General features: G+C 50.9%; 2 protein-coding genes across 2 annotated transcripts in view; both read left to right on the forward strand.

The window, feature by feature from the left end:
- Positions 1–6514: 6514 nt before the first annotated feature.
- SCN4A (sodium voltage-gated channel alpha subunit 4) lies at positions 6515–114917 on the forward strand (the record flags this gene model as incomplete). Its single annotated transcript, XM_084615486.1, has 25 exons — positions 6515–6787; positions 16596–16723; positions 22058–22138; positions 22927–23055; positions 26967–27058; positions 34311–34595; positions 36226–36289; positions 42544–42685; positions 43693–43905; positions 47673–47837; positions 49340–49463; positions 51536–51774; positions 57865–58038; positions 58693–59049; positions 69878–70303; positions 93893–94022; positions 95676–95830; positions 98673–98846; positions 101208–101330; positions 102600–102878; positions 104917–104970; positions 105917–106058; positions 107607–107704; positions 111566–111836; positions 113725–114917. Exons 1-25 carry the CDS (start codon positions 6524–6526, stop codon positions 114915–114917), a joined length of 5502 nt encoding a protein of 1833 aa, XP_084471612.1. The 5' UTR covers positions 6515–6523.
- Positions 114918–134053: 19136 nt separating this feature from the next.
- CD79B (CD79b molecule) overlaps positions 134054–143160 on the forward strand; it is a 16288-nt gene continuing 7181 nt past the window's right edge. The window contains exons 1-3 of the mRNA XM_084615515.1: positions 134054–134298; positions 137120–137161; positions 141380–141691. Of these exons, the coding sequence (XP_084471641.1) occupies positions 134205–134298; positions 137120–137161; positions 141380–141691 (448 nt within the window). The 5' untranslated portion in view covers positions 134054–134204. The remainder of the gene's footprint in view (positions 134299–137119; positions 137162–141379; positions 141692–143160) is intronic.

The raw sequence follows: 143160 nt of genomic DNA on the forward strand, positions 1-143160 counted from the left end.
GAAATGCCTATAGTTATCCTTGGGGACCCAGCCTACCCCTTAATGCCATGGCTCATGAAGCCAGACACAGGCAGCCTGGACAGTAGTCAGGAGCTGTTCAACTACAGGCTGAGCAAGTGCAGAATGGTGGTAGAATGTGCATTTGGACGTTTAAAAGCGCGCTGGTGCAATTTACTGACTCGGTTAGACCTCAGCGAAACCAATATTCCCACCGTTATTACTGCTTGCTGTGCACTCCACAATATCTGTGAGAGTAAGGGGGAGACATTTAAGGTGCGGTGGGAGGTTGAGGCAAATCGCCTGGCCACTGGTTATGTGCATCCAGACACCAGGATGGTTAGAAGAGCACAGGAGGGTGCGGTGCACATCAGAATCATAGAATCATAGAATATCAGGGTTGGAAGGGACCCCAAAAGGTCATCTAGTCCAACCCCCTGCTCGAAGCAGGACCAATTCCCAGTTAAATCATCCCAGCCAGGGCTTTGTCAAGCCTGACCTTAAAAACCTCTAAGGAAGGAGATTCTACCACCTCCCTAGGTAACGCATTTCAGTGTTTCACCACCCTCTTAGTGAAAAAGTTTTTCCTAATATCCAATCTAAACCTCCCCCACTGCAACAGAGAAGCTTTAAAAACCAGTTTCATGACTGGCCAGGCTACGGTGTGAAAGTTCTGTTTGTTTTTCCTTGATGAAACCACCCCCTCCCCCTTTGTTCACTCTACTTCCCTGTAAGCTAACCACCCTCCCCTCCTCCCTTCGATCACTGCTTGCAGAGGCAATAAAGTCATTGTTGCTTCATATTCATGCATTCTTTATTAATTCATCACACAAATAGGGGGATAAGTGCCAAGGTAGCCTGGGAAGGACAAGGCCACACAGCACTTTAAAACTTTAAAACTTTAAAACTTATTGAATGCCAGGCTTCTGTTGCTTGGGCAATCCTCTGGAGTGGAGTGGCTGGGTGGCCAGAGGCCCCCACTCCACGTTCTTGGGCATCTGGGTGAGGAGGCTATGGAACTTGGGGAGGAGGGCAGTTGGTTACACAGGGGCTGTAGTGGCGGTCTGTGCTCCTTCTGCCTTTCCTGCAGCTCAACCATACACTGGAGCATATTAGTTTGATCCTCCAGCAGCCTCAGCATTGAATCCTGCCTCCTCTCATCAAGCTGCTGCCACCTTTCAGCTTCAGACCTCTCTTCAGCCTGCCACTTACTCTTTTCATCCCGTCACCTCTCCTCCTGGTCATTTTGAGCTTGCCTGCGCTCTGACATTGTCTGCCTCCACGCATTCATCAGTGCTCTGTCAGTGTGGGAGGATAGCATGAGCTCAGAGAACATTTCATCGCGAGTGCATATTTTTTGCCTTCTAATCTTTGCTAGCCTCTGAGAAGGAGAAGATCCTGTGATCCTTGAAACACATGGAGCTGGTGGAGGAAAAAAAAGGGACAGCGGTATTTAAAAAGACACATTTTATAGAACAATGGGTACACTCTTTCACGGTAAACCTTGCTGTTAACATTACATACATAGCACTCTGCTTTCGTTACAAGGTCACATTCTGCCTCCCCTCACCATGTGGCTAACCCCTCCCCCCTCCCCGTGGCTAACAGCGGGGAACATTTCTGTTCAGCCACAGGCAAAGAGCCCAGCAGGAATGGCCGCCTCTGAATGCCCCCTTAAGAAAAGCACCCTATTTCAACCAGGTGACCATGAATGATATCACTTTCCTGAGGATAACACAGAGAGATAAAGAATGTATGTTGTTTGAACGCCAGCAAACATACACTGCAATGCTTTGTTCTGCAATGATTCCTGACTATGTGCTACTGGCCTGGCATGGTAAAGTGTCCTACCATGGTGGACGGAATAAGGCTGCCCTCCCCAGAAACCTTTTGCAAGTACATCCAGGAGAGCTTTATGAAGATGTCCCTGGAGGATTTCCGCTCCATCCCCAGACACGTTAACAGACTTTTCCAGGAGCTGTACTGGCTGCGAATGCCAGGGCAAATTAATCATTAAACACGCTTGCTTTTAAACTATGTATACTATTTAAAAAGGTACACTCACCAGAGGTCCCTTCTCCGCCTGGCAGGTCCAGGAGGCAGCCTTGGGTGGGTACGGGGGGGTACTGGCTCCAGGTCCAGCATGAGAAACAGTTCCTGGCTGTCGGGAAAACTGGTTTCTCCGCTTCCTTGCTGTGAGCGATCTACAACCTCATCATCATCATCTTCCTCATCCCCAAAACCTGCTTCCGTGTTGCCTCCATCTCCATTGAAGGAGTCAAACAACACGGTTGGGGTAGTGGTGGCTGAACCCCCTAAAATGGCATGCAGCTCATCATAGAAGCGGCATGTTTTGGGCTCTGACCTGGAGCAGCCGTTTGCCTCTCTGGTTTTCTGGTAGGCTTGCCTCAGCTCCTTAAGTTTCATGCGGCACTGCTTCGGGTCCCTGTTATGGCCTCTGTCCTTCATGCCCTGGGAAATTTTGACAAATGTTTTGGCATTTCAAAAACTGGAACGGAGTTCTGGTAGCATGGATTCCTCTCCCCAAACAGCGATCAGATCCCGTACCTCCCATTTGGTCCATGCTGGAGCTTTTTTGCAATTCTGGGACTCCATCATGGTCACCTGGGCTGATGAGCTCCGCACTCACCTGCAGCTCGCCACAGGAAATTGAAATTCAAAAGTTCGCGGGCCTTTTCCTGTCTACCTGGCCAGTGCATCTGAGTTGAGAGTGCTGTCCAGAGCGGTCACAATGGAGCACTGTGGGATAGCTCCCGGAGGCCAATACCGTCTAATTGCATCTACAGTACCCCAGATTTGACCGGGCAAGGCTGATTTCAGTGCTAATCCCCTTGTTGGGGGTGGAGTAAGGAAATTGATTTTAAGAGCCCTTTAAGTTGAAAAAAAGGGCTTCGTCGTGTGGAGGGGTGCAGGGTTAAATCAATTTAACGCTGCTAAATTTGACCTCAACTCCTAGTGAAGACCAGGGCTAAGTCTGCTTTGATTTCCTGGCTGTGAAAAATGATATTGAGAAATGTCAGTTTTCACCTTGCCACCCTTACTTCTGTGCTGCTGCTGGTGCAGCGCTGCCTTCAGAGCTGGGCACCCGGCCAGCAGCCGCTGCTCTCCATTCTGCCTTCAGAGCTGGGCACCCGGCCAGCAGCCGCTGCTCTCCATTCTGCCTTCAGAGCTGGGCACCCGGCCAGCAGCCGCTGCTCTCCATTCTGCCTTCAGAGCTGGGCACCCGGCCAGCAGCCGCTGCTCTCCATTCTGCCTTCAGAGCTGGGCACCCGGCCAGCAACCGCTGCTCTCCATTCTGCCTTCAGAGCTGGGGGCGGTGTATGTACTTGGGAGGGGCGCAAAAACAACTACAGACACAAAGAAGGGGGGCACAATCAAATAAGTTTGAGAATCACTGGACTAAATAAATATGATGGCCCTTTCTGACTTTCAAATCTATGAACCCCAAGGCAGCAGTCATTATCTGTGGTGCTGGGTTACTGCTAATAAAGCTCTGTTCTATGTCGGTGCTAGAGTGGGTCAAAACATGGGAACAATTGTTCAGGAATATTTTTGCCAAAAAAGCTGCCATTTTTTTACCATCAAAATCTGAACTTTCAATAAAAATTGTTATCCACATTTCAGAATTCAGGGACAGGGCAGAATTCAGGGACCTGATTTAACATATCAGAGGCAGCACTGGGGAAGGAGTAAACAACTCTGTTCCCCTTTCAAAATATGCCTTGAAACCTGGCCTCTCTCTGCTTCACCGGACAAGGGGGCTGCAGGCTGTAGGTGGATGGAGTGGTCTCAGATTGTCTTCTCCCTCCAGGGGAAGCTACAGGATGGTAAACACCCTCTTGCTAAGCAGAAGGTCATTTTACAGTTGCCTGCCATGGTCAAAGCGGAGCAGTGGGTGTTTCCTCATTCCCAGTTTACACTTGTGCTTTAGTCTTCAAGACATGAATCCATAAGGCCACCTTTGAAATTCCCTGGCTTTTGCAGGATCCCTGGGATCTGGTCTCCTAGCCCCCAGAGCAGGTGGCTGTATATACTGGTGTCCTTGGAGCAGAGCACTCTGAAGCAGCATTAGTATTATCACTTATAAAATAATGACAGGTTACAGAGTAGCAGCCATGTTAGTGTGTATTCGCAAAAAGAAAAGAGGACTTGTGGCACCTTAGAGACCAACCGATTTATTTGAGCGTAAGCTTTCGTGAGCTACAGCTCACTTCATCGGATGCATCCGATGATGTGAGGTGTAGCTCACGAAAACTTATGCTCAAATAAATTGGTTAGTCTCTAAGGTGCCACAAGTCCTCCTTTTCTTTTTAATAAAATAATGGAAAAGATGGTGGGGCAGGGGGCTGCAAACACCAAGAGGTTAATGGAAGTAGCACTGAGGGCTTGTAAAGAAGATGTCACATCAGGAGAACTTGCTCAGCTTTTTTAATTGAATAATATACAACAGATGGCTGAAGGGAAGGCAGTCAAAATAAATTATTTGGGGCCCAGTGATAGTGGCAGATATGCACAAAGTAATAGTGTGAAGGGGCTGGAAGGAGGTTCTATGTGGGCCCATTGACTGATCTTTTCTCATTGGTCATCAGAGCCTGAACCTGTTGACCTTCGATTCACATGTTACAGATCCCAGCCTCCCAGAGGGAGTGCGGAAGTGGTTAGTTGGGTGGGTCTGGACCGTACAGCCGTGAAGAGATTTGGAAGTGTTTGATAAGGGGGGATATTGCTGCTAATTGTTTTCATTTATTTCTAACCATGTGTGCAGAAAGCACAGGATGGGCAGGGTGTCATAAAACAAACACCATAGATCTTTAGCTTGATGATCTCAAACAAGATCTTACCGACCACGTGCATTCATTGACCAGCTGGGACTTCTGCTCTCATGCCAAAGCCTGTTCATTTCATTGTTAACTCATCATCATGATTACATTGTTAACTCACCATTCAAGAGGGAAATTGATAAATTGGAAGGGGTTCAGAGAAGAGCCACGAGAATGATTAAAGGATTAGAAAGCCTGCCTTATAGTAACAGACTCAAGGGGGACATCTACACAGCAATTAAACACCCACAGCTGGCCTGGGTGAGCTGACTTGGACTCACAGGGCTCAGGCTATGGGGCTGTTTAATTGTGGTGTAGATGTTTGGGCTTGGACCAGAGCCTGAACTTTGAGACCCAGCAAGGGAGGAGGGACCCAGTGCCAGGGCTACAGCCCGAGCCTGCATTCTTACACTGCAATTTTTAGCCCCACAACCCGAGCCAACTGACTCGGGCCAGCCGCAGACCATGCCACAGGTCTTTTATTTACCCAAGAGAACTCAATCTATTTAGCTTAACAAAGAGCAGGCTACCGGATGACTTGATTACAGTTTGTAAATATCTACATGGGGAACAAATATTTAATAAGGGACTCTTCAATGTAGCAGAGGAAGGTCTAACACAATCCAATGGCTGGAAGTTGAAGCTAGAAAGATTCAGACTGGAAATAAGGTGTAAATGTTTAAGAGGGAGGGTAATTAACCATTGGAACAATTTCCCAAAGGTTGTGGTGGATTTGCCATCACTGCCAATTTTAAAGTCAAGACTAGATGTTTTTCTGAAAGACCTGCTCTGGGAATTATTCTGGCAAAGTTCTGAGGCCTGTGTCAGACAAGGAGGTCAGACAAGATGATCACAGTGCTCCTTTCCGGCCTTGGGATCTATGAATCTGTGTGTTTCCACCCATGTGCCTGCAAGATCCAGCCTGAAGCAGGGTCTGTCTTTGTTAAGTGTCTGTGGTGCGCCCGGTATCATGGGGTGCTGATCCTTGATTGGGGTCCAGTTCCCTAATATAAACAACAACAAATTGGATCTGAATTGTGCCTCAAGGACTGAAAGCTAAGTCCAAGGGTCATGGCAGCTGGCAGTGTATCGAGTGAGGGGAGGGGACGAGGCAGGGACAGATGTTGGGTGTGGTTTATTTAACATATCGATCTCAGTTTTAAGGATTTATTTATAAATGTCCCAGCTGATGCCAGGGAGCAGATCACCTCCTAGAGCACTGTGAGGAAATGCACGTGTGATGGTTGCCGGCTAGGCCGACAGACCAGGGATCAAACTGGGGGTCTCCAGAACTAAAAGCGTGAGGTGCTACAGGTGGATCAAAAAAGCCACGCTCACTAATCGGAGCGGTGGCAGACTCAGAGCGGGACACAGAACATACACTAGCCACTGACGCGGACACAAGAGTGCACGGTACATCCTGTTACTGACCATAGCTCTATGATAGTGCCGAACTAGCAGCTGTATTCTGCTGTCAGTTACGCCGTCTTGTGGGATTCGAATTAGGGTCACTCGCTCGCCTCGAGGAAACAAGAACGTCACATTGTGGATCACATCCCAGATGGAGGAAACTCAGCTGCATGTGAAATTGATGTGGCATGAAACAGACCTGTTCCTTTCTGTCGTTTCAGGTTTTCCCCTTCCCAACAGCCCAGGCAGAGGGTTTCTGAAAGCAGGATGAGAAGATGGCAATCCCGCCACATGTACCCGGTCCTGATAATCTCCGCCCGTTCACGCGCGAGTCCCTCGCGGCCATAGAGCAGCGGATTGCTGAAGCGGAACAGCTCAAGATCAAACGGCAGCATGTGGAAGTGCTTGAGGAGGAAGAGCTGAAGGCCAGCAGCGATTTGGAAGCTGGGAAACCCCTCCCGCGCATTTATGGGGATCTGCCTCCTGAACTTATCGGGGTGCCCTTGGAAGACCTAGACCCCTTCTACAACGATAAAAAGGTAGGGAGGTAGGAGCCAGGCCCTGCTGAGAAAGGGCTGAGGGACAGCCACCACCTTCTCAGAGAGATGGGTCCTACCCAGACTGCTCAGGCCAGGGGCTGCCAAACCCCAGTAACTGTTTATTTGTAAAAAATGGAACAGCTTTAACAGGAGAGAGACCCAGATTCAAATCCTGTCTTGGCATTGGGACAATTGAACCGGGGTTTTGCCCATCCCAGCTAAGTGCTCTGCCCATGGAGCTGCCACCCCTCCACCTCCCATTTCGGGGATTTTGCCTGCCTTTTGGTCAAATACTCAAAATCAAAGCATAAAATGTCAAGCTGGGTTTAAATGAAACATTTAGTTTTAACCCCACTTGCACCTTGGTCTGACTTTTCAATCAGCCCAAAATTTTTAAAAATTTGTTTTTGGTTTGGCCTGAAATGAAACTTCTTAAAAAATTACTTTTCTGAATTGCCAAAAACCCAAAAAATTCATTATTTGCCCAGCTCTCTCCCAAACCCAGAATGGAGCCAAATCCTGCCAATGGGTCTTTGCTGTGGATTAACCCAAAATCCCAGCTCCCAAAACCGCTGAGCTTTGGGACATCCAGAATCCAAACCCGGGTCCAAATCCAAAGTTTGCACCGTGGCCCCATCTCTAAATGGCAGAATCTGATTTGTGCCTTTTCTGCCACATTTCCACCTTCTGGAGCAGGCAAAGTTGATAGGGATTTGCTCTGGGTCACTTCACATAATCTTCAGGGGCTCTCACTAAATCAGTGCCTGGTTTTGGAAATCTAGCACCTGGGAGCTCCCCACCACATGTTCTGAGCCTGCTACAAGCATCTCACCACTGAGCTCATCCACATTGGTTTTGAAGCTGCCCATTGGGTTGGGGATGCCTCAAAAACGTGAGCGGGGGCACGAGCTGATGCCATGTAGGGGGTAAGAGTCTGAGTAATGACAAGGCTTTGGAAAGAGCTGGTCACAAACCAGAATTTCCTTCTGTGGGAAATCAAGACATTTACCAAAAATGTTGTTCTGGATCAGAACAAAAAGCCAAAACTTCAAAGTTTTCCATGAACCAAAAATTGCAAAAACAATTTCATTTGGGACCACCAAAACATTCCATTTCAATGGTGCTGAAACTTTTCATTTCATTTTGATTTATTTAAATATAGACAAAACATTAGATATATATAAATATAATATTACAATTATTATTTTACTATTGTATAAATCATCCAAATGAAATAAATAAATAGGACACCTTTGAAACAAAATATTGACTTTTTCACATCAAATTTTTTTGTTAAAACCAGCACATTTCCGCAACACATTAGAATTTTGACAAAACTGCATTTTTCAGTGGAAAACTGTTACATCAACATTTTTTCAACTTGCTCTAGGTTTGGATGAGCCCTTGTAGGTCTGGCTGCCTCTCCAAGGCTTCACCTCTCCCTCACGCAACCATTCATCCGTGTAACGCCATTAACAGTGACGGGGTCACTGAACGAGATAATTTAACTATAAACATCCATCTGTGCCAGCACATAATGCTTTTCATTGACTCTAGATTATCATATGGCACCTCTAGAATGGAACTTCTGCCCCCCCCCCCCCCCAATGTCCCATCCCACCATGGAGAAGGTGCAGGCTGCGTAGCTCCTCGTTTCTCCAGTATTATTAGGTGAAGACTTTCAATGATCATGAGTCAGGACCATTCTGCTTTTCCTGCTGCCCCTGCTCTGCCCATGCTTTCTTGAAAAGAACCACCACCCTAACAGTACTTTCAACTCCTTCCCCATGTCCCGGCACTCACAGAAACATGGCACCCCCCTGACTGACACAGCCTTGTCAGCTGTGCATGATCAGGGTGTTTTTTCATTATTACACATCTCACACCTCCAATCATTCCATTGGACTCCTCCTCTCCCATTTCTGCTGGTTCCAGACCCTTTATGCTGACCTCCGGCTCCTTTCCTTTGCAATACAAGTGTAACCCTTCTGCCCATCAGAGTTGGCAGCAACAAGGGCCGGGGATCTATCAATATCTAGGGGATCCATTCCAATAACACAATGCAAACTGGCTCAAGACCCCACCAAGTGACCTGGGACAAATATATACCACCCCCGCTGGGCGCCTCCCAGAGGCAATACTTTCCCTCTCGCAAGCACCTACTCTGAGTGTAGCAAAAAGCCTTTTAATAACAGAGAGAAACAATGTGGCATTATGTTGGGGAAACACCACCAACAGGATTCATAACACAACCCATGAGCAAAAAACTCACCCCAAGCAAATTGGGGCATACCCTTTCCCTTTTGTTCTTGAGTCCAGCAACCCCAAATCACCCAAAGTCCCAAAAGTCCAATGACCCAAAAGTCTCTGTCCCTGGTCAGGGCAGCCCCAGAGTTCAAAGGTTTATCTACAGAGCTTTACCTCCCAACCTGGGTGGAGATGGGGGCGGAGGTAAGAGGCACCTGACATGATCTGAAGCTGACCGCCCCACAGCTCCCTAGGCCTTCGCTCCGCTCCACTCCGCCAGCCGCCCCATGAACTCCTTCACTCAGCTCCGCGGCCCACCAGCAGCTCCCGCCGTCCCATGAACTGCTCCACCAGCCTGTCCACAAGGCGCTCCAGCCGTCCCGCAAACGGCTCCACAATAGATCTTCAGGCTCCCCCGCTACTTAACACAACGCTCAGTGATTTCAGCTTTTAGTGAGTTTGCTGAATTCAGCTTGTAGCAGGGGAGCCTCAGTGCTGATACACCATTAGCCCAAAGTGAGCTCAGCAGCATATTACTAGACTCCTAATGAAATCAAAATTAGCTCTGATATTCCACAGTGGAGCGAGGAGGAAGTGCAATTAGCATGTAAGGCCCTCACCAAGGGGCCCATACCACCAAGTATTAATACTTGTCCCCAGCCTCTCTCCATTCACACAGTTTTGGAACCCATGTCCCTTGCCTAGCGAGTGCTACTTAGTTGATGGTGAGTCCCTCCATCATAACAAAAGGCCAAGTACAGTTCCAAGCACAGTTCCCGTAATCAGGGTAATAACAATTTATTCTTCCTGCCCCAATAACAGAGACACTGGGGATCCCACAGCAGCCAAAGTGACCATTTGGGCAGCTATGGTCTCATTCTAGGCGGGGTGGGTGTGCCTATGCAAATGAGATCGGCCCCTGAAGTTCTTTTCCACAACTTGCCACACCTCACCACCAGCTGTCAGGGTGGAGCTCATCCTGACACTGCTTACACAAGCATTCTCCAGATTGCCTATTCTCAAAGAGTCTCTGCTCTGCTGTCAGCTTGAACTCTTCAACGACTGCCCCATCTCTGTAATTCTCTTCAACTCTCAACTCAATAAACATGCCAACTAACTTGAGCGTCTCTCCCCGAAAATGGTTCCCACACACTTCATGCTACCGAAACACTCTAGCTAATGCTTCTCATGACCTTGTCTTGGCCATATCTTAACATTGTCCTCCTTCCCTTGATTGTGTCTGTTTGTCTTTAGATGGCGAACTCTGGGGCAGGGATCTACCTTCTTTTCAAATTAGAAAGCACTTAGCACATTGTGGGCACAGCTAGAAATAAACAGTGTTATCAATTTTCTCCTTTGTTTGGCTGCAGAGTATTCTGGGATACAGGGCAGAGCTGTTGCTATTTATATTATCAAGACTCTTTTGCAGAACACTGCAGAATGCAACAAAACCCAAAAACAGTTCCCCCGACTCCCTCCCAAGTCCCACTCCTGGCATGGGGTGTGTGCTGTGTGCTGCACTCCCAGTTTTTCTCAGGCATTTTAGCCAGAACTTGAGATAGAGATGTTCTGAGGCTCTAACTTATGCCAAAGTCCAAGCAGGCCCCTAGACAGCCTGAAAATATTTGAAGTCCTAAGTTGCTAGACTTTCAAAAAATGTGAGTCAGGGCTGAAAAAATCACGAGATTTTAAAAAGTATAATAAATCTGGGGTCTTTTTCTTTGCCTTCTGTTTTTTGCGGATTTTGGGGTGCACTTGTGTCACATTTTCAAGCTTTTCTCTGCAGCCATGGGGGCTAGATTCTCCCATGACTGTCTGCAGCACCTGGGGCTTGAAGTAAAACATAAAGTATTGTGAGAGTCACGATAAAGTCATGGTGAATATCATCGGATTTTTCCCACCTAAAGAAAACTGCCCATTTGTCCATCACTTGCTCAATACTACATCTTGCATAAAGGCCTGTTCCACATGCAATCGAATTCATAGGGCAGGTGTAGTTTCTGAGTTTCTCATAGAGCTGTAGGATAGTTCTGCTGTTTGCTCGTGGGTGTTCTTAGTGACGCTTAGTGAACTGGATTTTCTGGACATGGTCCCTTGCGTTCAGAATATCTTCTGAAGAGTCCAAAGAGTTTTTAATTATTTCTAGAGAGAGGAGAATTCCCTTAGTTTGGCATGGCATGGTACATTCTATATGTTCTGTGGCATGTTCTCCAGTACCTCCAGGCCATGTTCTCTGAGCCATTTCTTAAGCCATGGCATCTTGTTATAGTATGTTCCCTCAGCTGATTTGTGTGGCATGTGGTGTGGCTTGTTTCTTTGCATTTCTTGGTTTTACGACCAGAAGGGAAGAAACAGCAGGAGTGAGGCTGATTTGTTATGTGTCTGACCCAGGATAAAATCAGGAAACCCTGGAAAGGTTTATGGGAGACCTCCTGAAATGTCCCACTGGATCTCCACAGCAAAGGAATTTAGATCTGCTTTGAAGAAGCAGCCACAATTTTAGCTGCATCTCCAAATGGATCCTCTAAACTGTCACAGGAAATAGCAGCTAACAGTGAATTGTGCAATATTTACACTATCTCCTGAAAATAAGGCAAAATTGTTCTTATATGTAATTTTTGTCAGCAACTGACTCCATCTTTCTGAGCAACTGCAGTGTATCATGGGAGTCCAATGGGTGCAGTGCATCATGGGAGATGAAGTCCGACTAGGGAGCCTGGCTTATAGGGCAGAATGGGGGTCTGAAGCAGCTGACTACAACTCCCATGAAGCATTGTGGTGACATTTCGGACATTAACTTTTAGGTTTCTGTATGTTTGGTTTTTTAGAAAAAAGTCAAAATTTTCCACTGAAGTGGACACTTTTTATGAAAAAAAATCATTTTGTTGAAGATCCAATTTTTCATCGAGAAGTGGTTTGGATGGAAAATGTCTGACCAGCCCTAGTTTTAATTTAGTGCTCTCCATGTGCTAGGCACTTTACAGAATCTATAGTATTGCAGGGCCCCTGTTCCCAGGGAGCTCACAAGTATAACAATATCGCACCACACAGACAAAAGATATGGGTGGTAAGACAACTGACCACACGGTATTTTTGCCCTTTCCATTTTTTATGATTTTCTCCCAACCTTCTTAATGGCCCACTCAGCCCCTCCATGCTATGACCCTGTCATGCTGTTGGGAGTGGCTCACGACTGTGAGTGCCAACCTGTCAAGAAGCAGGGCAGACACCCCAAACCAGTTGTGTGTTCTACAATTAGATTTCACCAACCCAGTAACAAGTGTGACCTCCTAAAGTACTATTACAGTCTTACCTGCCCCCTTGGGCGATCCAGTCTATCTTGCCACTAAGGCAAGTTGGGCTTAGTGATAGTTGGGTGCATAAGTGCCAACTTTTCCTGGTGCCTCCGGCCTCGCCCCTGCCTCGCCCCCACCCTGACTCCATCCCTGCCCCGCCCCCCATTCCAACCCCTTCTCCAAAGGCCCTGCCCCAACTCTGCCCCCTCCCTTCCCCATTGGACTCCTTCCACAAATCCCCGCCCCGGCACCCCCTCTTCCTGGAACGCGCTGCGTTCCCCCTCCTCCCCCCTCCCTCCCAGCATTTGCTGCAGTGCGGCAAGCACTGGGAGCTCGGGGGAGAAGCAGGGACGTGGCACACTCAGGGGAGGAGGCCGAGGCAGAGCGGTGGTGAGCTGGGGCAGGGGGGCGGGGTGGGGAGCTGCCAGCGGGTGCAGAGTACCCACCAATTTTTCCCTGTGGGTGCTCCAGCCCCGGAGCACCCAAGGAGTTGGCACCTATGGTTGTCTGGTATACATCAAAGCTCACAAAATATTCAGTCACTTACCCCAGGTCAATTTATACCTCCCATCTCATACCAATGACAATGCTTTTAGCCAATCCTATCGTAATCTGTCTAAGGACTTACTAACGAAGAAAAGAAAGGAGAGAGTTATAACATGGTTAAAGCAAGCAAACGTATGTACGCTGATAAGTTACAGTCTGTGGTCCCAAAAGGTGAGGCCTCATCTGGAGTACTGTGTCCAGTTTTGGGCCCCACACTACAAGAAGGATGTGGAAAAATTGGAAAGAGTCCAGCGGAGGGCAACAAAAATGATTAGGGGACTGGAACACATGACTTATGAGGAGAGGCTGAGGGAACTGGGGATGTTTAGTCTTCAGAAGAGAAGAATGAGGGGGGATTTGATAGCTGCTTTCAACTACCCGAAAGGGGGTTTCAAAGAGGATGGCTCTAGACTGTTCTCAGTGGTAGCAGATGACAGAACAAGGAGTAATGGTCTCAAGTTGCAGTGGGGGAGATTTAGGTTGGATATTAGGAAAAACTTTTTCACTAGGAGGATGGTGAAACACTGGAATGTGTTACCTAGGGAGGTGCTGGAATCTCCTTCCCTAGAAGTTTTTAAGGTCAGGCTTGACAAAGCCCTGGCTGGGATGATTTAATTGGCGATCGGTCCTGCTTTGAGCAGGAAGTTGGACTAGATGACCTCCTGAGGTCCCTTCCAACCCTGATATTCTATGATTCTATGACAGAGCTGCAGTAATCTGTCAGCACTGAATGTCTTTTAGGGCTAACCCAGTTTGAGCCTGGAGATCTCTGCTTCTGGTTTGTAGCTCCAGCCCTGTGAGACTCCAAGAAGCAAAAGAGATTAAAAATTTTCTTGGTCAGCTATTTTTATTTCCCTTCTTCCAGAATTCAAGCTGATGAGTTGAGCCCTTTTTTACATAGCCTCTTCTTGGATGTAAGGGGGCAATTAAGAAAGTCTTTGTATTGTGATGTCCCATAATGGCCCATTTAGTTTTGATCAGCCTTCTTGATGGGCAGAAGGTGATCCCTCGTGCAGGGTTCACAGTTTCAGAGCAAACATTTTTTACAGTGGCAAAGCAAAAACTTAAATATTACTGTATCGCATGTGATAAAGAAAGTATAGGAGACTACCACATGCAGCAGCTTACAAGCATTTCAGAAAGTCTAAACACTAAACACATGGCTATAAATCCAACAGTACCCATTTCCACCACACTAAGGGCTAGTCTACACTGGCAATGTTAAAGCGCTACCGCGGCTTGTGTAGTCGCAGCAGAGTGACCACCTCCATGGGGGGGCGTAGCTACCAGTGCTGGGAGTGCGGCTCTCAGCGCTGGGGAACTGTCTACACTGGTACTTTACAGCGCTGAAACTTGCTGCGCTCAGGGGGTGTCTTTCCACACCCCTGAGTGAGAAACTTGCAGCGCTGTAAAGTGCCCGTGCAGACAAGCCCTGACCCACAGGGGAAACAGACTGGTCTCCAGCAATGACTTTGTCAGTGCTCAGCTGAGGCCTAAAGCTTTGGCAAGAGCTGGCACCTGGCCTGCCAGCATCACAGGCCCTCCCATCCAGTGGTGGATTATCCAATGGGTCCATGGGGCCCGTGCCCAGGGGCCCCGTGAAAATGGGCGCACCATTGGAAATCTGCCATGGGGCGGTGGAAGCCCGGAGCCCTGGTAGAAGCCACGAGGTGGGCAGGGGAATCCCCAGCACCCAGACCCTGGCTGCGGCCCCAGGCCCTGGCGGGGGGACAGAGCTTCTCCAGTCTTGGGACCGCAGTGCAGGGGGCAGAAAGTTGTCAATGGAGGGCGGGGCTGCGAGGGGAGCAGAATGAGGAGCAACTCTGGGCGAAATGGGGGTGGGGCCACGAGGGAAGGGAGTAGAGTGGGGGCAGGGCTATGGGGGAAGGGGCAGAATGGGATGGGGCCATGGGTGGAACAGGGCCAGGGCCATGGGGGAAGGGGCAGAAAGGAGTGGGGCTGTGGGTGGGGTCACCGGTGGAAGGGGAGGAATGGGGGTGGGACCACAGGCGGAAGCGGTGGGGCAGGGCGACGGTTCCGGTGCCAGGGCGTGCCCACTTGCTCTGGCCCAGGGCCCCAGGAGACCTTAATCCACCTCTGCTCCTAAAGCCCAGCAGGATCTTAACAGCTCTCCCAGTAACCGGCTCCTGCCCTTCACCTCCACACAATGCCCTGCTCCACCAAAAATTAATAGTGAAGATCTGAGACCTGGAGCAGGCTCCTGAGGCTATGACTGTACCCCTTAGTCAGCTGCCGCCGCTCCAGATTCTACCACGGCTAGTGTCATCTTCCATAAACTTCCCTGTTTACATGCCAGACTTCCATGAATAGCTCAGACAGAAGTTATTGGCTTGCTGAAATAATTACTGGGTGGGGTTCTCTGGCCTGTGTCCAGCAGGAGGTCAGACTAGAGGGTCATAATGGTCCCGTCTGGCCTTAAAAATCTATGACTAGTTTTCTTCCGATATTTGACCAGCTCTGTGAATGATTTGCATGGGCTTTCCTTGCCTGGCACACACTGAGTAGCCTCCAGCACAGTAAGGCGCTATGCATCTGCATCTGAGGTTGTAGGAAAACTGACGTGCTATTATATTGTCCTTCATGGGAAATAGATGCCCAGGAGGCTAACAAGGTGTACAGATGTCACTGACAATGGAATCTGATGCGCACAAGAAAGATGGAAAGAACCCCAGAGATCACTCAAGACAAAGTGCCACCCTAGGCAAAACTTCAGTGTGCCGCCCCCCTCTTCATAGGCAATGGAGATAGGGGGTACCTAAGGCCACTGCCCCCCCCACCATTTTTGAGAACCTGAAGAAGGCGGGGGGGACAGGTGCTGCCCTTGGCCCCTAAACCTTCCCTGCTGCCATTACAGAGGGGCATCTGGGCCAAATCTGAGACAGTGTTGTGATCGGGAGCACGCTGCTCAAATGCCGCTCACAATGCCGCTCAAAAAATCATTTCTTCCAGAAATCTGCCACCCTGGGCAACTGCTTAGTTTGTCTAAAGCCAGAGTGGCCCATGAAGTTTCCCAGCTTGACTCTCAGATCCCAGGTTGAGTTTGCAAGGCTGGCAGCTAGAAAAAACAACAACTTTTAATGTGTTAAACAGCACATTTGAACTGGTGTCATTGAGACATAATAGATGTAGAAACCCCCTCAATACTTTTTATATAAAGACATTTTTCACGGTAGAAGCAGTTTGACATTTGAACTACTCAATATCAGCTAAATTATTCTAATATAGCCCTGATTAAGCAACAGTCATTACCATTGATTATCATTAGCACGAGCCAATATTCTCATTTGAAAAGAGACCAAGTATGGAAAATTTCATCTCCGGAGATCTCAAAAATTATGAACATCTGAAAACATGAAGCTATTGTGGAAACTTGATTTTTACATGACCTATAGATGACACCATTAGCAGCCATGCTAATAATCAGTTGAAGCTAAAGTTATACACTGATCATTCAGATATCCACCAACATCTAGCACTCTAGCTTAAGGTTTTATCCTTCTGCCCATCACCTAGGATCTGAGCACCATCCAGTGAAATGTATTAGCAATAGCATAGTCCATAGTGAGATTCATGGAGCTGCTGACTTGATTTTGGACATAAAAGCTCTGCTTGGGGTAGCCTTATGTTTTTGTTTGTTTGGCTTGTGTGTGTGTTGTAAGGAGGGAATAATGAATCTTCCTTCTCTCTTTGTTTTTCAGACATTCATCGTCCTAAACAAAGGAAAAGCAATCTTCCGGTTCAGCGCAACCCCGGCCCTATACATGCTGGGACCCTTCAATCCCCTCAGGAGAGGTGCCATCAAAGTGCTTATACATTCATATCCTTTCATAAATTAAACAGTAGTAAGTCATCAGGCCCAGATGGGATTCACCCAAGAGTTCTGAAGGAACTCGGATATGAAATTGCAGAACTACTAACTGTGGTATGTAACCTATCGCTTAAATCAGCTCCGGTACCAGATGACTGTAGAGTAGCTAATGTTACACCATTTTTTTAAAAAGGTTCCATCCAGGATCGCCTCGATCCTGGCAATTACAGGCCAGTGAGCCTAGACTTCAGTACCAGGCAAACTGGTTGAACCTATAGTAAAGAACAAAATTGTCAGACACATAGATGAACATAATTTGTTGGGGAAAAGTCAACATGGTTTTTGTAAAGGGAAATCATGCCTCACCAATCTACTAGAATTCTTTGAGAGGGTCAACAATCATGTGGGAAAGGAGGATCCAGTGGATATAGTGTACTTAGATTTTCAGAAAGGTCCCTCACCAAAGGCTCTTAAGCAAAGTAAGCTGTCATGGGATAAGTGGGAAGGTCCTCTCTTGGATTGGTAACTGGTTAAAAGATAGGAAACAAATACATGGTCAGTTTTCAGAATGGAGAGAGGTAAATAGTGGTGTCCCGCAGGTTCTGTACTGGGACTAGTCCTATTCAGTGTATTCATAAATGATCTGAAAAAAGGGTAAACAGTGAGGTGGCAAAATTTGCTGATGATACAAAACTACTCAACTATAGAACAGCTTCCATATGAAAAGAGATTAAAAGGGCTGGGACTTTTCAGCTAGGAAAAGAGACGACTAAGGGGGGGGATATGATAGAGGTCTATAAAACCATGACTGGTAGGGAGAAAGTAAATAAGGAAGTGTTATTTACTCCTCATAACACAAGAACTAGGGGTCACCAAATGAAATTAATAGGCAGCAGGTTTAACACAAACAAAAGGAAGTATTTCTTCACACAACACACAGTCAGCCTGTGGAACTCCTTGCCAGAGGATGTTATGAAGGCCAAGACTATAACAGGGTTCCAAAAAGAACTAGATAAGTTCCTGGACGATAGGTCCATCAATGGCTATAAGCCAGGATGGGCAGGGATGGTGTCCTTAACCTGTTTGCCAGAAGCTGGGAATGGGCGACAGGGGATGGATCACTTGATGATTAAAGGGGGCTGGAGCACATGACTTATGAGGAGAGGCTGAGGGAACTGGGGTTATTTAGTTTGCAGAAGAGAAGAGTAAGGGGGGATTTGATAGCAGCCTTCAGCTACCTGAAGGGGGGGTTCCAAAAAGGATGGAATTAGGCTGTTCTCAGTGGTGGCAGATGACAGAACAAGTTGCAGTGGGGGAGGTCTAGGTTGGATATTAAGAAACACTATTTCACTCGGAGGGTGGTGAAGCACTGGAATGGGTTACCTAGGGAGGTGGTGGAATCTCCATCCTTAGAGGTTTTTAAGGCCCGGCTTGACAAAGGCCTGGGTGGGATGATTTAGTTGGTGCTGGTCCTGCTTTGAGCAGGGGGTTGGACTAGATGACCTCCTCAGGTCTCTTCCAACCCTAATCATCGCAGAGTGTGGGGGAGTCAGGGCCCTCCACCCCCCACTTCCTGCGATTCACTGTGACTCTCAGCCAGCCAGTAAAACAAGAAGGTTTATTAGATGACAGGAACACAGTCCAAAACAGAGCTTGTAAGTACGGAAAACAGGACCCTCAGTCACGTCCATCTTGGCGGGTAGGGAACCCAGACCCCAGTTCTGGGCCTTCCTCCGTTTCCCCAGCCAGCTCTAAACTGAAACCCTCTCCAGCCCCTCCTCTGGCCTTTGTCTCTTTCCCAGGCCAGGAGGCCACCTGATCTCTTTGTTCTCCAACACCTTCGGTTGGCACCTTTGCAGGGGAGGGGCCCAGGCCATCCATTGCCAGGAGACAGCGTGTCAGCCATTCTCTGTGCATACAGCATCACACTGGCCCTCTAGGGTTCTGCAACAAGCACACACCATTATCCCATCATCTAGATACTTAAGAAATGTATAGGGGAAACTGAGGTACCCACACAGTATTCAGAGAAAACATTAAGAACATCTCCACTTCGTCACATCTCTCCCCCCTTCGAGACTGAACTGAGTGGGGTCACTTTAGCCGGTGACCTGGGGAAGTTTGAACCCACCAACATTCCCATGGATGCCCCAGCATCTTTCCCATTCCTTGGTGGGAGTGAGACCAGGCCCTTCCAGTTTCACGCCCTCCCTTAGGTTAGGTGTGCTTGATGGCCCTCGCAGGCCACATGTGGAAAGGTTTATGTGGCCCGGGCCCTTTTGTCACCCCAAAACCCCTGGGGTTCAAACTGAGATCGGGTGTTCTCCCAGCGCTCCAGTCTGGAGGGCTGCGATTCGGGCTCTCTTGGTTAAGAGCCCCCTTCCTGACCTTGGCCATCCTCTGACCAGGTGTCTCTGTCACCAGCAGCTCGGCATCAGCCCCTTTCATTGGATGCAGCCACATCGGGGGAGAGGGGTCAGTGTACACAGCACAGCGCCACACAATAGATACGGCTGCAGCTTTTCAAGGGCCTGCCCCATGGCCAGGCATTTCTTCTCGATGGCCACATAGTTCTGCTCCCAGGACTGCAGCTTCTTGCTCAGGTACCTGATGGGGTGTCTCCCCACTTACAAACAGCTTGCATCAGAACTGCGCTCAGCCCTGCATCTGAGGCATCGGTGAATGCTGCAAAGGACTTGGCAAAGTCTGGCTTTACCAAATTTACTGGGCCCTGGATTGGAGCCTCCTTCAGTGCCCAGAGAGGCCTCTCGCACTGCTCAGTCCAGACCACCTCATCTGATTTACCCTTCTTACATAGCTCAGTGCTGGGGGCAGCTAGCAAGCCAAAGTGGGGTACAAACCTCCGGTAGTACCCCGCCATCCCAACAAAGGCCTGGACCTGTTTCTTGGTCTGGGGAACAGGCCAACCTCTGATCGTCTCCACCTTGGCCAGCTCCAGGCTTGGGCAGCCACTCCAAACCTTGTGGCCCAGGTACGACACCTCTGCCCTCCCCACCTTGCACTTTCCAGCTTTTACCGTCAGTCCTGCCTCCTTGAGGCAGCCCAGCACCCTCTTCACCTGGGACACGTGTTCCTCCCAGGTCTGGCTAGAGACACAAATATCATCAGTGTATACTAGGGCCAAGTTCTCCATCCCCCTCAGTAACTGATCCACCCAGCGCTGGTAGGTGGCCAAAGCTCCCTTGAGGTCAAAAGACAGGACCAGGAACTCAAAGAGCCCCAAAGGGGTGGTGAAGGCAGATTTCAACCTGGATCTGGGTCCAAAGGCACCTGCCAGTCGCCTTTGGGGTGATCCATAGTAGAAAGGTAATGAGCCCCACCCCCACCCCCACAGCTTGTCTAGAATCTCACCAAGCCTAGGCATGGGGTAGGCATTGGACATGGTGATGGCATTAAGTTTCCGATAGTCCCCACAGAATCGGATCGACCCATCTTTCTTGGGGACCAGCCCCACGAGTGAGCCCATGGGCTGTTGAACGGCTGGATCCCCTCTAAAGCCAGCATGTCCTTGACCTCTCTCTCCAAGTTCTGGGCTGTTTTCCCAGTGACTCTGAACAGGGGACACCTGATGGGAGGATTGGCTCCTATCTCAGGGAAAAGGTCCACCAGGGGATCTTCCCACTTCTCCTCCCAATCATCCCTTACCAGGTCCAGGGGGTCCCCTCACTCTCCTCCCATACAACAGCTCGAAAGGGAGGAAGACTATGGATTCCTGGGGCACTTCCCTGTACCGCAGGTGGGACAGGTACTTGTCCCAGTCCTGCGCAGGTCAAGGAAGGAAAGAGTGACTGAGAGCATCAAAGGCCACAGAGATACTGAGGGATGGGGAACAGCCAGGAAGAGGAGGCCCAGCCAGGAAGAGGAGCAGAGATGTTGTGGGGGGGTTGGGGGAAGACAAAAGCCAGACTGAAGGGGATCTAGGAGCAAGGCCGGATTTCTCATTGGGCACATGCCTAGGGACGCCGGCATTCTAGGGGTGCCTAAAAATGCAATTTTTGCCGCTCCCAGGTCCTGGCAGGGGTTGGGGCCAGCTGAGGGGGAGACAGCCCCACACAGCCCTGCTGGAGCACTCCTAACTTAACCCAGTGGACACAGTCACCTCCCAGCGGGGCCAGTGAGTGTGGCCAGAGGGCAAGACACGGGAGAGTGGGTCTCTGAAGGGGCTTGTGGGGGGGATCTGGGCAGTGAGGGGGTGGGGGATGCTGGGTAGTGGGGAGTTTGTGCGGGACGCTGGGCAGTGGGGAGTAGAGGAGGTTTGTGTGTTTCGGGGTGCTGGGCAGTGGAGGGTCTGTAGACAGAGGGGCGCTGGGCAGTGGGGTGCCTAAAAGTTAAAAGTGGCGGTTAGGAGGTCCGAGCCGCTGCGAGCACTGGGGGCCACCCCACAGCTCCCGGCCGCCACAAGAGTCCACTCCACAGTTCCTGGTCACTGCGGTCGGCGGTGGGGGCCTGGAACTGTGAGCCGCAGGCGGCAGGGGACACTGGAGAGCTGAGCCCCTGCAAGCAGTGCCGGGCAGCTGGAAGCCGGGGCCCCCGCAGCTGCCCAGCCAACGGGAGTGGTGTGGGGACCCTGCCTAGGGGCACGCAAGGTATAAATCTGGCCCTGCCTAGGAGGGAGTTCTCCAGCTGCCAGCAGGTGCAGCGTGTACTAGGAGCTGAGGGGTCACGGGCAGGAGGAGATAGGGCAGAGGCGGTCAGGTCAGTGAGGGCAGCAAGGTGTGCAAGGAGAATATGAACAGAGAAGTGTTCACCTGCTCTGGTCAGGAGAGTCAGAGATTTTTAAGGCCAGAAGGGACCACTGTGATCACAGCCTGACCTCACAGGCTTGCCTGAACTCATTCCTGCTTCGAGTCAAATAGCTCTAGCTGAACCTGAGCATCTCTTTAAGGGGCCCATTAGTGCCTGCGGTGAGGGCTCATCTCAGCTGCCTGAAGGGCCCAGTAGGTGGGGGCAGGTTGCTAGGGAGAGAGGCGGGGGGCCAAAAGGAAGATCCTGTTTGCAAAGTGGCTAGAGGTTGGGGGTTGGGAAGGGGAGAGGAGGGCCAAGGGATGCCAGGAAGGGCTGGGGCTTGGGGCAGGCTGTGGATGTGGCTGGAGGTGGAGAAGCGACCATAGTGAAGAGGGACACTGGTGAAATAGTTTAAGCTTTCTTCATCTCTGCGTTGTTCTGAAACGCCAGGCATCTCGTCTGGGAGCCGCACTCCAGGGCTGGGATGGAGGGGAACGCTGCATGTGCTCTTACCGCTGCACCCGGCCTTGGAGAGGACTCGGGGGAAGAGGGGAGCCTGTGACATGCCCAGAAAGATTTTCCTTGACCTGGTTATAAATTATTCAGCATGTTTATCATGATCACCATTTTGACCAACTGTGTGTTCATGGCAATGAGTGACCCGCCACCGTGGGCCAAGAACGTGGAGTAAGTTCCTTTCCTCCCATCGCAGCTTGGCCTCCTGATGGCACTGGAGAGGGCGGCCCCTTTCGCTGCATGGCTGCTCTCTACAGAAATCTGTCCCGCTTATCGGAGAGGGGCCTGAGGGAAAGGGGTGAAGGGGCCTTTGGAAATAGGCATGTGTAGTTTGGAGACCCCTGGACTGAGCTATCGCCATGTTTGTGATCTCAGAACCCAAGTTTGTGTCCAGCTCTAGACTTTGCAACCATGGGCACATTTCTGAACAGCCTCCCACCACTACTCACTGCAGCTCAGCTGCAGGACAGACAGGGCTCCGAGCAGGCAGCAGGTTTTTGAGGACTCAGCACCCAAAATTTGGGGCCAGATTACCAGGGCTCAGTGCCCACTATCAGTGCCAGATTTTCCAAAGAGCCTCCCATTTAGGCGCCTAAACAGGGGCTGAAGTTTTCAAAACATCCAGCAGCCCCGGTGGTGACACTAATGGCCCAGACCTTGCGTGCCTTCACCATGCTGAGCTCATTTGGAAATCCGGCCCCTGGTGCTGAAAGTAGTGCTGGTAGTGAGTGGCCCATCTGTATTAACGTTCCCAATTTTGCTAATGCTAGCAGAGCTCAGCTGCTGTCAGCAGTCATGGGAAATGACTGATAAGACATATTTTCCAACCCTTTTCCCATGAAGGTCCCAGGACCCATTTTTCCCACATACACATAACATTTTTGCAAGTGTCTTGGATAGTTTTCCCTTTGAGCTGCTTGTCTTGTCTACTTACCATAAGTCACTGTTTCTGCTTTCAGATACACCTTCACTGGGATATACACCTTCGAGTCCATGATAAAGATAGTAGCCAGAGGATTTTGCATTGACCAATTTACATTCCTACGCGACCCATGGAACTGGCTGGATTTCAGTGTTATCGTTATGGCGTAAGTATACTCAGTAAGGGACGTGGCACAGGCAGGAAGCCCAGCTAACCAAGTTGTAACATCTGTGGTATAGGATGAATTGGAAACAAATGTCTGGAAAGCCACAGATGTTAGCCACAGATGTTAGAGCTGGTATAGTCTACAGTGGGGGTATGCCCCAATTCCTGCACTGGATGGCCAATCACTAAAGTAGCCACACCCTAAATGTAGACAAGGAGAGCTGTGATTGCATTGGTGGAGCTAACCCCAGTGCCAAGCAGGGTTAAACGTCACTGGGGCATATTGTGACTTTCCTTGTCTACACTTGGGGTTTTGCTCTGGTTGGTGGCCCCCTATGGTCACCTAGCCTGTCCCTCTCAGTCAGGCCTGGCTTGTTACCTCACTTTGCCCAGGAAGAATCAAATTGTGCTACTTCCTACCCATATTTCTAGTCTCTCTGCAGTGAATCTCTTCCTATTATTTCTCTGTCCTCACTAGTGTTCACACCACACCCCTTCAATATTCGCAGGGACTGGTTAATGTGCCGGCTGCTCCCTCTTCCAGGTGGGCAGTGAAGATGTTAAATCCGACCAGTCCTAACCCTGTTGACTGCCTCACGCCACTGCTTGGCTCCCCATGCTTTGACCTTTCAGGTTCAGCCTTGCTCCTCATTCACAGTCCCTCAGATGGTGTTTCCATCCAAGCAGAGTCAAATTAGTTTAGCTAATAAGGTTTAGCAAGTCACTGTAGCAAGTATTGTCCATCTCCTTCATGCAGCCTTCTCACTCCTGCAGCGCTGCTCCCTCATCCGAGGGTCTGAAAATGCTTTGCAGGTTCGGCAGCCGCTGCGTGGAGTAGGGTCCATCAGGGTCCCAGCAGAGGCTGGGAGTAGCTGAGGAGTTCCCGGTCCATTCTGGGCCAGGGTCGATACCAAGGGACAGAATCCAAGTAACTTTTCAGGGTCTGAGTCAGGCGCAAAGTCCAGAACAAGCCGAGGTCAAGCCAAGAGTTTCAAGAGCACAGAACAGGAACCATCATGGACATCTGCTGGAATGCCCCTTGGGTTTGTATAGAGCCGGGAGCCAAACAGGAGCCATGAGGCTGCTGCCTATCAAACCCCTAAGTTGATCTCAGCCAGTCATGGGACATGGCACACGAGCTGGGAAGAGCTGCTGCTGGGGGACAGCCTGGAGGTGCTGGCTGCCTGGTAGCTCAGCAGCCCTGGATTCTATACCTGCAGGGCCCTCTGGCGAAGGCTCCTTCTCCCCATTTTACAGATGGGAAAAAAGAGAGACTCTCTTTTTAAAAAAGGGAAGAAGGAGGATCCTGAGAACTACAAGCCACTCAGCCTCACCTCAGTCCCTGGAAAAATCATGGAGCAGGTCCTCAAGGAATCAATTCTGAAGCACTTAGAGGAGAGAAAAGTGATCAGAAACAGTCAGTATGGATTCACCAAGGACAAGTCATGCCTGACTAATCTAATTGCCTTCTATAATGAAATAACTGGCTCTGTGGATGAGGGGAAAGCGGTGGACGTGTTGTTTCTTGACTTTAGCAAAGCTTTTGACACAGTCTCCCACAGTATTCTTGCCAGCAAGTTAAAGAAGTATGGGCTGGATGAATGGACTATAAGGTGGATAGAAAGTTGGCTAGATTGTCGGGCTCAACGGGTAGTGATCAATGGCTCCATGTCTAGTTGGCAGCCGGTATCAAGTGGAGTGCCCCAAGGGTCAGTCCTAGGGCCGGTTTTGTTCAATATCTTCATAAATGATCTGGAGGATGGTGTGGATTGCACCCCCAGCAAGTTTGCAGATGACACTAAACTGGGAGGAGAGGTAGGTACGCTGGAGGGTAGGCATAGGATACAGAGGGCCCTAGACAAATTAGAGGATTGGGCCAAAAGAAATCTGATGAGGTTCAACAAGGACAAGTGCAGAATCCTGCACTTAAGACGGAAGAATCCCATGCACCGCTACAGACTAGGGACCGAATGGCTCAGCAGCAGTTCTGCAGAAAAGGACCTAGGGGTTATAGTGGACGAGAAGCTGGATATGAGTCAAGAGTGTGCCCTTGTTGCCAAGAAGACCAATGGCATTTTGGGATGCATAAGTAGGGGCATTGCCAGCAGATCAAGGGACGTGATCATTCCCCTCTATTCGACATTGGTGAGGCCTCATCTGGAGTACTGTGTCCAGTTTTAGGCCCCACACTACAAGAAGGATGTGGAAAAATTGGAGAGAGTCCAGGGAAGGGCAACAAAAATGACTAGGGAAATGGAACACATGACTTGTGAGGAGAGGCTGAGGGAACTGGGGTTGTTTAGTCTGCGGAAGAGAAGAATGAGGGGGTATTTGATAGCTGCTTTCAATGACCTGAAAGGGGGTTCCAAAGAGATGGATCTAGACTGTTCTCAGTGGTAGCAGACGACAGAACAAGGAGTAATGGTCTCAAGTTGCAGTGGGGGAGGCCTAGGGTTGGATATTAGGAAAAACTTTTTCACTAGGAGGATGGTGAAGCACTGGAATGGGTTACCTAGGGAGGTGGTGGAATCTCCTTCCTTAGAGGTTTTTAAGGTCAGACTTGACAAAGGCCTAGGTGGGATGATTTAACTGGGAATTGGTCCTGCTTTGAGCAGGGGGTTGGACCAGATGACCTCCTGAGGTCCCTTCCAAATCTCATATTCTATGATTCTATGATTCTCTCCTGTAGGACAACCTGCAGGGAAGGGCAGGGGAAAGATGCTTGCGCTCCTCTGGCCTCCTCTTCACTTGGAAAGGGAATCACAATGAAAGACTATTTTGATCCACTGAGTTTGATGACATGATGCTGGCCACCAACGACCGGCTCCGTGCAGACCAGGATGGGTGGTACCAGCTCCTGTGGGCTAAGCTCTGGTCCCAGGAGGCGTGATGCTGACTCCACTGTTAAACACCAGGCCTTGCTTGCCGTGCAGGACCCAGCGGGTTCTCTGCTCCATGGGGATGGAATGGTGGCAGCCCAGAGGGGCTGCTGTAGAGTCCGACCTCCCCTGCTCCCACCAGTGGCTCTGGAACACTTTTAATAGTGGCGGTGCTGAAAGCCAGCCCTCTTACCGCGTCTATGTCTGTCCCTGCCCCCTGCAGAGCTGGGGCTGGGAGCAGGGCCATGTCTCCGGGAGGGGGGACCCAGACAGGGGTAAGGGGACCAAGGCTGGGGCTACAGCTGGGGTCGGGGGCAGCAGCCGGGACACCAGGCATGGGGCCAGCAACGGAGCCCCGGTTGAGGGGCAGCAGCCAGGACCCCACATAAAATCTGGGGTCCTTCAGAACCCCCCGCACCCCTAGTTACCATGCCTATGGCTCCCAGCCTTCCCAGATTAGTGTTGCCAACTCTCTAATCGCACAAAACCTAACACCTTAGCTTGCCCCTACCCCAAGGCCCTGCTCCCCGATCACTACATTCCCCCTCCCTTGGTGACTCACTCTACCCCACCCTCACTCACTTTCACTGGGCTGGGGCAGGGGGTTGGGTTGTCTAAGTGTCCATACACCACCTAGTGCAGTGGGGCCATGGTCCAAGACTGGAACTCAAGGGTGCTATCATCATCATCGTCAGGAATCAATCGGTATAGCTCACCTGGTGTAAAACTTCCCAGTATAGACAATACCACAGGCACCTTGCTCCTGGGAGCTTTCCCCAGCCCTCTCAAGGCAACACAACTCCAGACCTTCCCCCATGAGTCTTTGCAAGTAGCTGTGAAGTGCTAACAAGTCCTCTTCAGGCACTCAGAGCAGCACACAGCTATAGGCTCTCTCGGAGGCAATGCTGCAGGTTGGCAGCTCTACTGCTTTTGTCTCTGAAAGTGACCATGCCCTAGAGTGCAGCAAAACACCCCTCACGTCCAGCTGCCACAGCAGAGCAAAGTCTGAATCCGTCTTTCCCCCTCTCCACAGTTACACCACAGAGTTTGTGGATTTGGGAAATGTCTCAGCTCTACGAACGTTCCGTGTCCTCCGCGCACTGAAAACAATCACCGTGATTCCAGGTGGGTCAAGGAGCATTTGCCTTCCAAACCATCTCTGTTCCTTTCCACAGTTTAAGCTTTAACTTGAAAAACCAGCCGGCTTGCAGATCTTTGCCCTGCACCTTGGATTGTCCCGTGCACCAGTGCAAAATGAGTGTGGAACACTCCTGTTCTTGTGTGACAGTGCTTTATACCCCCTTTGCACTCACTGTCACTGGTGTAACTGTAACTATACAGGTTGGAGGGTAGTGGAGACAATGGCCCCTTGCCTGTTGGGAGGCGAAGGCATTTTTCTTTGAGCTGGGGGCATTCTGGCTTTGGTAGTGCTAAAAGCTCCAGCAGCATTGCCAGCCCGGTTATAACACCCTGCTTCCGCTGGTGCATAACTTTGCAAAAAAAAATGTCTTTTTGAGCTGACATTCTCCATGGCCCAAAGTGATTTTTTTTGGAAAACTTTGAGGAAAATGCATTTAAATGTTTCATATTATTTTCCGTCTTTTACAAAAAGGCGTACGTTTCAGGCTTTGACTGTCTACACTTGGAGCTTGGCGTGTGTTCCCAGCTCGTGTAGACATATTTGCATTCACCCTCATTGGGCTAAGGTGTAGCTGCGGTAGCCCGGGCAGTGGCGAGCGGTGGCCTAGGCTAGCTGCCCAGCACTCAAACCTGCCTGGACCCCCTAGGCGTGTGTTGGCGGTGGCTAAGCTAGGCCACCGCTTGCCGCTGCCTGGGCTACCGCGGCTACACTACTGTTTTTAGCACACTAGCTTGATAAGAGCTAGCACAAGAGTGTCGGCATGAGCGGGGGTCACACCCCTAGCTCCAAGTGTAGATGTAGCCTTTAGGGTCAAATCCTGCTGGTTTTTACACATGTGAGTGGGTCCCATTCATTCAGTGGGGCTATTCATGAGGAGAGATTATTAAGACTGGGACTGTTCAGCTTGGAAAAAAGCCGACTAAGGGGGGAGATGATAGAGGTCTATAAAATCATGACTGGTGTGGAGACAGTGAATAGGGACATGTTATTTATCTTCTCACATAGCACAAGGACCAGGGGTCACCCAATGAAATTAACAGGCAGCAGGTTTTAAAAAAACAAAAGGAAGTACTACGTCACACAACACATTCTCCACTAAAAATGTTATGCTTATAAGAAGCACAACAGGATCTTTTTCAGGGGAAAAGGCAATGTGCCACATTTATTGAAGATACAACAATTAGCATATGCATTCAATCACACCACAAACACACACAGTGTCCCGCCAGTCGATGTTATAGTTACCAGTCCAGAGTTGGGATCAATCTGGTGGCCAACTAGGTTGATCACAGATAGGGAGGAGCCAGGTTCCATTGGTCATGACACAATGCTCCGGGAAAGTCTTGATAGCATGAACCCAAAATTTCATGGCCAGGCCCCCTGTTTATATAGTGATTTTCCTTCACTGGGACCAGTGAGTTTTGCACCATCATGCTGTAATCAATTGTTTGACGAGTGCTTGTTTTCATAGAATCATAGAATATCAGGGTTGGAAGGGACCTCAGGAGGTCATCTAGTCCAACCCCCTGCTCAAAAGCAGGACCCATACCCAATTAAATCATCCCAGCGAGGGCTTTGTCAAGCCTGACCTTAAAAACTTCTAAGGAAGGAGATTCCACCACCTCCCTAGGCAACGCTTTCCAGTGTTTCACCGCCCTCCTAGTGAAAAAGATTTTCCTAATATCCAACCTAAACCTCCCCCACTGCAACTTGAGACCATTACTCCTTGTCCTGTCCTCTTCCACCACTGAGAATAGTCTAGAACCATCCTCTCTGGAACCACCTCTCAGGTAGTTGAAAGCAGCTATCAAATCCCCCCTCATTCTTCTCTTCTGCAGACTAAACAATCCCAGTTCCCTCAGCCTCTCCTCATAACTCATGTGTTCCACACCCCTAATCATTTTTGTTGCCCTTCGCTGGACTCTCTCCAATTTATCCACATCCTTCTTGTAGTGTGGGGCCCAAAACTGGACACAGTACTCCAGATGAGGCCTCACCAATGTCGAATAGAGGGGGACGATCATGTCCCTCGATCTGCTCGCTATGCCCCTACTTATACATCCCAAAATGCCATTGGCCTTCTTGGCAACAAGGGCACACTGCTGGCTCATATCCAGCTTCTCGTTCACTGTCACCCCTAGGTCCTTTTCCGCAGAACTGCTGCCTAGCCATTCGGTCCCTAGTCTGTAGCGGTGCATTGGGTTCTTCCGTCCTAAGTGCAGGACCCTGCACTTATCCTTATTGAACCTCATCAGATTCCTTTTGGCCCAATCATCCAATTTGTCTAGGTCCCTCTGTATCCTATCCCTGCCCTCCAGCATATCTACCACTCCTCCCAGTTTAGTATCATCCGCAAATTTGCTGAGAGTGCAATCCACACCATCCTCCAGATCATTTATGAAGATATTGAACAAAACCGGCCCCAGGACTGACCCCTGGGGCACTCCACTTGACACCGGCTGCCAACTAGACATGGAGCCATTGATCACTACCTGTTGAGCCCAACAATCTAGCCAACTTTTTACCCACCTTATAGTGCATTCATCCAGCCCGTACTTCCTTAACTTGCTGACAAGAATACTGTGGGAGACCGTGTCAAAAGCTGTACTGCTCTCCCAGCAGATATCAGGAAAATTAAAGTCACCCATGAGAACCAGGGCATGCGATCTAGTAGCTTCCGCGAGCTGCCGGAAGAAAGCCTCATCCACCTCATCCCCCTGGTCCAGTGGTCTATAGTAGACTCCCACCACTACATCACTCCTGTTGCTCACACTTCTAAACTTAATCCAGAGACACTCAGGTTTTTCTGCAGTATCGTACCGGAGCTCTGAACAGTCATACTGCTCCCTTACATACAGTGCTACTCCCCCACCTTTTCTGCCCTGCCTGTCCTTCATGAACAGTTTATAACCATCCACGACAGTACTCCAGTCATGTGAGTTATCCCACCAAGTCTCTGTTATTCCAATCAAGTCATAATTCCTTGACATCACCAGGACCTCCAGTTCTCCCTGCTTGTTTCCAAGGCTTTGTTTATATTCGTATATAAGCACTTGAGATAACCTGCTGATCACCCCTCATTCTCAGTATGAGGCAGGAGCCCTCCCCTCACAGACAATTTCTTAAATTGTCATTCTCATCCTTTATCTTGTTCTTTTATTAAGTCTCTCAGGGAGTTACCCCAGGCTGGCTTTAATCACACCTATCCTGTCCCCATTGATAGGTGCCTGTCTCATCTTTAGAATCTTTGTACTCTGAAACCTATCTTTAGAGTCGTCAATCTGCCCTCCTCTGACATTTCAATAGGGGCATGTTGCAGCCTCCTGGCGCCCTTGCATCTGTCTCCGGTTTCTCCCTGGAACATCTGGTTTAGTGATGGCCTTCACACTTATCTCTTAATACACATTCCTCATTGACATACAAAACAGAATTAATTTACACAGAACATTTTGAACAGGAATATCAAATTGCAATTCAAAAGAAAAACAATCACAGCATTCTTTTACTTATTTTAAAATGCTAAACCTACAACAAAGCGGTGACCCTCAAAGGTCTATTGCTGCCTTGAAATCAGTCCAAACGTAAAGAAATTCTGGCTGATGCATCTCTACCAATGGCACATTAGGCCATTCCTTTCTGCTACTCAAAAAGGGTGGCTGGCAGGATATGGTCAAATCATACATCAATACATTTGATACATGCTACATTATTATCTTATTCTTTATCCTTCATTCTAGATTATAGAAACTACAAACATAAAATCCTACTAATACAAAGCCAACCTGCGTAACTCATTGCCAGGAGATGTTGTGAAGGCCCAAAGCATAATTGAGTTTAAAAAATGTCAGTTCATGGAGGATATGTCCCTCAATGGCTATTAGCCAAAATGGTCAGGGACACAAGCCCATGCTCTGGTTGTCCCTAAACCTCTGACTGCCAGAAGCTGGGAGTGGGTGACAGGGGATGGATCACTTGATAAATTGCCCTGTTCTGTTCATTCCCTCTGAAGCATCTGGCATTGGCCTCTGTCAGAGACAGGATGGCCTAGCTGAGCCATTGGTCTGACCCAGTATGGCCATTCTTATGTGATGATGTTCTTCTGTTCTTATCCAACTAAGTATGATTGACTCATGTGAACAAGAGAAGCAGGATTTAGCATTTTTACTGCACTCAGATAAGTCCAAAATGACTAAACTATAAGGACTTAATTATGGAAAGGACCTCAACCTAATCTCCATGTTTGAGGGGAGGGGGGTGGGTTTGTGACATGCATAATCATGACCCTAATTGAACGCAGACTTGTGCTTAGCCGTCTTGGCCTTGATTTTAGCTAGGTCTCAACCTGGCCTCCAAAACTGGGTGCAGGCAGAAAGCTAGGAAACTTAAAGTGTGCAGCTGCGAGCACAAAGAGGTGAGCACGTAATTCTAGGCCCACCATTTGGCTGGCAGCGTTGGGTATGTCTACAGTGCAATTAGACGCCCACGGCTGGCCTGTGCCAGCTGATGGGCTCACAGGGCTCAGGGGCTGTTTAATTGCAGTGTAGACATTCGGGCTCAGGCTGCAGCCCAAGCTCTGGGACCCTGCTATCTCGCAGTGTCTTAGAGCCCAGGCTCCAGCCTGAGCCCAAACATCAGCATCACAATTAAACAGCCTCCTAGTCTGAGCCCTGCGAGCCTGCATCAGCCAGCCGTGGGTGTCTAACTGCAGTGTAGACATACCCTTAGAGGCCACATTTGCAAATATATCTGGTCTGGGACTCCTGATGGTCACCTTATCCCAGCCTCTAGATGGCACCAAGTTATATGTAAATTCAAACTACCTGGCTATTTGCCCCAATATGAGCCGGATGTTGGGCCCACACCCTGAGCACACATAACCCTATGTTTTGATAAGGTAGAAGCACGCCAAGAGCTCAGGTTCAATGGGGGAGGCTGCCTCGCTGGCACAGTGCAGAACCCTTTGGGCAAGGGCGGCTGCAACCTTGTCCAATGGATCCTAACATTCCCTGGGCAAAGACCCAGGAGAGTCTCCTGGCGTCATAGGAGTAACCAGATCGAAGATGCTATGAGGATATTTCATCAGGACAAGAAGACTCTTGTGCCCTGGCTTCTTTCACCACCTGCCAAGGCAGAGGGGACCTAATGCCAGCTAAAACCTATTTGTTTTACTCACATGAGTAGTCCTTCCTCAGCCAAAATACAACAACGGGAGGGAGCCCTCTGTGAACTCCCTACCAGACAAAGGGTTAAAAGCAAAACCAAACAGCAACTCCCCTAAGCCCCGGCACAGGAATAGGATTACTGGGGTTTGCATCTTCCCTCAGTTCCACAATGTGGGAGTCAAATGGGCATGTGCCCACTCCCCAAATGGCTAACAGCTTTGAATGGATGCCAAGGCCTATGACAGGGCCAGCAGGCTTGCTGGTGGGGGATCTGCGGAGGCAATGAAAGTCACTTTTATTCCAGGATAATCAATGCACTTCCCAAGCAGAGTAATTAATCTGGAATGTGATCTCTTTATCTGGTCTAGAGTCTCCACTACGCCAACCGTTATTCTGGAGTGGTTTATTCTCCTCTTGCTGTTCCAGTCAGTTTCACCATGTAGATAGGTCCTTAAAGGATCGGCGTTTTACCTCAACAGATGGAAACATTGGCATGGCGACTGGGACAAACTGATCCCCAATGTATATTTGGACATGAAATGGGTCCAAAGCAAATGCCAGATCTAAGCACTCCTGTACTTTGGGACAGTTTTGGGCTCCAGAGATGAATTCTGAGGCTTGATCCCATAACTAGTTTGGCTGTCACACGAGGGGAATAAATATTTTCACATCTCAAGGGCCTCTCCATTTTTTTGTTGAGGAACTGTCTGTTATTGAGTGTCCGGGGAGGTTGACGTGTTCTCCGACTGGTTTTTGAATGTTATAATTCTTGACAGCTGATTTGTGTCCATTTATTCTTTTGCATAGAGACTGTCTAGTTTGGACACTCAATAACAGGCTTAAAAGTGGCAATTCTTCAACAAAAAAACTTCAAAAACAGACTTCAATGAGAAACTGCAGAACTGGAATTAATTTGCAAACTGGACACCATCAAATTAGGCCTGAATAAAGACTGGGAGTGGCTGGGTCACTACAAAAACTAAAAACTAATTTCCCCATGCTAATTTCCCCCTACTGTTACTCACACCTTCTTGTCAACTGTTTGATATGGGCCACCCTGATTACCACTACAAAAGTGATTTTTCCTCCTGTTGATAATAGCCCACTTTAATTGAATTGTCTCGTTAGAACTGACCCCCCACTTAGTAAGGCAACTCCCATCTTTTCATGTACTGTGTATATCTATCTTCCTACTGTATTTTCCACTCCATGAATCTGATGAAGTGGGTTTCCGCCCATGAAAGCTTATGCCCAAATAAATTTGTGTCTCTAAGGTACTACAAGTACTCCTCGTTGTTTTTGCTGATACAGACCAACACGGCTACCACTCTGAAACCTGTTCTTTTGTGTGATCTAGCACATCAAAAGGACCATTTGTGGGCACAGAGTGATTCAAAACCTCAGGGCAACAGACCTCATTACATGGCGTGGGGCTATTGTGTCAGGGTGTGTGCTGGTGTCTGGCGGGGTCAGGAAAGAACTGACAGGCTTTGTGAATAAGGGATTTTCCAGTTCACTGGCAATTCTGAAAACTCAGGAAAAAAACGTTTTAGGACTAATCGAAAATGACATTTTTTGAAATTTTTGGTGAACTGAATAGTCAAAAAAAATCATTTCTGATTTTTTGTTTTAACAAAATCTAAATGGTTTGATTTTGACCATTTTAAAATGTTTTAAAATGTTATATAAACCTAAGGAAATTTGTAAACAAAAAGTTTTGAACTGAAAAATTGAAGCATTTCATTTTAAAAATGTTGAAACAAAATGTTTTCATTTTTTTTATTTTTTGTTTCATTTTTTATCTGAAACCATTTGCAAAACACTTTGGTGTTGCCAAATCTGCATTTTGTGCCAGAAAAAAAAGTGTTGACAGAAACATTTCACCCTGCTTTATTTCCAGCCCTTTGGATAATAGCATTGCACCGCGGATGGGTGAATTTTTATGGGAAGGGGTCTTGCCTTACACTGAAATCCAGGTTTTCTTATGGGACGCATGAACTCCATAGCAACATTAGAACATTATCGATGATTAACAAATTAATAACTACACCAATAATAATGTCTCCCTCCTCAGGGTTGAAGACAATTGTTGGAGCTTTGGTACAGTCCGTGAAGAAGCTCTCTGACGTCATGATTCTCACCGTCTTCTGTCTGAGTGTTTTTGCACTGGTTGGCCTTCAGTTGTTCATGGGGAACCTTCGGCAAAAATGCATCAGGTGGCCACCCCCTATAAACGACACTTTGCAAGAGGACATCTTCGGAATGGACAATGACATGTTCGCTAACTCAACTCTCTCCAGCAACACAACTGGGTTGAGTAATGGGACTTTTGACTGGGATTCGTACATCAGCGATGAAGGTAAATACTTATGTGCCTTCTTCTCTGCTGTTAAAATGTACCCAAGTAAACAACCTGATTGACTCCTTGCTACCATTCAGAGCCCCTCTCTTTAGCAAATCAACATCCAGGACTGTCCACCATCCTTGGAAAATTTCACACCATGTGACTAAGCCAATGACAAATCAAAATTGGCCACAAACATCAAAAGCTGGAGGTGGAATCCAAAAATAATAAATGAATATTTTTGTCCAAAACAAGAAAATGAGAAAATCAAAATGTTTTGGCAAAAAAGAAAATGTTTAAAACAAAAGGGCAGAACCCTTTATTGAATAAGGAGCCACACACCAAGGGTGGAGAAAGAATTCTGAAACTGCTTCCGTATCCAGGGTCCTTCTACAGTGCAGGCACAGTTATACAAGAGGCAGAACCAGCTGCTAGTTAGCCTGTTGCTGCCAAGTAATGCTGCAGCGGGATGGGTATTGTCTGGAGTGTTTCACATCTTGTTTAGAGCCCTCAGCAGAACTCAGTGGCAAGTCATGTTACATGCTGACTGAGGTGCTTTATTCCAACGGCATAAGTGGCTGTGAGGTTAACCACAGGAAGGCTCCTTAGCAGGGGAGTTAACGTCAATATCCTCGAATGACTGAGATCTATACAAACAGCAGTGACACATTCTGGCCATGCATTCAGGTTAACAGCTGCTCACACCAGAACAACACATCCTGGCCTGAAATGCCATATAGGGGGTGGCTTTTCAACACTCCACTGGTTAGTTAAATAAAAGCATGGGGTCTGGGAAGGAATAACCGATTGAGATGCACAGAACAGGCTCCAGATAGGTCCCTCCAGGCCATTCAGAGGGCAAAGTCCGAATCAGGTAACACCCAAGGTGGGGTACTCATTGCTTCTCTATGCAGGTGTCTCAGGCTGCTGATCCTCACCCGCCAGAAGGGCCTGACCCCAGGGCAGGTTCCCCATGACAGTAAATGAAATGAAATTCCCTCTTTGCTGCGTCTCAGCAGCTGCTGTGGTTCTCATGTGAGTGGGTCACTGGCAACATCAAAGAGGAATGAGTTTGATGCATTCCTGGTCTCGGCACCCTTTGGGGTTGGCTGTCTTAGGAAGGTGTGGGCTGACTGGGATGGGAGCATCTGGGAAAAGGAACTTGTAGTGGGCTCAGTTTGGTGCTGGCCTGAGAGTGCTTGTTATTTTCCACAGTTTCCCAGCAGGGCATGTGCAAAAATTCACTCAGCTGAAAACCCGCAGAGCCATGACACTGGCCTTTCTCCAGTCTTTTCAGTCCCTTTCTATGAACGTTCACACCAGTGAGCTTTGGTTTGCATGAAAGGGAATGTTAACACATGTTCACACAAGCATTCACGCTGGCCACTGTCACTGGCTGTCTCTAGAGCTGTCACTGGGTTGGGAGTCAGCCAGTCGGGCAAGTGAAACAAAACTGTGTGACTAAGGTCACCTGTGCAAATTAGCACATTATGAATAGCAAATATAGGAAGCAATAGCTGTGGTGAATGCTTTGTGCTGGGACACAATCCAATTAGCCATTTGTTGAAAAATTGCAAAGATAAACAAACGTGTGCAAAGCAATGTCTGCAATTCTCACTTCTTGCTTTTTTCCTGAATTGCAAAGGGAATTTCTACTTTCTGGAGGGCTCACTGGATGCTCTGCTCTGCGGGAACAGCAGCGATGCTGGGTGAGTGGGGTCTGTTCTGACTGGCACAAACAGACCTGGGCGGCCCCTGGGGAGGGAAAGAGGCCAGCCGTGGCTTAGTCTGAGGATAGCACTCAGCCGGACCAGGCAACGAGAAGTGACTGGTGTGAGTTTTGCGAAGAGGGTTGTGGGCACAAATGCCCATTGTACGTCTGGGCGCAAATCTTTTGGGAATTGTGAAGGGAACCCTCTGCTCCCATCTTCTTTGCTCTCACGCAGACCGTTCAGAGACCTTCCTTTTGTAGACACCACCATGTAGTTTACTGACAGTGCTTCACCTTGCCCAGCCATCCTATGTACAGAGTCATTCAGCTTGACTAGCCCTTCTCCAGAGGGATGGGGGATGAGAAAAAGTCTCTCCACACAGAGATCTCCCTGCATCAGGCCCCAGCTACCCTTGTATCTCTCCCTCTTCTGCTTTCCCACCCCCTTGCACTTCCTTCCTGGGCTCTTTTACCCAGGCTCCTTGTTAATGGGCTAATTAGCTCATTATCTACCCGGCCCCAATCTGATCTGGTCGTCAGGAGCTCCTCTTCTTAATGACAGGTTTCAGAGTAGCAGCCGTGTTAGTCTGTATCCGCAAAAAGAAAAGGAAGACTTGTGGCACCTTAGAGACTAACCAATTTATTTGAGCATAAGCTTTCCCGAGAGCTGTAGCTCAGGAAAGCTTATGCTCAAATAAATTGGTTAGTCTCTAAGGTGCCACAAGTCCTCCTCTCCTTAACGAGGCCCTCTCCGGGGCCTCATTGGCTAAACAGTGACCAGAGTGCTGGCTTGGTTGCTGACTCCTCACGGGGATGGAGCCAGCTGCGCCCCCACTGCCAGGGGGATGCCCTCTTTACTGGGAGGGAAAAGGAGTCTGACGTATTTGTACCTCTCCCTGAGAAATGACCCTGTGGGAGGTTCTGCTGGGAGTGCCTGGGGGCTAATTCCTGAGGGGTCCTCTGGGATGACTCTGCTTCTGTATCTGAAGAGCTATAGGCCAAACTGCAGGTCTCTGCCCATCCTGTTCACCCTCCCTGCAGGTGCACCTGGTTGGTGAATGCAGATCCCCCAGGGCAGCGCAGGAAATGATACACAGACTGGGGGGTGGGAAATATGATGGGGAGAAAGGGGAACCCCAGATGCAAGCTAGATAGGCAGTTGCAGCCTCCTTCTGCCTCCTGCCATTGGTGCTGGAGAACACCTCCGCCCTGTCGCTCCCCAGAGGTTCTTCTAGACAGCTTAGCCTCAGGCCTGTTCCAAGCACAGGCTTTTCGCTTTATAATATACTGAGATTGACAAACTGTTTTTGTGGGGAGGGGCAATGGGTGTGAATTCTAGCCTTAGAAGAGCTGGATGTTTGCTCTACCCACGCAGCCCCGGCTGTGTCAAGTCTCCTATCTTTCCCCGACTGGCTGTTGTGAAATGACTCAAATGGACTAGTAGCCACCTCCTAAGAGCTGGAGCTGAGGTTTTCAGCCCTAGGTGCCTAAAGTGAGGGTCTGTGCCCAGAGCCCCACAAGGCCTGATTGTCAGGAAGTGTTGAACACCTGCCCTGTGAAAACCAAGCCCCTTGGGGGTGCCTTACATTGAGCACCCCTAAGATGATGCACCCCAAATCACTAGTCACTTGCGAAAATCTTGGTCATAAATCTTGACTAGATACCTAAGTAAGTGGCCACATTTTCAAACGTCCTGTCTACCCAGCAGCTCCCAGGAAGTCAGTAGAAAGAGCTGAGTTCTCAACACTTGACAATCCGGCCACTCTGCGTATGACTACACTGCAATAAACCACCCACAGCTGGCCAGGCCAGCTGAGTCTGGCTCGGGATGCGGGGCTAGGAGATTGCAGGGTAGATATTTGGGTCCGAGCTGAAGCCCGGGCTCTGGGAGGTACTGCCCCCAGCACGGAGCCGCTGGCAGTGCAGGATGACCTGGTCAGCTGGCATGGTGACTTGCTGGCCCCGGAGTCCAACATGGGAACTGAGGGGAGCCAGCAGCGTTGCCGAAGAAGGCCAACAGAGTGACTCTGCTGACAAAACCGGCCCCAGAGGAGGCTCTGCCGCAGGAGCAGCTGCAGCACATCCTGGGGCTGAGCAGAGAGGAGCTTTTTGAGGCTCCCCTCCACCCTGGAGAAATGGCCGCTGCAGAACTGGCCTCAGAAAGTGAAGAGGCAGAAGCCGCTGGTAAGTTTCTGGCTCCATTTTTGTGTTTATTAAAATAGGAATTAGAAATGGGAGGGATTTCCAGACCATGAACCAATGCAAGCCCTGGGTAACACCCTGTATCCGCTAATGGCCGATACCATGCCAGCACATTGGCATCCCCCACCTCCCTCCCACCATATGGAATTCAACATGGAACTCAGGTAATACAAACAGGAAAGCAAGCAATGAAAAGTGAAGTTTTACTAGAAAAGTGCATGTTTTCTGAGGACATTCTGGTTTGTTAAAAATAACAACCTTAAACTGCCTTCCATGTATGCACACTGCTTGACCCCACCCCACCGGCGTGACCAGCCACCCAAAGAGTGAACTGGGGCTCGGGGGCAGTTGAAATGTAATCCATTTTCAAATCTCACCCATTTCTGTTAAATGCAACCCATGCCATCCATGGATGACAAAATCATTTCTCCCAGATACGACTGGAGGTTTGAATTCAGTCCAGAAATGTGCCGGGGGGGTGATGTAAGGGGGATGGCAGTGCAGGTCTGGGTGTTTGCATGCAGTCATAACAGGCTATGTTGGAAGCCTTGGGGAAGCACTGAGCCATGTGTATGCTAACACAGCATCCTGTTCATTCCCTCGTTACTTTTGACCCAATCCTGGGTGCTGATAGCTGCTAACTTTTCCCATAGCAGGAACTCCAGATAGGCAGTCCCATTTCGGGAAAGGCATATATTCCAGGGCCTCCGTGGTAGCTGAGCTGCCCATTCCACTCACATGTGTGCTGTTCAGTCGCTATACGTTTGAATACTTTGGTAGCTTCCGTGGTGCTTTCCCACCGGCAGCTTGGAACAACACTCTTGGCCAGCTGGGCGCCACGGGTACTATTGTGTTCTCCAAAATGTGGCATGCTTGAAATGAAGCCAAGGCTTCTGTAGTATGATGTGGCCACTGACCTCCCCCAGAGCCCCAGGTGGATTGCAGTTTTTAGAAAAAAAACCAGCTGTGTTTTAACTCCCCATTCTCCGTGCACATCTCTTGCTGCGATTAACCCGGCTGTGTCCAGGGCAGCTCCAGCTACCCGAAGCATCCGTCTCCCCATGAGCTGAAGTTCAGTAACATTTTATGTCTTTGACATTCCAAGAGGATTTTTTCTGTGCTCCTGCACTGAGCTGTGGACCTCCAGAGCTCACCCTCACTACAGCAGAGGCCCGGTTCACCATACCTTCACAGGCCGCTCCATGGTGAACATATAGTTCAAGTTCTGGACAGGACCAACATGTAGGTCCAGGACTAAAGACAGAGGGACCTGCGGCTAGAGGAAGGCAGGCCATGAGGCAAAAGGAAAAGTTCAGGCTGGCTGCACAGCTTAAGGACAGGGTTGCAGCACGGTAGCACTTGCTCCGTGGTTCCTGGAAGAGGCCCGGTGGCTGAGGGAGAAGGACTGAGCTCAGCAGAAAGAGCTGTTTGAGCAGCAGCTATCATTAATGGACACAAGAGTCCCAGCTTCCACTGCATTGCCCAACCCACTATCTGCACCCCGCCTCGGTACCCCATGCTGCAATCCAGAAACATCTGGGACAGCTCCATGGCTGGATGGCCCATGCAATCGGACCCTATCAGCCACTGGACAGGGCAAGTGTGCCCCATGCAGCCCTCCAGGCTGAACTCCTCCCTGTGGATGCTGCCCTGGCACCAAGTGTGCAGCAAAAGAGGAAGGAAGGGAAAGGAGAGCGGGGACCCAGGGGACATGCAACAGTTGGGGCTTTCTGTCTGGAGGATGGTTTCACTGTTTGCACTTTGTTCCTGGTTTTTTCAAAGGTTTTGGTGCTACTCGTGTTTTGGGGTCCTCATGGCAGCTGCTCTTTTCTAATAAATGTTTAATAATAAAGGGTTTTATTTTGTTAAGAAATGTTCTGACCATCCTGCATCCCATCCCATAATGTGTATTTCAAATAATGAAGGTAACCACATGATCAGGGGACAGTTGGGCAGTTGTATGCAAACGCTATTTCCCAACACAGTTATCTACATCAATCTGTACATCGATCAGCTATGTACATCAATCCATACTGGGAATCCACACCCCCCACTTCCTCTGTCACAAGCGATCACGTCATTCATAAGTACAATGCATGGCAATGACCCCCTAAGGCAATCCACCCCAACTTCACCACGTTCATACAGGTGCTGTTCTCCCTCTTCCCTTGGTCCAGGCAAGCCCATCACGCAGGCGCACGCAGCATCCCTGACTTCTGGTGCCCAGGTACATCCAGCACCAGCACTTTCTGGTTGGTCTGTAAACACCTCCAATGGGAGTTCAATCTGCCAAAAGCGCATTCAACGCCGGATGAGCGAGTCATTCAACCTCCTCTTGCCAGGGCCTCGAAGGTCAGGGGACAGTCTGATTAGACAAGGCAAAAGGGCGCACATGGGGTCCTCAAGAAAACAGGGGAGACAGTAGCTCCACTTATGACAATGTCATTTGGTGGGAATAGTGTCCCAGCCTGTCCTTGAATGTAGCCCCCCCATAGGCGGAAAACCCTGGTATCACAACCTGCCTAGTGCAGCCCACGCTGGCAGCCATACATTGGAATCTGTGGTCCACTTGGGCCTGCATACCAATGGAGAAGTACCCTTTGCCGTTCAAGTCCTCGTGCTTCTTGAGGACAAACTGTGGGCCCATGAGTCTCGTCAACGGCCCTGGTGCAGTCTGGAAACCCCATTCTCTCAAAGTCAGCAATAACTTCACGTTGGGAGTAAGCCACACGCCTGACTGCCTCAGAAACCTCTCCCACCACGTTACCCCCAGTCGACGTGCCAACACCAAGCAGGTTAGTAATGGCCCTATAGCAGTCTGGTGAAGCCAGCTTCCAGACAGGTATAATAACCCGCTTCTGGGCTGGCGTGGCCTGCCTCATGCATGTCTTTATGCTGGAGGGTCGGGGCAGGCTGCTTACAAACTGCATGGTGATGTGATCCCATCAGTCCGCGTTTGTGGCCCTGTTCCAGCAGCAGCTACGCCAAGAGTTGTGAGCAGCATCAGCCACATCTGTGTCCTCCTCCTGCTCCATCGTTAGCTCTTTGGTGGGCCAGAAAATGCTGCCGGGACATCCACTGGAGTCTCATGGAAGTTCTGACCATTTCCTGAAACAGGAGTGACAGTGCAAGCAAGACAAGTTCTGCAAATGCATCTCCTCTGTGTTGCTGGCTTCAGTTGCTGGGACCTTGCAGATTGAAATGTCAAGTCAGCAGGATCTGTTGGTGGCTGTTCAAACTTCCTGTAATGGCCGGGGTGGACAGTCAAGTTTTTCCACACAGAGTTAGAGCCGCCACATTTTGGGAGGGAACTAGGGAGTCTGAGGCAGTGGTGGATTAGCCACTGGGCCAACAGGGCCTGTGCTCAGGGGCCCCGGCCATTGGGCTGGCCCAGAAAAATGGGCTCCCCCGCGTCTGATCCACCTGCCCAACACCCCTGCTGATCCACACCGTGCCCCAAACCCAGGCATGTCAGGTGGGGGGGTGGGGCAAGCCCCTGCCCCCTGACTCCATTTCCCCGGCACCCAGTTTTGAAAGTCTTGGCTTAATTGTCTGCAAATGTGTATTGCTCTGTGTGTGTGTGTGAGAGAGAGAGAGAGAGAGACAGACAGACAGACAGACAGACAGAACCAAGTACTTTTAAGATACAGAACTCTTGCCTCTTACTTTTAAACTCCAGCAAACCAGCTGCCTCCAGTATACCACCAGCATCAGGCCTGTACATCGTACATGGTGGGGTAAACACAGGGGGTCTCCTTAGCATTCACACGCATTAGCTCTTCTGTATCACGTGATAGTCCAGGGTTGCCTATTCAATAAGGATCTGACTCTGAACTGAATGCTTCTCCATCTGGCCTTGAGTCACCCCTGTGCCAGCCCACTTGCTTCATTGGGGTTGCGCAGGTAAAACTGGGCCGTTCGCACCTTGCACCCTCCTCAAGTTTCTGAACATAAAACTCAATTCACTTTTGCCCTGGCTTACCTTTCCTGTGCCAGGCTGGGGCTGAATTTAACACTAACACACCCTCTTCTCTCTGCTCCCACTGGCAGGAAGTGCCCTGAAGGATACATGTGTATGAAAGCAGGAAGGAATCCGAACTATGGCTACACCAGCTATGATACATTTAGCTGGGCTTTCCTTTCTCTCTTCCGCCTCATGACTCAGGACTATTGGGAGAATCTCTTCCAGCTGGTGAGCCCTTTCTTCCCTTTTATCTGGGTTTTCCCACTGGCAAAGGCAATAGCTTGCATTCGATTGCACGTCCCCCTACACGTGGCAGGGGTCCTTTGAATTAAAGGTCATTGTGGGTTTTTTTTGATTTCCTCTTGTTTTTTGTGTGGTGATGGAGGGTCCAGCCCATCTGTGGGCTGGGAAATCTAAAACGTGCCTCTGGCCACTTGGTCACTCAGTGTAAAGCACGTGGGAGCTTGTTGCTTATTGATATTCATCCGAAAGCATCTGGGCTGGAAGGGAGCACCCGGCTGAGTGCAATGGGGCATATTTTCCATGGAGCTGGGCCACACGATACAGTTGACAACAGACATAATCACAATCCCCTAAATAAGCCCCTCCCAGGCACATTGGGAGCTAGAACTGCTACCTTTGCCCTTAGTTGCAGGGACAGGGGCTGGCGCTGAAGGAGGACTCACAGCCGGTGGGAATAGCAGGTCCTCTATCTTCTCTGTTGGGGCATCACTAGAGGGCAAGATCGCACAGGTATACTCACGTTCTAAGGCCTGCCAGTTTGTATCCGTACCGAGAGTCTGAGACCTCTCAGGGCCAGGGGCATTTGGATGAGCCTGTTGTGATGATCAGAGTCTGCTGTCCAGATCCAGGTTCGGCTTCTCAGCCCCTCAGGAGCGTGAGGATCTGTGGTTTTCATTCCCGGCAATCCCTCAGGCTCCTCTGCTGGGTGGAAGCACCATGCATGCCATCCCAGTGCGCACGCCGGAGGAGAGCCCTGTTGTGCTGACGCCTCTGGGGACTGTAGTATAACTCACAACCCACTGACACTCACCACAGCACGAGCAATGAGGGGAAGGCTAGATGGGAGTAAGGCCCTCTCAGTTATGTGAGGAGAAGGTGACTCAAAGCCACACCCATCACTGGGAAGAGGCACTAAGGTAGCCTAGCAATTAGAGAGTAAATAGACTAGTGGTCTGACCATCTGTGATGGAATGTGCCTCTTCTTTCCACAGACCCTTCGCGCCGCTGGGAAAACATACATGATCTTCTTTGTGGTGGTTATATTCCTTGGTTCCTTCTACCTCATCAACCTGATCCTGGCTGTTGTAGCAATGGCCTACGCCGAGCAAAACGATGCTACCATGCTGGAGGAGCAGCAGAGAGAGGCAGAGTTTCAGCAGCTCCTGGAACAGCTGAAGAAGCATCAGGAGGAACAAGAGAAACTGGTCAGTCCTATGGCAGCCTGGCTGCCATGGGGATTGGGAGCACTAAGAATGTAGGGCCGGAGTCTAGGTCTGTACTGAAGCTGGGTGCGAGCCGCTCGGACCAGGTCGACAGGGCAGGGCTGAAACTAGTGCCAGAGTGGACACTGCATCTCGGGTTGCCAAGTGTAGGGGGTTGGGTGGGAAGGATCAAAGTAAGGGGGCACCGAGGGGAGAAGCCCACTGGGCAGAAGAGCGAGGTCAGCCAGTGGCAGTGGTAGGGAGGGGTGGGATTACAGGGAACTAACAGCCAATGTCAGCCCAGAAAGTGAGACAAGAGATCCAGGCTGCGGGGTCCTCCACTGAAGCTAAGGAGCCCCCCGCATGACAGAGGACGCGGTGCAAATGTGGATCAGAAGAAGCCTGGCAGTTCTGTGTGGCCATTCCCTGCCGGAGCTGGGAGGAGCTTGCAGGGCTGGGCTGAAGTCCCCAAGCCCTCATGCCTCCTTTCTCAAAGCAGCCAGTGCCAGCCAGACCTGAAGGAGGTAAATTAGAGATGTCCAGTCCCACCTCCTCCCACCTCCCCATTGGACCCACCCCTGGGCACCAGGCCCAGCAGCCTCAGTTTCCTGCCCACATCGTGAGTAGCAGCTGGGAAGGGCCTTCACAGCCTTCTGGCACCATCCTTCACTCCGCTCTGTAATGCAGCCTCTCGGGCTCCAATCCTGGGCTGGGGGTTGCCAATTTTGGTTGGATATGTTCCTGGAGGTTTCATCACATGACATAATCTTTCATTAAAGATTCATCTTTAATTTCTGGAGACTCCAGGACAATCCCAGAGGGTTGGCAACCTTACTGGCTGCACTGTGGCTGCTCTGCCCTGAGCAGCTTCTAAGCCCCCGCTCCCTGCAGCTGGCCATGGATGTGTGGCCAGAGCAATAGGGGTGTGGCCGAGGCATCCCCACATCCTGGTGCTGTCGGGCATTGCAGCAGGTGCAAGTTAAGTGACCCTCAGGCAGGTCTATCTTACACTGAAGAAATGGTCCAGGACCTGGGGGCGGGGAGGTGGCTTAAGGCCACGTTTGCAACCCCTGTCCTCTGTTGTGTCAAGGGCTCCTTAGCTGCAGCTGAGGATCCTGCAGCCTGGATCTCTTGTCTCATTTGCTGTGTTGCTGTTGGCTGTTACTTCCCACCTCCCCCTACCACTGCCACTTGCTCAGTTCACTCTTCTGCCCGGTGGGCCTCTCTCCCTCCCACCTTCCTCATCTTCCCTTCCCCTCGGTGACCCCATCCCTTCATCCACTCCCTCTCTTACTCCTCCAGGCATTAACTATTAGCTGTGTTGCAGAAGCGCCAAGGGCACCAATGTGCTGCCCCGTGCAACAGTCTGGGAGCTGACCTTGTTCGTGAAGACAGAGGCAAAAAAAGCATTGAGTACATTAGCTTTTCCCACATCCTCTGTCACTAGGTTGACTCCCTCATTCAGTAAGGGGCCCGCACTTTTCTTGACTTTCTTCTTGTTGCTAACATACCTGAAGAAACCCTTCTTGTTACTCTTAACATCTCTTGCTAGCTGCAACTCCAGGTGTGATTTGGCCTTTCTGATTTCACTCCTGCATGCCCGAGCAATATTTTTATACTCCTCCCTGGTCATTTGACCAATCTTCCACTTCTTGTAAGCTTCTTTTTTGTGTTTAAGATCAGCAAGGATTTCACTGTTAAGCCAAGCTGGTCACCTGCCATATTTACTATTTTTTCTACACATTGGGATGGTTTGTTCCTGTAACCTCAATAAGGATTCTTTAAAATACAGCCAGCTCTCCTGGACTCCTTTCCCCCTCATTTTATTGTCCCAGGGGATCCTGCCCACCAGTTTCCGGAGGGAGTCAAAATCTGCTTTTGTGAAGTCCAGAGTCCGTATTCTGCTGCTCTCCTTTCTTCCTTGTGTCAGGATCCTGAACTCGACCATCTCATGGTCACTGCCTCCCAGGTTCCCATCCGCTTTTGTTTCCCCTACTAATTCTTCCCTGTTTGTGAGCAGCAGGTCAAGAAGAGTTCTGCCCCTAGTTGGTTCCTCCAGCACTTGCACCAGGAAATTGTCCCCTACACTTTCCAAAAACTTCTTGGATTGTCTGTGCACCGCTGTATTGCTCTCCCAGCAGATATCAGGGTGATTGAAGTCTCCCATGAGAACCAGAGCCTGCGATCTAGTAACTTCCGTTAATTGCCAGAAGAAAGCCTCGTCTATGTCATCCTCCTGGTCTGCTGGTCTCTAGCAGACTCCCACCACGACATCACCCTTGTTGCTCACACTTCTAAACTTAATCCAGAGACTCTCAGGTTTTTCTGCAGTTTTATACCAGAGCTCTGAGCAGTCATACTGCTCTCTTACATACAAGGCAACTCCCCCCCCCCCCCCGCTTTTCTGCCCTGCCTGTCCTTCCTGAACAATTTATATCCATCCATGACAGTACTCCAGTCATGTGAGTTATCCCACCAAGTCTTTTTTTTCCTATCACATCATAATTCCTTGACTGTGCCAGGACTTCCAGTTCTCCCTGCTTGTTTCCCAGGCTTCTTGTATTTGTGTATAGGCACTTAAGATAACTCGCTGATCATCCCGATTTCTCAGTATGAGGCAGGAGCTCTCCCCTCTTGAGCTCTCCTGCTCATGCTTTCTCCCAGTATCCCACTTCCCCACTTACCTCAGGGCTTTGGTCTCCTTCCACCTCCCTAGGTAACCCATTCCAGTGCTTCATCACCTTCCTAGTGAAATAGTGTTTCCTAATATCCAACCTAGGCCTCCCCCACTGCAACTTGAGACCATTGCTTCTTGTTCTGTCATCTGCCACCACTGAGAACAGCCGAGCTCCATCCTTTTTGGAACCCCCCTTCAGGTAGTTGAAGGCTGCTATCAAATCCCCCCTCACTCTTCTCTTCTACAGACTAAATACCCCAGTTCCCTTAACTTCTCCTCGTAAGTCATGTGTCCCAGCCCCCTAATCGTTTTCGTTGTCCTCTGCTGGACTCTCTCCAGTTTGTCCACATCCCTTCTGTAGTGGGGGGACAAAAACTGGACACAATACTCCTGGTGTGGCCTCGCCAGTGCCGAATAGAGGGGAATAATCACTTCCCTTGATCTGCTGGCAATGCTCCTACTAATTCAGCCAAATATGCCATTGGCCTTCTTGGCAACAAGGGCACACTGTTGACTCATATCCAGCTTCTCATCCACTGTAATCCTCAGGTCCTTTTCTGCAGAACTGCCGCTTAGCCAGTTAGTCCCCACCCTGTAGCAGTGCATGGGATTCTTCCGTCCTAAGTGCAGGACTCTGCACTTGAACTTGTTGAACCTCATCAGATTTCTTTTGGCCCAATCCTCCAATTTGTCTAGGTCACTCTGCTTTGAGTTTGGTTTGCTTTGAGCTGAGAATGTGCTGAGAGGGGAGAACTGTTTGCCCACAGTGGTAGCTCTGAGGCCCCGAGGAGAAAAGACATGTCAGCAGTGGGAGAGGCTGCACCATTTCCCTTCCCCAAGGAGATAACTCTGGTAGCTGTTACCCATGTCCCTTCCCGTGTGGAGTTGACAGGCAGGCAACATGGGCTGTGTCACTTCCAAGGTGCATCCTGACCCATTTTCATGAGGAATGACTAAGCATTAAGCAAAGAGAAATGGGTCATCAAACCATTGCCTCAATATCAGCAGAAAGATTCCCTCCCCTCCCCCACAACACACACACTGCGTCCCACTGAGGAAGCTCCCACCACACAAGTCTCTGGTTTCTTTGCAGTTACAAGACCGTAAATCAAGTGGCATCTCCCAGAGCACCAGTGCAGTGGACAAGAAGACGGGGGACTCTGCCCCAGCTGCAGCTGACAACCAAGGCAAATCCAAAGACTGCAACGGGCGAGTCATTGCCAGGGTCGTGCTGGAGCGCTCAGCGACAGTTGAGGAAGTATATACTCGTTATGTTTCGTTTCTCTGGTGCTGTCTGTGCATGGCACGCTGTATTCATCTCTGCACTGCTGCAGAGCCCAGCAGAGGGACCAAGTGGGGAGAGTTTGGACTTGTCTGTCCTGGGGCTGCTGGGAGCCACAGTCCGAGGCCTTCTCCAACTTGTTCTGCTTGCTGCAATGGCTGTGATGGACTGTTACAGCCCAGCAGAACATCTGGGGCTAACACTCCAGCCATGCCCTGTCCTGTCCCCAGGCCCCTGCAATCTTGGCCAGGTCCCTCGGGCCAGAGGGGATTCCCTGAGTGGGGGAAGGGCCTGGGCCTCAAGCTGCTTCTCATCCCTTTTTCCCCAGTGGAGCTGGAGAGGTTAGGGATGGTCTAGATAATCCTTAGTCCTGCCCTGAGTGCAGGGGACTGAGTGCAGGGGATGACCTCTCAAGGTCCCTTCCAGTCTGAGTCTCTGATTCTTTGAGAGTCTGCCTGATGCCTGTGAATTTGCCCCAGTGACTCTCCTACACCCACGGGCTGAACTCTGCTCTTGGGCTCATGAGAATGATTCCCATCGAGCTGATTTCAGCAGGAGCCCCGTCCACTTGTCACAGGTGAAATGAGAGTGTAACAGTTCACAGGGAGGGAGGGGGAAAGAGGACCACACCTGACTCCCTTCCACTCACAGAGAATCCCACTCTGATGCACATGGCGGAGAGGGGCGAGCCTCAGTGTAACTGATGTCCCAGCCCCAGGGAGCCCGCCGGCCCCAGGTGTAATTCACAGGGCGGTGGGAACTACTTTAACCAACATTTTCTTACCCTCCCGTGTCGGCTGCTTTTCCTGCTGCACCCTGTTTGCGGGCCCCTGAGTGTGTGAGTTCCATCTGCGTTGCAGCTGGAGGCCTAGGTCCCAGCTCACGTTCACAAATATGTGCCAGCTCTGATCAAACTAGTGTGCTAAAAATAGCAGAGTAGCTGCGGTGCTACAAGCCGTAGGTGGGCCTTGCCGCCCAAGTATGTGCCAAAGAATGCGGCGACTGCACGGCCGTGTTTAGTGCCCTAGCGCGATCAAAGCGAGGGCCTGTCTGTCTGCCCACCCTGGGAATTACACTTCCAACTTCAGTGAAGACATACAACTCCCTTAGAGTCTTCTGTGCCCCTTTGGGACGAGGAACCTGTTGGAAACAACCTTCCCTCCACAGTCTGCTTTGCAGATCTCAGCTCATGGGCCAGCTCCAATCACTTCCCTTTTATACGGCTTTCAGCCTAGGACATCCCTCAGGGGACTAATGACCTGCCTTTACTGCAGCCATAGAGTCATCTGATGGTTTAAGGAGCTTCCCACAGTAGCCCCAGACCCATCTGGTTATTATCTGCCTAGTTCTTCCTTTTAGTACAGCCCAGGCTGTGCCATGAGGACCCATGTGATTATTATGCTGCCCTCACTCTAAATGCGTTTAATGGACTCCTGTGACCCATGTTCTCATATTATGACCTGCTCTCCTTTTTGTAGCCAAGTCCTGTGGATAAGCAAGACAAGTCTGATCCTGATCACCTACTAGCGGGCAGCCAAAACGGGCCTGGTCTCCAGCAGAGAGCAGAGAGCGCAGTCAGCATGGTCTCTAACACCATGGAAGGTAGATTCCCGCCCTGATAAAGAAGGGGCTGTGCTGGGTACTGTTCAACACGAAAATGCCAAGCCGAGGACATGCTCCCACGTGCAGCAGAGAGCTCTGTATGGATTGACTGTAACGCTGACAATCAGTGTCAAATCCATAAAGGCTCTGAGAAGCAAAAAGGATTTTCAGGACAAATGTCGCTTAATATAAACCAGAGAATAGGAACATAGGATTGGAAGGGACCTGTCGGGTCACTAAGTGCATGCCCTCACTATTGCACGCAACCTGTCATATCGTTCTGCTCATAAACTTAGCAAACTCCATCTTAAAACTAGTGAGGTTGGCTCCCCCCACTGTGCCCACTGCGGGGCTGTGCCAGAACCTTCCTCCTTGGATGGTTAGAAACCTTCTTCTAATTTCTAGCCTAAATTTATTCCCAGCCAGTTTTCTCCCCTTTAGTTCTTGTGCCAACGTTTCCCCCCTCTCCCCCCCACAAGGTTCGCTATCAACACAATTCAGTGCTACCCCAGCTCCAATCTAGCTATGCTGTGCTGTTCCCCTCTTCCCCATCCTTTGTCTGCTGCTTGTCTTAGATTGTAGGACTGTTTAGTATAGGTCCAGTCCCCTCTAGTGCCTGGTCCCCGAAGTAGCTGCTCAAGGAGTAGCTCCTAGGTGACAGTGTTGCATGCTCTCCACATGAAAAGCGTGCTTTCAATTCCTGCTGATAACCTGTGAACAGTGCTTGTTGCCCAAGGCCTTTGAGGCAGAAGTTGTGTATTTTGGTGGCTGTGGCCAGGGCTCCTCAGGTTGTGGGCACACTGCAGGATTCCAAAGAGATGATAAAATGAGAAAAGCGAGATTGCAAACAGTCATGATATCACTTCAAACCCCAGATTCATCTCTTAGCTCCTGGTCGCCTGGTTCCATGGCTGGGCCCACATGGGACATTTTTCTTAACTCAAGTAGGATGTCCCCTAGACTCCTTGGCAACAATTTGCGTTATCGACCCAGCCAGAGATGCTATTCAGTCTTTGTGTCAAGTGGGGCCAGGAGTGATTCTGTGACTTCCTAAATAAAAGCACACTCTATTCATTCACTGATTTGTCCTCCTGGCTATAACATGTCTCTTTGGCGCCAGCCTTTATCCAATCCCATCTGTGAACACAAATATGAAAGCTGCAAGCTGATCCAGCATAGGGACTGTCAGCTTGGGCATTCCAGCTGACCCCAGCTGCACTGGGGGCAGGCCCTCATTAAGATAGCCAAGATCTGAAGAGCAGGAAAGGTTTGATAGACCAGGAATAGTTTATTCATTGACTCCTTGACCTTTCTAGTCCTCTTTGATTTAGTGGATCAGCTGCATCTCCCCTGGATCTGTTCCATCAGAGATGCAGCTGTTCAACAATAATTGGGGCTGGGATCTACAAAGAGACCCAAGGGAGTTAGGCACTCAATTGCAGTGGATGTCTCAGATTGTAAGCACATTAGGGCAGGGACCATCTGTTTGTTCAGCACATAGCACAATAGGCTTCAGGGCCAGAAGTGGAGCTCCTAGTTGCTACGGTAATACAACTAAATATATAAATAACCATTTCAGTGGGATTCAGGTACCAAACTCTCGGCTAATTTGAAAGCCCCAGCTTAGATCAGCTGCATTTTTGAATATCAGCCCAGCCAAGCCGGTTTCCCACACTTTTCTCCACCAAGTTGCTTTGCTGTGCTGCAGTGAGAAACGTCATGTCCCGGACAGGAGCAGACCGGCATCTGCCCGTGGGTTTGCATACAGCCTAATGAACACATTCTTGAGGACGAAGGCAATGCCTGTGTCCTGCAGACGCCTGTGTTCCTGTTACACCTTTGTGACACCTACCGCATCCGTGTGTCCCAAACGGTCCTTTACACAACCATAATAAAGAGTTTGGCACCCTTTTGCACCCACTCTATGCTTAGTGGCCCAATGCACTAGTCTTGTTGCCAGCGCTAGGCTGGATCAAGCCTCCTCAGCCAAGCTCCTGTCTGTTGACTTAGCATGTGACTTTTCTCCGGAGGCACATGGGCAATGACATGGGGTCTTTGTCTCTTGTTTTCAGAGCTAGAGGAAGCTCGCCAGAAGTGTCCACCCTGGTGGTATAAATTCGCCCAGATATTCCTGGTCTGGGACTGCTGCCCCCTCTGGCTGAAGCTGAAGGCGTTTGTACGGCTGATTGTGATGGACCCGTTTGTCGACCTGGGGATCACAATCTGCATTGTGCTCAACACGCTGTTCATGGCCATGGAGCACTACCCAATGACCGAAGAGTTTGAGAACGTGCTGAGTGTGGGGAACCTGGTAGGAAATTGCCTGGATTTGATTTTTCCATTGATCACCCTTTACAGCTCTGCTCCAGAGCTCAGTGAGGGACCTATGAGCAGTGACCACAGGCGTGTGAACAACCCCCTGCCGTACTGCAGGGACGGTGCTGAGCAGGGTTGGATCGCAGCATAACTGCACCAACTCAAGGAAAGCTACCACAAGGGGCAGAAGGGAGCCAGAGGACCAGGAGCCGCCCCCGTTTCTCCTGCTGGAGCTTCCCTGGAGAAGCTCACGTGGCCTGACACCTCCTTGTCAGCCCTGAGGCATGTGCAACCTGGAGGGATCACAGCCCCACAGATGGGTCCCAGCCCACTGTAGGGATCCTGGTCAGAAAGAGCACTGTCAGGGTGGGCAATTCCAAGTGAAGACCCCAGACAGCCAGGCTGTCAATCAAGGCACAGCCCCGAGGACTGGTCCTGCCAGCCTGTTCTCTGCCCTGGCAAATCCTGGGATGTCAGACCCCGGCCTCACTTGTTAACCAGCTCATGTGGCTGTGCAGGTGGGATTTTCCAAAGAGTCAAAAGGAGATAGGCACCCAAATCCCACTGGAATCTGTGAAGTAAGCATCTAACTCCTGTTGGCTCCCTGGAAAACCCTAGCCTAAGGAGACTCCGTATTTGTCTCCTAGCTTTGATCTCCTCCCCAGCAAAGCCAGAGTCTCGGCAGAAGCAGCTTCTGTTTCCATGTTGCGAGGTGTCCCCATGGCCCAGGGTGGCAAAATGATGATTTCATTCCCTTGTGTCTTCTGAATTGCATATTTTCTCCTCACTGGGCTGCACAGGGCCATTTGAACTCTTGCATCTGGACACGGGACCCTCTTAGCTGTCAGCAGAAGCAGGAGACTCCAAGGGCACCTTGCTGGGTATGGGGGGGGCCCTGCTGAGGGGCAAATGGTAACATTCCTGTAGCTCTTTAGAGACCATGGGAACGTGCCACACAATTACCATCCCACTTGTGATTTCCACTGGGGCATGGCCCCAGCCCCCCCCAAATTGCTAACTCCTCTTGGCTCCCCTGAACACCCCAGGTTAAAATGTTTCCATATAGCAGAGGATGCATGTGTCACCCACCCATGTTCTCACATACTCCTTAAAAGGCCAGTGAAGGCCCATCATTTAAAAGGGGGCTACTGATCCTGGTGGCCCTGCAGCCCACTCATGAGGGTGTGGTACCGGTGTCCCTTTGCGCCTGATCTGCAGAGCAGGTCAGTCTGTTACAGCCCTTTGTTTGTCTTGGCAAACCCAGACAAAGTGGGGACCTCAAGAGCTGTCCCAGCTGACGCTAAAGAGCTGGGATGTAGCAGGCTCGTTTCCTCTGTGGATCGGGCACAGATGGGGAACTGTCAGGCATATGCACCACCATTTCTGGGAGCCCACCTTGAACTCAGAGTGATGCTCAAGTGTGATGCTCGGAGGCGCTGAGTGCCCGCAGCCCCACGAATGCCCTGGGGTCCGCATGTGCAGCACTCTTTGGAGAATCAGGTTCTAGGCAGCCAGATTGGAGGACACTTTTGGAAAAGCCTCAATAAACAGCCTGGAAGCTGGACCCCTGGCTGTCTGGGCAGGGCGCAGCACACCACAGCTCCCAGCTCATGCAGGGCTCAAGAGACCAGCCCAGGAAATCGATTCAAAACTGAGGGGCAGGGTGGCGAGAACAGCGTCCAAATGTGACTGTAAGGGCAGACTCCCTGGGAACTTCCAGCTCCAGGCAAAAGGAGGGGAAGGGAGCACCAGGCAGGAGGAGGAAGAAGGAGTGGAGAGATAGGAGGCTGGTGTTGGAGAGAGGGAAGCAGGAGCAGGTGGGGCAGAGATGGAAGAAGACCGAGCTGTGCTGGCTGAGAAGGTTGTGAGGTTGATGCCGAAGGCGAGAGAGGGCCAGGTGCCTGAGAGAATGGGGCACAGCTGAGTGGCACAGCCAGGGGGCTGAAGGAAACATCATCTGGGGTCGAGAGTGAGGAAGAGACCCTCCCAAAACAGCAAAGAAACGAGAAGCCAGCGCGATGTGAGTGTGACACTGGGTCTGGCTACACGGCATTTGGGGCAGGAGGGCAGGACAGGCCCGAGCTAGATCAGGTGAAGCTGCAGCAGCTCTGGCTGTATGAGCCCAGCCCAGACCCTGGGCAGCTGGCCCACGCTAAGGCCTGCATTGCCGTGGCTTCACGGCTGTTGGGCTACGCATGCTGCAGTCACACACACACCCCGTTGCAAGGTAGCCATATCCTGTAGGTGTGTCACTGCAAAGCCTGCATTAGCCCCCCTCCCTGCCCAGAGGCTTTCAGCGTGAGCAGAACAGGGCTGCGTTAGGTGCTACATGGCAGAGGCAAGCACCCAGCAATTCTTATTGTCACCTTGCCGTAAGATGGGGGGAAGCCGAAGGGAACTGGGGTGAATATCTACCTGTTTCCCTTTGTGTGCACAATCCTTGCCATCTCTCCCCCCAGAGCAGACTGTGCCTGTCCAGGCACTCTCTCTCTCTGGCTCTCCCTTCATGCAGGGGACCCAGTATTTCACGACTTCACTCCAATTCCCTTTGCATTTGAACGTAAAGCATGCCCCTTCCCTCCCATGGCTAGGCTAGTCTCCCTCTCAGAGCCTCTGCGCATAGCTACTGAACAGACATGGAGCGGGGGCCAGCGGCCCTAGGCAGAATGACGCTAGTCACATACCGGCTTTGTATCTGATTTCATTCAGGAAATACAAGGGGATTAATAGACTATTGGGTTTAGCACAGTCTATCCACAAAACCAGCTCTGGCTTTTCCTTTAGTCTATTTACAATCCTCCTGTAGAGTTTAAATCCAGGAGGACAGTGGGGGTCGGGTAGGTGGCAGAGAGCCCTGCCAGGCAGGGCTGAGCATGCAGAGAGAGTGAGCATGCTCCCCAATGGCCTAAGCATCCATATTGCTTCTGCCAAGCACCCACCCGGCCTTGCCCCTGCCTTCCACCTCAGGCAGGTCAGTCGTGCCGTGGGAGCCCAGCGATTCAGACCATTCTCCCAAGGATAAGGCCTCAGCACATTTGCAAACCGCTTGCCCGCAGCAGCAGAGAAGGTTGCGACCCTGCTGCAGACCAAAGCAGGGTCAGACAAGAAGCCTGCCAGGGACCCTAGCTGTCCCCCACTCTCTCCCCTCCCATCCTGCTCTCCCCAGCCCAGACCTTATGGAACTCCAGTGAAGGCTGGTCCATGGATTCCGAGGGGGGGGAGCATGGCATGAAGCCAGCTCTCCCACCTGCTGGTCGATTGCCCATGGGAGTTACATACAGCATGTGCCTAGACTCTAGCCACAGACGTGACTTTGTGGGTCATGACTGTAAGTTGGAGAGTTGGAATAAAACTTCTTCCTGCTGTAGACACTTGGGATGAGGAGGAGCAGCTCCCGACATGGGGGGGAAACCAGGTACTGAGCATGAGCAGAAAGGCTAGCTATCCCACTAGCCCTTCAGAGACGGGTTCGCCAATTTAAACGTATCAGAGATAGCTTCTCCCTGAGACCCAGCCTCATGCAGCTGGATTCTCAGAGCTCAGTTACCAAAATCAGTGGCCAGATTTGCCAGAGCTCAGCACACTGGGGCACGGAACTCTTTTGAAAGAGGCTTGGCCCATGGTGACGGTAACGTTTGCCACTATTTGAGTGCCAAACTCAGTCAGAACTGTAAGGGAAAGTGTTTGTCTCCTGCTCAGAAAGCAGCTGAATGGATTCCACAAGACCCATTCTCCCACCCCTTCCCAGCAAACTCCCTTTTGGACTGAGCTCAGGCAGAATCTCTGAAGAAAACCTTGTGGGGGAGAGAGGAAAGGGAGTTAGAATGAAGAGACCTTCTCATTGGGCTTGCATGATCATCTTGTCTGACCTCCTGCCTAGCACAGACCAGAGGATTTCACCCAAGGATTCCTGCACCTGGCCCAGTCCCCTGTGGCTGGACGAGACAATATGATTAGAATCAGTCTGGCCGGTGAGGAGATGAAGCCCAGCAGGAGTCAAGTACAAATGGAAACTAAAGTCAGCAAAACGAGCATTGCTGAGCTGAACACGTGTCATGTTTGCAACCTACCATCAGCCCAGCTCTGCACACCCAGAACTCGGGGCCATGAAATGCAAACACTTGGAGTAGGTGGCTAATTGTCACATAACTGCTACTGTGCTGCGGTAATGCGATAATGCAGAGCATCGTTATTGTCCCAATAAGACAGTAATGTGTAAAAGCCAGATCGCCTTACCCAGCAGCCAACCTCAGGGGGAGTGACAGAGGCAGAGCGCTGGAAGGGACCCCTGGGTTTCCTCCTAAGTTGAAAGTAACTTGAGGGTGCTACTTGGTCAACTGGATTTTATTTTGTTGTGACAGCATCCCCCCATGCCAAGTATTTCTGAAGGCGATTGGTGGCAAAAGCGTTCACATGGGGCTCACAAACAATAGTCCTCTTTCCTCCGTTCCCAGTCAGCCTAGAGCTGCCGCATAGCAACCTTCGTTCAGGGTCTCCTGGAGCCTGTTGCACTCCCACACGACTTCCAGCAAAAGAACTCCAGGGCACTCAGTCTCTCTGGGCTTCCAGGACGAGAATTCCAAGACTCTGCGTCTCCTGAGGCTCCTGGACTATCTGCTTTAGTTTCATGTTTCCTGTGCCGTTTTGTCGTCTGGTGCTGTCATGCCTGGCGTGTGACACTTCATGATCTGCCGTTTCGGGCATGTCTACCCTGCACTGGGGTGTGGTGCACGGCGTGTAGACATATCTGTGCTAGCTTTGTCTGGGTGACACGAACAGTGCAGCTGCAGCAGCATGAACAGTGGCTCTAGCCAGGGTGCTGGGTGAGCAGGGGTAGCCCATGCACCCTCCATGCTGCCACAGCTTCACTGCTATTCTCACCTGCGGTAGCTTTCGTCTAGTTAGAGAACATACAAATGGCCACACTGGCTCAGACCAATGGTCCATCTAGCCCAGTATCCTGTCTGCCGCCAGGAGGCAGAGGCAGATGCTTCAGAGGGAGTGAACAGAACAGGGCAATTACAAGTGACCCATCTGCTGTCATACACGCCCAGCGTCTGGCAGTCAGAGGTTAGGGACTCCAGAGCATGGAGTTGCATCCCTGCCCATCCTGGCTAATAGCCATTGATGGGCCCATCCTCCATGAGCTTACCTAGTTCTTTTTTGAACTCAGTTACACTTTGAGCCTTCACAACAGCCCCTGGCAAAGCTAGATCAAAGCTGGCTTGGGTATGTCCATGCATGCTGCAGTCGCACCTCCCAACGGCAGTGCAGACAGACTCTCACCAAACTTGCAGCTCTTTAAGCCCCTTTTCGCCCTCCCAGCTCTGGGCTGCTCTGGAAGTGACCAGCCCTCAGTGTAACTAGCCCCTGGAGGTCTGCTTTAAGTTACCTCTGCCCTGCCTGGGCTGCCTCTGAGGAGCTCTGCCATTGCTCAGAATCCCCACAGCGCTGTGTGCTCTGGCCCTGCCACTGGCCTGCCCCCACTGCCAGGGACCGATGGCAGTCTTAGCCAGTGTCCGCGTGGGGGGAACTGTTCCCAGGCTGGCCAAGGGCTGAGGGGCTGTCGCAGGACGGAGCCTCCCCTGCGCTGTTTCTATGCCCTCAGACTTGCCAAAACGTAACCCTGCCTTCTTGCCCATGTGTGAGGGCGAGCCTATGGCGAGCCCTGTGATCTTGATCGTAACTGGGGACAGGGTGGGCGAGGGCTGGCCTTGTCCAGCACACCCCAGAACCAGCCCGGAGGCCATGCAGGAGATGGCCATGAGCCCGCAGAGTCACACAGAGTCGGGGGAGCTGCAGCAGTACCTGTAGTGTTGATCGTATACCCTGAAAGGAAAGGCACTGAATGTCCATGTGATGGGTGGCCAGCGCTGGGGGCCAGGGCGCATGGCATTATGGTCCCAAGCCAGTAACTTTGGATCAGGCCCTCTGGTGCTGTGGCATGAACTCAGTCGGCTGCCCACTGCTGCTTTCTATGCCCGGGGGGGCTCTGGTGCTAGATCCCCCTTAGGCCCATCCCCTCCCTCGCGGGACTGTGACGCGCTGATTGTGTGATGAGCACTAACGGGGTCTGTTTTCAAAGGTCTTCACTGGGATCTTCACCGCGGAGATGGTGCTAAAGCTCATAGCCCTGGATCCCTACGATTACTTCCAGCAGGGGTGGAACATATTTGACAGCATCATTGTCACCCTGAGCTTGGTGGAGCTGGGCCTGGCCAATGTGCAGGGGCTCTCTGTGCTCCGATCCTTCCGCCTGGTAGGTTGCCCTGTGGCTCTGCTGTGCTGAGGGGCTTCATGGCAAGTACAATACCCAGAGAAGGGTCATTTCTAACTCCCAGGTGGTGACGGTCACTGAATCACGTTGGGTTCAAAGATCAGGCTGATGCAGCCCGGGTTGAATGTTCCGCTTGCCCGGGGGAGCTGTTAGCACGGCAGATGCAAGGAAGGCATGTCTGTACTGTCCATTTTAGATGAAATGGCAACAGCAGCTCCCCTAGTCTTACTGGGGCAGTAGCTAAACTCACAGGGACATCCGCATTCCCTCTGAACCAATATAGGAACAGCTAGGCTGGATCAGAGCCAAGGTCAGTCCAGCCCAATGTCCTGTCTCTGTCAGAGGCCAGCACCCGAAGCTATAGAGAAAGATGCAGGAAGCCGTGCAGAAGGTAGTTAGCTATCTGCCCCATGACAGTTTCCTCCTAACCCGCAATGGTTTGAGGTTGGGTTAGGTGTGGAAGCTGGAAGTTTCATACCCCTTCCAAAACACTTATGTTCCTAGTATTTACTACTCTCACTCTGGATACTATCTGAATGCTGTCACTCAGAATCCTGCATCCTCTTAATGTCAGTGATATCTTGTGGCAATGAGTTCCACAGGCCAATCGAGGTTTCTGTTTCCACCTCCTTGCAGCTGAGAGTTTTCAAGCTTGCCAAGTCCTGGCCGACCCTCAACATGCTGATAAAGATCATTGGCAACTCTGTGGGCGCTCTGGGAAACCTCACCCTGGTACTGGCCATCATCGTCTTCATCTTTGCTGTGGTGGGCATGCAGCTGTTTGGGAAGAGCTATAAGGAGTACGTGTGCAAGATCTCTCAGGACTGCACGCTGCCCCGCTGGCACATGTACGACTTCTTCCACGCCTTCCTCATCATCTTCCGCATCCTGTGCGGGGAGTGGATCGAGACCATGTGGGACTGCATGGAGGTGGCTGGCCAGCCCATGTGCCTCATTGTCTTCTTGATGGTCATGGTCATCGGGAACCTCGTGGTGAGTCGCTGGGTCGTGGTAGCATCAGTTGATAAAATGGGACCAAAGGGGGAGCAATGGATACTGGGTTAGATGGACCTTTGGTCTGACCTACTATGGCTGTTCTTATGTTCCTATGTTCTTATCTGAAATCCATGTAGGGAAGACACCTGAGCCATCACACACTCACTCTCGGCTCCTCACCCGCTAGCTGCCCAGCCATCAGTTAGTATTGCTATTAGGATAAACATATCCAAGGCGCCATCCCTACAGGATCTGTGCCCCACTACAGAAGTACATCAGTCCTGCATTACTTATCTTACAGTAGCCCATACGGGCACCAGCTGAGGTTTAGGCCCTATTGTGCTAGCTGCTGTACAAACACAGAGCAAGAGACAGTCCCTGCTTTGAAGAATTTACAAACCAAACAAAGAGAGGGAAAGCTAAGGCACAGGGAGACATGACTTGCCAACGTCCCACAGAAAGAACCAGGAATAGAACTTAGGCCTCCATCTCATGCCCACCCCACTGGACCACATCACCCAACTCCTGCCCTGTGCTCCAGGCTGTTTATATCTAGCAGCACTTGATTGGAGCCATGTTGCAGTGTTGGCTTGTGGGTGAAGGGGCGTGGCAGTCTCAAGACTGGATGCTTTTCTAGAAGATCTGCTCTAGGAATGTATTCTGGGGCAGTCCCCTGGCCTAGGCTATACAGGGTGATCACAGCAGTCCCTTCTGGCCTTGGAATCTAAGGCAGGAGTTTGGGGCATCATCCCCTGGGAGCAGGACTCTGGCTCAGCTGTTCAGGACCAGCAGCGGATTCCACAGTCCAAGGAATGCCCTGCATCCAACCTCCTCCGGTTTGCCCCGGGCTCTGTTGATCTCCATGTCCACGCTGAACAGAGCTTCAGGGGCGGCACACGGGGAGAGGCTGTGTCTCAGAGCACCTGGATTCAGTCCACATACGGATAGGAAAAAGCGCTGGAAGGGGCCTGAGAGCTTGCTGGCACCCCCCCATCCAACAGCTGGGTGTGTGCACAACAGCTAGGACTGGGGAGTTGTCTAGTCTGTTTTCGTTGCGGGGGGATGGTGGACTTTGGGGCAAGGGTGGCTGGACGTGGACTCTGAGGCAGAAAAGAACATCCCATGAGCAGCTCTTCCCTCCCCGCTTCACCTTCCAGGTGAATTTCCAGGCCTTCCTGCCCCTTTTTGTGACCCCTTGTGATGAGGCAGATGAGTGTGCATCCCCGTGTCTATTTCCACCGAGCCCTTTGCCCTGGGTGGTCTCTTTCTGCCCATCTTCACCAAGCTGGGCCTTCCCAGACCATCCCTCTTCTGGTAGGGCACTGAGGTTCCTGGTTCCATCCAGCCTGGATGTTTCATTTTGGCCGTTTCCCAGCCTCTCCTCTAGCAAAAGCAATGGAGGCTCCATCTGCTCTAAACGCTCTCTCAAGCTGCTGGGCACGTCATATGGCAGGCGGGTGCTGTGCCTGAAAGCTAGGCCTGGATTGTATCCTCTTGGTGTAGCTCACTTCATCAGTTTCCTGCCACTGCAGCGGTCTTCAGCATTGGCCCACCTCCATCCCTTCTATTCTCTGATTAGGGCACACGCTAGCTTAGTCTCCAGTGGACTGTGATACTTTGGTTTAATTTCGGTTGCTGGGTTCAGCATGCAGATGCTGGGCGGTGTCACTGGCCTGTGATGTATAGGAGGTTAGACTGGATAATCTGGTGGTCCCTTGTGGCCGTAAACTCTGTGATATCCCTGTGACCCAAGGTGCTTAGGGTAGCCCACACTGGAAAGGCCAAGGCCAAGGCAGGCTGCAAAAAAAGGAGAGCTCATTCCCCCAAAACTAGTGGTTAACACTGTAGTTAAATTCACCAACCAGTCACAGGCAGTGCCCCTGATCCCCCACACTGGGTATCAAAAAATCACACAGCCCCCTTTATTACATTCAAGTCTCTGGCTCGCAATCAGCAAATTGGTTTGGATCTTACCCAAACTACCACGCTGCCCGCCAAGCCTTTAGTATCTAAAACTAAAGGTTTTATTATAAAAGAAAAGAATGAGAAGAGAGTTGTTAAATAGTCAAGCAATCAGATACATACATATGACTTCAGAGTCCACATATCAGGTTCTTAGCAGCATTGGTGAGTTTGCTGGCTTGTAAAGGCCCTCTGGAACATATCCACAGCTTGGATAGGTCTGTCAGTCCTTCATTCAAAGCTTCAGTTTGCAGAGAAGTTACTCCAGAGCTAAGAAGCAGGATTGAAGATGAAATGGAGGTGATGCAACTGCCTTTTTATATCCTTTGCCAATTGTCATGTGGCTTGTGCATCCTTTGTCCCAAACACAAGCTCAGCACATGGCATGGAAGAGCACATGCAGTCATGGGCATGTCCTGCTGACTCATAGGCATAGCCCCTGGCTTCTCTCAATGGGTTCATTGTACAGCTGATTTCCCCTGATGGGCTATCAAACAGGCTGGATACTGCTGATGCCAATCTGTCTGTGGGTGCCACCCAGCTGCTCAGCACAAGTTTGAGATATCAATATACCACACATATTTATAACTCGCGGTACAGAGATGATACGTGCATATAGGGTCATAGAATCGTAGAACATTAGGGTTGGAAGAGGCCTCAGGAGGTCATCTAGTCCAACCCCCTGCTCAAAGCAGGACCAACCCCAACTAAATCATCCCAGCCAGGGCTTTATCAAGCTGGGCCTTAAAAACCTCTAAGGATGGAGATTCCACCACCTTTCTATGGAACCCATTCCAGTGCTTCAGCACCCTCACAGGGAAAGAGTTTTTCCTAATATCCAACCTAAACCTCCCCAACTTCAACTTGAGACCATTGTTTCTTGTTCTGTTGTTTGCCACCACTGAGAATAGCCGAGCTCCATTCTCTTTGGAACCCCCCTTCAGGTAGTTGAAGGCTGCTATCAAATCCCCCCTCACTCTTCTCTTCTGCAGACTAAATAAGCCCAATTCCCTTAGCCTCATCTTGTAAGTCATGTGCCCCAGTCCCATAATAATTTTTGTTGCCCTCCACTGGACTCTCTCCAGTTCGTCCACATCTTTTCTGTAGTGGGGGGCCCAAAACTGGACGCAATACTCCAGATGTGGTCTCACAGTGCCAAACAGAGGAGAATAATCACTTCCCTCGATCTGCTAGCAATGCTCCTATTAATGCAGGTTATGCCGTTAGCCTTCTTGGCAACAAGGGCACACTGTTGACTCATATCCAGCTTCTCATCCACTGTAATCCCCAGGACCTTTTCTGCAGGACTGACACTTAGCCAGTCAGTCCCTAGTCTGAAGCAGTGCATGGGACTGATTCTTCCATCCTAAGTGCAGGACTCTGCACTTGTCCTTGTTGAACCTCATCAGATTTCTTTTGGCCCAATCCTCCAATTTGTCTAGGTCACTCTAAACCCTATCCCTACTTTCAGCATATCTACTTCTCCCCCCCAGTTTAGTGTCATCTGGGAACTTGCTGAGGGTGCAATTCATCCTATCATCCAGATCATTAATGAAGATCTTGAACAAAACCACCCCCAGGACTAACTCCTGGGGAACTCCACTTGATACTGGCTGCCAACTAGACATCGAGCCATTGATCACTAACGATTGAGCTTGACGATATAGCCAGCTTTCTATCTATCTTATAGTCCATTCATCCAATCCATACTTTTTTAACTTGCTGGCAAGAATACTGTGGGAGATCGTATCAAAAGCTTTTCTAAAGTCAAGATATATCATGTCCACAATTTTCCCCATATCCACAGAGACAGTTATCTCATCATAGAAGGCAATCAGGTTAGTCAGGCATGACTTGCCCTTAGTTAATCCATGTTGACTGTTCCTGATCACCTTCCTCTCCTCCAAGTGCTTCAAAATGGATTCCTTGAGGACCTGCTCCATGATTTTCCCAGGGACTGAGGTGAGGCTGACCGGTCTGTAGTTCCCTGGATTATCCTTCTTCTCTTTTTTAATGATGGGCACTATATTTGCTTTTTTTCAATCGTCCAGGACGTCCCCCGATAGCCACAAGTTTTCAACGCTAGTGGCCAATGACTCTGCAATCACATCCGCCAACTCCTTTAGCACTCTCGGATGCAGCACATTCGGCCCCATGGACTTGTGCTCATCCAGCTTTTCTAAATAGTCCCGAACCACTTCTTTCTCCACAGAGGGCTGGTCACCTCCTCCCCATGGTGTGCTGCCCAGTGCAGCAGTCTGGGAGCTGGCCTTGTCTGTGAAGACCGAGGCAAAAAAAGCATTGAGTACTTCAGCTTTTTCCACATCATCTGTCACTAGGTTGCCTCCCCCATTCAGTAAGGGTCCCACACTTTCCCTGACCACCTTCTTGTTGCTAACATACCTGTAGAAACCCTTCTTGTTACCTTTCACATCCCTTGCTAGCTGCAACTCCGGTTGTGCTTTGGCCTTCCTGATTACACCCCTGCATGCTTGAGCAATATTTTTATACTCCTCCCTAGTCATCTGTCCAAGTTTCCTCGTCTTGTAAGCTTCCTTTTTCTGTTTAAGCTCACAGAAGATTTCACTATTAAGCCAAGATGGTTGCCTGTCATATTTGCTATTCTTTCTGCACATCAGGATGGTTTGTTCCTGTGCCCACAATAAGGCTTCTTTAAAATACAGCCAGCTCTCCTGGACTCCTTGCCCCGTCATTTTATTTTCCCAGGGGATCCTGCCCATCAGTTCCCTGAGGGAGTCAAAGTCTGCTTTTGTGAAGTCCAGGGTCTATATTCTGCAGTTCTCCTTTCTTCCTTTTGTCAGGATCCTGAACTCGACCATCTCATGATCGCTGCTGCCCAGGTTGCCACCCACTTCTACTTCCCCTACCAATTCTTCCCTGTTTGTGAGCAGCAGGTCAAGAGGAGCATGGCCCCTAGTTGTTTCCTCTAGCACTCGCACCGGGAAGTCATCCCCAACACTCTCCAAAAGCTTCCTGGATTGTCTGTGCATTGCTGTATTGCTCTCCCAGCAGATGTCAGGGTGATTGAAGTCCCGCATGAGAACCAGGGCCTGCGGTCTGGAAACTTCTGTTAGTTGTCCGAAGAAAGTCCTGTCTATGTCATCCTCCTGGTCTGGTGGTCTATAGCAGATGCCCACCACGACATTGCCCTTGTTGCTCTTGCCTCTAAACTTAACCCAAAGACTCTCAACAGGCTTTTCTTCCGTTTCATACTGGAGCTCTGAGCAATCATAGCGCTGTCTTACATATAAACAAGGTTATCATGTTTAGGAAATCATATCTTTTCCACGGATGCCTTACGTGGCATATCTGGTATAAGAGTCATTGCAATTTGGTATTGATAGTATTATAAATGGTCGCCCATATTCTATACAGCTTCACCATCCCCCCTGAGGCACTAGATACCTTTGCCTTCCCTGCCAGTTCTGCAATGAAACCTCCGCTTTCGAGCTGGGCGAGTTCTGCCTTTTCTCGCTCACTAGGGGAACGGAAATGGATTTTTTTAAAAGGCATTCTGGATCGAACCAAAATGACACATTTTTGGTTTTTTGGGCCTAAACGAAAACCCAAAATGATTTACTGTAGGGTTGAATGAACCATTTCATTTAATTTTCAAAGGGTTTGAAATGTTTGCAATGTTTTTAAATGAAATGTAGGTCAACACTGAAACGAAACGGCTTTCCGAAGTGACATGTTGAAATGTTTCGTTTGGACATTTACAGGTTTTTCCATTTTGTTTTGGCTGAAACTAGTCACCGAATTCGACCTGAAGTTTCATTTTTGGTAAAAAACCAATTAGCACAGAAATGTCATCTACTCTCCTCCCCGCCCTCATCCACATGACAAATCCTGACACTTCCCTGATACACCCTGTATTTCCCCTCATTCTCCTCCTCTCCACAGTGCCCCCTTCTGTTGGATTTCCACACGGGAGCCGTGCAGCCTTCGCCCCCCTGCATCGCCCCCCTGCATTGCCCCCCTGCATCGCCTCCACCCCCGTTTACCTCCCTCAATGACCGAGCTACTCACTGCCCTGATACCAGGGCCCAAATTGCAGATGTAACCCCTAAGTTCCAGGGAAGTGTGAAATCCTTTCTATCCTTGGTCCCCTTCTACTCACTGGCTTTGAAAGTTATTTTCCTGGCTGCGTGGGTCCTGTTCTCTCCTCCAAAGGAGCAAGGCAGCAGCAGGCATCCTGGTGGCTTGTCTAATTGCTTCTATTACTTGTCAGAGTTGTGTAAGCCTGTTGGAATTCACGTTGAAAACTATCTAGGGGAGAGCTGACTGCATCTCCTTCTGCGTCATGGCACCCTGTGGGCGTCGCTAAAGATGTTCCTGCCACCCCGGGGCCTCCACAGCTCCCCGGGGGCCAAATTCAGCCCTGGTATAAGAGGGCAGAAGGCCACAGAGGCCAGTGAAGTTGGCAGCTCCAGGCTGTCAGTGTGGCTGAGCTCACCTCCAGGATGGAAAGTCACAGCTCAGGTTCCAGGCCAGGCGCAGCCCCAGTGCGAGACAGGGTGTGAGATGCGTAACGAGCTCCATCAGGCCTGGGTGCTGACGCTGCAGAGGGCAGTGCTGGAGGCAGGGGAGGGGCTGCAGTGTCATGGCTTTTAGGAAGACACATCTGCCCTAACCCTAATGTTTTCCTGTTCGGCTGCCCTGCCCCTCCCCCCCCGGCCAGGGCCAGATTAATCTTTTGTGGCCATGCCCCCCACGCTGCCCTGCGGCCTCGCCCCCGTTAGGCCTCTTCCCCTCTGAGGCCCGGCTGCTGCTCACACACCAGGGAGGGGTGGAGAGGAGCGAGCGATGGGCAGGACTTTGGGGGGAAGAGGCCAAGCAAGGGCAGGGCCTCGGGGCAGAGCGCAGGTGGAGTGTGGGGGGTCCAGGTGCTGGGGCCCCTTCTGCATGTGGGCCCAGCGCCATTGTAACCCCAGTAGTGCCCCCAGCTGCAGGACTAATGCATTCACACTCCCACATTGCCCGCTGGTAGAGCCTTCCTCCCCAGCAGCATTTACTGAGCACGTCTTTCTGGTGCATCCGTTTATCAGAACACAGCCCAGACTGAGACTAATTCAGAGCCCTCGTGAGGCGCCTCCAGGAACATCTGCTGTAGAGACGTGTGTTTAGAGCGCTGGAGCCCTAACCCAGCGTTGCCAGACCACCCCAGCATGGCCCCTGGCAGGAGTGACGCCAATTTTAGAGCCACATTTTCAAGGGGGCTCCACCTGTACTTCCTGCTGGAACACGTCCCTATTGACGGGGTGCCGTAGGTAGGGGTGTGTGTGATGGCTGCTTGCCCACCGACTCTGGGGTTTTGGACATCACACAATTTGATCAGGCAAAACTGTAGCTGCAAACGGAGGGGCTGCCTTTGAAAATGTGGCCCTGTCAATGTATGTGTGTGGTTCGCCCCGTACCCTGGTTCCTGCTCTTCTTCTGTCGTCAGTTTCTGGTCACTGATCATCACCTGAGCTCACTCCTTACACCCCCCCAGATCTCCCATACATGGGGTGTAGGATGACTGAAGGCCATGCGCTATAATTCCCCCTCCCCCTAAGGGGCAGGATAACATTCTGAATTTTGATTCACTGGGTTTGTGACTTGTCACTGCATGGAGAGGGGGCAGGGGGCCTCTTCCCCAGGATTGCAGAGTGCTCACACTGGAGCCCCACTAGCAACCAACCTGATTTCCCGTGGGACACCAAGTCTCAGAGGGTGACTGCTCCGCCCTTAAGACCCACAACAGCCCACAGAGCTCTAGCAGACACTTCTGCAGAGTCCCAGGTAAAGGGGAGTAGCCTGGGCCCACTTCCATGTCCCCCCACTGGGTCCAGCTGCTTTGCCTCCTCTCTGCATAGGGAAATCAGACCAGTACTGGATTTCAGTTTCCTGGAGCATAAACCAGGTGATGGCCTAAGCGTTCTGGCTACAATGATGTATATTTATGGAGCCCTCCCCCTAGATAATGCCATGGCCAGTCGTCCTTTACTAGTAATGACACTTTGGGCATTTCCTTTGGCATTATTAAAGGGGGAAGGGAGGAAGTCACTCAGGTGACAAGATAATCAACTCCTGCCAAAACACTCCGGAGACAACGGCAACAGAAATGATTAGCTGTAATTGGTACTTAACGTGAGTATTAAACTGGTATGGTCCCAGGGATTTATTTAAAGACTCTGTTTAAGTCATATGGCATGAGCCATGTGAAAACAGCAGTGACCTTGAATAGCAGCTAATTCCCTTCTCAAATGTGCTTCTGGCACCGGGAGGCACAAACATCAACAGCTGTGGGGGCTGGACTGGAGGGGTCAGTTTTTCACAGCAAATGCATTTCACGTCCTGGGCAATGCTGCTGTACCCTGTAAAGCACCAGCCGCTCCCATTGTGCGGCGAGGCCGGCCTTTCTCTGGGGCGGGGCCGAGTCGCTGGATTTAGCCCCAAGCACACTACTGATGCAAAATCTGTTGTTGGACCAATTAGCTTTTTGTGCAATGGGGCATCCTCTGGAGCGAAGACAATGGTGGGAATGCAGCCAGTGCAATAGGGGACTGAGGCAGGGCATCCCATGAGAGGGTCCATGTGCAGGACCCCATGCCCTTCACCACTGTGCAGTGCGGAGGGGAGCAATCTCCATTAGATTAGGGCCTGGGACACGGCTCATCTGCCCCCAAAACTCCACCCAAGGGTGCTGAGTCAAGAGAGGGATGGTGGGAAGTCAGGGAGCATGCTCCCATTAGCTTACCTCGGGATTTTTGAATGCTAGGGGTTGACAATAGTGCAGATCCATAAAGAAATAGATGAATGCAGGAATTGGATGATTCTGTGCCCAGTGCAAGGAAAAACCTCTTTGCACCAAAAGGTTCATGCAACAGTTGCCTGTTTTGAAAACTCTCACACTTTCAGTCTCCCATGGATGACCACGGATGGTCCTTGAGCACTGCAGCATCACCAACTCTCCCACGTTGAGTTATCATGAGTCTCATGCTATTGGTTTGGTTTTGTAGGCTCCAGCTTCTGGAGTCATGTGAGTCCACAAGAATCTCAGCTTGTATTACAAACAATTAAAAGAGATTCAAGGTGCATATTGTAATATCTTTTATTGGACCAACTTCTGTTGGTGAAAGAGACAGCAAAGAAGAGCTCTGTGCATCTCAAAAGCTTCTCTCTTTCACCAACAGAAGTTGGTCCAATAAAAGCTATTACCTCACCCACCTTGACTCTCTCGTATCCTGGGACCGACACAGCTACAACAACATTGCAAACAACAAATGAAAAGTAAGTTGTTCGTACTCACTGAGGGCGTGAAAATGCTCAGTGGAGGCACCCGGGCTACATTTTGAAGCTTTTCTCTGTAGCTATGAGGGCTAGAAGCTCATTTTCACTGAAATAAAAGCCAAGGTTCCCATGTAACCACGTGATCCAGAAGCTGGAGAGTTATAAAAATACCCCACCAAATATCGTGAGAATCACGATAAAATCATGAGAGCTGGTGACCCTGCTACAACTCTGTGAATAGTCCTAGTGAAATAGTGAACCACTCACATACTGAATGTCAGACACATGCTTAGGTGCCTGGTTGACTCAGGGCCTATGTTACTTCTGCTGGCTAAGGAGGGAGCCAAAGCGTGGTGCCAGTGTAACCCACACACCTCCCGGCTGTGGCGTTATGTCCCCTCTAGTGGGGCCAAGATCACTTAGAGAGATTAATGAGAAAAGAAAAGGAGTACTTGTGGCACCTTAGAGAAGTTGCCACAAGTACTCCTTTTTGCGAATACAGACTAACATGGCTGCTACTCTGAAACCAGAGATTAATGAGTTTGTTTTCCAGCCTTGTTCTCATGCTGTAGAGGCTCACGCACTAAGCTCCAGAGGTCCCAGGTTCAATCCCACCCGCCGACGACCGGGGTCTGTCAGTGTTAGACATGCAGCCAGTGGTCTGTGGAGAGCTGTCTGGTCACATGGTGCTGGTTCTTCTCCCTTCATCTCCTGCTGCTTCTACAGCTCTCCAGGCTCTTCACTGCAGAGAAGAGCCTGTGGGGTGGAAAGGCAGATGGAACCAAGCAGGAGAAAGAGAAATTGGGGCCACCAGCAGGGGAGGAAGGAATGAGGCAGCTGGGCAGCATGTCCAGGGGAACATGGGAAGAAGGGCACCAGGCCTAGTGGGCCAGCTCTGGGAACAGACCAGGCAGGGGAGAGCAGGGGCAGAAAAGGTGGGAATGGAGATGAAATAGCAGCACAGAACACCAGGAGGCGACGGGGTGACAGACCTTTTTACAGAAGCAATAACACACTGTGTTGCATTAAAGATACTGAAGCTGTATCCGCGCAGCGCAGTTAACCTGGGCTCTGCTTTAACTCAGGCTCAAACCCACACGCTTTGCAGTCAGGACACAGGGGAAAATCCCCCCCGGACAGACAAAAGTTCTCCCGCAATGGGCAGACCTGTGTGGGAAAGACTCCAGGGTGCCTCTGCCAAGGAAGGGCACGTCACTTTGCAGCAGGGATGCTCACTCCTGGGCGAGGCTCACCGGGTGCTCAGACCTGGGTGCTGATCACCTGGGTCAACCAAGCAGTGAGAGCTTCCCTTACTAATGGATCAACACTTTCCTACTGCGACTCCTCCAGAGGGGAGCAACAGCTGTCAGGACCACAAGGATGTTATGTGGATGGGAGGGTCAGGTCCACACAGTCACAAATGGGAGGGGTGGTGTCCATATGAGATTCTGTCTTAGTAAGGTGTCGTCCACACCAAGGAAAATATGGAGATCCCCCACCTGATCTAGACCCTAGGACTGTGCTCATGTCTGACACTAGACCTGATGTTTGCTTTTGTCCCCTCCAGGTCCTGAACCTTTTCTTAGCTTTGCTGCTGAGCTCCTTCAGCGCCGATAGCCTTGCGGCTTCTGATGATGATGGCGAGTTGAACAATTTGCAGATTGCTATTGGCAGGATCACCAGGGCAATTGACTTTGTAAAGAGAACTGTCCTCACACTACTTCACCTGCAGTGGAAGGAGAAGAGAGAGCCGGCCAAGGAACAAGAGGATAATAAGAAAGACAACTATGTGCTAAACCACATGGATTCAGGCCAGGATTCCAAGTCAGAGTATATGGATGGAGTAGCTGGGAAAGAGCAGTTTGTGGATGAGCTGGACCACATGAATTTCATTAACAACCCCAACCTGACTGTCCAAGTGCCAATTGCCTCTGAGGAGTCGGACCTCTACGATGAAGAAACAAGCACTCAGTCAGACACAGAAGACACCAAGGTAGGCAACCAGTCTTTGCTTTAGCCAGCCAGCCTCACGGATGCTAATGGGCCATGTTCTGTTGTCCAGCACTCCCATTCAAGGGAAAGGGGACCGGAGTGGGATTTGCATTCCATGTCGCAGGATTGTTTTCTGGGGCTGCCGCGACAAGCCTGATGGGAATTGCATGCACGTTTAGTTGCCCAAGCCGGGATGTCAATTGAATCGATTGGTCTGTGCTGCAGACAAAGGAGCAGATGCACTAGGTTTGCTAAATCATTGCAGTTGCCCCAGGCAACTCTTTACTCTTCCTGCATTTTGAGCATTAAGTGGCAGCCATGGGGTGGTGTGAGAGGGAGGAATCATGCTGCAGACTGCAAACCAAACCTCCCCCCTCTCGCCAGCCCCCAGCTGGGCCCCCTCCTCCACTCAGATAAGCACACAGAAGAGGAGCATTTGGCCAGGACCTTTGTCCCACTGGTATACTCAACAATGGCTAGTCACCATTTGGCTGAAATTCTCTCTGTAAAAGTCACTGTGTAGTGTAGATCTGGCCTAAGCTATCGAAGTATAAGCACCATTATCCCAGGATAACTGCATCTACAAGCGGGCTTTTACCGGCATAATGATATCAGCAAAAAAATATCGCCCCTAACTGACAGAGCTACGCAGCCCTGAGTATGAGCCATTTCTGGCCAAAGGTACATTCTGTGTGATGGCAACACCTGGCTGTCTCTGGCTCTGCTGTCTGGGGTGGGGATGGGAGCAGGGAGTACATGTCTCTGCAGTCGTTAATGTCCTAGACTAAAACCACATGGAAACATCTGCTCCCTTGTTGTCTCCTTCTTCTTTCATTTGTTTCATCTCCCTGTGGGAAAATGAGCTGTGCTTTATGCTGTGAAAGCCACGGCTCTAGTGTTGCATGATCCCAGATCCCGCAGGGATGAGTGCATCATAGAAACATAGCAATACACTTGCACAGTATTCTGCATGTCTGATTAGGTGATCTATTTATGCCAGTGCGTCTGCAACTGGGAGTCCACTGGTACTTGGGTCAAACCCACGTCAGTAGAAGTCGGAAGGATGAAAGACAGTGGTGAGTGGAAGGAAGGTTTATCCCGACATCCTGTTTTGGGATGGGGGCAGTTTAAGAACATAATATAAGAATGGACATACTGGGTCAGACCAAAGGTCCTTCAAGCCCAGTATCCTGTCCTCTAACAATGGCCAATGGCAGGTGCCCCAAAGGGAATGAACAGACAGGTTATCATAAAGTGATCCACGCCCAGCTTCTGGCAAACAGAGGCTAGGGACACCATTCCTTCCCATCCTGGCTAATAGCCATTGATGGACCTATCTTCCATGAATCTATCTAGCTCCCTTTTGAACCCCGTTATAGTATTGGCCTTCACAACACCCTCTGGCAAGGAGTTCCAGAGGTTGACAGTGCGTTGCGTGAAAAAATACTTTCTTGTGTTTGTTTTAAACCTGCTACCTATTAATCTCATTTGGTGGCCCCTTGTTCTTGTATTATGAGAAGGAGTAAATAACACTTCCTTATTTACTTTCTCTACACCACTCATGATTTTATAGACCTCTATTATATCCCCCCTTAGTCGCCTCTTTTCCAAGCTGAAAAGTCCCAGTCTTATTAATCTCTCCTCATACGGAAGCCGTTCCATCCCCCTAATCAGGTATTTGGCAGGTCGTTCCCCTTTTTAGGTACAATAAGGTGGAAAAAATTGTCCAGTAGAGGTTGCACCCTCTACAGCAGCAGAGGAGAACTGCTGGAATATAGCAGCTCTCAGCTAATGTCCTCTCTACGGGCACACTCCACCATACCCGTCTATCTCCAGCCTCTTAACTCCATTCACGACAAAGGCAAAGCTGCCTCCAGATGGCTCCGTGGGATGGGACAAGCTGTCACAAGGCAAGGAAGAGAGCTCACTGACTGTGGTTTTACCCACCACCTTCCAGCAAACCGTACTGTCTCCAGCTGGTCAGCATCATGCTACCCTACTTGGTCTCTTCCTAGCCACCCTGCAGGGCTGGGATCACCCAGCAGAGCACATTTCAGCACATCTAGGTCTACTAAAAGTGGTCTGCTCAGCACACTTGGCCCGGCTGGAGTCAGTGGCCACTGCTGGGGCTCCTCCTCTCAGAACCTAGCCACTTTTTTAGGTGCTTAACTTTAAGCAACAGACTCAAAACTTTTGGCCTTATTTTTTCTCCCAATTGTTGTTCATAGGGAAAAATTCCTCTTTTCTCAGCCCTAAAACACCAACGAAGAAGTTCTCCATGTGATAGGCAATGACCTGGGATTTGGCCACAGGACTCTCATTATAGGAGCAGTTGGTCGAAGTTGCCTGACGCGTGCTGTAAGAAGACCCTGTTTTCAGATACTTCTAACTGTTCCAAAATGTGACCTTTCTGACTCAAGTTTTCCATGCTGGGCCTCAAGTTTTCCATGCATACGCCTCAGGAGGAGTTATTCTGGAACAGTTCAGCAAAAAAAAAAATCTTCAGCCATTTCCAAGAATAAGATTAGGGACTAATACATTGGTTTGTCTATGTTAAAAAATCCTTACAACTGTTTCATTGAGGAGGTCCAGGGCCCCCGTGCTTTGGAGCAAGGACTTGAAATTTGGTAAAGGGAGATGCCTTTTGCCATCCCGATGAAAATCAGCCTACATTTCGCCAAGTGATAAGCCCCTGACAAATACAGTAAGCACACGTTCACTAATGGTTTCTTAGAGTTTGGCAGCTACATTTTCCAAACATTCCTTCCACACTGAGCATGCTCCAGCCCCTCACGCCTCCTTGATATGAGTGGACTGCACATGTGCCATCCCCACCAAGTGACTGAGCATGCTCCGTTCCAGGGCTGCAGGGGCTTAGCAGGACTTAATGCGCAGTTGGTCCTCCAGGCTGCTGGAAGTTGTTGATCCACTGAAACTGAGCGAAGGAAGGCTCTCCAAGTTACTGCTCCAGCTGGTGCCCTGGCAGCATGGAGGTGAAGGAAGAAGCAGCTTTCTCTTTAAGGCAGAGGGATAAGGAGCAGGAATAGGAGCAGATGAGGAGGAAAGGGCAGGGAGCATGGGCAGAAAGGTCTAACACCACTAGAGCATACTCCTCTTCAGAACCTGGAATCAAACCCAGTATCCCTGAGTCCCAGCAGTCCTCTGGTGTCAGCCAGTAGTTGTGAAACCCTCTGACAAAACATGTGTCTCATCCTCCTGCAGTGGCTGGTCCACAGAGGATAACAGCCTTCTACTGCTATCGGTCATTCCATTAGCTTGAATGCTGGAGGTCTCCACTGTGGGTCTAAAAGTTCTAGCCCTGATGACTACTTACACTGGTAACAGCGTAGTTCTGCAGAATGAAATTTCTGTTTATTCCGTTTACTTTTTTAAAAACTTAGGAAATGACATTAAAACACAAATGCCCTATGTTAAAAATGCAATGTCGAGCACTCAGAAATTAGTAAATGACAGAATTAAGGCTGCTTGTGCTACTTTCATTCGTCCCTCTTGTGCGGAGACACCACGAGACACTCGTTAATTGCATGATCACAGACTGTTTTTTCCGCTAGACCTTGCCTCATTCCATGCTCATCCAGCCTCCAACAATTTCTTCCCCTGCCCTCCTCAGCCCTTTGTGCTGCTCACCCCTCTGTGATGTGGGGCTGCATGGAGCCCCTGGCAGCATGGCTCCTGCGGGAGCTGTGAGAGCCAAGGGCACAGTCAGTTCCCCCTGGCTTGGTGCCGGCTTCTTTTTAACGTTGCAGCACAGGGGGCTTCCACCCCTTGGGGATGATCAACATGTTCCCTTCTTTCCTTTCCCCATCACTTCTCATCCTAACTCCCTCCTGGGCCCTTCCACACGCTGGGTAATTCCTCCTGGACTCCTTGACAAACCTTTTTCCTGTGTGAGCTCCTGGCTCATATAAGCCCAGGAACCCCCATGCTCCAAGTCAGACTCTTGATCTCTTATAAACTGCAGTCTCGTGGGACTTCCTAAGGAAATGGGTTTCAAATGGAAATTCATAGAAGGGGCCACGGTGATCACACAGTCTGGCCTCCTGTACAACACAGCCAGAGAACTTCCCTGAAATAACTGCTGTTTGAACTAGAGCAGGTTTTTTAGAAAAACATCCCATCTTGATTTAAATATTGTCAGTGATGGAGAATCCACCCTGACCCTTGGTAAATAGCTACAGTGGCCAATGACCCTCCCTGGTAAAAACATATACCTTATCTCCAGTCTGAATCTGTCTAGCTTCAACTTTCAGCCATGGGGTCATGTTAGACCTTCCTCTGCTAGACTGAAGAGCCCATTGTTAAATATTTGTTCCTCGTGTAAATACTTATAGACTGTGATTATGGCATGCTGTAGACAGTGTGGTTTAACTAATACACAGAGAACCCCTGCTGCTGGGGAGTACAGGGATATAAACCCGAGAGCTACCTGGTTGAAAGGATATCAGGTCGTTGTTGATATCAGCAGATACCAGTGGGCGGCTGCAGAGTCAGTGCCAGGGCTGTAGCTTTCCAATTCGATTATAAATGACTTGGGGGAACATGGTGAAATTTGCTGACGCCACTAAAATTGGATCCACTGTTAATACCTTAGAAAGGATCAGCTGCAGCCAGGCTCTCATGGCATTGGGTGGGGGGGCCTGGGACAAAGCGAAGGGAGTTTAACATGGGTAAACATTAAACGATGCATCTTAGAGTTAAAACTCACAAGGTTTCTGATGTCTGTGCTGCTGGCTAATGCCCTAGAAGGCACTGTCAGCGAGTGCGACACAGGGAATCACGTGGGCTGCAGTAACATTACAACTGAGAGACACGCAAGGAAAAAACCCTGTAAGATTTGAGCCTGCATGAAAATGAGTCTAATAAACAAGCCCAGGGGAAATTGTTAGGGCTGTCGATTAATCACAGTTAATGCATGCAATTAACTCAAAAAATCAATCGCGATTAAAAAAATTAATCACAATTAATCACAGTTTTAATCGCACTGTTAAACAATAGAATACCAATTGAAATTTATTAAATATTTTGGATGTTCTTCTACATTTTCAAAAATATTTATTTCAGTTACAACACAGAATACCAAGAGTACAGTGCTCACTTTATATTATTATTTCTGATTACAAATATTTGCACTGTAAAAATGATAAACAAAAGAAATAGTATTTTTCAATTCACCTCATACAAGTACTGTAGTGCAATCTCTTTATCGTGAAAGTGCAATTTACAAATTTAGATTTTTTTTGGTTACATAACTGCACTCAAAAAACAAAACAATGTAAAACTTTAGAGCCTAATTTCCACTCAGTCCTACTTCTTGTTCAGCCAATCACTAAGACAAAAAAGTTTGTTTACATTTTCGGGAGATAATGCTGCCTGCTTCTTATTCACAATGTCACCTGAAAGTGAGCACAGGCTTTCGCATGGCACTTTTGTAGCCAGCATTGAAAGGTATTTACGTACCAAATATGCTAAACATTTTTATGCCTCTAAGCTTTAACTGCCATTCCAGAGGACATGCTTCCATGCTGATGATGCTCATTAAAAAGTAATGCATTAATTAAATTTGTGACTCAACTCCTTGGGGGAGAATTGTATGTCTCCTGCTGTTTTACCTGCATTCTGCCACGTAATTCATGCTATAGCAGTCTTGGATGATGACCCAGGACATGTTGTTCGTTTTAAGAACACTTCCACGGCAGATTTGACAAAATGCAAGGAAGATACCAATGTGAGATTTCTAAAGATAGCTACAGCACTTTTAACCAAGGTTTAAAAATATGAAGTGCCTTCCAAAATCTGAGAGGGATGAGATAGAATCATAGAAACATAGAATATTAGGGTTGGAAGAGACCTCAGGAGGTCATCTAGTCCAATCCCCTGCTCAAAGCAGGACCAATCCCAAATAAATCATCCCAGCCAGGGCTTCGTCAAGCTGGGCCTTAAAAACCACTAAGGATGGAGATTCCACCACCTCCCTAGGTAATGCATTCCAGTGCTTCAACACCCTTCTAATGAAATAGTGTTTCCTAATATCCAACCTAGACCTCCCCCACTGCAACTTGAGACCATTGCTTCTTGTTCTGTCATCTGCCACCACTGAGAACAGCTGAGCTCCATCCTCTTTGGAACCCCCTGTCGCAGGGCGACAACTCACTGCTGCGGCACCTACCGCTAGTTGTCCAGGGAATTTGCTCTTTTCAGCCAGGAGCGCCCTCTGCCAGTCAGCGTCTCGCCTGCCGCTGGCCTTGTGCGCCTCCCGGACCCCGGTGCCCTTCTAGCTTAGGGTTCTGCCCCCTGGCAGTACTCCCTCCATCTGGGTCTCCCCTCCCCAGGGGAACCCCCAACCCCCTATCCCTCCCTTGCCTCAGTGGCTACTGTCAGTCATCGTCTAGCCCCCGCTTCCTGGGGCAGACTGCAGTCTGTACCACTCATCATCAGCAAGGGGGTTCGGACCAGCTGCCTCCATGTAGGTCTGGGCTGTTTCTCTGCAGCCTTAGTACCCTTTCATGGGCCTTTACCTCGGCCTGCAGCCTGGGGCTCTGCTAGGCTGGAGCTCCCCAGCTCCCAGGTACCCTCCTCAGCTTCCCAGGCAGCCAGGTCCTGCTCTCTCCATGTACCTAGAGAGAGTGTCTGTCTCCTTCTGGCCCACTGCCCTCTTATAAGGGCCAGCTGGGCCCTAATTACACAGGATACAGCTGTGGCTGTTTTCCCAAACAGCCCAGCTTTTTCCCTCTCAGCCCTCTCCCAGGGTTGTTTTAAGCCCTTCAAGGCATGGCGGGGGGACTACCCCGCCACACCCCCATCACTCTTCTCTTCTGCAGACTAAATAAGCCCAGGTCCCTTAGCCTCTCCTCATAAATCATGTGCCCCAGCCCCCTAATTATTTTTGTTGCCCTCCGCTGGACTCTCTCCAATTTGTCCACATCCCTTCTGTAGTGGGGGCACCAAAACTGGATGCAATACTCCAGGTGTGGCCTCACCAATGCCAAATAGAGGGGAATAATCACTTCCCTCGATCTGCTGGCAATACTCCTACTAATGCAGCCCAATATGCCGTTGGCCTCCTTGGCAACAAGGGCACACTGCTGACTCATATCCAGCTTCTCATCCACTGTCACCCCTAGGTCCTTTTCTGCAGAACAGCTACTTAGCCTGTCAGTCCTCAGCCTGTAGCAGTGCATGGGATTCTTCCGTCCTAAGTGCAGGACTCTGCACTTGTCCTTGTGGAACCTCATCAGATTTCTTTTGGCCCAGTCCTCCAATTTGTCTAGGTCCCTCTGGTCCCTATCCCTACCCTCCATAGTATCTACCTCTCCCCCAGCTTAGTGTCATCTGCGAATTTGCTGAGGGTGCAATTAATCCCATCATCCAGATCATTAATAAAGATGTTGAACAAAACCGGCCCCAGGACCGACCCCTGGGGCACTCCACTTGGTACCAGCTGCCAACTAGACATGGAGCCATTGATCACTACCCATTGAGCCTGACAATCTGAAAGATGTGGAACATGCTTTCAGAAGTCTTAAACGAGCAACACTCTGATGCGGAAACTACAGAACCTGAATCATCAAATAAGAAAATCAACCTTCTGCTGGTGGCATCTGACTCAGATGATGAAAATGAACATGCATCGGTCCGCTCTACTTTGAATTGTTATCAACCAGAACCCGTCATCAGCATGGATGCACGTCCTCTGGAATGGTGGTTGAAATATGAAGGCACATATGAATCTTTAGCGTATCTGGCACATGAATATCTTGCAACGTCGTCTACAAAAGTGCCGTGTGAACACCTGTTCTCACTTTCAGATGACAAAGCAAACAAGAAGTGGGAAGCATTATCGCCTGCAAATGTAAACAAACTTGTTTGTCTCAGCGATTGGCTGAACAAGAAATAGGACTGAGTGGACTTGGAGGCTGTAAAGTTTTACATTGTTTTATTTTTGAACACAGTTTTTGTGCATAATTCTACATGTATAAGTTCAACTTTCATGATAAAGAGATTGCACTACAGTACTTGTATTAGATGAATTGAAGAACACTATTTCTTTTGTTTTTTACAGTGCAAATATTTCTAATAAAAAATAAATATAAAGTGAGCACTGTACACTTTGTATTCTGTGTTGTAACTGAAATCAATATATTTGAAAATGTAGAAAACATCCAAAAATATTGAAATAAATGGTATTCTATTATTGTTTAACAGCGTGATTAATCACGATTAATTTTTTTAATAGCTTGACAGCTCTAGAAATAATACCAGTCTGCCAGATCATAACGAGGACTGCTTTCCTGGAGCACTGCATTTGGGCCACCATATCTGTGCAGGGAGAAAAGCTACTGGACTGATCAGTGCTGCAGAGGCGTTTGCCTATGTCAAGAGAGTGAACAGCTACAACGTGTGCAGCTTGGAGAGTCAGGGGACAGCTGCAGCGCTGCCATGCCACAGTGCAGCTGCGTCCTACGTTGACACGAGGGGTTGGTAATCCACCTCTCCGAGAATTCTGCTGCCCATCTAACTGCATCTACAGCGGGGGTTATATCAACCTAACCACATTTCATACCCCTGATGGATACAGCTAGGTCGATTAAATGTTCACACCTGTGTAGCAGGCCTCCGAGGGGCTTACAGCGGCTTTGCCAGAGCAGTGAGATGTGCAGGTGGGTGAATCACGGATTTTCCAGGTCACTGGCAATTCTGAAATGTCTGAAAAAAATTGCTTCAGGTTAAGCAAAATGTTTCATTTGACTTCAGCTCACACCCCAGATCACTGCCCAGTTCCTTCGCTGTGTTCATTTGCAGTTGTTGCTTCTCTGCAGTGTTAGCCACGTCCCTCAGGAAGGTACAGTGCAGCAAGCCAGGGTGTGACTCGACAGCACTCCAGCTTGCTGCTCAGTAATGTCCCCTGGCCACTGCTGTAGCCACTCCGGCTTCTGGGACGTTCACTGCCCTGTAGCAATGTCCAAGTGGGACATCACTGCATGGCAAACTGGTGTGCTATAGATTCACACCCTGGGCTGTAACCTGTTGTGTAGACAAGCCCTGAGATCAGTCTTGGCGCTTGCTGGTCTGGTGCACAATTTACAGGTGAGTGTAACCAAGAGGATAGGAGTAAACCTCAGAGATTCATAGATTCTAAGGCCAGAAGGCGCCATTGTGAATACCTAATCTGACCTCCCCCATAATACAGGACATCCCCAAAATACTCACTAGAGCAGATCTGTTAGAAAACATCCCATCTCAATTTAAAATTATCAGTGATGAAGAATCCACCGTGACCCTCGGAAAATTGTTCCAATGGTTAATTACTCCCAGTGTTAAAAATGTATGCTCAATTTCCAGTCTGAATTTGTCCAGCTTCAACTTCCAGCCATTGGATTGTGTCAGACATTTCTCTGCTAGACTGAAGAGCCCGGTATTAAATATTTGTTCCCATGTAGATACTTACAAACTGTGATCATGGCACCCCTTAACCTTCTCATTGTTAAACTACATAGATTGAGCTCCATGAATCTATCACTGAAGGGAGGGCACATTTTCTAAGCCTTTAATTAGTCTCGTGGCTTCAGACAGAGAAGTAGGATGGAAAGTTCATTTCGCAGAGGATTTCAAAATTTGGGTTCATTCCGGATGGGAATGAAAACCAGACATTTCAAAATGTTCTGCAAAGAAAAACTCTGGAAAAAAGAAATTTGTTCCAGTCGATTGAAACATTTCCTTTTGCTTTTGACTTTTTTGTAAATTTTATATTACGTGTAAACTTACAATATAATACCAAATAAGAAAGCGGAAATGCAGATCTGTTTCAAAATGAAAAATGACAAAATGGGACGTTTCAACCTTGTTGAACTCCCGCCACACTGCCCGTTTTGCCCCAAAACAAGATTCCCATGGAAGCAACCTGATTTCGTGATGCGTTTCCATTTCAATGGACCCACACACTCCCATGGACTGTAGTTCCAGTGAAGTTTCTCCAGCCAGCAGTACACTAGGTGCTGATCCTGTAGGTGCAGCCAGGAGCTGGGTGCAAAGAGCTCCCCAGGCCCAGATATCAGAGACACTTCCTCTGAGTCTCTCACTTGCAGCCTGCTCTTTGACTGCTCACTGCTGCAGAGCTGGGAGCCGAATCTCTGGGCAAGAACATGCTTCAGGTGTGCAGCTACTGCCGAGTGTCCCTGGCACTTGTGAGACCCATGAAACAGGGATGCTCCATGGGTAATTCTGTCATTGGCAGCCACATGCCATACCCAGCAGGGAGGTTCCCACATTCCTGCTAGGCTTTCTGAGAAGCTTGGGCCATGCCGAGAGTCACACAGACACTGGCCCAGAGATAAAGGTTCCAGATGAAGTCCCCCTTGAAGTCACTGGTAGCTTTGCCATTGACTTCAATGGAGCCAGGATTTCACCTGGAGAATTGGAATCTCTTGTAACTGGCTGGATGCTGGGGCTTGTTTTCTTCCAGCATCTGATGCCAAGCTAATGAACCTGGGGGGGATGGAGGCAAGACGGGCCCCACAGAGCTGCTCCCCCCGTTAAACAAACATGTCAAGCTGGGGTAGGAATAGGATAAAGGATTGGACTAAGGTCTGCCCACATGAGCTGGGCGGTGGCAGATAGTGACCATTTCTGTAAGGAATCCTTTTCAGGGTTGTGCTCCATCAATATCCCCCTTGCTCTGGCTCCATGGTAGATCCCGGCTCCCCAGTGCTTAACGTGGCCTGGACAAAGCGGGGGGGGGGGCCTGTGATAACCCGGCCGATTTAAATTTTCACACACCTGACACAGACAATTCACAAGTTCTTTGATAAACACATCACATCAGCAACAGGTTTCAGAGTAGCAGCCGTGTTAGTCTGTATCCGCAAAAAGAACAGGAGTACTTGTGGCACCTTAGAGACTAACCAATTTATTTGAGCATAAGCTTTCATGGGCTACAGCGCACTTCATCGGATTCATGCAGTGGAAAATACAGTAGGACGATTTTATATACACAGAGAACATGAACCAATGGGTGTTACCATACACACTGTAATGAGAGTGATCAGTTAAGATGAGCTATTACCAGCAGGAGAGAAAAAAACCTTTTGTAGTGATAATCAAGGTGGGCCATTTTCATCAGTTGACAAGAATGTGTGAGGAACAGTAGGGGAGAAAAATAAACATGAGGAAATAGTTTTACTTTGTGTAATGACCCATCCACTCCCAGTCTTTATTCAAGCCTAATTTAATGGTGTCCAGTTTGCAAATTAATTCCAATTCAGCAGTCTCTCATTGGAGTCTGTTTTTGAAGTTTTTTTGTTGTAATATTGTGACTTTTAGGTCTGTAATCGAGTGACCAAAGAGATTGAAGTGTTCTCCAACTGGTGTTTGAACGTTATAATTCTTGACGCCTGATTTGTGTCCATTTATTCTTTTACGTAGAGACTGTCCAGTTTGACCAATGTACATGGCAGAGGGGCATTGCTGGCACATGATGGCATATATCACATTGGTGGATGTGCAGGTGAACGAGCCTCTGATAGTGTGGCTGATGTTATTAGGCCCTGTGATGGTGTCCCCTGAATAGATATGTGGACACCGTTGGCAATGGGCTTTGTTGCAAGGATAGGTTCCTGGGTTAGTGTTTTTGTTATGTGGTGTGTGGTTGCTGGTGAGTATTTGCTTCAGGTTGGGGGGCTGTCTGTAAGCAAGGACTGGCCTATCTCCCAAGATCTGTGCGAGTGATGGGTCGTCCTTCAGGATAGGTTGTAGATCCTTGATGATGCGTTGGAGAGGTTTTAGTTGGGGGCTGAAGGTGACGGCTAGTGGCGTTCTGTTACTTTCTTTGTTGGGCCTGTCCTGTAGTAGGTGACTTCTGAGTACCCTTTTGGCTCTGTCAATCTGTTTCTTCACTTCAGGAGGTGGGTATTGTACTTGTAAGAATGCTTGACAGAGATCTTGTAGGTGTTTGTCTCTGTCTGAGGGGTTGGAGCAAATGCGGTTGTATCGCAGAGCTTGGCTGTAGACAATGGATCGTGTGGTGTGATCTGGATGAAAGCTGGAAGCATGTAAGTAAGTATAGTGGTCAATAGGTTTCTGGTATAGGGTGGTGTTTATGTGACCATCACTTATTAGCACGATAGTGTCCGGGAAGTGGATCTCTTGTGTGCAATGGTCCAGGCTGAGGTTGATGGTGGGATGGAAATTGTTGAAATCATGGTGGAATTCCTCAAGGGCTTCTTTTCCATGGGTCCAGATGATGAAGATGTCATCAATGTAGCGCAAGTAGAGTAGGGGCGTTAGGGGACGAGAGCTGAGGAAGCGTTGTTCTAAGTCAGCATTGTTCTAAGCGTTGTTCTAACAGTATGCCAGTTTTGTTCAATATCTTCATAAATGATCTGGAGGATGGTGTGGATTGCACTCTCAGCAAATTTGCAGATGATACTAAACTAGGAGGAGTGGTAGATATGCTGGAGGGTAGGGATAGGATATAGAGGGACCTAGACAAATTGGAGGATTGGGCCAAAAGAAATCTGATGAGGTTCAACAAGGACAAGTGCAGAGTCCTGCACTTAGGACGGTAGAATCCAATGCACCGCTACAGACTAGGGACTGAATGGCTAGGCAGCAGTTCTGCAGAAAAGGACCTAGGGGTGACAGTGGACGAGTTGAATATGAGTCAGCAGTGTGCCCTTGTTGCCAAGAAGGCCAATGGCATTTTGGGATGTATAGGTAGGGGCATAGCGAGCAGATCGAGGGACGTGATCGTTCCCCTCTATTCGACATAGGTGAGGCCTCATCTGGAGAACTGTGTCCAGTTTTGAGCCCCACACTACAAGAAGGATGTGGAAAAATTGGAAAGAGTCCAGCGGAGGGCAACAAAAATGATTAGGGGACTGGAATACATGAGTTATGAGGAGAGGCTGAGGGAATTGGGGATGTTTAGTCTTCAGAAGAGAAGAATGAGGGGGGATTTGACAGCTGCTTTCGACTACCTGAAAGGGGGTTCCAAAGAGGATGGCTCTAGACTGTTCTCAGTGGTAGCAGATGACAGAACAAGGAGTAATGGTCTCAAGTTACAGTAGGGGAGATTTAGGTTGGATATTAGGAAAAGCTTTTTCACTAGGAGGGTGGTGAAACACTGGAATGTGTTACCTAGGGAGGTGGTGGAATCTCCTTCCCTAGAAGTTTTTAAGGTCAGGCTTGACAAAGCCCTGTCTGGGATGATTTAGTCGGGGATCGGTCCTGCTTTGAGCAGGGGGTTGGACTAGATGACCTCCTGAGGTCCCTTCCAACCTTGATATTCTAGATTCTATGATTCTATGATTCTCTGGGGTTTAAGGTCTCTGTGATTTGGGGGTCTCTCTGGGGATCGGGGGCTGGAGGTGCTGTGGGAGTCAGTAGATTTGGGAGTGTCTCTGGGGCTGATGGTACAGTGACAGTGGGGATGGGGAAGTCTGAGTCCCCGGAGCCCATGCCTGGGGAGCTGCCTCTGCCCCCCCTCCCCACTGCTTCCCATACTGTCCACCCCCACCCTCCCGTCCCTTCCCACTGGCCTGGCTCTGTCAGAACCCCTCTGAGCCTGTCCCTACAAGGAACGCTGCAACCAGTGCTGGAGGATCCATGCCCCCTATGACTTCTCCTAGCCCCTCCCCAGCTTCTAGACTTCCCCAGACACACCACCCCAGAGTTTTTCCATCTGCTGCTCCCTCGGCCCCCACTGATCGCAGCCCAGGCTCTGCTTGCTGACTGACACAGGCCCTCCCATGTGCATGATGGAGGGTGAATGCGTGGGTGGTGCTGGTCTGTGGGGGAGCAGAGTCTGGGGCACTGCATGAGGCAGCAGCTCTGATAGAAGCTCTGTGCCCCTCACCCACACTTCATGGTCCCTTCCCTGCTTGGGGTGCGGGTAGAAAGTGACTGCCCTCGGCCCCCCAAACACACACAGAGAAGAGCTATAGGCCAGCATTGGGCACACCTCTATTCCTCTTTGGGCCAGCCGAGATCTCCCACCATTCCCGGTGTCCCCTGATCTCAGGTGGACTGGGGCTGTCCCAGAGGAGGGAGGACTCAGCCCCCACCCACCCAAGCAGATGAGGCCCTGCTGACACCACCCCAGCAGAGCCATTGTGGGGTGGCAGTGGATCCCTTCCCCAAACACACGCACACTGAGTGCTAACACTCCATGGAGATGCATAGGGCCATTCCCCCCTCTCAGAGCTACTGCTTCAGGCTGTCTGCAGACTCAGGCAGACATCCCCAGAGCAGTTCCACCTGGGGCTTCGATTCAGGTTTTCCTTTGAAATGAAAACTGAGATTCTGACCTGCTCCTGGGACATCAGGCCCACGTCCCCTGCCTAGCGCACGTGGGCTTTAATCCACTTCCCACACTGCAGGTGTGACTGGTTGGCGGACTGGCTGGGAAAGGGAGGAAATGTCATGCACAGAAATAAATTCCCACCTGCACCCAATCCGCCTCCACCACAAAAATGAACATCCCCCTCCAGAATGTTCTCCCCAGGCCCTGGGCCCAGTACTTCTACAGCCCCATCTTTGCCAAGGGGGTCTTAGCACCCCACAGCCTTCTAATGTCTTTACCCTCCCCACCAGCTGCCAGGCGGGGCAGGCCATTATTGTCTCAGTGATCTGCCCCGTGCTCTGTTGTGGAGCAGGGATTTAACCCCAGGCCGACACCTTAACCACTGGCTCCTCCTTCCTCTCTTGTCAGAGCAGAGGTCACTCCCGGGCCATGTGCCTGGGGCACCTAGCAGGTGCCTTGAGCTGCTTCTCTTCTCCCGCCTCCTCACCCCACCCCCAGTGCCAGGTTCCTGCCCCCAGCCAGCTATTCATGACCTATTTCAAATAGTACTTGTGATGGCGGGAGAAATTGATTGGAGACAGTTCACAACACATGTGGAGCCCACAACCCCCATCCCTTGGCACACCCACTTCTCCTGCAGGAGTTCGCAGGGGCATACACATAATGGATTTCATCTCTGCCACTAAAGTCTGCCGAGCACGTCTGTGGGAGCAGGGTCTGGAGAGGAGAAGATGGCAGGAGCAAGGGAACATCCTCCCCACCTTGTGTGGTTTGTGCAGGGGCTGGGGAGAACTGCAGACCCTCCACTGGGGCTGCTTCAGGCGGACACTAAGCCCCAGAGGTGGGACAGGACAGCAGAGCTGAGCAGCCAAGCGGGAGAGGGGTATACGGCGCCTCTACAAGGGACGTAGCAGTGTGCACATGGGAATGCATTCTGCCTCCAGCACTCAGTGTTGCCAACTGTCACAATTTTTATCAAGACTCCCATAATATTTTATGTCTTAAAGTGCCAGCTCCTGGAGTCAGGTGATTAGGTGAGACTCTCTGCTTTCACGTTTTTAAAGAAGTATGTTTCTAGCCCTTGTGGTTGCACAGAAAAGCTGGACTTCACATGACCCTCATGTGACCTAAAGGCTCAGTAGCATAGAAGGGGTTTTTCTGTCACTGTTTTTCCATCCACTTCCCCCAGTGATGGTATCTAGGGAGCCGGAAGTATTCAGATGAAGTGAGCTGTAGCTTACGAAAGTTTATGCTCAAATAAATTGGTTAGTCTCTAAGGTGCCACAAGTACTCCTTTTCTTTTTGCGAATACAGACTAACACGACTGCTACTCTGAAATCTTCCATAGCTGCGTCTCCACCAGGGTTCGGTCAGCGTAGCTACTGCACTCAGGGGTGTGGATTTTCTCAACCCTGAACACCCTAGTTACACTGACCTAACTTCGAATTGTGCACCAGGCCTGCATGCTCTCTGGGCTGCTTACCGTGCCCCCAGCCTTGAGTAGCTGCAGTTCCCTGTGCAGGAATTACAAGTAATTGGTGTGATCAGCTACTAAGCTTTTCTCCCTGTTACTCCACACAAGGGACAGATTCTTCTACTGCTTCTAAGAAACTCTGTCACTCAGTTTGAGTCATTATTTCTCTGGCTGTGCCCCGGATGGCTACTTCCCTCCCAAAGCAGGGGGTTATTCACCCTTGAAATCATGGCTGGCACTATTCTCACTGCCATAGCCTGGCGGTAGGATTGAAGGAGGTGGCCTTCAATGATCACTAACATGATCAGTGCCCATGTTTCTCTCCCTCCATGCTACTTGCTGCATCTCCAGCTCTCTGGATGGATTCTGGTAGTGGCACCAACAATAAACTAAAGAACCCTCATGCTTCATGGCTTCAGCTAGCCATCTGCAGGGGTCAGGAAGAGATTTTGCTCCCTCCCCGCAGTGGATGATACAAAGCTGGGAGGTATTGCCAATTCAGAGAAGGACTGGGATATCATACAGGAGGATCTGGATGACCTTGTAAACTGGAGTAATAGTAATAGGATGAAATTTAATAGTGAGAAGTGTAAGGTTATGCATTTAGGGATTAATAACAAGAATTTTAGTTATAACCTGGGGACCCATCAATTAGAAGTAACGGAGGAGGAGAAGTACCTTGGAGTATTGGTTGATCATAGGATGACTACGAGCCGCCAATGTGATATGGCTGTGAAAAAAGCTAATGAGGTCTTGGGATGCATCAGGAGAGGTATTTCCAGTAGGGATAAGGAGGTTTTAGTACCGTTATACAAGGCACTGGTGAGACCTCACCTGGAATACTGTGTGCAGTTCTGGTCTCCCATGTTTAAGAAGGATGAATTCAAACTGGAACAGGTACAGAGAAGGGCTACTAGGATGATTCGAGGAATGGAAAACTTGTCTTATGAAAGGAGACTCAAGGAGCTTGGCTTGTTTAGCCTAACTACAAGAAGGCTGAGGGGAGATATGATTGCTCTCTATAAATATATCAGAGGGATAAATACCGGAGAGGGAGAGGAATTATTTAAGCTCAGTACCAATGTGGACACAAGAACAAATGAATATAAACTGGCCACCAGGAAGTTTCGACTTGAAATTAGACGAAGGTTTCTAACCATCAGAGGAGTGAAGTTTTGGAATAGCCTTCCGAGGGGAGTAGTGGGGGCAAAAGATTTATCTGGCTTTAAGATTAAACTCGATAAGTTTATGCAGTATGATGGGATAACATGATTTTGGTAATTAAATATTCATGGTAAATAGGCCTAATGGCCTGTGATGGGATGTTAGATGTGGTGGGATCTGAGTTACTCAGGAAAGAATTTTCTGTAGTATCTGGCTGGTGAATCTTGCCCATGTGCTCAGGGTTTAGCTGATCGCCATATTTGGGGTCAGGAAGGAATTTTCCCCCAGGGCAGATTGGAAGAGGCCCTGGAGGTTTTTCGCCTTCCTCTGTATCATGGGGCACAGGTCACTTGCTGGAGGATTCTCTGCTCCTTGAAGTCTTTAAACCACAATTTGAGGACTTCAATAGCTCAGACATAGGTGAGAGGTTTTTTGCAGGAGTGGGTGGGTGAAATTCTGTGGCCTGCGTTGTGCAGGAGGTCAAACTAGATGATCATAATGGTCCCTTCTGACCTTAGTATCCATGAATCTATGAATCTCCTAAAGCATCAGAGAGGGGTACGGCTGGAGATAGGACATTAGAGGAGGAGGGCAGAGCCAGATTAACCTTTTGTGGGCCCTGGCGCCCAGTCCGTGTCCCCACTCCCCCTGCTCTGCCCGTGCTCCACCCCAAGGCCCCGTCCCTGCTTGGACTTTTCCCCCTGAGGCCTCACTCACCATTCTCATGCAGGGAGAGGAGTGAGCAGGGGCCAAGGGAAACAGGGGGCGGAGAGGAGCGAGCGTCGGGCAGGGCCTTGGGGGGAAGAGGCCAAGCAGGGGTGGAGCCATGGGGCAGAGTGGGCGGGGTGGGTCCATGGTCTGTGGGCCAGGTGTGGGCCTGGTGCCATTGGCGACATTGCGAACCCAGTACTGGGGGAGGTGCAAGGCCATGCTCTCAGGTGCTTGGCTGGTGGGTCTAGCTCACAAGCTGAGGGTCTAACCAAGTGCCGTATGTGAGGTGGGCAGGAATTTCCCCTCAAGTCAGGTTGGCAGTGAGCTTGGGGCATGGGGTGTTGCCTTCGCCGGCAGCATGGGGAGCAGGCCACTGGCCAGGATTATCTGGGTGTATCTCCCGTCGTCATTTCCCTGCCCTCGGGCACTGGTGCACCTCGGTGCCTGTGGCACGTCGTAGTCCAGCCTCCTGAGGGCTGTGATGCTTTGGGGTCAGTGTGCGGGTGCTGGGCGGTGTCGGTGCCCTGTGCTATGCAGGGACTAGGTGATCTGGGGGTCCCGGCTGGCCTTTTTAATCCCTGTGACTCTCAAAGGCTGTGCCTGAAACACTGCAGTGGCATGGCTGCATCACAGCTGTGTAGACAGTCCCTAACGCGATGGGCGGGGCTCTCCCATCACTGTCGTTCAGCCACCTCCCGAGAGGCAATCGTCAGGTCGACAGAAGAACTGGGGGTGAGGTCAGCATAGCTGCATCCCTGGGCGGTGCGGATTTCACACGCCAGAGCCGTAGCTATGCGTTTCCAGTGTAGACGCGCCCTAATTCAAAGTCCAGGGCTCTCCCACTGTGTTAGGATGACACCTAGTGGCAGATGTGTGAGCACCGCATTTGGGAATTCTATTGCTAGCACACCAGGGGCCTTGGTTTAAAGGTAAGTCATCGAATCAGGGAAGAGAAACAAGGAATGACTCAAGAAATGCCTCGCTCAGCTCTTCTATACATAGCATTGCATGCAGGTGTCCAGTTGAAAGAGCTTGGCACTGGGGGATGGACTGTGCTCTCTTTTCTCACATGGAACAACATCTGTGGCCACTTGTGCCCCATTGATTTCAATAGCTCTCCTCCAGCAAGGTCTGAGCTATTGGAAATCAGGATATCACAGTCTGGCCCTTGTACTGTGAATATCAAGCGCTAAAAGCAAAGCCATCAGGATAAACCTGTGAGCAACGAACCGCCTGAGGACGATCACAGAAAAATATCTGGCAAATCATCTCAAACCGTGAACAGATCTATTGGAATCCCATGCACAGAATCATAGACTATCAGGGTTGGAAGAGATCTCAGGAGGTCATCTAGTCCAACCCCCTGCTCAAAGCAGGATCAATTCCCAGTTTTTGCCCCAGATCCCTAAATGGCCCCTTCAAGGATTGAACTGACAACCCTAGGTTTAGCAGGCCAATGCTCAAACCACTGAGCTGTCCCTGAAAGCTGACCAGAAGGTTCTAAAGAAAGGGTCATTCTAAACTGCAGTGTGCTGGGGCAGCTCTCCCATGGGGTCTTTGTAGCATTTTCATTGGCAGTCTGGAAGAGGAAATAAACAGCAAGGTAACAAAATATGCAGGTGACTCATGGGCGCTATAGCTCAGATACCTCATTCTCCTCTATGGGGAAGGCTCCCTGGCTAGACTACATCACCCATGATGCACTACAGCCTTCCATTTGTTTGACTGGTTGCAGTGCCTCTTGGGAGTCACATGACTGTAGTGCATCAAGGGAGATAAAGTCTAGCCAGGGATCCTGGCTCACGTAAGTGAATGGGGGCAAGAAGCATTCTGTTCTGTGATAGTTTACGGAGGTACTACAACTCCCATGAGGCACTGGGGCAGTTCAGAGGACATGGGTTAATGTTGATCATAGCCAAAATGAAATTTTTCAACATTTCAAGCCCCTGGGGCAAGGCAGCCAATGGGGTTAGGGAAGGGAAGAACAGAACAATACCGAGCATCTCTGAAGCCATGTATGTGATTCCAACCACAGCTCTCCATGTGGGGTTCTGCCTGCTGGAAGCAAAGTGCGGAGAGCAGGAAGCACTGGGGGCTGCTGGAAGGGAATTTCTTCTACTTGTGTTTGGAGCAGCTGGGGTATTCTAGTGACCCACATTCAGAAGCTGCTCCAAGCACTGACTGGCGCAATGGCTGTGATGGAGGCATCTGCTGTCAGTCTCACCAGCCTGGCTCATGCCTTGCCCCAGGGGCTCGAAATGTTGAAAAATTTCATTTTGGCTATGATCGACATTAACCCATGGCCTCTGAACTGCCCCAGTGCCTCATGGGAGTTGTAGTACCTCCGTAGACTAGCACAGAACAGAATGCTTCTTGCCCCCATTCACTTACGTGAGCCAGGATCCCTTCTCTCTGCCTTTCCAGATCCCTTCCATTTGTTTGAATGGTTGCAGAGCCTCTCGGGAGTCACATGACTGTAGTGCATCAAGGGAGATAAAGTCTAGCCAGGGATCTGCCTTTCCAGATCCCTTCACAGGTGTTTGGGACAGTTTGTATACCTCACTGTGTACCTTGGCTGGACTAGCTCCTGAGGCAAATTGCTCATGTGTGGCCCTCATATGTGGAAGCATGGGTGAGCTTAGCTCTGTCCCAGCTCTTGTGATCCCCCTCTGCTTCCTTCCTTTCCCATCCTTTCTGAATTCCAGTTTAGCCCCAGTGGGAGACTAGGGCATGTTAGTTCCACAGTGCAACATGGCCAAATCGGCTGGCTACTGGCTGCCTTGCTAGCTGCAGTGTCCAGTGAATCAACACAGAGCAGCTAGTATATTTCACCCCCTGGTGGATACAATACCCAGTATGAGTGATGGCTGAAACTTTTGGGACCATAAGTTGCCACCTGCACCCCTTGGCTCCAGAATCTCTGTCTCATCTGTGACTGATTGAATGCACTGACACTTGCTAGTGACCTTGGGGGAGATTAGCCCTACAGTGCACATGCCAATTGCACACAAGATATCCCTTCATAGCGGGTCCTTGTCCTGGGTTCTCTTGTTGCTGTGTAGAATGTACAGGTCTGTAGATGTGTCTCTACCTACCACATGGCCACTCAGCACATTGGATAAAGCTGGCTATTCAAGCTGGAAAGACAGATAAAAATAGAGAGGATCCCTGGAGATTTGCTAAGATTTTTCTCTTCTTATCTAACCCATTGGGGGTTGCAGAGTGCTTTCTGGGAGCCCAGCCAAGTCAAGATTCAGAGTCAGTTCTACTGGGTGAAAACTATTTGGAATCCAGATTTTGCACTGGAGTGAACTTTGTCCTAAAAGCTCTTCAGAGTAAGTGGAGCCAGAAATATTTGAGATAAACAGAATTCCAGGAGTCCAGGTTTCTGCTGATCTAATTATAACAAAGGGTATTTGTCAGGGATTTCAGTGGGGTTGGTAGCTCAGGGATAGGACTGGGGCAATGAGAAGCATTCGGAGATTTTGGATAGAGCTGGGTGGGAAATGGCTTTTCCGTCCTGCAAGAGCTTGTGAGCTTTTGGAAGTGTTTCTGTTCTGAGCTGGAACAAAAAGCAGAATCTCGACAAATTTTGCACACGGATCATCCCAAAAAGAATCCAGACGAGGTAAATGAAATGGGTTATTTCGCTCATTTCGAATGTTCCCATTTTTTTACCCGTTTTCACCTTTTTTTTAGTAACAGTGAACTAAAATTGCAAGCAGACAATTCCCTTGTTTTGAACTGGGAAACCGAGGGTTTAACTCGAAATTCTCAACCCGGAACATTTTGACACTTCCAAAGCTTTGTTTGTTTTAAAAAAAAAAAAAATTCGAAGTGGGAGATTCAGCCAAACCGGCCCTTTCTCACCAACACTTTTGCTTTTGTCAAATCAGCATTTTCCCAATGAAAAGAAGAAAATTCCCAGGCGTTTTGAGACTTGGGAAACGCTCGAGAAACACAGCTCATCAAACGTGGCAACTCCTTTGTCTCCATATGATCAGCGCATCCCCGGGGTGTGACATGGCTCTCCCCCTGCACCACCATTGCTGGGGACAAGTTCTCTGATGCAAGCCACACCAGGAATTGTGCAGCTTCCTTCCTTTGATTCTGCAGCTTCTGGCCTTTTGCTTATTACTTGTAAAATCTCACCTGAAGCAGATGTGGCCACTTTGATTTGAACTGAAAAAGTCCGATCTTGTAGCTGCCGGGAGGGGGTCTTTGACTGAGCAGGTCAATACACAGAAAAAGAACATGGCAAACAGCATGGGCATTTCATGGCAGTTTTCGTTTTGCAGTGTTCCCAGCAGTTAGTGGGTTTCCACATTTTTTGCGACAAATTTTTATTGCCATTTTTATCCAAAAAATAAAAATAAAAACCAATTCATTCGTAGACATCAATATCCACTTCCATCATGTTGTCGATTAAAAACAAAAGTGAATAAAAATATCCTGAGAAAATTCACCAAGAACTTTTTATTTAAGATGACAATTTTTGGTGAAAATATGCATTTAAAAAATTGTCAGTTTTGGACTAACAAACTCCTGTTTCAAAAAGTTTCAACCACCCCCACAGTGGCAGCAGCCCAGTGGTTCTCAACCAGGGTTACGTGTACCCCTGGGGGTACAAAGAGGTCTTCCAGAGTGTACATCAACTCATCTAAATTTTTGCCTAGTTTTACAACAGGCTACATGAAAAGCACTAGCGAAGTCAGTACAAACTAAAATTTCATACAGACAATGACTTGTTTATACTGCTCTACATACTATCCACTGACATGTAAGTGCAATATTTATATTCCAATCAATTTTACAATTGCAAGCTAAAAATGAGAAAGTCAGCAATATTTCAGTAATAGGCCGTGTTAGTCTGTATCAGCAAAAAACAACGAGGAGTCCTTGTGGCACCTTAGAGACTAACACATTTATTTGGGCATAAGCTTTTGTGGGCCTAAACCCACTTCATCAGGTGCATGGCATGGAAAATACAGTAGCAGGTATATATACAGTACATAAAAAGATGGGAGTTGCCTTACCAAGTGGGGGTCAGTCTAACGAGACAATTCAATTAACAGTAAAATACCAAGGGAGGAAAAATCACTTTTATAGTGGTAATGAGGGTGGCCCATTTCAAACAGTTGACAAGAAGGTGTGAGTAATAGTATGGGGAAATTAGTTTTTGCAATGACCCATCCACTCCCAGTCTTTATTCAGGCCTAATTTGATGGTGTCCAGTGTGCAAATTAATTTAAAAAATGAATTAACTTTTGTATTTTTATGTCTCATTTTGTAAGCAAGTAGTTTTGAAGTGAGGTGAAACTTGGGGGTACACCATACAGATCAGACTCCTGAAAGGGGTAGAGTAGTATGGAAAGGTGGAGAACCACTGGTGCAGCCCACTCACCCAGAACCACTCCCCGAGCCCTGCCTTGGGGAGACAAGGCCCCACGGCACACCCCACCAGGGCTCCTTGCCGCCCACCTGCCGTGCCCAGGCACAGAATTGGGGTATGTCTAGATTACAAGTGCTACAGCCGCTACTATAGCGTAGCCACCTGCTACCGAAACAGAAGGGGTTTGGCATCGCTGTAGTTAGTCCACCCCCTTAAGAGACAGTAGCAAGGTCAAGGGAGGAGTTCTTCCATTGACCCCAAGTGTCTACCTCAGGGCTTAGGTTGGCTTTAACTACGTCTCTCAGAATTGCACTAACCCAGCCCTGCCCAGCCTGTGCCGTAACCATCCCTGTCCCTGCCCGAGATGAGGCCTCTATTGCTCCCTGGAAACATTTGAGCTCCAACGTGTGAAGCCTTTTGTTGCTGGTGCATTAGCCACTCCCAGCATTCGGGGTGTCTCCTGTTTGTGAATCTGTCCCCGGTGCTTGCTGAAGCCCTGGGCTGAGTCTGTCTCCATCCCTGCTCTCCGCAGAAGCCGCTGTCCAGAGGCAGCACGTCATCCCTATGCAGTACCGTGGATTACAAGGCACCAGAGGTAGAGGCAGAGGAGGCTGCAGATGAGGCTGCCGAGGGCCAGGGGCCCGAGGAGTGCTTCACCGAGGGTAAGGGAACCACGCAGTGACCCTGCACCGGGGGAGCAGGTGGGTGGAGGGTTGCCCCGTCCTGGTACTGTCCCAGAGCACCAGCTGTCCCTGCAAAACACAGCACAACTGCCCCAAAACTAACAGAGAATGGGCCAAGGGTAGAGAACGGGCCCTGCAGTGATAGACTCCAGGAACTCAATCTAGTTAGATTAACAAAGGGACAGTTAAGAGGTGACTTGATCACTGTTTATAAGCACCTGGGGAACAAATATTTAATCATGGGCTCTTCAGTGTAGTAGAGAAAGGTCTAACATGGTTAGATCTCACCACAAACTCACAGAGCCCCCATGGGATCTCAATGCCCTGCGATCCCAACACCCATGGGATCCCACCCACAAACTCACAGCCCCCATAGATCCCATCCCCCTGGGATCCCACCCCAAACTCACACAGCCCCCATGTGATCCCATCCCCCCCTGGAATCCCACCCCAAACTCACACAGCCCCCATGGAATCCCAACAGCCCTGGATCCCAACACCCATGGGATTCCACCCACAAACTCACAGCCCCCATAGATCCCAACCCCCATGGGATCCCATCCCAAACTCACACAGCCCCCCCCCCCCCCCGCGGGGATCCCATTCCCCCCTGGAATCCCACCCCAAACTCACACAGTCCCCATGGAATCCCAACCCCTCTGATTCCCAACACCCATGGGATCCCTTCCCAAATTCACACAGCACCCCCAGGGATCCCAACTCCCCTGGGATTCCCCCCACAAGGAATCCCACCCCAAACTCATGCAGCTCCACACCAGATCCCACCCCAAAACTCACATGGCAACTCAGAAGAACAATGCTTCTTTTCCCAGGCTATGACAGGCCCCTGGTCCAAAGGGTGCCAGCCCCCTCCATTGATAGTTTTCCCAGGGGTGGAGGGTGCAGCATGGCCAGTGCTAGCCAGGGCTGGTGGTGGGAGGCAGGGGCCCTGCAGCAGGTCAGGAATTGTACATGAACCAGGACAACGGAAAAGGTGAAGGAAAAGCCTGGAGGGGGAAAGGCAAAGGGGAAGTGGGGGGAGGCGCTGTTGTGGGGAGAGAGAAAGAAAGAGGGAAGAAAAAGGAGGGGCTGGTGTTAAGGAGCGGAAAGAAGAGGCATGAGAGGAAGTGGAGTGAGGAGAGAACAGATGTTAGGGAGGGGCAGGGGGCACGTAGAGGCGGGGTCAGAGGGGCCGGTGTAAGGGAGGGGTGGAGGGCGGGGGCTGGTGCAGGGGAGGGGTCAAAGGAGCAGCCAGGGGGGCGGTATAAGGGAGCAGCAGGGGGCTGGTGGGGTGTATGGTTTTGGGCCATGTGCCCCAGAGGAGGCGCTTCCCCAGGTGAGGGCAGGTGGCAATGCCACGGCATCCTGACACAGGTGAGCAGCTTTACTCCCTAGCCTGGTCCGTCCCAGAGGGCAGGCTCCTGGCAGATGAGTCGAATTTGCCTGTCTCCAGGCCGGATCGCCTCTGCCCATCCAGGCCCAGCTTGCTCTGGTCTGGCAGAGCAGCACCTGGCTGGCTTGCTACACCGGGAGACGACTCTGCCACCTGCAGCTCCCCAGAGGGGCCGCTGGCCCTGTGTCTGCCATGCCATGGCTCAAGAACTAACCGTGCCTCTCTGCATCCCTTCCCAGCCTGCGTGCGGCGCTTTCCTTTCCTCTACGTCGACATCACAACCAACAAGGGGAAGATCTGGTGGAACCTTCGGAAAACCTGTTTCAAGATCGTCGAGCACAACTGGTTTGAGACCTTTATCATCTTCATGATCCTCCTCAGCAGTGGAGCGCTGGTGAGTCACAGGTTTCGGTCCCTCACCGAAGCCCCCATGTACCCTGCACCGAGCCCCCTGGATTGTGGGACCCCGGAATGGCAGGCTGCATGCAGGCTTGTGGCAGTGCCAGATACTCCCTAAAAGGAGGTGAATTGGATTTGAAGCGAAAGGATCAGCATTCTGCGCTTTGGGCACCTGTCCAGGTAGGGGAGGATGTGGGGGGCTGTGGGCTAAGCACCACAAGTGGGGATGTTTTGCTCTGATCAGCGGCAAAATAGTTAATGTTGAACAGTAAAATGCCATCAGTAGATTTCAGGCTACTAAGCCTGACTTCAGTACCAGGCAAACTGGTTGAAACTATAGTGAAGGACAAAATGATCAGACACATAGATGAAGAGGATCTGTTGGGGAAGAGTCAACATGTTTTTTTTAAAGGGAAGTCATGCCTCACCAATCTGCCAGAATTCTTTCAGGGGGTCAACAAGCATGTGGACAAGGGGGATCTAGTGGATATGGTGTACTTAGATTTTCAGAAAGTCTTTGACAAGGTCCCTCACCAAAGGCTCTTAAGCAAAGTAAGCTGTCATGTGATAAGAGGGAAGGTCCTCTCATGGATTGGTAACTGGTTAAAAGGTAGGGAACAAAGGATAGGAATAAATTGTCAGTTTTCAGAATGGAGAGAGGTAAATAGTGGTGTCCCCCAGGGGTCTGTACTGGGCCCAGTCCTATACAATATATTCATAAACGATCTGGAAAAAGGGATAAACAGGGAGGTGGCAAAATTTGCAGATGATACAAAATTATTCAAGATAGTTAAGTCCTAAGCAGACTGTGAAGAGCTGCAAAAGGATCTCTCAAAACTGGGTGACTGGGCAACAAAATAGCAGATGAAATTCAATGTTGATAAATGCAAAGTAATGTGCATTGGAAAACATAATCCCAACTATACATATAAAATGATGGGGTCTAAATTAATTGTTACCACTCAAGAGAGAGATCTTAAGAGTCATTGTGGAGAGTTCTCTGAAAACATCCACTCAATGCACAGCAGCAGTCAAAAAAGCAAACAGAACGTTAGGAATAATTAAGAAAGGAATAGATAATAAGACAGAAAATATCATATTGCTTCTATATAAATTCATGGTACACCCACATCTTGGATACTGTGTGCAGACGTGATCGCCCCATCTCCAAAAATTGGAATTGGAAAAGGTTCAGAAAAGGGCAACAAAAATGATTAGGGGTATGGAACGGCTGTCATATGAGAAGAGATTAATAAGCCTGGGACTTTTCAGCTTGGAAAAGAGATGACTAAGGGGGGATATGATTGAGGTCTATAAAATCATGATGGTGTGGAGAAAGTAAATAAGGAAGTGTTAATTACTCCTTCTCATAACACAAGAACTAGGAGTCACCAAATGAAATTAATAGGTAGCAGGTTTAAAACAAACAAAAGGAACTATTTTTTCACACAATACACAGTTAACTTGTGGAACTCCTTGACAGAGGATGTTGTGAAGGCCAAGACTATAACAGGGTTGAAAAAAGAACTAGATAAGTTCATAGAGGACAGGTCCATCAATGGCTATTAGCCAGGATGGGCAGGGATGGTATCCCTATCCTCTGTTTGCCAGAAGCTGGGAATGAATGACAGAGAATGGATCACTTGATGATTACCTGTTCTGTTCATTCCCTCTGAGGCATCTGGCATTGGCTACTGGGCTATATCTTTTGGTCTGATACTGGGCTAGTATCTTTTGGTCTGACCCAGTATGGCTGTTCTTATGTTCAGTGTTAATGATCCATTTAGATGAATAAATGAGATTGTTCACAACTCCCGCACACTCCGGCAAACTTCATTTCATTTGTTCCCATTTGGAAGGGATTTTTGTAACCCGCAAAGGTTTGCAACCTAGATTATAAAAGCCTCGAATGGCCCCAAAATTGGCTGTTCCTAGGGACTCCCAAAGCTCCAGGAGACACCCTTCCTCTCCACTGCCCCAGGGCCCTGCTCTTTGAAAGTTGGTGTCAGAACCAAACACAGCTTTTGCAGATCCATCCCCCTAGAATGTCCTAAATGACTGTGGGTCTGCTCGGGTGGCTGAGCTGCAGGGCGTATAGTCCATTCCCCCTTTGGCAAATACCACCCACTCTTCAGCATTGCCGGAGAACTTTTTTGTAATGGTGGCTTGATTTTAAGGAGATGGTTTTATCACTTTTCATCAGCTCTGTGGCCCTGGCTGTCAGGGGACACTCATTAGACAAGATTATTGTATTGATTGGTTTAGCGTTAGCAGCTGGTTATTGCTTTGCTATCCTAGTGCCTGAGTGATGATCTGAAGTTGGTCAGACAGTAAGTAATGGTTCAGCTTGTTTTTGGTTCCCCTTTAAGTATTTGGACTGAATACATCTGGGCTGCAAAAGTAAGTCCTTGTTTGCATTCCTGAGACCTTCCTCTCTGCAACTCTGGGGGTAACATTTTCATATGTGTCTAAGTGACTTAGGGGCCTGAGTCCAATTTTCAGAAGTGATTTAGGCACTTAGGAGTGGCACTGTCAATGGACATAGGCTCCAAGGGGTCAGAATTTCAGAGGTATTTAGGTGCCTAAAGATGCAAATAGGCACTCGGTGGGATTTTCAAATGCCCTCTGCGCCTATCTCCCATTGATTTCATTGGCACCTTTGGGTGCCCAACTACCTTTCAAAATCTGGCCCAAAACCACCAGAACCCTTTAAATGCAGCAAAAGGAGAAAGGCCTTAGTCCGGCTGCTGCTCTCCTGTCCCACTGTAGCCGTGAATCCCTCTGCTGGGAGCTCGTCTCACGGAAGCCCGACTCATCTAGCTCTGCGCCTCTCCTAGGCTTTTGAAGACATCTACATTGAGCAGCGGAAGGTGATCCGCATCATCCTGGAGTACGCTGACAAGATCTTCTCCTACGTGTTTGTCCTCGAGATGGTACTCAAGTGGGTGGCCTATGGTTTCAAGGTGTACTTCACCAACGCCTGGTGCTGGCTCGATTTTCTCATTGTGGATGTAAGTTGCTGCTCGAGCAATGGAGCAGGAAAGAGCATCTCTGTGATTTGGAGCGGGGGGCAGGACCTGAGGGAAGAGGCAGAGAGGGGGCAGGGCCTGGGGGAAGAGGCGGTGTGGGGGGCAGGGCCTGGGGGGAAGACGCTGAGAGGGGGCACGGCCTGGGGGAAGAGGCGGTGTGGGGGGCAGGGCCTGGGGGAAGAGGCAGCGTGGGGGGCAGGGCCCGGGGGGAAGACGCTGAGAGGGGGCACGGCCTGGGGGAAGAGGCGGTGTGGGGGGCAGGGCCTGGGGGCAGAAGTGGAGAGGGGGCAGGGCCTGGGGGGAAGAGGCGGAGTGGGGGCAGGGCCTGGGGGAAGAGGCAGAGAGGGGGCAGGGCCTGGGGGCAGAGGCGGAGAGGGGGCAGGGCCTGGGGGAAGAGGCAGAGAGGGGGCAGGGCCTGGGGGAAGAGACAGAGTGGGGGCAGGGCCTGGGGGAAGAGGTGGAGAGGGGGCAGGGCCTGGGGGAAGAGGCGGTGTGGGGGGCAGGGCCTGGGGGGAAGAGGCAGAGAGGGGGCAGGGCCTGGGGGAAGAGGCAGAGAGGGGGCAGGGCCTGGGGGAAGAGACAGAGTGGGGGCAGGGCCTGGGGGAAGAGGTGGAGAGGGGGCAGGGCCTGGGGGAAGAGGCGGTGTGGGGGGCAGGGCCTGGGGGCAGAAGTGGAGAGGGGGCAGGGCCTGGGGGGAAGAGGCGGAGTGGGGGCAGGGCCTGGGGGAAGAGGCGGAGTGGGGGCAGGGCCTGGGGGAAGAGGCAGAGAGGGGGCAGTGCCTGGGGGAAGAGGCGGAGAGGGGGCAGGGCCTGGGGGGAAGACGCAGAGAGGGGGCAGGGCCTGGGGGAAGAGACGGAGTGGGGGCAGGGCCTGGGGGCAGAAGCGGAGAGGGGGCAGGGTCTGGGGGGAAGAGGCGGAGTGGGGGCAGGGCCTGGGGGAAGAGGCAGAGAGGGGGCAGGGCCTGGGGGCAGAGGCGGAGAGGGGGCAGGGCCTGGGGGAAGAGGCGGAGTGGGGGCAGGGCCTGGGGGAAGAGGCAGAGAGGGGGCAGGGCCTGGGGGCAGAGGCGGAGTGGGGGCAGGGCCTGGGGGCAGAGGCGGAGTGGGGGCAGGGCCTGGGGGGAAGATGCAGAGAGGGGGCAGGGCCTGGGGGAAGAGACGGAGTGGGGGCAGGGCCTGGGGGCAGAAGCGGAGAGGGGGCAGGGCCTGGGGGCAGAGGCGGAGTGGGGGCAGGGCCTGGGGGGAAGACGCAGAGAGGGAGCAGGGCCTGGGGGAAGAGGCGGAGAGGGGGCAGGGCCTGGGGGAAGAGGCAGAGAGGGGGCAGGGCCTGGGGGCAGAGGCGGAGAGGGGGCAGGGCCTGGGGGAAGAGGCGGAGTGGGGGCAGGGCCTGGGGGCAGAGGCAGAGAGGGGGCAGGGCCTGGGGGAAGAGGCGGAGTGGGGACAGGGCCGGGGGGAAGAGGCAGAGAGGGGGCAGGGCCTGGGGGCAGAGGCGGCGTGGGGGCAGGGCCTCAGGGGAAAAGGTGGAGTGGGGGGGCCCCAGGGCGGAGCGGGAGGCAGGGCCACTGTCCAGGCGCCAGTGGCCTTCCCCACTTCTAGGGAGCTTCCAGCGCTTGCACCTAACACAAGTGTCACGCACCGCCTATGGTGCCCAGGCTGTGTAGGTCGCCCCCAAGAGACTGGCCCACGGTCACTCATGGCATGTGCGGAGAAGCAGGGTCCCCGGAACCCCAGGCTCACCCCGTAACCAGCGGGCTGAGCCTCTGAGCGCCAACCCTCCGGGTGGGAAATGTCCATCGAGGATGGGGAATGAGGTGTGGGCCCTGCAGGGGAAGGCAACACGTTGCCATAGGTGCCGACTCCATGGGTGCTCCGGGGCTGGAACACCCATGGAAAAATGTAGTGGGTGCTCAGCACCCTCTGGCAGCCCCATGGATCAGTGCCTTTCCCCCCGCCAGCACCTCCCGCCTGCCCCTGCTCCTTCCCTGCCCATCGGCTCCTCCCCATCCTTGCCAGCACCTGCACCCCCCACAACCAGCGTGCAGGAGGTGCTGAGGGGGCAGGGAAGAAGCAGGGGCAGGAAGAGGCAGGGGAGGGGGCAGGAAGACGTGGGGTGGGAGATTGGGGGGAGGGGTGGAGTGGGGGCAGGGCCTGGGGCAGAGCAGGGGTGAGAAGAGGCAGGGTAGAGGTTTGGGGGGAGGGGGGGAGCGGGGGCAGGGCCTGGGGCAGTGCAGGGGTCGAGCATCCCCCTGGGAACAGAGGACGTCAGCGCCAATGCAAGTTGCCATCTCCTCTGGAGCTGCCTCAGGTCCATCAGCGCCCCTGCTAATGGCTCTGGGTTTCTCCCAAGGTTTCCATTATCAGCTTGACAGCAAACTGGCTGGGCTATTCTGAACTGGGCGCCATCAAATCGCTGAGGACTCTGAGGGCTTTGCGACCACTGCGGGCTCTGTCAAGATTCGAAGGCATGAGGGTAGGTCCTTTGCCAGGCCTCCTGACTGGGTGTGACCCCGGGTTGTTGGCACCTGGTAGACCCAGAGCCGCTAGGTATTTCTTGGTGTGAGGGCCTAGAGAACCAATGTGTTGGCCACAGAGCCAGCTATGCCCTGGCGCTTCTCGAAAGGGCTTTTCAGAGGAAATGGCTGCCTGCATTGCCAAAACCCAGCCTTTGGATATTGGAGATAGACCTACAATCATGAGATTCTAAAACTAGTAACTTTGGCAAGTTCCTTTGCTGTTCTTTTGGGGTCACATGTTGAAGCTTTTCTCTGCAATCGCAAGGGCTAGACATGTTGCTTCTTTACTGAAAGCTGAGAACTCTCATGAAATCACCAGCTTCCAAGAGCTGGAACTTTAACAAGATCCTCAACTACCCTGAGACTCGCCATGAGTGGGCAACACTGGATCGCTCCCCTACAGACCCAGCGATGGGGAGAGTGGAGTGCTCACAGAGGGCAGGGGACAGGACTTCCTGCCAGGCTGGTGGCTCCCTGCACAGAGCTGAGGGAAGGGCAGGGTGGGCACAGAGGGGCCAGGCCCCCAAATTGTATTCAGAAGACTCGGATTCGCTCTCCAGCTGGCGTTGGTGGTGCATGGGGTAACGCAGCCCGTCTGGGAAGATGTTCTCCTCTGGGCCTCACTCTTTGAAGCCCAGTTGCTCCAACTTTAATGCCTTCCAAGTGCAGCCCTGGATTGCACCACACCTGGCATGTGCCTGGCCCCCTGCCTGCTCCTCTCTCCTCCACGGTGCCAGCCTAGAGCTTCGAAATGGAAGAGGAGGGCGCAGGCCCAGGAGGCCATGCTGCTAACCTGTGCAACCGCCCATGCTGCCATGGCTTTCCTGCTCTTGGCACTCAGTTATCTAGGTACATCAGAGCCAGTGCGGGTATGTCTGCACATGCTGCAATCACATCGCTGACCGCAGTGTAGACAGTTCCGTTCCAGCTAGACAAGGTCCCATCTCTCCCGGGTGGCGCATCCCGTGTTCTCTTCGGCTTTGTGGAGTGGGGAGGCTCAGATCTGGCCGTGGTGGGCTGTGCCTCACACAGGAACTCCAGGTAACTGCACCTGCAGCATAGTAACTGTCCAGGTGGCTTTGAGGAGTCGCAGCTGCTCCCAGGTGAGGGGTACCTGTAATTCCGTCCGAGCGGCAGAGCTAACACCCAGCCACAGAACTGTCCCGCGCGAAGTCCCGAGCCGCTTCCCCTAGGCCAGCCCTGCCCTCTCTCCCCTCCCGTTGCAGGTGGTGGTGAACGCCCTGCTGGGTGCCATCCCTTCCATTATGAACGTCCTGCTGGTCTGCTTGATCTTCTGGCTGATATTCAGCATCATGGGGGTGAACCTGTTTGCGGGGAAGTACTACCGGTGCATCAACACCACCACGGACGAGCTCTTTGACATCAGCGAGGTGAACAACAAAAGCGACTGCCTGGCGCTGCTCCACACCAACCAGGTGCGCTGGGTCAACGTCAAGGTCAACTTCGACAACGTGGGCTTGGGCTACCTGTCCCTGCTGCAGGTGGTAAGTACTCCGCCGTGCAGCAGCTCTTGGCCTGAGGTAACCCCAGGCTGGCACAGCTCCCCAGCCGGAGCAGCTGTCAGATGCCGAGCGAGAGGCTCCCCTGCAGCTCCTAACCACCAGGCTGCCGGGCTTTATTTTATCATTATGTACCTGACAGTAGCACCTAGAGTCTTGACCAAGATCAGGGCCCCGCTGTGCTAGTGCAGAGTGAGTGACTGTCCCTGCCCCAAAGAGCTTACAGGAAAAATAGATAGGACCAAATAGATAGGACCAAATGATAGGACCCATTTTACAGAAGGGGTGGGGGGAAACTGAGGCACAGAAAGGGGAAGGGACTTGCCCAAGGTCACCTCCTACAGGTCAGATTGGCACCCAGTGCTCAGCTCATCAAAGGCATGTAGGTGCCTAATTCCCTTTGGAATCAGTGGCAATTAAGTGCCTAAATACCTTCAAGGATCAAGGCCTAGGTCTCCTGCCTGCCAAGCCAGCTGCCAATCCACTGGATCATGACGCCTTTTAATTCCAAAATCTAGATTTCACACACACACACACAAAAGCTTGGAACAGGTGAGACGTCATGGGGCCATGAGCAGAAATTAGCTTTCACTGGAGGGGAGGTAAAGGAATGCTTGGAAAATGTGAACCTATTCCAGTCAACCTGTGCAGGCGATACTGTGCCCTAAGGAGTTACGCTCACTAATTAGCTAGGCCATTGACAATCCTTTCTAGAATGGCGTGTAGAACTGGGGGAGCTACCAGAGAATGTGGGGCATGGTGGGCAGGACAGGGATTTAACACACCATTCTTTATTAAAGGAAGTAGGATGATTGCGGCCATTACTATTAAGGGAGCAAAAGACCAATCCCTAGTCAAGTGATGGAACAAACGCTCAGAGCAAAAGGTACGAGACAGCTGTCCTAGAGTCCTAGGCGTCCGAGATGGACAAGAGCTGGTAGATCTTGCAGTTCATCTCCAGTCTGTTCTTCCCTTGAGAACACTTCTAATGCTTTGTCCAATCTAGTTCCTCTTGGGCCTTACGGAGACGATTCTGCAGCCTAACTGATCTCCCTGCCACAGAGATTCCTGCCTGCTCCCCCTCTCAACGCTGCAGTTTCCTCTGCCTTGTTTTTAAATAAAGTCTGATTGCTCGGTGACTGGGCCTAGGGAACTCCCCCTGCATCCAGGGGAACTGAGTGGGCACAATCACATCACAGTGCCGCCCTAGCTGATCACCCATCTGGTGCTCAGCTTCCCCTGCTGTAGTGTCATGCCATCTAATGCAGGAAACGAGACATGCACCCTCTTTTGTTCAGTCACAAACACCACGCCCCTCCAGCTCCTGGTGAAGTGAATGGTCCAACCCTCCCCCCCCACCCCCGAATTTCCAGAGACTCAGGAGCAGGTGCTACAGGTTAACACCTAGGCAGTGATCAGTCAGCCGTGTGCTGTACAAATGCAGCCTGGAAGCTAACTGGGAAGCCGAGGGGTCAGCTAAACTTCTGTTTAGCAAAGCTGGAGTTTGAGACAGCTCCTGGCCCAGCTCAGTGGCTGACACCAGCCTGTCCCATTGGGTGACACTGCAATTTTCCTGGCTCCCCAGACAGACGTAAAGTGCCATCTCCAGAGATCAGTGTAGCTTCTCCCCGAATGGAGCATGGGTGGGGCTTTTGGTTGTTCCATGCCAGGCTGCTTGGGAATTTTTCGACGTGAGGGTTTCTTTGTCCGAATGCCGATTCATCAAAGGGGGAACTTCCCCTGGAAATGTCTCGGTTTTAGCGACCCATTCATTGGGAAGGCTCCTCGTATCTCGGCTGGAATCTCTGGTCCAAGCGGGAGAGGCTGTGCTAGACCCTGTGAGAGCCCTGTGGTTAGCACACTTCTGAGGGATGCAGAAGCCCCAGGCTTACATCCTTGATCTGCCTGAGTTAGGACAGGAATTTAAGCCTGGTTATTCCACAGCCCAGGGGCCAGATGTTCAGCAGCCAATGTGCTGAGCTCCCCTGGGGACTGACTCCACTGCTCTGTGCTGTCCCGGCAGGCCACCTTCAAAGGCTGGATGGACATCATGTATGCGGCCGTGGACTCCCGCGAGGTGAGGTGACACAGAGAGAGGAGCGTGTTCTGCTGCTCTCTCGTCGACATGCCTGGCTTCGCAGGGCATGCTGGGACAAGGAGCCCTGCCTTACATGGTTCAGCATGGCCCTGGGGCCTGCTTAGGGCTTTGAGGGGCACTCTCTCTGTGCTCTGCCCCCTGGCACTGGCAGGCTGATCCAGGCCCCAGCTGGTTAGGATCCAGCTGGGGGGCTCGGGCAGGTGGGGGGCAGAGGAGCCGGGAAGGGAGGGGTGGAGCTCTCACCCTGTCCCATAGCTGAGCAGCGAACTATGGGAACAGGACACAGTCTGATGTTTCATTGATCACACATTCTGCAGGCGCCACCCTTCCCCTTTGCCTTGCCAGCACCCCCAGCCTGGTCCCCAGAAACCAGCTCCCCAAAAAGTGATCCAACCTGACCCCAAACTGTCAGATCTCCCCTTCTTTTCTGGGACAGAAGCTTTGTCCCCCCCACCCTGTGTCCCCACTTCTTTCCTGTAGCCAAGCCCTCCAGTCCCCCCATCCCGGGAGCTGCTCTTGACCTTCCCTCTTGACATCTGCAGCCGGGGCAGATTGACGTTCTGCGGCATGGAGCTTTTCGGAGCGTCTCAGGGCAGGTGGAGGGTCTGGGGCTCCCCAGAGCGGACCAGGCTCCCTGGGCAGCTCTTACCACAGGTTGGCTCCAGCTTCCAGCCTGGCCGGGGGCGGGGCCTTGGGGGAAGAGGAGGAGCAGTGGGCATTCTTTGTTCATTGTGCCCGGGACCCCAATAAATCTTAGTCCGCCTCTGAGCAGGCTCTGGGCATGGAGGCACCTCAGGTTCCCATGTCGGGGGAGGCTGGGTTCTCAGCATTCCCAGCCCCCTGCAGTGCAGCAGTGACCCCATGCCTGGGACGTGGGGGGAGTGGGCTGTGCCCTGCACTCATGCATCCCCTTCTCCCCACTCAGATCGAAGAACAGCCGCTGTATGAGACCAACCTCTACATGTACATCTACTTCGTCATCTTCATCATCTTTGGCGCCTTCTTCACCCTCAACCTCTTCATCGGTGTCATTATCGACAACTTCAACCAACAAAAGAAAAAGATAAGTATCTCCTGGCCCGCCTGGGCTCCTGGCATTCCCGTGGCCCCGGAGATCTGGACAGGTCCATTGGGATCAGCTAGTCCGGCCTCCTGCTAACCCAGAGCACTGCCCTGCAGTCATTCCTTGCGCAGAGCTTCAGGAGGCAGGCCAGGAAGGAGCGCCCTGCGGCGGGCAGCGAATTGCAGCTCCTGGGCGAGGGTGCAGACCCGGGGGCATGGGGTCACAGTGGGAGGTCAGACACAGGAGCAGACCCAGCCTAGGGGCAGAGGAGCTGCTTCGCATGAGCTGAGTCCCCTGGGCAGTTCCCTGCCATGCTGGTGCCCACTCTTCCCGATCACTGGGGTTGCTAAATGAGCTCCTCACAGGAACCTGAGAAGTCACATCCCAGGGGTTTTCTCATTTACGGTGTGTAAAGGGGGCCTGGAAAGTACTCAGAAAAACCAAAGAAGGTGCAGAGAGGGAGTCTCTTTTCTATTTGATTTTGAGCCCAGAAGCATCAGCATTGCCAGGCCTGGCCCTCGGTGCTCTGCTGGGGTCGCTGGGGGGGCAGGGGCCTGGGACTGGGCACTCAGGGCTGTTGTGGAGGCACTGAGGCCCTAGGCGGATGGTGCCCTAGCACCCATGGATCCCCTACACTCCAGCTGGTCTCAGAGTGAACCCCAGATTCCAGGGGTGGGACCCATGGGCAACCCCTGCCCCCCTTGGGGAAACTCAGAGCGGGGAAGGAGGGGCCGGGTGATGGGTGATGACACTGAGCTGCTTCCATTCGGAAAATCCCTAGAAGATTATGGGGAACTCCAGACAGGCTAGGAAGCCCCAGGGCAGCTGGGATTCAGGAGCCAGCAGGGTTTGCTGAGCTGGTGGGATCCTCCAAGGAAAGAGACATGAGCCACTGCGAGTAGCTCTGGCTAAAACATGGCTGCAGTTAAAGCAAGCTCCATTCCTGGGTGGAGTAAAGAAAAGCAGGGCAGAAAAGACTCTAGAAGACAGAGGACCGGGAGTCTGAACTTGAGGAGAAGCTGCTCCCAGCAGAGCAAGGCCTGGTCTACACTACAGAGCTGGGTGGGCGTAAGGCAGCTAACGTCAACCTCACTGTGTCAGTGTTTACACTGCAGCGGTGCCCCTGGCGGTGTAAGTCACCCACTACCCTGACCTAATAACTCCACCCCCACGAGGGGTGTAGCACTTAAATCAATGTAGTCAGGGCAATGCAGCGCCCGTGCAGACACTGCGTTACTTACATCGCCTGTTGGCTGTCAGCACCAGGGCTGGGGCAGCGAGACTCCAGCTGTCAGCGCCCCACAATGCAGTCAGTAGAAGCGCTCCTGGGGAAGACATGCACCGCTGACAGAAGGAGCATAGTGTGGACATGAACCACTGCTTTAATTACTGCAGTAGCTGTACGTCGACTTAATTTTGTAGTGTACCCAAGCCCCAAGACTTGCCAGGAGCAGCAAATTCCTCCCAGTGTTACTGGAAGCTGGTGCTGATGCTTGTTAAAAACCAAAATGTATCCAAGTCTAATAATGGCGATTCCTTTTATACTTTGGAGGGAAGGACATCTTCATGACGGAGGAGCAGAAGAAATACTACAACGCCATGAAAAAGCTTGGATCAAAGAAGCCCCAGAAGCCAATCCCCAGGCCCCATGTATGGCACGTTAAAAGTGTTTGAGAGCTAGTGGGAGGGGGTGTTTAGAAACAGAAATGGTGCCGACAGGCGTGAGCCGGGGCCAGGTGTCCAGCAGGGGGATCAGGTTTTGTGATGCACCTCAGATCACTGTCACCACTCCACAAAGAGCTCCGGGCTTTTACATCTGGCAACGAGCAGCCAGGACTGGAGTTTCAGAGAGGCAGCACGTTGGGCGAGCGCCCTGGGAACCCAAGCCCTTCAGCCATACAGTACGAGTGGAGTATTTAATGCATCATAGACCACTTTCTTTTTGTTATGGTCTCCTTCTCTGACTGAGGGCTTACCCCCCAGGGGCCAGGACCTGACCCAGGTACACTGAGTACTTGTTTGAGTACTTGCCAAGCACCTGACCCTGAGAAGTGTCAAGGACTGACTTCCTCGCTGGGAGCTGACCGTGCTCAGTGCATTGGGGTGGGGGGCACTCAGCATCTCCCAGAAACAGCCCTGTGGAGAGGAAACCTCCCAGGAAATGCTGAGTCCATTAGGTGGGAGGTTTCCCCATGGCCCCCCATGGTGCTAGAGCTCTCCTGCTGAGACGTGCCCGCAGCATCCTGCCCACCCATCGTCCGGTAGCCCTTTTCACAAGCACAGAGTGTTCGCCCCATGCCCTGGTTAGCATCCAGCCCAGGTGATTCCATTCCCCTGCCCGTGGTTCCTAGGCGAGAGGGAGGAAGAAAGGTGTGGGGAGGATGCAGGGCAGTGATAATGGAGGGCAATGGTTAGTGGTGGAGAGGCAGCTCCCCCAGCCCAGGAGACAGGGGAAGGTATGTGGTGACCCCTCTGAGCAGCCAAGGGGATCAGGGAGCACTTGTGGGAGAGCAGGCAGCTTCTCCCCAGAAGGCTCAAAACCCACAAATCAGATAAAACCAGTTTGGCCCGTGCTGTTCTAGAGGCCAAGCCAGGACGTGTGGGCATCTGGCAGGACGCATTGGAGTGCGCACGCTGAGCGTGTTAGGTGTCCCCAGCCATTTCAAATGCTGCTAGGACAGAAGGGCTCTGCTGGGACTGCGAGCACAGCCCCTTGGTTTGTTGGAATGGTGAGAGTGGCAGCGGTTTTAAAAATGCCACTTTCTTTGAATTTTGAATCTGTCTGAGTCCATCAGGTCTGTAAGGGGAAGAGGCAGTGTGGCCTGGTGGCTAGAGCAGTCACCAGGGCTCAGGAGACCCAGTTCTCATCCCAATTCTGACCCTGGCCTGCTGGGCAATCTTGGACAAGTCACTTCACCGGCTTGTGCCTCAGTTTCCCCACTGGTAAAATAGGGATAATGATACTGATGTGCTTTGTAAAGCACTCTGAGATCTCTTGATGAAAAGGGCGATGTGAAAGATTGTTATTCCTGTGACACTATCTCCCAAATCTCCTTTTCCTGTTACCAGTTTCATAAATCACTTGCTCGTTTGGATTTCTTTAAGTTTTCCTTTCCTTAAAACTTCCAAACGGCTTGCCGCTGTTCTCTTTCTAGCAAACACGATTCTGTCACTGCTCCATCTTTGAACTGTAATTTCTCGTAGTGCATGTGTTTTCTTTTCTGCATGAGCCTCATGTGACGCTCCCAGATATGTGTCAGAGTTACAGCTTGATGTGCATCATGGCCAATGAGTTTTGTGGCAAAATCCATGATGCTCAGGATTTGCTCAGGCTTGGGCATGGGGTGAAATCCTGGCGACATTGAAGCCAAAGGCAAAACTCCCATTGATTTCCCTGGGAGCAGGATTTCACCTCTGGCCTTTTACCTCCCCGGGAATTGCTGCACATTTGGCTCTGCCAAGCATTCAGGTTCAGATTTTCAAAGGTGCCGAGGATGGTTAAGTGCTTCTAATGGTGGGGTGTAACTCAGGGGGTCTCATCCTTTTTCTTTTTGAGACCCCCCCAACACGCTATAAAAACTCCATGGCCCACCTGTGCTACAGCAGCTGTTTTTTCTGCATATAAAAGCCAGGGCTGGGATTAAGGGGGAGCAAGCAGGGCAACTCCCGGGGCCCCACGCCATAGTAGGCCCTGCAGAGCTAAGCTGCTCAGGCTTCGGCTTCAGCTCCAGGCAGTGGGGCTTCGGCTTTCTGCCCTGGGCCCCAGCAAGTCTAATGCTAGCCCTGCTTAGTGGACCTCCTGAAACCTGCTCGCAGCCTCCCAGGGGGCCTTGGGCCCCTGGTTGAGAACCACTGGTCTAAATTAGCTGTTACCACTCAAGAAAGAGATCTTGGAGTCACTGGAGAGTTCTCTGAAAACATCTGCTCAGTGCGCAGCAGCGGTTAAAAAAGCGACCAGAATGTTAGGAACCATTAGGAAAGGGATAGAAACCAAGACAAAAATATCACAATGCCACTCTCTAAATCCAGCCCTTGAATACTGCAAGCAGTTCTGGTCGCCCCATTTCTAAAAGGATTTAGTGGAACTGGAAAAGGTTCAGAGAAGGGCAACAAAGGTAATCAAGGATCTGGCCTGGCTACCATACAAGGAGAGATTTAAAAGATTTGGGCTATTCAGTTTAGAAAAGAGACGATTAAGGAGGGATAAGACAGAGGTCTATAAAATCATGACTGGTGTAGCAAAAAGGAAGAGAGAAGTGTTAATTATCTTTTCCCACAATACAAAAACCAGGGGTCACCCGATAAAATTAATAAGCAGCAGGTTTAATACAAACAAGAGGAAGTACTTTTTCACCACATTGTACAACTAATCTGTGAAACTCATTGCCAGGTGATGTTGTGAAGGCCAGAAATATAACTGGGTTCAAACAAGAATTAATCAGTTCATGGAGGATAGGTCCATCAATGGCTATTAGCCAAGGTGGCCAGGGATGCAACCCCATGCCCTGAGTCTCCCTAAACCTCTGACTGTCAGAAGCCAGGAGTGGAAGACATGGGGTGGGTCGCTCCAAAATTGGCCTGTGCTATGCACTCCCCATGAAGCTCTTCAAGTGGTCGCTCTTGGAGACAGGATACTGGGATAGATGGACCGTTGGTCTGACCCAGTGTGGCAGCTCTTATGAAAATCCCCAGCTTTGCACTATTCCTGGCAGCTGTTAACAGTCCCAGAATGGAAAATGGGGGTAATTAATAATTAGACAATTGTGACTGACTTTTTTGAAAAGGTACAACTCAAATGCTGTTTGCAGTGTTGTTGTAGCCATGTCAGTCCCAGGATACTAGAGAGACAAGGTTGGGGAGAGATTGTCTTTTAGTGGACCAACTAGTGTTGGTGAAAGAGCCAAGCTTTCGGAGCCACATGGAGCTCCTCTTCAGGTCTGGGAAAGATCCTGAGACTGTCACAGCTCTGTGTAGCTTGAAAGCTTGTCTCTTTCACCCCACAACTTTGTCCACTAAAAGACAGTCCCTCCCCGTAACTCAAAAGATGACCTTTCCCGTTTTTGCCATGATGAACAACTGGCGTTAATTAGGGTTCAATAATGATCCATCGTGGGGAGGCCCAGTCATTGAGCCTGGTGCTTGGGAGACATGTCAGTATTACATCATAGCATATGAGACATCGGCATGTGCAAGCTAGGCTCCATCTTGCAACATTTACTGACCTCAGTAGCAGGTGAGGTGCCTACAGCATCTCCAGGCAGCACAGCCCAGATCCTCAAAGATATTTAGGTACCTAACTCCCATGGGAGGCTCTGGGCCCACATCCTTGTTGCATGATCACACTGCACAAGGGATAAGACAGATGGGTCTCTGTCCTCTTCTAAACACTGTTTCTCTCTCTCTCTCTCTCTTTCTGTTTTTGTCTTCATTCTCCGCTGTGTCCTGTGTGACCATTCCACCTCCTGGCTTGCCCTTCTGCCTCCATGTTCACCCACATTCCACGTATTAAAGAACAAATGTCAGGGGCTGGTGTTTGACTTTGTGACAAAGCAAGCTTTTGACATCATCATCATGGTCCTGATTTGTCTTAACATGGTGACCATGATGGTTGAAACAGACGACCAAAGCCCAACTAAAATCAACATCCTCTACAACATCAACATGATTTTCATCGTCATCTTCACGGGCGAGTGCTTGCTCAAAATGTTTGCCTTGCGCTATTACTACTTCACCATTGGCTGGAACATCTTCGACTTTGTGGTGGTCATCCTCTCCATCGGAGGTAAGCGCCAGCCGCCAGCTGCATTTCCATTGACTCAGGCAAGCCACCAAGTGGGTTCTGTAGCAACCAAGATAGAGAAGAAAAGGAGTACTTGTGGCACCTTAGAGACGAACCAATTTATCTGAGCATAAGCTTTCGTGAGCTACAGCTCACTTCATTGGATGCATCCGATGAAGTGAGCTGTAGCTCACGAAAGCTTCTGCTCAAATAAATTGGTTCGTCTCTAAGGTGCCACAAGTCCTCCTTTTCTTTTTGCGAATACAGACTAACACGGCTGTTACTCTGAAAGATAGAGAAGAAATGGCTAGATGGGAAATATGGGTTTGGTGGCACCCCCCTACCTGGGAGACCCATGGCCCTGCCCTTGAGCCCTAGCTCTGCCACTGTTCCTCTGCCTGCTGGAGTGGTGGTAGGAGTGGACACCCTCTATGAGCCCCTTGGAGAAACCCACCACCATTCCTCTTTGGACAGACTGGGCCTCCCCTGAGCGCTGTTCAGGTGGGCAGAAGTCCACCCCATAGGAGGGAGGACACATTTCCACCCTGACCCCTTCCCCAAATAGAGGACTCGGTGTGGGGGCACCCTACAAACATCAGTCATCCCAGAAGAGGTGAGAGGGTGGCAGGGCCCCCAAAGCGGTAGGTTTCAGAGTTAATAGCCCAAAGGGATTCATGGGACATTTCACCCCTTTTAGAGCAATTGTCTCAGGCTGTCTGCAGACTCAGACAGCTGTCGCTGCATTGTTCGTGCTCAGCACATGTTTTCAAGACTTTCTTCACAACCAGGAGAGCTAGAAACATGATTATTTATATATATTAAAGCTGAGATTCACATGACTCCAGACTATAAGCAGGGGTCCATTGTGCTTATACCTTAACCTGGTCCTGCGCCCCAGATGCTCACCCTAAAAAACTCCTTCCTGTGTGCTCATTAAAACCTTTCCTGAGTGCGCACCCTAAAGGGCTTCCTGCAAATCCTACCCCAGGTGCTTGCCCAAAGCAACTCCCCAGCTTCCACACATAAAGGGATTCTACATGGACAGACCTCCCCTTCTCCAAGGGGCTCAGGTCTGTCTGCAACCCCAGGCACCTCACAGAGGGCTCCCTTGCTCCCCTCTTCAGGAGGCACTGTATGGCACACCCCTATAGCATGGACTGGGGTGCAGCAAGGACTCGGGAGGGCTCATTGTTTCTGGGAGGGCATGTCTCATTAGCAACGAGTTGGCTATATTTTAATCTTTGCATGTGCACTACGAGGCTGTTTTAGATAATCTCATACATTCAAAATAATAAGGACCACCTGTTCCCATGGACGGTATCCTCAGAACACCTCTGGGGCGCAGGGCAGTTCCCCCCGTTACAGACAGGCAGATGAGGCTCAAGATCACACAGGATGTCTATGGCCCAGAATGCCTCAAATCCACTGCTACTGCCCTAACTGCCGCACCGTCCTTGCTCACCAGCCTCTCCCACTTCTCCCTGTGTGGAAGAATAGGGGCTAAAGCATGATTGTCGCCCGTAGCAAAAGAGAAGTACCAGGGGGCAGCAGCAAAGAGCAAGGGTTAGACGAAGCAGTAAGCAAAACCTTTTAACCATGAAACACGTCAGGCAATGGGGCAAGCAGCAATGGGACGTGGTAGATTCTTAGATGGCGGCTGGATGGCAAATCACAGGGAAGGTAGGATTGTGCAGCAGCACTGGCTAGGGAACTTTCCTGAGGCCTTTTCCAGCCCATGTGAGTTTATGGTCCTCTGCTAAGCACCCTTGCCTTCACAAGCATTCAGCTCTCCAGCACAGAGGGTGCATCTAGATCCAGAGCAGGTTACCCATTGCTTCCCTACTTCAGCTCATGCAGCAAGCCACGCTTACCTTCTTATCACCCTTTTCAGGTATCGTCCTTTCCGACATCATAGAGAAGTACTTTGTGTCCCCCACCCTCTTCCGGGTGATCAGGTTGGCAAGAATTGGGCGTGTTCTGCGGCTGATCCGAGGAGCAAAAGGAATCCGGACTCTCTTGTTTGCTTTAATGATGTCTCTCCCTGCTTTGTTCAACATCGGCCTCCTGCTGTTCTTGGTGATGTTCATCTACTCCATCTTCGGGATGTCCAACTTTGCCTACGTCAAGAAGGAGTCTGGGATCGACGACATCTTCAATTTTGAGACGTTCGGGAACAGCATCATCTGCTTGTTTCAGATCACGACGTCTGCCGGGTGGGATGGTCTCCTCAACCCTATCCTGAACAGTGGCCCACCAGACTGCGACCCGGACTTGGAGAATCCTGGAAGTTCGGTAAAAGGAGACTGCGGCAACCCATCCATTGGCATCTGCTTTTTCTGCACCTACATCATCATCTCCTTTCTGATTGTTGTGAACATGTACATCGCCATCATCCTGGAAAACTTCAACGTGGCTACAGAGGAGAGCAGCGAACCACTCTGCGAAGATGACTTTGAAATGTTCTATGAAACGTGGGAGAAGTTTGATCCAGATGCCACCCAGTTTATCGCGTACAACGTGCTGTCGGATTTTGTAGACACCTTGCAAGAGCCACTCAAGATTGCCAAACCAAACAAGATTAAATTAATCACCATGGATTTACCAATGGTCGTCGGAGATAAAATCCACTGTCTGGATATTCTGTTTGCACTGACTAAAGAAGTGCTGGGTGACTCTGGGGAAATGGATGGCTTGAAAGCCACAATGGAGGAGAAATTCATGGCTGCCAACCCATCCAAGGTTTCCTATGAACCCATCACTACGACTTTGAAAAGGAAGCACGAGGAAGTCTGTGCCATAAAAATCCAAAGAGCCTTCCGAAGGTATTTACTAAAGCGGTCAATGAAACAGGCTTCTTATCTGTACAAGCATAGTCAAGAGGAGGGCGCCTTTGCAGAGGGAGCGCTGGAAAAAGTAGGACTGATCGCAGACAAAATGCATGAGATTTATGGGAACAGTGATACACACCTGGAAATGGCCCCAGGCCTGGCTCTTGTGCCAGGTGCAAGCCCAGAGACTCAAGCTGCTCCTAGTGAGGCGAAAAAAAGGGATGGGGAGCGAGAGGTGAAAGAGTCGTTAGTATAACAGAAAGCACTTTTCATCTTCCTATCCTACAAAGACTCCATTTGTATCTCTTCTGCAAGAACGCACCCGTATCCCTCTCGCTAGACATTTGAGCTAATGCCATATTACCATATTTCAGACCCATCTTAACTTTTTCAGGAGAACCTCGTATTCATTACAGGTTTTATAATTCACCGCGCCTTGCGGCGTTGAGTATTTTTCTTCTGAGGTAAATGTGAAATCTCTCTATTGCTGGTGAAAGAGAAACACTAAGTTTTAAAACGATAGAACCATGGTAGCGCTGTGTTTCAGAAGTTAACGACTGGGTATGGCTCTCCTTTTATTTTCAAAATTATTTCTTAATATTATTTCACACTTGAGGTGTTTGCCCCATTATTGTTCCTGAAGTGCAATGAATGAGAAGAGAGAGATGAGCCAAGTGAAATAATATTAAAAATAATTGCAGAAATGACTAGGTTTTGTGAACAAAAATCTCCAATGTCTTAAAGGTAGCACCTTTCTTTTGAATATTTGAATAGGCGTTATGGATTTTTGTTATATACAGTAAAAGTGCAATTATGTCTTAAAGATTTGTTTGCATAGTTTAAAAAAAATCTGCAGCTATATTCTCAGGGTTAAATGCCAGCTTTTAAAGTTTTTCAGAACACTCATCTAAACCAGAAAGCATTCAATTCTCAACAGTAGGAATACAAACTATTTATTTCCATGCTGCATTTCTGGGTTCCCATTTAGTCTAGGAACTAGATTATGTGGAAGGAAAATAGCCACCAAAATATGGTGTATGGGAACTAGTTCCCAAATATTCCCACTTCTCTCTACAGAAATACCCCTAGTCCAGCTTCACAAATCTTAACTAATGCACATCTCCTGGAGCAGGAAATCTTTGATCCCATCAGGTCACGAGCTGCCATGTGGAGCCAGATCAGGTAATAGAACAGTTTGGTTGCACTGGAATATTTACAATGAATAGCTTGATCGGGTGCCTTTACAGAATTGATATCTACTGCGGAAAACCCTGTGCTTTCTTGGTGATTAATACTTTCCTCCCACCTTATGAATTAACAATCCTCCAGGAGGATAGTACATATCAGGGCAAAACATATGTGCAAAGCCTAAAATAGTAAAGCAAAAAGTCACCTTAGAAATACTGTTTCCCTTTTCTAAATTTTATTGCCAACTCCTCCTCCCATATACGGTGACCTCTGACTGGGGCGGGGAGACTTTTCTATCACATCTCTTTGGTGTGGACTTGGACTTTCTGCTGTGGAAACAGATGGGGTAGGGTTTCAAAACAGGCCTTCCTAACTGATTAGCTTTGACTCCGAATCCTTTGTCTTGGTCGCTCTGTGGATTTGCTCAGAGCCACACCATCTGGTGTCGAGCTGTGTACTAGATACGCTGGAGCCTGCTCACCTTTGGCTAATGGAGTCGCCCTCTTCCATTCACTCTGTTCAGTTTCTTTTTCAGATGAAGTGTCAGAGGTGCCAAAGGGACACGGAGCATCACCAGTGGCCATCATGAAGGCCCTGGGTCTAGCCAGCCCTGGGCAGCTGGGCCCTCTCTAGATTCATGACAGAGATTTGTTTTCCAGACTCCTGTGGAGGTGGGGGCCTGATCTTGCAGGCCCAGCTCAAGCCAAGCTCCTAGCGACTCCCCGGCAGGCAGTGAGCATGGGGGCAGCATGGCAGCTGTTTCTGCGCGTGCACACTCAGCACAGGTCTCGGTGCATTCCCCTGCTCCCACAAATCACTCCCCAGCCCGTGCTTAGCTTTAAGCCTGGGAGTTGCTCAGTGGGTTCCAATGGGACCGCTCGCGGGCTCAAGGTTGCCCACGCGTTGGGCGGGAGCTGTATGGCTTGAACTTGCCCTTACTGAAGCCAATGGCAAAAGCTTCGTTGGACCAGGCTCAAGCTGTGACTCCTGCCCTCCCCTCCCCGCTGGCGTGGGCATGCACACCTGGGAGCAAAGGGAACGGTGCTGCTGCAGGGGGCAGAAGGTGGTGGAGAGCCAGCTCCTCCAGAGCACCAGGGTGAGTGGATTGGAGGAGGTCGGGGGAGGCAGGGACGTGGCCTGAGGATTCACTGAACACAAGGGCCCTGCACGCAGGTCCCCTGCACAGGGCTGTGTGGCTGCTGGTGCGTCTATTCCAGTGGCTTCCTGTAGCAGCTGTAGAGTGACTCTGCCGGGGCACCATGGCATGGAACGAGGCAGGACTGTGTCCTGCAGCACCCCCAGGCAGCAGCTGGGAGCCCCTCTGGAGGCAGGCAGGGATTTGGTCCTGCATGATTTCTGTGCTGATAGAACTGTTCTTCCTTCCCATCGGGTCTCGTTCCTGCTGGATGTTGCAACTGCAATTCAGGAACCAAGCAGGGGGAAATCCCGGCCGGTTGGAGCCAATGGGTGTTTTGCCACTGACTTAACCAGGGCTGCGATTCCACCCACAGTATGTAGCAACGAGGCTGGGAGCCAGCTTCCCACAGCAGAGACCTGCTGTTAATGAATAGTTATTGTCCTTCCTGACGGGCCTTGTCCGGGTTATTGTCCCCAATAACTTTCCCAGGCGCTCTACCCCATCTGATGAGGTTCAATAAGGATAAGTGCAGGGTCCTGCACTTGGGACGGAAGAACCCAATGCACAGCTACAGACTAGGGACCGAATGGCTAGGCAGCAGTTCTGCGGAAAAGGACCTAGGGGTGACAGTGGACGAGAAGCTGGATATGAGTCAGCAGTGTGCCCTTGTTGCCAGGAAGGCCAATGGCATTTTGGGATGTATAAGTAGGGGCATAGCGAGCAGATCGAGGGACGTGATCGTTCCCCTCTATTCGACATTGGTGAGGCCTCATCTGGAGTACTGTGCCCAGTTTTGGGCCCCACACTTCAAGAAGGATGTGGATAAATTGGAGAGAGTCCAGCGAAGGGCAACAAAAATGATTAGGGGACTGGAACACATGAGTTATGAGGAGAGGCTGAGGGAGCTGGGATTGTTTAGCCTGCAGAAGAGAAGAATGAGGGGGGATTTGATAGCTGCTTTCAACTACCTGAAAGGGGGTTCCAAAGAGGATGGCTCTAGACTGTTCTCAGTGGTGGCAGATGACAGAACGAGGAGTAATGGTCTCAAGTTGCAGTGGGGGAGGTTTAGGTTGGATATTAGGAAAAACTTTTTCACTAAGAGGGTGGTGAAACACTGGAATGCGTTACCTAGGGAGGTGGTAGAATCTCCTTCCTTAGAGGTTTTTAAGGTCAGGCTTGACAAAGCCCTTGCTGGGATGATTTAACTGGGAATTGGTCCTGCTTCGAGCAGGGGGTTGGACTAGATGACCTTCTGGGGTCCCTTCCAACCCTGATATTCTATGATTCTATGATTCTTCCAGGAGAAAAAGGGCAATTTCTCCTAACCCAGGGTCCTGCGGGCTCGTCCGCTGAGCATACTTGCCTCGAACCAGCAGCAGACGGCTAGGGTTCAAATCCTCCTGGGAGTTGGGGTGGCAGGGTGAGCATCTTTGCTGCAGACAACAGAGTTCTCTGCTCATCAGTGTGATTTCAGCGTGCTCAGGGCGATGGGGCAGGTGCCTGAGCTATTCAGTGCTTGAGACGATGGTTTCAAGTGTGTTTACCTGTGAACATCCGTGGAGAAAGGGGGTGCAGTACTGGCAACCAAACATATTTTACAGCCGCTGTCGCCCGCACATACTTGTTGGGCAGGAGTGGAAGAATGCCAAGGAGTTTCCATCAATGCGCTAGTGCAATTTCTCTTTGTACATTTCTTAAAATAAAAACTGGAAATGATCAAGCCTGTTCAGAAATGTGTCCGATTTGTGCTACATCAGCTGCCAACATTCCCATTAACCCCTTGGGGTCCAATCCACCATACATCACTTGCTGGCCTGCGAACCCGAAGCTCCCCCATTCCCCTGAGCTACTTAACTTGGGTATGTAACCCTTCTGCCCGTCAGAGTTGGCAGCAACAAGGGCCGGGTTCAATATCTAGGGGTTCCATTCCAATAACACAATGCAAACCGGCTCGAGCCCCCACCCAGTGACCTGGGACAAATATATACCACCCCCGCTGGGCGCCTCCAAGAGGCAATACTTCCCCTCTCGCAAGCACATAGTCTGAGTGTAGCAAAAGTCTTTTAATAACAGAGAGAAACAATGTGGCATTATGTTGGGGAAACACCACCAACCGGATTCATAACACAACCCATGAGCAAAAACAACCCCACCCCAGGCAAATTGGGGCATGCCCTTTTCCCTTTGGTTCTTGAGTCCAGCAACCCCAAAAGTCCAATGCCCCAAAAGTCTCTGTCCCTGGTCAGGGCAGCCCCAGAGTTCGAAAGTTTATCGGCGGAGCTTTACCTCCCAACCTGGGTGGAAATGGGACGGGGGGGTAAGAGGCACCTTACATGATCTGAAGCTGACCGCCCCATAGCTCCATAGCGGCGCTCCGCTCCGCTCCGCCAGCCGCCCCACAAAACTCCTTCGCGCAGCTGCAGTCCGCTCCCCCAGCCGCCCCACGAACTCCTTCGCTCAGCTGCGCTCCGCTCCACCAGCCGCCCCACGAACTCCTTCGCTCAGCTGCGCTCCGCTCCGCCAGCCGCCCCACGAACTCCTTCGCTCAGCTGCGCTCCGCTCCGCCAGCCGCCCCACGAACTCCTTCACTCAGCTCCACGGCCCACAAGCAGCTCCTGCCATCCACACACTGCTCCGCGTCGAACTGCTTCACCAGCCGTCCCGCAACCTGCTCCACAATATATCTTCAGGCTCCCCCACTACTTAACACAACACTCAGCGATTTCAGCTCTTAGGTGAATTCAGCTTATAGTAGGGGAGCCCCAGTGCTGGTGCACTGTCAGCCCAAAGTGAGCTCAGCAGCCTATAACTAGACTTCTAATGAAATCAAAATTAGCTCTGATATTCCACAGTGGAGAGAGGAGGAAGTGCAATCAGCATGTAAGGCCCTCACCAAGGGGCCCATGCCACCAAGTATTAATACTTGTCCCCAGCCCCTCTCCATTCACACAGTTTTGGAACCCATGACCCTTGCCTAGCGAGTGCTACTTAGATGATGGTGAATCCCTCCATCGTAACAAAAGGCCACGTACAGTTCCAAGCACAGTTCCCATAATCAGGGTAATAACAATTTATTCTTCCTGCCCCAATAACAGAGACACTGGGGATCCCACAGCAGCCAAAGTGACCATTTGGGCAGCTATGGTCTCATTCTAGGCTTGGTGGGTGTGCCTATGCAAATGAGATCGGCCCCTGAAGTTCTTTTCCACAACTTGCCACACCTCACCACCAGATGTCAGGGTGGAGCTCATCCTGACACTGCTTACAGGTACTTGGAGGCCCCCCCATTAGCAGTGTTTTAATTTGTCAGGTCCGTTTAAAAGAGAAAGGGTTTGGGGAGGGCAGGGGACTAGACAAGTAGCTTCATTCTTCAGGGCTTGGAACTAGCAGGTCACTCAGCCCCTGCATGGCTAACGTTTGAGTACCTTCTCACCACCCCTCAGCCAGCTTCTCACCACCCCTCAGCCAGCCAGCCTGCCCCACTCCACACAGCCAGGAGGCCTGGCTCAGCACAGCACAGCTGCGGAGAGGCCTACCCTGCAGAGTCCCTGACGCAGGCCAGAGCACAGGGCTCTGCTCCAGGGGGCTGTGGGTGTGTCTACATGGCACACTAAGCCAGGACTGACTCAGGTTTGAGCCCAAGTCCCCACTTCTGTCCACACACAAATCAGTCTGACTTGGGTCAGCCAGCTCCTGGGTCCCTGCTGGGGTAGGGGAGGTCAGAGCCCAAGTCCTGCTGTGACTCAGGTCCAAGCCCTGTCATCGTGCAGTGGGGATGCACCTGGAGCCGCAGACCCTATGCCGGGGTGGGCAAACTTTTTGGCCCGAAGGCCACATCGGGGTTACGAAACGGTATGGAGGGCCAGGTAGGGAAGGCTGTGCCCCCCAAACAGCCTGGCCCCCACCCCCTATCTGCCCCTTCCCACTTCCCGCCCCCTGACTGCCCCCCCTCAGAACCCTCAACCCATCCAACCCCCCCTCCCCGCTCCTTGTTCCCTGACCACCCCCTCCCAGGACTCCCTACCCCTAACTGCCCCCCCGGGATCCCCCTCATCCAATCTCCGCCCCCCACTTCCTGTCCCCTGACTGCCCTGCCCCCTATCCACACCCCTACCCCCTGGCAGGCCCCCAGACCCATCCAACCCCCCCCACGCTCCCTGTACCCTGACTGCCCCGCCCCGAACCTCTGCCCCATCCAACTGCCCCCTGACTGCCCCCCAGGACCTGCCCCTTATCCAACCCCCCTCCGCTACCCGCCCCCTTCCCATGCTGCTCAGAGCGGCTGGACAGGCTTATTGGAAAGCCTGGGAGGTGGGCGGGCACAAGCCGTGCTCCCCGCACGGCAGCATAGCTACGGGGGGACAGCAGGGGAGCGGCCGGGGGCGAGCCTCCCCAGCCGGCAGCTCAGGGGCTGGGCAGATGTGGCCCGCGGGCCGTAGTTTGCCCACCTCTGCCCTACACAGCGGTGCACAGTGCAATGTGGACACGTCAGCACAGCTGTGAGACCAGCAATTGTAAACCCAGGTTTGCAATGCAGTGTGGACACGCAAGCCCGGGTCCCGCAGCCCTGGGCTCCCATGCAGTGTCGTCATATCCTGTGGTTCTAGGGCAGGGGTGGGCAAAGTAAGGCCCGCGGGACCATCCTGCCCGACCCTTGAGCTCCTGACAGGGGAGGCGAGCCCCTGTGGGCAGTGGGGCTGCGAGCTCCTGCCACTCTGAGCGGCATGGTAAGGGGGTGGCGGCGGTGTGCATGCATGGCAGTGGAGGGGTTGGGTAGGGGGTCCCAGGGGGCAGTCAGGGAACAGGGAGCGGTTGGATGGGGCGGAGGTTCTGGGGCTGTCGGGGATGGGGAACAGGGGGGGTTGGATAGGGTGTGGGAGTCCTGGGGGGCCTGTCAGGGGGCTGGATAGGGGCCGGGGGCAGTCAGGGGACGGGGGGGTTGGATGGGGATTCTGAGGGGGGGCAGTCAAGGGGCGGGAAGTGGGAGGGGGTGGAGGCCAGGCTGTTTGGGAGCACAGCCTTCCCTACCTGGCCCTCCATACAGTTTCGCACCCCGATATGGACCTCGGGCCAAAAAGTTTGACTACCCCTGGTCTAGGGTGAGGCAGCGGCAAAGCACCTGGTAGGAGCAGGGGAGAGGGTGTCTGGCCAACTAAACCCCAAACGTCTGGTGGAGCCGCTCTGTTCCAGTGCAGCGTAGCGGCCCTACAAGCCATTTAGCTTCCCTGTTGCAAAGGAGTGTTCAAATCTTGACAGATTTTGGGCTGTCCACAATCATGTCTTTGTGGGTCTGCCCGTACCGCAGTTAGACACCTGGGGCTGGCCCATGCCCCCGACGGGCTCGCAGGGCTTGGGCTAAGGGGCTGTTTGCACGTCACAGCCTAGCCCAGGCTCCAGGGCGAGCCTAAACATCCACACTGCAATTAAACAGCCCCTTAGCCGACCCACACAAGCCCATGTCAGCTGGCACGGGCCAGCCACGGGTATCTAACTGCCCTGTAGACAGACCCATCAAGGCTCTGTAAGGTGTGTTCAGAGGCTACCTTGCACCCAGTGATTACAGCTTAAAGGCCAACAGGGTCATACTGGGTGCCACCATGGGGGCGGTGGGAGGGGGCACTGAACGTGCTAAGGAACCTGGCCCCAATTGTGGGTGCTGAGTCTGAGCCTTGCCTGGGGGCTTCTGAAAATCTGCCTCCACCCCCACCCCTCCGCTCTCTCTTGATCACCCCCTCCCTCCCTCTTGTTTCCTTTCAAATAAATAGTGAGAACTTTAAGCTGCTAACAGAGGACTCCAGACCCTGGGGTTTAACCCTTGGCTTCCCCGCCACCTCCTTGTGTGACCGGCGTGACAGAGACAAGAGTCATGGTTCTTAGCGAGTGGCTTCCTAGAGAGGAATTGCAACCTAGACAAAGCAAACATAACAGCAATGCTGCAGGTGTACACACACACACGCACGCACACACACACGCGCACACGCACACACACGCACACACACGCACACACACGCACACGCACACACACGCACACACACACAGCACCTGGGTCTATTTACAGCAACGCACGGAGGCCCCAGAGGGTGTGCACACACACACACGCACACGCACGCACACACACACACGCACACACACACACGCACACGCACGCACACACACACACACAGAGCACCTGGGTCTATTTACAGCAATGCACGGAGGCCCCAGAGGGTGTGCACACACACGCACACGCACACACACACGAACGCACACACACGCACGCACACACACACACACACACGCACACACACACACACAGAGCACCTGGGTCTATTTACAGCAATGCACGGAGGCCCCAGAGGGTGCGCACACACACACGCACGCACACACACACGCACACGCACACACACACGCACGCACACACACACACAGCACCTGGGTGTATTTACAGCAACGCACGGAGGTCCCAGAGGGTGTGCACACACACACACGCACACACACATGCACGCACACACACGCACGAACACACACACACGCACACACACACGCACGCACACACACACACACACAGAGCGCCTGGGTGTATTTACAGCAACGCACGGAGGCCCCAGAGGGTGCGCACCATGTGCACGCACGCATGCACACACACACACACTTCACTTTTCATTCTTGGCTATGCTCTGCCCTACTCAGGGAAGGAAGTGCTGGTTTAAGAACCATGTGTCATGCCCATGCCCAGGGGTTAGCCCAGGGCACTGGCGAGGCTGTGGGAAGGAGGGAGGCAACCTAGTGACAGAGGATGTGGAAAAAGCTAATGTACTCAATGCTTTTCTTGCCTCTGTCTTCACGAACAAGGTCAGCTCCCAGACTGCTGCACTGGGCAGCACAGCATGGGGAGGAGGTGACCAGCCCTCTGTGGAGAAAGAAGTGGTTCGGGACTATTTAGAAAAGCTGGACGTGCACAAGTCCATGGGGCCGGACGCGTTGCATCTGAGAGTGCTAAAGGAACTGGCGGCTGTGATTGCAGAGCCATTGGCCATTATCTTTGAAAACTCGTGGCGAACCGGGGAAGTCCCGGATGACTGGAAAAAGGCTAATGTAGTGCCCATCTTTAAAAAAGGGAAGAAGGAGGATCCTGGGAACTACAGGCCAGTCAGCCTCACCTCAGTCCCCGGAAAAATCATGGAGCAGGTCCTCAAGGAATCAATCCTGAAGCACTTACATGGGAGGAAAGTGATCAGGAACAGTCAGCATGGATTCACCAAGGGAAGGTCATGCCTGACTAATCTAATCGCCTTCTATGATGAGATAACTGGCTCTGTGGATGAAGGGAAAGCAGTGGATGTATTGTTTCTTGACTTTAGCAAAGCTTTCGACACGGTCTCCCACAGTATTCTTGTCAGCAAGTTAAAGAAGTATGGGCTGGATGACTGCACTATAAGGTGGGTAGAAAGTTCGCTAGATTGTCGGGCTCAACAGGTAGTGATCAATGGCTCCATGTCTAGTTGGCAGCCGGTATCAAGTGGAGTGCCCCAGGGGTCGGTCCTGGGGCCGGTTTTGTTCAATATCTTCATAAATGATCTGGAGGATTGTGTGGATTGCACTCTCAGCAAATTTGCGGATGATACTAAACTAGGAGGAGTGGTAGATACGCTGGAGGGGAGGCATAGGATACAGAGGGACCTAGTCAAATTGGAGGATTGGGCCCAAAGAAATCTGATGAGATTCAATAAGGATAAGTGCAGGGTCCTGCACTTAGAACGGAAGAACCCACTGCACAGCTACAGACTAGGGACCAAATAGCTAGGCAGCAGTTCTGCGGAAAAGGACCTAGGGGTGACAGTGGACGAGAAGCTGGATATGAGTCAGCAGTGTGCCCTTGTTGCCAAGAAGGCCAATGGCATTTTGGGATGTATAAGTAGGGGCATAGCGAGCAGATCGAGGGACGTGATCGTCCCCCTCTATTCGACTTCGACTCCCTCAGGGAACGGATGGCCAGGATCCCCTGGGGGACTAACTTGAAGGGGAAAGGAGTCCAGGAGAGCTGGCTGTATTTCAAGGAATCCCTGTTGAGGTTACAGGGACAAACCATCCCGATGAGTAGAAAGAATAGTAAATATGGCAGGCGACCAGCTTGGCTTAATGGTGAAATCCTAGCGGATCTTAAACATAAAAAAGAAGCTTACAAGAAGTGGAAGGTTGGACATATGACCAGGGAAGAGTATAAAAATATTGCTCGGGCATGTAGGAATGTTATCAGGAGGGCCAAATCACACCTGGAGCTGCAGCTAGCCAGAGATGTCAAGAGTAACAAGAAGGGTTTCTTCAGGTATGTTGGCAACAAGAAGAAAGCCAAGGAAAGTGTGGGCCCCTTACTGAATGAGGGAGGCAACCTAGTGACAGAGGATGTGGAAAAAGCTAATGTACTCAATGCTTTTTTTGCCTCTGTTTTCACTAACAAGGTCAGCTCTCAGACTGCTGCGCTGGACATCACAAAATGCGGAAGAGATGGCCAGCCCTCTGTGGAGATAGAGGCAGTTAGGGACTATTTAGAAAAGCTGGACGTGCACAAGTCCATGGGGCCGGACGAGTTGCATCCGAGAGTGCTGAAGGAATTGGCGGCTGTGATTGCAGAGCCACTGGCCATTATCTTTGAAAACTCATGGCGAACCGGGGAAGTCCCGGATGACTGGAAAAAGGCTAATGTAGTGCCAATCTTTAAAAAAGGGAAGAAGGAAGATCCTGGGAACTACAGGCCAGTCAGCCTCACCTCAGTCCCTGGAAAAATCATGGAGCAGGTCCTCAAAGAATCAATCCTGAAGCACTTGCATGAGAGGAAAGTGATCAGGAACAGCCAGCATGGATTCACCAAGGGAAGGTCATGCCTGACTAATCTAATCGCCTTTTATGATGAGATTACTGGTTCTGTGGATGAAGGGAAAGCAGTGGATGTATTGTTTCTTGACTTTAGCAAAGCTTTTGACACGGTCTCCCATAGTATTCTTGTCACCAAGTTAAGGAAGTATGGGCTGGATGAATGCACTATAAGGTGGGTAGAAAGCTGGCTAGATTGTCGGGCTCAACGGGTAGTGATCAATGGCTCCATGTCTAGTTGGCAGCCGGTATCAAGTGGAGTGCCCCAAGGGTCGGTCCTGGGGCCGGTTTTATTCAATATCTTCATAAATGATCTGGAGGATGGTGTGGATTGCACTCTCAGCAAATTTGCGGATGATACTAAACTGGGAGGGGTGGTAGATACGCTGGAGGGGAGGGATAGGATACAGAAGGACCTAGACCAATTGGAAGATTGGGCCAAAAGGAATCTGATGAGGTTCAATAAGGATAAGTGCAGGGTCCTGCACTTAGGACGGAAGAACCCAATGCACAGCTACAGACTAGGGACCGAATGGCTAGGCAGCAGTTCTGCGGAAAAGGACCTAGGGGTGACAGTGGACGAGAAGCTGGATATGAGTCAGCAGTGTGCCCTTGTTGCCAAGAAGGCCAATGGCATTTTGGGATGTATAAGTAGGGGCATAGCGAGCAGATCGAGGAACGTGATCGTTCCCCTCTATTCGACATTGGTGAGGCCTCATCTGGAGTACTGTGTCCAGTTTTGGGCCCCACACTTCAAGAAGGATGTGGATAAATTGGAGAGAGTCCAGCGAAGGGCAACAAAAATGATTAGGGGACTGGAACACATGAGTTATGAGGAGAGGCTGAGGGAGCTGGGATTGTTTAGCCTGCAGAAGAGAAGAATGAGGGGGGATTTGATAGCTGCTTTCAACTACCTGAAAGGGGGTTCCAAAGAGGATGGCTCTAGACTGTTCTCAATGGTAGCAGATGACAGAACGAGGAGTAATGGTCTCAAGTTGCAGTGGGGGAGGTTTAGATTGGATATTAGGAAAAACTTTTTCACTAAGAGGGTGGTGAAACACTGGAATGCGTTACCTAGGGAGGTGGTAGAATCTCCTTCCTTAGAGGTTTTTAAGGTCAGGCTTGACAAAGCCCTGGCTGGGATGATTTAACTGGGAATTGGTCCTGCTTTGAGCAGGGGGTTGGACTAGATGACCTTCTGGGGTCCCTTCCAACCCTGATATTCTATGATTCTATGATTCTATGACATTGGTGAGGCCTCATCTGGAGTACTGTGTCCAGTTTTGGGCCCCACACTACAAGAAGGATGTGGAAAAATTGGAGAGAGTCCAGCGAAGGGCAACAAAAATTATTAGGGGTCTGGAATACATGACTTACGAGGAGAGGCTGAGGGAACTGGGATTGTTTAGTCTGCAGAAGAGAAGAATGAGGGGGGATTTGATAGCTGCTTTCAACTACCTGAGAGGTGGTTCCAGAGAGGATGGTTCTAGACTATTCTCAGTGGTAGAAGAGGACAGGACAAGGAGTAATGGTCTCAAGTTGCAGTGGGGGAGGTTTAGGTTAGATATTAGGAAAAAAATTTTCACTAGGAGGGTGGTGAAACACTGGAATGCGTTACCTAGGGAGGTGGTAGAATCTCCTTCCTTAGAAGTTTTAAGGTCAGGCTTGACAAAGCCCTGGCTGGGATGATTTAATTGGGGATTGGTCCTGCTTTGAGCAGGGGGTTGGACTAGATGACCCCCTGAGGTCCCTTCCAACCCTGATATTCTATGATTCTATGATTCTAAGGAGCTGGGGGAAGCTCGGGGAAGCTCGGGGAAGCTCAGGGGGGCTGTTTCAGGTATTGGGCAGGCAGCAAAGGCAAGGATGGCATGGGCTACACCTCAGCCAGCCCCTCCCAGATCTGTACCTTGGGGTGCTCAGTACAGGGGTCACGGGGAAGGTCTCGGTCTCTGCTGTGCAGGAGGCTGACGCGCCAATCCAGTGGGCCCGTCTGGCCTTAGACTCAGTGGCTGTAAGGATTCCTGTGGTAACCAGCGCTGACCCCCACCCTTGGGTGCCAAAATCCTCCTAGCTCTCCCACATGTACCCAGATCCTAATCCCTCCTCCCACAGCTGCCCAGACCCTCGGACTCTCCCTGGCATTCACTCCCGAGCCTCCATCTCCTACAGCCCAGCAGCCAAGTCCCTCTCAGCCCCGTCCAGCTTCTCATAGCCCCCCGCGTCTCCAGCAGTGAGCAGCCCAGATGTCTCCCACCCACTGAATCCTCATCAGTTGCTCGTTTGGGCAGCTCTGCGGGGAGTCCGACAACTGGGTCAGGACAGACCTAGGGTTGCCAGCGTGATAATATTTAAAAACTGGACACTCCAGTAGGACTGCTGGAACCTTTCCTGCCCTGAACCTTCCCCCAAGGCCCCACTCCAGCCCTGCCTCTTCCCCCAAAACCCAGCCCCTGCCCTGCCTCTTCCCCTGAGGCCCCGCCCCGTCCACTCCTCTTCCCCTCTCCCCCCATCGGTCAATGCTTTTCCCCTCCCACCCACTCCGCCCGGGTCAGGAGGGACTCACCAGCGGAGCCGTGGCTGGGAGCCACAACCACCCGACGCAAGTAGAAGGCAGCCCCGGCCGAGTAGGGGCTGAAGCAGATGATGACCCAGCGCCTCCCCCGCTTGAAGTAACCGGACTTTGGGTATCCAGTCAGTAGATCTGCCTGGACACTGCCAGGTCCCCTTTTTGACCGGACTTTCTGGCCAAAACTCGGGCACCTGACCACCCTAGGCAGAGCAAGTGTCTGTACTGGTCCAGTTCAGCCATGTCAGGCCAGGAGAGGGTCAGTGTGATGGGGGCACTGGGCATATTTCTGCCTGAAATGGGACAGGAGCAGGCCAAACCAACTTCACATGGGGTAGGATGCTCTTCCCATAATGCCACTGGCAGGACTGACCGGGAAGCCTCCTGATAAACAGATCCTGGTGAATTGTTTTCTTCTTTCAATGGCACAGCATGTCCCCTGGGGCCAGTGGCATTCAAGTTCAGAACAGAAGGCTCTGGAGCAAACCGTGTGGTGGGGTGGAGGATGCAGTCTTCTCTGTGTCACACTGCAGCTGCCAAAAGGACACAAGTGAAATCCAACTCCATGATGAATAGGCATGGCCCAGCAAAGGTCACATCTGCATACGCTGCCTGGAGCACAGAGACCTAAAGGGCAGGTAACACTGTGTTTCTTTCCACTGAAGACACAAACACACTCTCTTAGCTCTTGCAGTAAACAGCTAGGAGAACCCTGGGCTCACTCATGATCTGGGTGCCATCAAAATGGGCTAGGAAGGTCCAAACAACAAGGGAAAGCCCTGAAGAACTGCTCCAAGAATGAGAGCTTTTCTGAAGAATCCACAACCTCCCTGGGTGAGTCTCCCGGCGGGGGGCAGCATTCTCTGTTCAGTCACACAGGCTGCTTACAATAGATGGCTGGAAGCACTGCTCCGGTTGGCGAGGCAATGTGCACCACCTGGTATTTTTGTCATGGTGTCTCCTCTGCCCCAGACCACTTGTGCATCTCATGCGCTTGTTCAATCTTGTCTCGTGGATTGGACGCTCTTTGGAGCAGGGATTGTCACTGGTTCTATGTTTGCCCAGCGCAATGGGGCCCAAAACCGGTTGGTCTCTAGGAACTAGCATTATCTGAATGTTAAATAGTGTAAGCCCTGTGGCCAGAAACTCCAGACAGGAAAAAGCTCACTACTCCCTCTATTGATGAAGAAGGAAAAGTCATGCCATAAAGAACTTTGTTTGCATAAGCTATCTACTCACAATTCCTCTAGTGACACTCAGGGAGTCACCATAACTACACTTGAACTTGGATGTTGGGGGGCAGTGGTCTCCAAAAGAAGGCCAAAAGAAAAGAAAAGAGTTTTTACTTTATAATAAAAAGCTTTTAACTAAGGACCCAGAATTCTGCTCCAGAGTCAAGAGTGCTTTTTGGTTCTTCTGTGGGGACTTCACTGTGAGAGAAAAGGCAGGATGAGAACTTTGCTATGAGAGATGATACAATAAACAGCTATATAGTTACCCAGAGCTAGCACCTTAATAAGTCTGAGCTACTAAGGGTCAGGCAGTGACATCTCCAGACAAGCAGCCCCCTCAGGAATGAAGATGGACCTGCACAAAGAAACACGGACACTGCTATTTCCTGATCCCAAGCGTGCATGGTGCGGTGGGTGGGTGCAGTGGTGCAGCTACAGTAACTCCTCGCGTAACGCTGTAGTTATGTTCCTGAAAAATCCAACTTTAAGCAAAACAATGTTAAGCAAATCCCATTTCCCCATAAGAATTAATGTGAATAGGGGGGTTAGGTTCCAGGGAAAAATTTTCACCAGACAAAAGACTGTATTTTTATGTATATATATATATATATATAGTGACAAAGTTCCTCCTCTGCCTTAGTGGGTCCTGCGCTTATTGGTGGATTTTCTCGCCTCAGAGGTTCACGGCAGCCCTCAGTTTGGACACTTTCGTGGCTCAGATCTGCCGTTCGCTCAGTTAGCCTCATCACTGGCCAGCATGAGGAAAGGAAGAAGAACAATGCCCGCAGTCTCTGCTGATCCACCTAGTGGATCGGGGAACAGGCCAGAGACCTTCCCCTCCGGTGGAACCCACAGTCCAGTTCAGCTCCTCCAGTATCAAGTAGGGAACTGGGGGGATGGAGGGATGGGGGGAACCCAGGCCCGCCCTTTACTCCGGGTTCCAGCCCAGGGCCCTGTGGATTGCAGCTGTCTACAGTGGCTCCTGGAACAGCTGCGTGACAGCTACAACTCCCTGGGCTACTTCCCCATGGCCTCCTCCCGACAATATATATACAGTACAAGTTTTAAACAAACAATTTAATACTGTACACAGCAATGATGATCGTGAAGCCTGGTTGAGGTGGTGGAGTCAGAGGGTGGAAGAAGGTGGGATGTTTCCCAGGGAATGCCTTGCTGCTAAATGATGAACTAGAACAGCTGAGCCCTCAAGAGTTAACACGTTGTTAATGTAGCCTCACACTCTACAAGGCAGCACAAATGGAGGAAGGGGAGGCAGCAGGGCAGACAGAGACAGAGACACCCTGTGTGTGAGAGAGAGAGAGAGAGATGTGCATTGCCCCTTTAAGTATGCTGACCCCACTCTATGTACACTGCCTTTTTAAGTAGATCAGCAAGTTGAGACAGTCCCTGCTGCCAGCACGCTCCCTCCGTCCTGAGCCCTGTCACGTGTCTCCCCCGGCTGTATGGAAATGGGGTAAGCGAGGGGCAGAAGCAGGGAAGAGGAGGACACCCTGACATTAGCCCCTCTGCACAGCAAGGAAGAGGCTCCCGGGAGCAGCACAGTGGGGGGAGGGACAGCTGAACTGCCGGCAATTGGAAGCCCGCTGGGCGGCTGCCGCAAGGGAACTTAGGGGAGCTGATGGGGGACTGCCAGTCCACCCTGGTTCCAAGCCCCCACCAGCTCACTCCAAGGGGCTGCTCTTCCTGCAAGCAGTGGACAAAGCAGGCGGCTGCCAAACGTTATAAGGGAGCATTGCGCAACTTTAAACGAGCATGTTCCCTAATTGATCAGCAACGTAACAACGATACATTAACCGGGACGACATTAAGTGAGGAGTTACTGAAAAGGACAATCATCTGGGGGATATTCTCATCGGCAGGTTACTGCTCAAAAGTTACTGGAAAGGGGGAGGGTATGTTGCTCTTATTTTGACCGCATGTTCTGTTGCTGTGTTTTCCCAAGTTCATGACTGTTCCCTTTCCTCTTGTCCAGATTTCCTCGTCTGCTCACAGTCCCAGAGAACTTGCAAGTGAAGACATTCTGCCTATCAAGGGTATCCACAGAGGGTCTAATTTCCCCAGGTTTCTGGGAGGGTTGGTTTAGTTATTTGTCCAGAGAGACCAGAGCTCTATTGAAACTGGCTGAGTGCTGCCGTTCCCCCCCAGGCAGGAGTGTTACCTGATAAAAAGAAAGAAGCACTTCAGAGCTATTTCCAGAGACCCCTCTTTCATTTCTATCGGGCCATATTCGGCTCACCTCGGAAGCGCTCCAGGGCTTTCCCAGAAGGTTCCGATGGATTAGAGACAGGAGGACTCTGCAGGATATCAGCGATTCCAGCCTGTATTTCACACCCACACGCAGCGGCGCGGCACAGTGGACACCCGTCAGAGACGGTGCATGGCTACAGCTGGTCAGAGGTTTTCCCGTGAAACATTCTTCCCTTGGAAAATATCAATTCACCAGCCTCAAGGCATTCTGTGGAAACGTGGATTCCCATGAAATTTCAGTGGAAAGCAGGCAGCTTTCCTGCCAGCTCAGCCATCTCCCCGAATCCTAGGCAGCCTGCCTGGTGGGCTTCCAGGCTCCCAGCAGCCTGCCCAATCTGGGGCTCTCAGGACTTCCAGTCTCCCCAGTTCCTGGGGCAGTTGGCTCCCTGTGTAGCCCCAACTCCCAGTTGATTGGTGGTTTACCAGGCGGGCTGCTGCAAGGCCAGGTGGGACTGGAAATTTTTGAATTCAAGCATCGGCCCCCCCTTGGCCATTGGGGCATCACATTTTTATAAAAGCCTTTGTTTAAATATTCCCCACGCACTGCAGCTGAATGCTGGTGCTGCTGTAACCTACCCCCAGAGGGGCACTCTGCCCAGGGGCTGCGTAGAGAGGTTGAGGGGTGTCAATCCCTCAGTCACCATGTGTAACACCACACCCCTGGGGGGCTGTCGGCGGCAGGCAGAGAACATGGGGCCTTGAGCCTTCACTGCCTGAGCTAAAAGCCCCCACTCTCTTAGCTAAAGCTGCAGCAGACTCCTCAAGGCCTGTAGGCCCCAGCCACCACTACAGGGGCCAGAGCCCCGCATGGAGTGGGCACAGGTCACACCCTGAGCTCGCCTAACCAGACGATCCAGCAGCAACTAGCACAAACATGAAATGACCCCTCCAGCCGCTGCAGAAAACGACACGTTACAGTGCACATGGGGTGGGAGCTGACCACCAGCACCTTTGGCGGCAGCGGGGAAGAGAGAAATTGTGGGATTGCCCTGCCCCCTGTGTTCCATCGGCACCGCATCAGTGCAGGGAAAGCCTGTGGCATTGGGGGGGGAGCTGTGCCTTTAAGGTCTGAGCTTCCCAAACAGAGGGTCTGGCCAGGGCGCTGGGAAGATCTTGTTGTTATGGACAGCCAATTGGAACCAGACCCAGAACAAAGCAGACCTAGGGCAAGCACTGAGCAATCACTTCACACCACAGGGCAAAGGCAGGGGGCATCAGAACTGGGGGTGCAACAATGCTCCCTGGCTTGAAGCAATAACAGCAACTAAATGCATGGCTTCAATCCCAGGCAGTGTTTGTGGTTTTGTTCGGGGCTTTCAGCACACCCCAGCAAAGGCCAGGCAGAAGTGCCACAAGTCTGTCTGAAACATGCGAAGCTGGAGAGGGAAGTGCCTGCCCAGTGCTGCGGGAGGTGGCTCAATGAATCCAGACTCATGCTGTTGCCTGCAGGAGGATCTGGCCCAAGGAATAGAATCATAGAATCATAGAATATCAGGGTTGGAAGGGACCCCTGAAGGTCATCTAGTCCAACCCCCTGCTCGAAGCAGGACCAATTCCCAGTTAAATCATCCCAGCCAGGGCTTTGTCAAGCCTGACCTTAAAAACCTCTAAGGAAGGAGATTCTACCACCTCCCTAGGTAACGCATTCCAGTGTTTCACCACCCTCCTAGTGAAAAAAGTTTTTCCTAATATCTAATCTAAACCTCCCCCACTGCAACTTGAAGGAGGCTACGCTTGTGTCACTTACACCTTTGTCGGTGTGCAAGGGTATGTCTGCACTGCAGTGGGAAGGTGTCCGTCCTAGCTGGAGGAGCCATACCCACGCTAGCTCTGATCAAGGTGCTAAACACAGATGTGTAGCATAGCGGCAGGAGGGGCTGGCCGCCCTGAGTCCTGATGGGCCCTCCCGTCGCTCCCGCCACCATGGAGACACTGTAGTGGTTAGTGCGTTAGCACAATCAACGCTAGCGTGGGCCGGGCTCCTTGACCTGGAAATCACACCTCCAGCTCGGGTGTACTGCGACCCGAAGGGAGACTTCTTTACACTCCCCTGCTCCTGCTGACACATCTCTGCATCTGGCCCAGGGGTGGGGAAGATGCACTCAGCTGCATAGCCACGGCCCACATCTGAGTCTGTGCTAAACCAAGCCCCTGGGGCTGTCCCGGCAGGGCCAGATTTACATCGACAGGAAAGTCCTGTCTTGCTTCGCCAAAGCGTTGTCATTTTTAGCACTAAAGAAGAAGCCAGTCGGAGAGTTAGCAGTGTTTCTGCAGCCGCAGCTCAAGGCCGGGGCGTTGATGTTTTCCTGCCATTTTATCTCAGAAATGGCTTCTCCTTGCAAGAGCCTGGCAGCTCTCCGCACCCAGCTCTGCCTGTTAGTCCTGATCACAGGTAGGGTTTTCACGTGTTCTTTAATCTTACCAGGGCTATCGGCTGGTGCCGTCAGCATTAACTCTTTATGGGAATTATTCCTAAATGCAGATTCTGCCAACAGAGTATTGAAATCTCTCCCATTGCACCCGGTCCTGGGTTGGAACACTGAAGAACTTCACCCAGAAACGGGATCTCAGCTATCACTCACTTGTTTCTAAGCTTTTCAGCCCAAATGCCTTCCATCTTTCAAATCATTTCAGCATCCGTTTGCACACAGCAAACATTTCCCAGGAAGGCAGGACCTGGATTTCACAGCACATGCAACAAGGCAGGAACTCTGGCTGCAGGGCTGCCCAGTACGGTGAGACCCCAGGGAAAGAAATCAATAGCCTAGGTGATGCCCTTGGCATGTCCAGGCTCTGCTTGGTTTCAGCCCTTTGTTCGCTAAGGCGATAGCCGCGTTTTCACTGTTGGGCTCTGCAGTTCTAACCCACAAAACAACCAGCCAGCAGAGAGAAGGCTGGTGCCCCAGTTTAGGTCCCTGGCTTAAGATGTGTGAGATCCTGCTTCAATTCCTTGCTGTGCTACAGGCATCCTGTGTGTCCTTGGCCAAGGTATGTCCGGTTTCTGTGTGTTCTGTACAAGGGGTCTGGAGCCCTGGCCTGCTTCCCAGGGTGGAGGCTAGAGCCCCTGAAGCTTGGGGGATGTTCAGATGCTGCGGTGATGGGAGCCAGGTAAGAGAAGCGAGACCCTGCCGAGTTTTTTCTTGGGAACCTTGCTAAGTATGCAGTGTGCCATCCCCCTTGTGCATAGAGCCGGAGCCCCTCCAGGGCTGGGAAATGCTGGGCAGCTACAACTTGCTGTCCAATGTGGCTGGTGTATTGAGCTCTTGCTGTTAGAAACCTGGAGTAGCAGTGCATGAGCACTGGGCAGCTGTTGCTTGAATTAACTGGAAGCCCCACTCTTCCCACAGAAGGAGGAGGTGACAGGTGGTTCGGGAACATTAATACACAGAGGCGTCCGCTCATACAAACTTTCACAAACAAGGTGAACAGCAGGGGCACAGCTATAGCCTGTCAACATTCACTTTCTATGATTAAACCATGACTATGAATTGTTATTACCGCAGCCGAAGGGGCAGGGAGCTGGCAGATAACCACGGAGCAAAGCTACATGTCATTTTGCACCTGACCACCCAGATCAATTTTCATAGAAATAGCAAAGGAGCGAGCCGGGCACTGGAGCGACTCAGTAAACAGAACAGCACTTCCTGCCCACCTGCCCCACGGGGGAAGTGGTGCAGCCGCTGTAGGATGTCGGGGGAGATGCTGGGTTGGGGCTGGCTAGCTCAGGTTGCAGGGCGCAGGTGCTTGGCTAGGGAGGAGAGTTGCGGGCTACTTTGGGAGTTGCTGGTGTAGGGCACAATTGCTGCTAGGAGTCCAAGGGTGTGTCTACACAGTGATAAAAAACCTGTGGCTCTGAGTCCAGGGCAGTTGATTCAGACTAGGGCTGTGGGGCTAAAAATAGCAGTGTAGATGGTCCGGCTCGGGCTGGAGCCCAAACACCTATGCTGCATTCTCTAGCCCTGCAGCCAGAGCCCCGTGAGCCCGAGTCAGCTGACCTGGGCCAGTCGCAGCCACGCTGTGGGTCTTTTATCACAGTGTCGCCATGCCCTGCATTCCAGTCCCACACCAGCCCCTCCTGGGGGACGCAGCCACGTTAATGATTTATTTACACAGTGCCCGCCAGGGCATTAGCACTTTGCACAACCAAGAGAGAGACTTGGCCTGGGCCCTAAAGAACTGAGTCTGTGCTTCTAAGTCAATTAAGCTAAACCAAATTCAGGCCACTTTAATTCTGAATAAGAGTGTCCACACAGGGATTAAATACGGTTTAACTAATTCACTGTAGAAGTTAATTTGGATTAACTTTGTGAGTGGCCCCATGTAGACAGGCCCTAAGACATACAAGGGGTGTGGGGTAAGGGTCATGGTAGGGAGACCAGGCAATTCCTGCCCTATGGGCTCCACTTATCTTGACGAGTCTGTTAAAGTTGGTTTTTGCAATGCTGGAGCTGTTGAAATAAGGCTGGAGCCAGACTCTAGAGAAGCTAGTGATGTGGGGTGCTTAGCTGGGCTCATGTGCTAATGGCTTTATCCTCACATCCCCCTGGGGGAGAAGGGCTCTCAGCCCTGGTTTACAGCTGGGGAGCCAAGGCCCAGACGGACTCAGTGACTTGCCCAAGGTCACGCAGTCTGTAGCAGAGCAGGAGACGGCTCCCAGTCTCCAAAGTCCCAGGCTAGTGGCTGAACCATCATGCTAGCCAGCCTATATCAACCCCAGCACGGTGCAGTCCTGAGTTCACTCAAGCCCCAGGCCTGGCCTGCGTCCCACCCTGAGTCTCAGCCCTGTGGCAGAGGACTGGAGCAGCTTCGCCCCGGGGCCGTGGCTGCTCAGTGCAGTGTGTGCTCACAGGTGTTCGCTAGTTAATGCTCAGGGCACCCGCTGAAGGTAGGTGAGCAAGGACTGTCCCCTTCCCAAACGCCAAAGCCAGCCAGTGAGTCAGTCCTGGAGCACACCTGACCCTCAGCCCCAGACGTGTTCCCCCAGCCCACGCTGCCTGCTGCCCCGGAGGAAGATTAGAGCCAGAATGTCTGGGAGAGTCAGGCCCCTGGCTCCCATAGCCCCTTGAGCCTCCAAATGCCAGTGACGTTTGCATGGTCCCTGCTGAGCCCGGGAATATCTGGCAGTGGAGGCTGCTTGCTGAGTGCTTCCAGAGAGACCTCTCTGTACTACACCAGCTCTGAGCTGCTTTTTCTGTTGTTCTCCTGTCTTTCAGGTGAGATCTCGGCCTCAAGAAACAACAGCCCGCGGAAGTCAGGTCAGTACAGCTGAATAATACTGTTACAGTGAATGCCCTCGTTTGTGACACTTGTGTTTTGCCTAGTGCACCTCTGAAAATGCAGCAAGGTTAAGAGAAAATGAGTGTCCCAGTGAAAATCCTCTAAAGCTGAAACTCAGCTGGTGGCTCCAACCTCTAGTCCCCAGCTGCAGCCACCTGGTGGACCCTAAGGGCCAGATCTTCCATTGGAGTGCTGCTTTACACCAGCTGAGGGTCTGACCCTCAGAGCTTGGGACTGGAGAGATTTGTCATTGCCTGGATCACTTTTATTCTGTTCTGCAACAGAGTGATTACACTGATGCAGTCCAGTGGAAAAGATGAAATGCTCTGCTACAAAGTACAGGACAGAAAAGCACCCAATCAAACGGAATTAGTAATGATCAAAAGTGATTTTAAAATACCCAGAATGACTGCTATAACACTACATGAAAACCACTCCTCGAGATATTTTGAGAGGATGAGTTAGCTAAGGTTCCTAGCTACTGCCTGTCTCTTTCCCATTATAGTAAATTCCCTATTTTATTCTTAAATATGTTTAATGCTTAAGCTGTTGCAAAAACTTATAACCCAAACCACTACCCATTTCTCTATTAACAATTTATAATCAATATGTTCCTTTTTGAATAGCCCTAATAATGTGAAAGCAATTCCCAGCCTCTGTAAAATTTGCATATTTTCCCTTACATTTCAGTTCCTTCAGCTCCACTTGTTGGTCACATGTGGACTTTGGCTACAGAATTTGCCATTTCCTTAGAGGAGGGGAACCACAGAAGACATTTGTATCTGAACCGGTTTTTGCTCTGAGACGGTGTTTACACGGGAAAGTTGCAACTATTTAACATAAATCTGTTCTTAATCCAATTTAATTAAATCGATGCAACCCCCTGTGTGGATGCTCTTATTTCAAGTTAAGGGACTGGCTTATTTTGGTTTAGCTTAAACCTGTTCCCCATTGACATAAGCAAAGCTGAAAAAAGCCACTGTACCAAAATAAGGATGTCTACAAGGGGTTTGCATTGGCTTAACTTTATCGGTTTAAATTCACTCCTTAGCTTAAATCAGTGCAACCTTCCCATGCAGACAAGCGATGAGACAGCCGCATTCATGAGTCTACATCTACTATGCTGCTGAGCAATGTTTGTACCAATGCATGCTGAGGAAATCAGGGCAGCTCGCCCAGAGTGCCTGGGGGACATGCACACAGAGCAGCATGGAGGACAACGCACTCTGGGCTGTCTGGCTCTCTGCCTGCGGAGTCGGGGGGAGGAAATTTTCTGGGGTACAGAAAATCTCCCTTCAGTTCCCATATCAGCCAGTGGTCTCCTGTATGCCCTCAGGCAAGTCACTTGCCTTGCCTCGCACCTGAGCTGCCCCTCTGTAAAATGGGGGTAAGAGTCCCAGCTCAGGGGTGTTGGGAGGCTAAGCTCTATTAGTGATTTGCTCTGGGTTTGTGCGGTGCCCAGGAGGGCCATGACTGGGGCTTCTAGATGCTACTAAAAAAAACACAGTGAGGGGAGCTGTGTAACTCCCGGCCACATAAGTTACACAGGCTGAGTTAGAGTCTCATCTGCATACTACCACTGCTACAGGCTGGCTACAGGAGGTCTGGCATGTGACTGGCAAGGGAGGCATGACTGGACTTTTCCCGGGGTGTTGATCCCAGGGCCAGCCTGGCTGGGGAGGGCAGATAACTACGGTAAGAACCAGAGACCCAGCTCTTTGTTCTGTGTTGGTACAGCAACACCTGGCACCATGCAGCCCCATGACTAGCCACAATGCAAATCAATAACAATGATCATAATAACAGAATTAGGGCCAATTCATATACCAGTGTTCCCTATGGTTCCTCTCCTCAGAGAAAATAAACACTGCAGTCCCAGTCAGCCTGGGACCGAAACGTCTTCAAGAGCTGCAGAGCTGCTCGTGAGCCAGGAATGCTGGGAACGAGCTCTGACAGATTGTTCTAGTTCCATTTATGGATCGTCAAAGGGAACTGCAGTGCACATTTGAATGACTCGGGTTCTAGGCGGTGGTATCTTGCACCAAAGGACCCTTAATGAGACACACTCCATAACAGAGAACTGAGCTAAGACTACTGATGATAAACGTAACTTTATGGTGCTTTTCGTTTGATACTGTTTAAGGCTTAAGCTTTGTTCTGTTGGTAGTGTCCTGCGAGATATCACGGGGGCGAGTAATAGAGGTTTTTCCTCTCTAATGCAAGCTGCTCGCAGTTACTAATTTAGCTATTTGACTTTCTGTCTTTTCCAAATTATTTGTTGTTTTATAATTATGAAAGGCAGGAATAACTTGGAAGCGATAAAATCAAATAGCTAAATTAGCAACTGCAAGCAGCTTGCATTAGAAAGGAGAAGCCTCCTTGAGTGTTTCAAATGAGTAGTGGTTATTCATGATTTTCTGAAGCAGCTGAATTAAATGCTACTTATAAGGAATAATTGAATAAAAGTACAAGACTGTGTATATGTAACGCAGCAATTTAGTATTTAACTGCTAAAAATTCCTATGAATGGCTTCAGAATAAGCACAGAATGGATATATTTCTTCGCCACTTCATGGAAATGTAACCGTTGTGCAAACTGTAAATAATTAAACGTAGAGCTGGTCAAAAATTTTCCATTGAAAGTTTGTAATGGTGCTGTGCAGTGTAAGATGCAGTGAACACGAGTTAATTGTGCTGTGCAGTGCAGCGTGCAGTGCAGCATGCAGTGGGGTGTTCAGTGGCAGGGAGTTAATGGTGCTGTGCAGTGTAAGATGCAGTGGACACGAGTTAATTGTGCTGTGCAGTGCAGCGTGCAGTGCAGCATGCAGTGGGGTGTTCAGTGGCAGGGAGTTAATGGTGCTGGGCAGTGTAAGATGCAGTGGACACGAGTTAATTGTGCTGTGCAGTGCAGCGTGCAGTGCAGCATGCAGTGGGGTGTTCAGTGGCAGGGAGTTAATGGTGCTGGGCAGTGTAAGATGCAGTGGACACGAGTTAATTGTGCTGTGCAGTGCAGCGTGCAGCGCAGCATGCAGTGGGGTGTTCAGTGGCAGGGAGTTAATGGTGCTGGGCAGTGTAAGATGCAGTGGACACGAGTTAATTGTGCTGTGCAGTGCAGCGTGCAGTGCAGCATGCAGTGGGGTGTTCAGTGGCAGGGAGTTAATGGTGCTGGGCAGTGTAAGATGCAGTGGACACGAGTTAATTGTGCTGTGCAGTGCAGCGTGCAGTGCAGCATGCAGTGGGGTGTTCAGTGGCAGGGAGTTAATGGTGCTGGGCAGTGTAAGATGCAGTGGACACGAGTTAATTGTGCTGTGCAGTGCAGCGTGCAGTGCAGCATGCAGTGGGGTGTTCAGTGGCAGGGAGTTAATGGTGCTGGGCTGTGTAAGATGCAGTGGACACGAGTTAATTGTGCTGTGCAGTGCAGCGTGCAGTGCAGCATGCAGTGGGGTGTTCAGTGGCAGGGAGTTAATGGTGCTGGGCAGTGTAAGATGCAGTGGACACGAGTTAATTGTGCTGTGCAGTGCAGCGTGCAGTGCAGCATGCAGTGGGGTGTTCAGTGGCAGGGAGTTAATGGTGCTGGGCAGTGTAAGATGCAGTGGACACGAGTTAATTGTGCTGTGCAGTGCAGCGTGCAGTGCAGCGTGCAGTGGGGTGTTCAGTGGCAGGGAGTTAATGGTGCTGGGCTGTGTAAGATGCAGTGGACACGAGTTAATTGTGCTGTGCAGTGCAGCGTGCAGTGCAGCATGCAGTGGGGTGTTCAGTGGCAGGGAGTTAATGGTGCTGGGCAGTGTAATAGCAAGTATGTGTGGTGTGGGGGAGTCACATCAGTGGTCTTGTGAGAACCTCGTGCACATCTTGACTTTCTTTGCATTTAAGGCCCTAACTGCCAAGAGTGCTGACAAGCTTTGGCACATGCCCTGTGCCTGGTGCACACCCGAAGCTGGAGCTGTGCTTGGTGCACACAGAAGCAAAGCCACAGTTTGCACACGCACTGCATTGTAGTCCTTCTTATCGCATTTTATGTCAACCTATTTCTGCATTCGGTGAGAGTTTGCCAGTCGTTTGCCAGGAAGCATGCTGTGTTAGTAGCCCTAGGATGATCCCTGTTAGCCCACAGGCATCACAGGGAACCACTGGAGGAGCTAATCAGATGCAATGTTATCAATTTACCTCCTGGCCTGGTTTTGTCTCCTCCTCAGATATGTTCTGTTCCAACTTCCGGCAGCACCCTCGTTACATAGCTGCCAAAAAGAACACCCAAGTTCACTTCATCTGCCATTCCCGCAACTCAGCCGATGTGCAGTGGTACAAAATGACTGGACATGACAAAACCCCCCAGATGATCAATATGAATGACCCGAGGGTGAACGAGAACAGGAGTGAGTCATTTGTAATGATCACCTTCAGCAAAATCCAGCCTGAAGACAACGGCATTTACTTGTGTGAAAATAAGAGCCTGGCTCGTGATCTGGGACGGATACGCACGTGTGGGAGTGAACTGAGAGTAATAGGTGAGATGTGCTATCACTGTCCCTGCCTAGCCCCAGCCACACACCCATCTGTCCCCATGCACACTCGTCTCTCTCTCTCTATCTATCCCCATACACCCTATCTATCTATCTATCTCTTATGGATTTTTTCAAGTTTTCTACTTAAAACCTTTGGGCAGGATTTTCAGGGGCACCAAAGGGATGTTGGCATCTAGCTCCCACTCCAATGGGATCCCTTATGATTAAGGCTATGATTTTTTCAGGGAGGTTGACGAAGTCACGGAATCTGTGACTTAATGCATCCGATGAAGTGAGCTGTAGCTCACGAAAGCTTATGCTCAAATAAATTTGTTAGTCTCTAAGGTGCCACAAGTACTCCTTTCCAGTCACCTCAGTGACTTCAGCCCATGGCGGCCAGGAGCTGCGGGGTAGTCCTGAAGCTCCTGACTGCCACAGGTGGCAGAGGGGACCCTGGCGCTCCAAGCGGCCCCCACACATAGGTGCGGGAAGTAGGGGTGCGGGGGGTGCTGCAGCACCCCCAGGTTTTATGCAGGATCCCAGGTGCCAGCTGAGCATGTGGGGTCCCAGCTGCTGGCCCCGCTCCCAGCCACGCACATGGGGTCCTGCATCATGGCTGCTGTCCCGGTGCCTGGGGGCCCTGGGCAGGATCCTGCTGTCCCACTCCTGGCTCCACACATGGGGTCCCAGCTTCCGGCGCCACTCCTGGCCACATATGCAGGGTCCTGGCTGCCAGCCCCATGCATGGGGCTCCGGTACTGGCCCCGCCCCTGCCCCAAGCCTTGGCCCCCTTATCCCTGTCTTTGTCCCCCTCCCCTCCTGGAGCCACGGCCCTGCTCCTGCCCTCAGCTCTGGTGGGGGCGGGGCATGAGGTAAAAAGTTTGGGGATAGTTTTGCTGGTTTTCAGCACCTCCACTATAAAAAGCATTTCAGCACCACGGTCCCCGCAGCGGCCTAGCTGCTGCACGCAATGTGGGGACCCCGCAGCTGAGCTCTCCATTTTGTCATAGCTATTTTTAGTAAAAGTCATGGACAGACCACAGGCTTTTTTTACTAAAAACAGCCATGACAAAATCTTAGCCTTAATGATGGTGCTTTGAAAATCCCCGTCTGACCCATTTACACAGCAATACAGAACCCCCTGAACACATTAGCAGCCACGCAGCAAGAAGGGGCTGCGACCCACATCCCAACAGCAAAGGAGCCCTGCATCTGACGCCGGGTATGTCAGGCTGGGTTTGAATTTCAGTAATGCGTTAGGCTCTTCCCAACCCTGGTTAATTAAAGGGACCGTTTGGGTCTTCAGCCATTCCCATTGTGGCAATTGAGCCCCCAAGGTTCTTTGCATGTTTTCTGACTTATTTCAGCTCTCATTTCTTTCTCTCAAACCCCCTTCAGAATATGTTCTCGTTCAACCACAAGCTATTGGGCTAGATGCAGGAATCCATGGGTCAGTTTCTCTGGCTTGTATG

The sequence above is a fragment of the Lepidochelys olivacea genome, assembly GCF_965140295.1.
Source record: "Lepidochelys olivacea isolate rLepOli2 genome assembly, chromosome: 27".
Taxonomy (NCBI): Eukaryota; Metazoa; Chordata; order Testudines; family Cheloniidae; genus Lepidochelys; species Lepidochelys olivacea.